Below are 121,896 nucleotides of genomic sequence, written 5' to 3' on the forward strand. Positions count from 1 at the left end.
TTTACACTCAATCTAGAGTACAGCTGTGAAGACACAATAAGGCCAAGCAACTGTTTGAAACTTTACACTAGTTCTAGAGTCCAGCTGTACAGAAGTGAAGACACACTACTGACAAGTAAATATCTGAAACTTAAAATACTCAATCTAGGGAACAGCTGTACAGTAGTGTCCACACAAAAGAACAAGCAAATGTTTGAAACTTTACACTAGCTCTAGAGAACAGCTGTACAGTAGTGTCCACACAAAAGGACAAGCAAATATCTGAAACTTAAAACACTCAATCGAGGGAACAGCTGTAAAGTAGTGTCCACACAAAAGGACAAGCAAATATCTAAAACTTAAAACACTCAATCTAGGGAAAGCTGTACAGTAGTGTCCACACAAAAGGACAAGCAAATATATGAAACTTAAAACACTCAATCTAGGGAACAGCTGTACAGTAGTGTCCACACAAAAGGACAAGCAAATATCTGAAACTTAAAACACTCAATCTAGGGAACAGCTGTACAGTAGTGTCCACACAAAAGGACAAGCAAATATCTGAAACTTAAAACACTCAATCTAGGGAACAGCTGTACAGTAGTGTCCACACAAAAGGACAAGCAAATATCTGAAACTTAAAACACTCAATCGAGGGAACAGCTGTACAGTAGTGTCCACACAAAAGGACAAGTAAATATCTGAAACTTAAAACACTCAATCTAGGGAACAGATGTACAGTAGTGTCCACACAAAAGGACAAGTAAATATCTGAAACTTAAAACATTCAATCTAGGGAACAGCTGTACAGTAGTGTCCACACAAAAGGACAAGCAAATATCTGAAACTTAAAACATTCAATCTAGGGAACAGCTGTACAGTAGTGTCCACACATAAGGACAAGCAAATATCTGAAACTTAAAACACTCAATCTAGGGAACAGCTGTACAGTAGTGTCCACACAAAAGGACAAGCAAATGTTTTAAACTTTACACCAGCTCTAGAGAACAGCTGTACAGTAGTGAACACATACCAAGGACAAGCAAACATTCGAAACCTAAACAATCAACAGTTGAGCTATCTAGGTCATTAATTCATGACACGTCAAACAAATGTACACCCAATATAACATACTTTAGAATTTGTTACCTACTATAAATGGTACACTTCACTTGTGTACAGTTTCTCTCAAATCCATGCTCTAGTTGGATGCTAGACGCACAATGTTATAACCAACAATATGCTGTAAAAGTTATAAGGTGACCTCACATCTTATAAAATTTATACCCATTGGTCTATAGAAAATGTGGACCAATCCAACTTCTCTTTGGTTTGTTAAAACCATCTTTTTATTCTGTGAACAAATGTAACAAATAGTAAGTACCACTTCTGCATTACTTTGTTTCATTTCAATTTATTTACTAGTTAATCTTTAACAAAATAAAATGGTCTATAAATGTTTCATGTAAGCTTTCACCTAGGCTGTAATTTTCAATTTGTAGTTTGTGTGAGCCAAAATTTGTTCCTGCGAAAAAATTCCAGTGGGACTAATATCACAGGAATTATGTTCTAGAACTTTTTTCACTGATGATTTCCATATAATTTGTTCCAACTTTATAAAATAAGTTCCACACTTTACCTGGTGAAATAAGTTCCGGGTTTATGAGATTTGTTCCTTACCTGGTGAAATAAGTTCTGGATTTGTGAGATTTGTTCCTCACCTGGTGAAATAAGTTCCTTGTCTATGAAATATGTTCCACTGGTTAAACAAGTTATCTTATATACTGAGCATTCGTCATCAGTGAGTTTAGAGTTATCTTTCAAGTGCATTATAAAAATAAGTATTATATCAATAATATAATAAGTAAAAAGTGTAAATCAACCAATTAGAATCATGTGGAATTAGGCAATGATTAATTAAATACTCAATACAAATATCAAAATGACACTTTTGAGCCAGAATAGAGTAAAATAAGAAAAATCATACAGAAAAAAAGTATAGTTAAAAATGAACATATGTACTTATTTGAAAAGGACAAATGGACTGATCATTTATAGCAAAAATATATGTAGAAACAAAAAAACCCCACTCTTTTGAAACTGTGCTATGACCTAAGTACATGTATGACTAGAACTAGGGGCCATGACAGTTAACAGAAACCAAGGAAGAATACCACATAAAACCTGAATACAAATTATGACCTTACCATCTCTTTCATTTCTTATCTTCATCCTTTTAGTTAAAAAATGCCTTCAATTGCAAATGTATCCTATGCAAGCACACTCAGTATACAGTGTTTAGCTTGCATTATAATTTAAGTGTAACAAGATGTTTCACAGGGCAATATGTTACAAAGGTACTGAAATTCATCAATTTCTATGAAAATGTACAGGTTCGTTTTAAAAAATTTCACAGGAATTTATTTCACTTTTTTAAAACTCTTAATATTAATTGGAACAAAATTCATAGAGCTATGAATTTAGTTCTGGAACTTATTTCACATTTTGTCATAAAATTAGTTCCGGAACAAATATTTTCTGTGATATAAATTCCGGTGGAACATATTTTTCAGATTTTCATTGTTCCATTAAACAGTTACAAACAGATATAGGAAGATGTGATCTGAGTGCTAATGAGACAACTCTCCAACCAAGTCACAATTTGGAAAAGTAAACCATTATAGGTCAAAGTACAACCTTCAACACCAAACAGTAAGCTATAAATGGCCCAACAAATGACTAGTGCAAAGCCATTCAAACAGGAAAACCAACAATCTAATCTGTATAAAAAACAAGAAAAAATTAGTTCCCACATCAACAAATCAGAACCACTGAACAACAGGTTACTGATTTAAGACAGGTGCAAACAAACGCAGCTGGTTTAAACATATTTTATAAAATCTAAAACATTTCTGCATGGATTAAATTCGATTCCCTTCAGCTTCTTTTTAAACAAACTACAAATCTGAATCCCAAAAGAAAATCATGTCAAGAATTGTTCCAATAGACCACTTTCGAGTTACGCCGTCAATGGAAAAAAATCGTCAATTATGCGCGCCTTTGTGACGTCATTTACCAGATAGAGGGGATCGCCTGTATCCCTGCACTATCAATGTTCATCAAGTGCTTAGTGATCGTCCTTGTGCAGGATAAACTAGAAATAATATTTGTTTTGTAAGTATTTAATTACAATTCCCAAATGACAACAGTGCTCATTGTCAATTATGAGAATTTAATTTGCCGTATACTTCGTGCAATATAGCATTATAGTTTCTCAATCAACTCCCTCAACATTGGAACGGAAGTGACGATGCCCCTAAGCGCACAAATGATGTTCACTAAAACCAGAGTTTTTGACGAAAATGCATCGAACTCGAAAGTTGTTTATTGATTCATTGGTTCTTTAGAAGTTTATGTTGGTACAGCACTTGGAAACTCCAAAAACTTAACATTATCTAAGGAACCATGAAGATATATACAGAAGACATTAATGAGAATGATTGGAAACCATATTGTTGATCAAACAGCTATTCTGGTGACTTCCTGTTTGGTTGGCCATTACTTTAGGAAAGAATTGGTACAATAGATCAAATTGATTTAAATGGCATTGACTGAAGATCATGGAAATAAAACAACTATCAGTAACTAAAATTTATTTGTGGCCGGTTTAAGAATTAAAAAATCACAGATCATTAAAAATAAATCAAATATCTGTATAATATATACAACAATATCACAATAGAAATTTGTATAACTTAACAACAAGGAATGTTTCACACACCAGAAAGATGGCAAATATTTTCATGTGTACCTCTCAGAGATGAAAAAAAAAACACACTTAAAGCTAACTCGTACATTGTACTAAAAATTTAGGTCAAAAAGTGACCTAATTGTTATTTTGTTAATTTAATGAATATATTTGGATCGCCTTGCTTGTTTGGGTTAGTGGATATGGATATTATCTGAAGCTCCCACACTAGTAACAAATAATAATTTGACTCAAAGAGCATATATGTACAGAATAATCATTCCCATTTGCTTCACATGTTTTTGTTTAAAATGCTTCACATTACTACTGATAAAAAGTTATATAAAATTGTCAAATAAGAGAATAGTTCTAGTAATTTTGTCACAATCTTAATGAGATTTTTTCCTTACATTTTTAAAGTGAATAAACTGGAGAGCAAATAATCAATTGAAAATCAGTTTAAATATCTAACATTGTTTTGTATCGGAAGTTTTCTTCTTCCCAGAGATACATCTAAAAGCCAATAAATTGATTCATCCTTCTATAATTTCCCCAATATATGCATGACTAACATTTTCTAATTAACTTACCATACCTATCTTATGATTGAAACATAATCTTCCATTTTCTATCTGCTTAAATTAGGATTATCTACCCTTCCCTTATATCATTATTGTCTCCCTTAAATCAGGTTTAAATTCCAAGTGCAAATTTTGCATAAGAAAAAATCTCATCACATATAAATAATCGAAATTCCAGGAAATGTCCTGTAAACATACAACCATCCTTCATACATTAAGGAAAATTCCTTTGTTAGTTCAAAAAATGAAATTAGAAGAAACTGGTAGTAACAATGTTCCTTTGGAATGGCAAATATGAATAATAATCAGACATATTGTAAACTTCTGAACAATCAGTAGGTGACAACTTGAACCTAACATATTCCCACTGAAAAGATTGTATCTCATTTAAATATATATTTTTTTTAAAGATGAAATTTTATATGGTTGACATGAGTCTTGGAAAGTAGAAATAATGGCCAATGATATAGACCATAAGCAAGCAATTGTTTAACAAAAATTATAAATAAAATATTGTATTTTCTTTGTTATTCAACAATAATATACAATAATCAGATCACATATTTGTTAAAGAAACACACTATAATGAACATAATAATAAAAAGGTACTCTCATTTCTTAAAATGATGTTCCATTTAGCATTCAAAGAAATCTGTGAAACTCATGTTTACTCAAATATAGAAAATAAGGTCCATGATCAATTTCTGTATTATCAGTTAATAACAATGAGAAGATAACTTGTACAAAATACTTAAAAAAGAATCTCAGCTAGACAAAGATAATGCCCTCAAGTATGCATGAAAACAGTCCAACAAACATAGTTTAAGAAACCAGTGATGTTGAAGTACAACTTGAAATGGTTGTTTCTGTATATTGGGGATAAAGTTATGATTTATTTAAGGAATGACTGTAATATTTTTTCTGTCTATGAAGAAATAACATAAAAAATTTGGTGCACACTGAATAACGCGCGTAGCGGGTTATTTAACAGTGTGCACCACATTTTTTATGTTATTTCGAATAGACAGAAAAAATATTAGTCATTTCTTATAATTTAATTCTAAATTCCATTTTAAACCGAAGAAAACCATGAAAAAACGTTGATGACGTCACGGTCACATGACTAAATTATGTCTATGGGCTCATAACAAAATAACGTCAGCCAATCAGAAGACGCGTTACATCCAAAATTAAATTATTCTGTAATGTAACACAATCAATTGTTGTAGTTGTTGTTCATTTTAACTTCATAACAAGTTTGGAAATTTAACAGGAAGTAAAAAATGTAAATGTTAATAAAAACAAAAATGTACATGGTAACTGCCATACCCATTGGTTAATGTGGGACTGAAAAATTCATCAAATGCATTTTTATACCAACTGAGTAATGACAAAAAAGTAAACAACTAGCATAGGTTCAACATCCTGTCTTTTATGAAAAATTTAAAGAAATACAAAATCTTGACAGACTGCACACATCCTTTTGTAATTAAGACCCTGTGACTCTTTTCACAAAAAAAAACTTACGATTAAAATTGATTGTAAGTTATCTGAAATATGTATGACTTACATGTATTTTTACTCTTTTACTTTAACTTTTTGGTGAAAAGAGCTGCTGCATAGTAAAAAAAACTTAGTTTGAAAATTGAAGAAGGAAACCAGACAAAGCATGTAACCTCAGTTACCTGCATGCATAATTTCCTCTAAACATTACAACTTTCTACCTACTGTAAAATTTAAAAAATCATGACAATATGAACATAGATATTTTAAGTAATTTGGCAAACTGGTGAAAGAGAAGAGAGCACTGTACAAATGATCAGTGTTCAACACTAATATCAGTATCATTGGAAAGTACAGTACATTTTATAAAATATCTTACAATATGTAAGAAGGAATAGTTGTAAAAACATTTTCTTTTTAAATTTGAAAAAAAGGGAAATCATACACATACAGAAAATTATGCAATTGAAATTTAAATTTACATATGTACTGTCAGATATAATTTGACATTATGCAAGTGTAGGTATACAGGTACAGACTTTTGATTGATTTTTTTAGATATTCATTTGCATAAGGTTGATTTCTATCTAACACATCTCATATCTTTTAAAGAACATAAATTGGAAAAACTTTAAAATTATTTTCCATTTTTTATGAAGGAAATGCTGAATTTCTAAATTTTAATTAAAGAACAGACTGATTTCTTAAAAATACCATTAATTATTATTTCTATGGAATTTCATTATCATCTAAAATATCTAATTAAATCAGTATCTTCTTTCCCGGTCTCTGAACTGTAAACGTATTGATGTATCACCATAAGAACTTGTATTGTTGATATGGTAATCTAGTCTGTTGTTTCTAGGTCTTTCATCAAAACTGAAAAAATACAATGCAAACTTCAGAAAATGAACAGCTAACAAACTATATATTGTTAAATCTTTTTTTTTTTAAATACATTTGTACATTCTGAATAATTTCCTTTTTTAATCAGAGGTGATCACAAAGCCAAGGTGATGTTGTTGTTTTTTTATTTCATTAGAATCTAAAATTTTCTATGATTTATACTTTATTTATTGTGATAATTCAAAGAAGATTCAGTTATTTCCCTTTGATATAATTTTCAGTTTTGAAATAGTAATATCTCTCTTTTTTTTAACTTAAATAAAGCAACTAAAAAATTGAAAGCATCAATTGATCTATACACATTTACAACATTTAAATTATCTGAAAAATATAAAATAAATAATAAAGACAATTATTTGCAATAAGGATCCGGGATATCTATGTGACTTTCTGTGCAAGTCAGATTTCTGAAAACACGATGAAGACAGATTTGAAACATGCAGTGAACAAATTTAACCACAAAACATTGAGAAGTGCTCTCATGCAATCTCTACAGTTTTCTGTAGACCTTAAAAGACCAATATGGTAAGTATACAATAGTTATAAATTAAATTATTAAAGGGAGATAACTATTTTTATATAAAAAAAAATTAAGCATGAAGAGTTCTATTCAATCTGCCTTAGTTTTATAATCATTTCTTTACAGAGCAAAAATATTCAAAGTTTTGGTTTTTAACCTTTTTAAAACTGAATTATCCAAAGATTGATTGAATGATGAAGCCAGGAAAATTTTTCTAAAATTATGTAAAAAAATATATTTAAAAATCAAACTTAGATTAATCCAGATGAATAGCAAATATAAAATTCTAATTTTAAAATTATAAAATAGTTAGTTTTTTTTTTTACCAAACTGCAAACAATTTTTTTTTTAATTCTTTTATTTTTTCCCCTAAATTTAAAACTAAGGCATTGATTGGTCGATTCCATTTATAGTTCTACAGAGGGAGGGAGAAGTGCTTTGAGTGACAGTCTTACCAATTCTTATTTCATCACCTGTACCTGAAGTAAATATAATTAAAATGAGGAAAACAGAAAAAAGGAATTATGTAGACTATATATATTTAGAGTCTACAGTTTTATCTTGATACAAACTCAGGACTTTGCCACTTACACCAAAAAATAGCAAAATGTGTTGTGTTCCTATTGTGAGAGCAAATATCAAATAAATGTGACAATCATTTCCTTTAATATATGTATCATGTCTTGTTTTGTATGGATTACACATGCTATGATATTTATTCAACATAAAACATGACAAAAATAACCAAAAACACAACTAAAGGGTAACTTGACTTGACTAGAACTTGGACAGTATTTCATTCTTGAAAGAGACATAATTGCCTTTTAAAGCAGTTATTTCTTTATTCAAAAGTATTAATTTGTTAAATGGTGAGAGAAAGTATTCAAGGAAGAAAAACCAAAATGCTTAGATCTGAATAACAGTAAGCGCAGCAAGCTCATACAAAACTGTGTGAAGAAAATCACAGAAAATAACATAGAAAATGTTTAAAGTGAAATTTTTCAAAGATTTTTCAATTTCAGATAAAGGAGATACCAAAAGTGTAAGTAAAAAAAAAAACATAAAACAATATTGCCAAAAGAAAAAAGACATAAACAAGAATGTGTCCCCAGTACACGGATGCCCCACTCGCACTATCATTTTCTATGTTCAGTGGACCGTGAAATTGGGGTCAGAACTCTAATTTGACATTAAAATTAGAAAGATCATATAATAAGGAACATATATACTAAGTGTCAAGTTGATTGGACTTCAACTTCATCAAAAACTACCTCCACCAAAAACTTTAACCTGAAGTGGGACGAACGAACGAACGGACGGACGAACGAACGAACGGAGCCATAGACCAGAAAACATAATGCCCCTCTACTATCGTAGGTGGGGCATAAAAACAGACAGATGTAATGACTTACAAACGATCAGACCGATAAACATAATGCCCATAAGTGGGACGTAAGAAGGTTGTTAAATGTTTAACTGAACTTTGCTTGAAATATATACCAGAAAAGTCACTATACTTTTCAATGGCAACAACATTCCTGAAAGGTGCACCATAGCAAGGACTATTGAAACATGCAAGCTTTTATATCTCATGGAAAATAGAGAAATAAGAAAGGTAAAAAACCTCACTGTTTGATGTCACCATTACCAAAACATACACCATAGGAGGATGTGGTTTTTCTTGGAGATGAGAAAAATTCCCATTATGAAAGATAGAATAAGTCATATGGCTACCAATGCCAAAGACAAGCAAGTAGATATGTAGATGACAACCTTCACCCTGTATTTACCTCTTGATAGCTATATCTTAATGATGAAGACCTGTGACTGTTCACATAATGTTTACTATAGAAAATATAATATATCTATAATGTTGAACCCAAATTGTTGACAAACAGTTATGTTAAACACTACACACCATTCGCTTATACTTTTAATTTAGATAAGTTAATTGAAATAAATGTAATTAATATTGAATATTTGTTTGGTCAGCTTTTTTCCCAGCTAAGAAATTGGTACATTAAATAATTAACATGTATAGATGATATATATATATATATATGTTCTTTTATGACAACGTATATAAAAACAGCTGACTCACATCATCTGTCCTGTCAATAGGGAGGAAAAGAATATTTTTGTCTATCCTTATTCATTACATTTTTATATTAGAAAAAGCCATGCCTTTTAGGTAGAGTTAGAAAATCAAATACTTCTTTGGCTTTTCAAAAACTAGTAAATCAAGCTTTGCTACAAGTATAAGCAAATATTGTCAATCATCAAATTAAGTGCTCAAGTTGTTAATTACTTTTATTCTTTTTTTTACTGCTTTGACAACATCTTCATTTAGATAAAATTGTAAATGTCTTGCATTTTAAATATCAGCCCCTTAACATTATCAGAACAAACAACTTTGTTTGAAAGTTTATAATATGTATTTGTACATACTCTGATGGTGGATCTGTGTTAGCTCGTTCTCGGTCTCTGATGTTATATCTTCCTGGTTTGGGTACTATACTACTACTAGGTTTAGCACTTATCAGTCCTGTCATTTTGTAATAATCTAAAAATGTCCTTGCTAAATTTCTACCTAATTTCATATCTAAGAGAAAAAGTTAAAGAAAATATGACCAAAACTAATAAACGTCTTTTGAATGAGTTAAGCCATTTCAATTGATATTTTATAGTGTGTCTTTCTACATTATGATGTTACACTATTGTTTCATGTGAGTTTTAAAGTTGGTACCTATTAAACGTTTAAACCTGTTGCATTTTTTTGCACTTGTCTTAAGTCAGTTTTTAATATAGATTAGACTGTTGGTTTTACAATAGTATTTTTGGGGCTCTTTATAGCTTGCTGTTGGTGTGAACCAAGGCTCCGTGTTTAAGATGTACTTTGACCTCTATGGTTTACTTTTACAAGTTGTGACTTGGATAGAGAGTTGTCTCATTGGCACTCTTACTACTTCTTCCTAAAACATTTTTGTATCTGTAAACATCAGTTGAAGTTTTTATTGTTTTTTTTTAATGAAAAAAATCTGAAAATGAAATATCTTTCTTCAATTTCTAACTGCGAAATTCAAGGGCCTGTAATTCTGTGGTTGTTTGATGATGTATATCATATACGTTTTTTATTAATTGGTAAAAGTCGTTTGAAATATCTAAATCCAGTATTAAAGTTAGTAGTAGATTGTTTTACATTTGCTGAGAAGACTAATTAAGGGGAATTAACTATCATGAGGATTTGTTATGTGTTAAACATTATAATGATCTTTCACTTGTTGTTATTAGTATGTAACTGTCAAGTTTACTGTATCTTGAAAGGTTTAATAATTGTTTTAACAATATAGATATAATGTTATAATAAAAGGATACACCCTTCTTCTGTATATGGCATTGCAGTACTTGATGAACTAGTCTGGTAACTAAAGAATGATACTTCTAATGTGTAACAATGGGAATTGTCATCTAGACAGCCTCCTAAAGTTCTGAAGAAAAAAACATCAACATCACAACATAACAAATATATTAATTGGATAGAAATATTTTTGTTTACATTAGATAAAAGTTTTTTAATAATCTGAAAACTACCAAACAAATGATTGTCAATTGATAAGCATATCTTTGAAAATGTTTTTTACTTTGGATGCAATTGTGGGATACCAATCTTCATTCATTTATTTGTTTGGGAGAAAGCAAATTTAAATACAGTATGAAATACAAATTATTAGTTACTTTGAGAGAAGTAAATGATGAATTCACCAAATTAAGCACCCTAGAAATGATGAAAAGACAAAAACAGGTAGGAATATAAAATCCAAAAGTAGATGAGGAATGATACAAACCTTCTACCAGTACCAGCCTTTACAGCATCCCTATTAAAGTTTGTATTGTTAAGTGAGAAATCCTCAGCATTAGCACACAATAACTTGGGGAAGACTGATTGTCTCTCATACCGTTCCATATCTTCATACGTGTTACCATACATAAACCCGTTCATCAGCGTAGAATGTGCATGAAGATCAATGTAAAAGTCAAGGACACATTTCTGAAAATATTTGAACCATTTAATTATGCATATTCAGGTCAATTCATCAAATATGACATACAAGAAAATTCTAAAAAAAAGTTCATGCTTATCAAATTGAGTTGATGTTCATCCTTTTAAAAAAAAGAAAAAGATGGAGATAACTTATCAAAATGCTTTTTCTGATATAGAAAAGGCAGTAATAGAACAAGACTACTAAAGAATATCTAAATATCAAGTTTCTTCAGGAAAGGAAACAGGAAAGAATGACAAAGCTTCAAAAATATCAAACATATGTAGATGGCAAGACGTCATAATTTATTTTATAATTTTTATAATTCATTCAAATGCAGGAAATTATTTCAATGTGACTATCTTTAAATAGAAAACTAAATATTTAGTATATAATTACATCACTTCGATCTAATTCCATCAGATTATTTTTTGTAGCATACAAAGTAGGATGTGCCCATGGTGATGGTTCTAACCAATGTCTGTTCAGATCAAAACCCATCAAAGAACATCTGCAATCATAGAAATTAGAGTCAGTCAAATAAAATGTGTCTTCACATTTTTGTGAAACACAAGGCATTTGAATAAAATATATAATTCTAAACACACCATATCTAGGTTAGTTTTTTTCTTTTTTTTTACAAATGTTGGCATATTTTACTTGTAAACTGTAAAACCATGTCAATGATACATTCGTATATGATAAAAAAAAAACAGTACTTGATCTACTTCCCAAGTCCAACTAGAACAAAGGATACCCAGGCCAGTAGTACTTTTAGTACATTGTATACTATTAAAGTTAGCAAATTTGATTATATCTATGGGCTATTCCAGAAAAAAATGTATGGGGCGGGTTGGACGGCACAGTATATTAATAATATATGGGTGATTGGTATCAGAGCATCTTTTCTCACTATAATTCTCAATTACAATTGTCTGGGTAGCGGGTGCTGACAAAAACTGCCTTCCAACCCCCCCCCCCCCCCCCATACATTTTTTTCTGGAACAGCCCTAATTGAACATCAGATGTAGAAAAATCTTGCGTTATACACATCCTTAGGGGGTGTTTTACAAGTCTGTTAAGTTTAATGTATGTCCATCCACCCAGTAATGGGGAGTGTCGTTTACTATCAGACAGATTGATCATAGGAATCACCTTTAAATATATAAACAAACTTCTTTTGAGGGGAAATAAAAGTTAAAATGCCTCTTTATTTCCTATGTACCAATATTATAGGGTTATTGCATGAATATTCCCCAATACTCATGCAATAACCCTTTTATTGTAAAGCAGTATAATATTTGACAGTGTTCTCCCCAGGAATTTTTTAAGGCGCAAAATTCAAGGGCGCGTAACTCCTTTTTTATAGTGAACTTTTGTGATCTGAATCAATCAGTCATAAATCATAACATGCAATATTGCTTTGTGTTATGTGTTTAATAATGCAGAGTATTAATGAATTTATACAAGAAAATATATATATATATAAAATAAATTGATTTTAAACACAAAAACTATTTATATTCAGTCAATTAAAGAAGTCAAAATATAAATATCCATCTCTGTACTCTCTGCTGCTTCTAGGGATATTGTTTCAAGATAGTGTTATTTTGTTGGACAGTCTGTTCCTCAACGTTGTCTTAATCCTCTTCAGGGTTGAAAACCCCCTCTCATAATAACTTTTGCTTATACCCCCCTTAACAAAAGTTACATTTCTAAGCCATGAAAACTCAGTCAGCCACTTGTCACTGAAACCAGAAACATGGTGATTGCTGTTATCACTTGCTAAAACTTTAGCTCAGTTGGGATTAGGAGAAGCAATTATAACATCTGCTTATACTGACAGCTGAGTGTAGAGGGAGGTGTATTAATTCCCCTTTTCATTAGAAGTCATTGATCTGGAAAAAAACCTTCTACTTCCATCACCTGTCTTTTGCTTAGAATTCACCCTTTGTTATTTGCAGAGAACATGTTCATTCAGAATTAATAAAATCGAATATGGTTAAGATAGTTGGTATACAACTTTTTAAAACAAAAATATTTTAATGAACAGCTGACAAGTTTCCGTAGTTTGACATTTATTTACGCTTCCGTGTGCATTATTGTTAAAACCTATCTTTGGCAGGTAGATATAAACCAAACTTCGTTAAAGTTAAGACCATTGGAATTATTTACTAGTGACATTATACAGAAGCCGCGGCGATTCCGTACCCGTGTTGATTGTCACATAAAATGTTCCCGACGCACGGACTCACGATCGATGTTCAATGATCATTTTATTTCTAAAAATATGACAGTTTGAAACGAATTTACCTTGCAAGCAACATTTTTCACTTTCAATTAAAATAAATCACTTCTCGTTATCTTTAATCAAAGTTTATTTTAATTTTTTCAACTACAAATACTCTCATTCATAATTTTCATCGTAAATATCTTTAGCAATGTGTATTCAAATCTATCTCGTGCATTGAACAGGTTCATTGGTCGTGTTTAAATAGATTCTTCTTCTCGACCAATGAAAAAATTCGTTATATAAATGTTCAAGTAATCACACACACGATGCCTAACTTAAATACAATGTATTTGCGATCTATTTCTTCAATTTCTGCACTGAAGTTTTTAATTTTTTTAATTTTCTTCTAAAAATATCTATCTTCTTGATGATCATTTACGCTATTACATGATAACATAGTCCGATAAGGCTGAGATAAGCGTGGCTCAGGTAAAACTATATTATCAGATATTGCGTAACACTGACCGACCTCTCAGCGGTGATCAGCATGTCAGCAACTTGACAATTTTAACCAAATTTGTAATGAAAATGTGAAAATTAACACGCTGCGGGATCAAGTAGTAAGGGACAGCGGCCAATTAAGACGCTGCGGGATTAACGAAAATATTATGAAGGCGCTGATGCACCGCAGCATCATATCGGCCTGGGGAGAACACTGTTTGATAGTAAAAATTGGTTTAAACTAACATTTTGTCGTTGATGACGTCATGAATTTTGAAGATTTATTTCACTAGTGCAATATTAGAATTTACTGCACGCTAACTTTTGGTTTCTTTCTGTGGGAAATATTATATTGCTATGCAATAATATCAGATTATTACATGGCATTTTTCATATCGCATGTATTATCAGCCCAAGAGCCGCATGGCTCAAGGGCTGATATTGACCGAGGGCTGATAATACATGCGATATGAAAATGACATGTTATGATCTTTTTCTCATATGCTTCAACAATGGAGAATAATAATAGATGCATATATTGATCCTTTTACGTGGTTACAAAATAGATTTTCAAAGAGTGAAAGTTCAGGGACGTTGGATCCCAAATTTAGTACATTTGATATGAAATCTTTCTATCATATGCCTCAACAGAGAAGAAAACATTTTAATATGGACAAATCGACAAAAAATTAATTCAACAAAATACATAATGATCACTGTTTGGAAAAGTTAACTTTTTTAAACATGTTAAAAGTAATTTTCTAAATTATGTATGAAACTGTTAAAAAACATGCTTTTATTTAACAATTTATTTGTTTGTTTTTTTTTGTTTTTTTGTTTGTTTTTATTATCATTTTATACAACATACTTCCCAGTATCCAAATAATTGTTTTGTACACTGTTTTGTAATGTTCTTCACTAAAAACGTAGCATTGAGGTGTATTTTTCGGAATTTGCTGAATATCACCAGAATGCCATTTGATAACACTCGAAGCATGTGATAAACTTTTCATATCAGCCCGCTAAGCAACAATTTAAAAAATATGTGGAATTTACGTTTACTAATGCTATTATCATACAGTAAAACTCATGTTATTTAGTCTAAGTATATGATAAAGTAAGTTATCATATGCAATACTGAGTTGAACTTAGATATTGATATTTACAATATAAAGTATTAGAAAATTCAATTATAATTAATTGAACCAATAGATTCTATATGGAACAATTATTCAATTTGTAAATACATTACAATGGTTTAGAGAAGATAATGTCTCTTACCTATAATTTCCTAAGTAAACACCATCTGGATTTAACATTGGGACTATTTTAAATACTATGTGTTCCCTGAGCACTTTTGCTATAGGATGATTGCTGATTAAAAAGTCTATCACTCCTGAAAAAATAAATGAACATCTTCCTTAATATTATTGATATACAGCTAAAATTAGTTTACAAATATGTATACATGTACATAAACACAACTATATAAAAGCATAGGTTAAAACAAAACCTTCTTTGACAACATATAAAATGCAGGACAGAGAAATCCTTGATTCTGCAGTATTTCTATTGCAAAAAAAAACTTAACATATCACATAAACTTTATTATACCATAAGCTATCATCTTGTGTTAAGTAATAAGAAGATTTTATGTTCAATGAATTATCTCTCTTGAGTCTCATCCATAAAAACTATATTTTAAAAACATATAAAATAGTAATGTTTATCCTTGCTTTTGTTTTAACTGAACCAACAATACAGAATATGATAGTGTAAAAGTGGTTATAATTGTTATATGTACATACCCTGACTTACATAAGATGACAGTGTAGAAGTGGTTATAATTGTCAGTGTTCTCCCCAGAAATTTTGGATAGCATCACATTTTGCGTAAAAAAAATTAACTGTATTTTTTTTTAATGTCATTTGTCGCGTCGCGTTTATGCTCTATTTCCTTTTTATGTTTTAGTTTATATTGTTCAATTCATAACTGAGAATACAATTATATTATAACCACAAAAACAGTTGTGTTCAGTTTATGTTTTCTTTATTCATTTATAGTTACAGAATTATTGTTTTCCTCTTGTGCCAAATAAAAATAAATATGTGGTTTCAGTTACCCAACAATAAGTCAAATGAATGAATGGTTCATTATAGTGCAACCTGTATATATACAAAACTAAATATCTAGTACACAAAATTAACTATTTTTATATTATATTAAGTAAAGATAAAGCAGCAAAAGTAGCAAAAAAAAAATCAATTTAAAAACTTTTTTTTAATCATGTTTATGAAATTCATTGTTTCATGGCACTCAATGAATTAGTCCCAGTTGTTTCTTATCTTTACATCAAAATGATATGTATTTTTAACAAAGTTATCTAACAAATAGTCTGTTAATGCGTAGTTTTCTCTATTGATATATTTTTTCTGTCTACTGTCCATCTGTTGTCATTATCGTGAAAATGCGGATTTTTGTCATATCTGGTCCGGTTCCGATCCGTAGTTAACACAAAAATGTGCAATGGCGGCCGTAGAAAAAATTACGAAAATGAGTCCGAGAATAAACATTGTTTGACAAGAGATTGAGAATGAATAAGACGCTTTTAATGCATTAAATGGATTAAAAATAAACTTAAGCCAATTATGATTACTTTTTAAAGAAGTATAAAACTTATTTTAGCTCAAAACCAAAATTCTCCCTCTCGTTTTACCGGAAGAGAAAGAAAATATTTTTTGGAGAGTTGCACAAATAAACGACCTTTTTGAAAAAAAAATCGTTTCAATCTTTGAAATTTCGTAATACAAAACGTAGATTTCGAATTGTTTTGTGATTGCATTTTTCTATGTCGAAATTGGTGATAGCAGACACGTGGTATTAGTCATGTCACAAGTGTCGGCTTGGGATATTCGCATCCAAACAGTTATCACCCTGAGGGCAATTAACACCTGGCTATTTAATCTCTTAATTGCCTTTAGTGTCCGACTTAAAGGGATTACAATTAAAGGTGATATAATTTTTATAATCATAATCGATAATAGATGAAAGTTCAAAATTCAGGACAAGTAAAATAGCATCTTCAAAATACTTATAGCGTCGCGGGAACTATTATAGCATCACGGTGAAAAATTATAGCGTCGCGGTACCGCGACGCTAAAACGGCCTGGGGAGAACACTGAATTGTTATATGTACATACCCTGACATACATAATATGATAGTGTAGGAGTGGTTATAATTGTTATATGTACATACCCTGACATACATAAGATGATAGTGTAGGAGTGGTTATAATTGTTATATGTACATACCCTGACATACATAAGATGATAGTGTAGGAGTGGTTATAATTGTTATATGTACATACCCTGACATACATAAGATGATAGTGTAGGAGTGGTTATAATTGTTATATGTACCGGTACATACCCTGACATACATAAGATGATAGTGTAGAAGTAGTTATAATTGTTATATGTACATACCCTGACATACATAAGATGATAGTGTAGGAGTGGTTATAATTGTTATATGTACATACCCTGACATACATAAGATGATAGTGTAGGAATGGTTATAATTGTTATATGTACATACCCTGACATACATAAGATGATAGTGTAGGAGTGGTTATAATTGTTATATGTACCGGTACATACCCGGACATACATAAGATGATAGTGTAGAAGTGGTTATAATTGTTATATGTACCCTGACATACATAAGATGATAGGATAGAAGTGATTATAATTGTTATATGTACATACCCTGACATACATAAGATGCAGGCGTTTCTCCAGGGTGAACCCTGGCCGTTAAATACACAACTCTCTTTGTTTCTTCAGGATCTAAATTATCTGGATTTGTGATTGTTATCATATCTAATCTTCTCTGTTGCTGTAATACAAAATGATTAAACATCTTGTATTTCAAATCCCAAACCTTTGTGCTTTTTTTCTATAAATTTGACTCTTTGTGAAACCTCAAAATCTCATATATGTGCATCCGACTCTCATGAATATACTGTAATTGACACCTGTTTACATTTACAAATTTGAAATAGTTCTGGCAGTATGATTTATCAAAGTGTAAACCAAGGAAAAAAGGAGAAACCATAGTCAAGTATTTTACATAAGGATGATCATACTATATTTTTCAAATTTTTACTGACATATCCCTTTCATGAATGCTTTTCTAACTTAACTTTTATTTAAGAATTGAATAATTCTTTTTGTAAATTTATTGGTGTGTAAAAGCGTTGACCAAAGTACATTTTGTTTCTGCGCATCATTCTTAAAATGTACATATGTCAAGCTTTCACATCCCTATGAAATTACTAAAAGAAGCTTTCAATACTTATAATTACATTTGTTTTCTATGATCATGAAAACACAATTACTATCAAGTTTTTCTTTTATTTACCTGTGCACTTTATTCTGGAAATGTGTCATCATGTATGTTACAATTCATTTTGAAATGAAGAATGATGCAACATTACTTTTAGTCAATCAAAATAGCATATTATAATGAAACATACATCTAATGTAATTATTCCTTGATGTTAGTGTTATGAGGACTTGAAAAAGTGGTGAATCTTTCGATTTGTTTCATCAGAAAAGAAGATATTTTTTTGCTTGAGGAATTCATTTTACATGCATAAGCAATGTCTATCTGTTCATGTGAATAACCAGGTGCTCAGAAGAGCGCAGCTTTATACAACCGCAATGGTCAAACACTATTCAAGCTTGATACTGTCTGAATTTGGATTGTGATCGAATTTTTGACATAATATTAAATAAAGGTTATTGTAACAAAATAAATGTGGTCAAAGATCTAACAAATCTATTGCACAATACTGTGCAATTGAAGATTTCTTCTTGAAACTTTTCAAAATTCAAAATTTGAAAAATTTTGAAAAAAATGAAATCCCTTAAAAAAATTGATTTTGTGTGCACTCTTAACCTTATCCATACAAACAATGAAAATTATACAAACCACTGTTAGGCATAATAATTCTCTAGAGAAAAAATCCATATTCTTTTTTTCTAAATTGTCCAGATAATTTTGTAGTCGAGTATAAGAGTAGGGATAGCAATAGGCAAACTGGTAAATATCATCTTCTTTGTCAAAACAAAATGAAAATGACATGACATAATTCTTTCTGTGGTCTGGACATCTGTAGTAATAGACATGCTTGGCAGGTATCCTCACCCTGAAAATAGACGACATATACATGTACAGCAAATCATTTGTTGTGTGCAGAAAGAAATCTTTATTTTTTTCTTTTTCATATAATTTCTACCCATGCACATAAAACCAGATGCTCTGCAGGGCGCAGCTTTATAAGGCCGCAGAGGTCGAACCCTGAACAGTTGGGGCTAGTATGGACACAACATTTAAGCTTGATACAGCTCTGAATTTGGATTGTGATTAAATAGTTGACACAACATAAGTTTCTGACACAGAATGAATGTGGTCTAAGAACTTAAACTTAAAAAAATTTAAATTGGACATTTCCCTATTATGGTCCAATATCCAAAATCTAAATACATGGTTAGATTCAGCATATAACCCCAAGAATTCAATTTTTGATGAAATCAAATTATGTTCAATTTTAGACCCTTTAGACCTCAATGTGGACCAATTTGATAACCGGGCCCAAATATTAAAAAATCTAAATACAGGGGTAGATTCAGCATATTGAAGACCTTAATGCAGACCAATTTGAAAACGGGACAATATTGTGCAATTGAATATTTCTTGCTATTGTGCAAAACTGTGCAATTGAAATTTCTTGCTATTGCGCAATACTGTGCATTTGAAGATTTCTTGCTATTTCACAATACTGTGAAATTGAAGATTTCTTGCTATTGTGCAATACTGTGCAATTGAAAATTTCTTCCTATTGCACAATACTGTGCAACTGAAGATTTCTTGCTATTGCAGAATACTGTGCAATTGAAAATTTCTTGCTATTGAACAATACTTAATGTAATAATTTTAGACCCCGATTTGGACCAACTTGAAAACTGGGCCCATAGTCGAAAATCTGAGTACATGTTTAGATTTAGCATATCAAAGAACCCCAAGAATTCAATTTTTGTTAAAATCAAACTAAGTTTAATTTTGACCCTTAAGGCTTTGGACCCTAATGTAGACTAATTTGAAAACAGGACCAACCCTTTTGGCCCCTAATTTGTTGGGACCAGTACTCCTAAAGTCAATCCAAACCTTCCTTTTGTGGTCATAAACCTTGTGTTAAAATTTCATAGATTTCTATTAATTTATACTAAAGTTATTGCGCAAAAACCAACAAAAATGCTTATTTGCGACCTGTTTTTGGCCCGTAATTCCTAAACTGTTGGGACTAAAATTCCCAAAATCAATCTCAACCTTTCTTTTGTGATCATAGACCTTATGTAAAAATTTCATAGATTTCTGTTTTCTTATACTAAAGTTATTGTGCGAAAACCAAGAAAAATGCTTATCTGAACCCTTTTTGGCCCCTAATTCCTAAACTGTTGGGACCAAAACACCCAAAATCAATCCCAACCTTCCTTTCATGGTCATAAACCTTGTGTTTAAATTTCATAGATTTCTATTTACTTTTAATAAAGTTAAGAGTGCGAAAACCAAATGTTTTCAGACAACGACGACAACGACGCCAATGTGATACCAATATACGACCAAAAAATTTTCAATTTTTGAGGTCGTATAAAAATCAAAGAGAAAAGTTTATTAACATTTCTCTCGGCAGTTCTCTACTGAGAGTGGTTCCTTCTCAATTTAAGTTTCAACAGCTGAAGATGAATCAACTCTTTTGAAGTTTGCAATATGGAGGGTTGTTTATATAGTTTAAGTGACACATGATGTATTTTTTCATTTTATATTAAATGTCTCATTTCAAATTAAAAAAAAAATCCAGATAAAATGTCCATGTATTTTGTATAGAGATGCGGCTTTTCTCATTAATTTTTCAGATTGATGGACCAAGCAGAAGCTAATTTTTGACTAAAACATTAGTGTTCTAGCTACAAAGTTTGAACAAGGAGCAGCCCCTGCCTTTTTTTATTGAGGCAAGTGCCCTTTTAAGTAAGGCCTGTGCCATTTTTGAGCTGTTTCTTGGTCACCCTATCATTTTTATTGCGAAATTTGCTTTTTCCCAGCATTTTTCTTCCTTTGAAATAACGGCAAATTCTCCATTAATCCATGAACAGGAAGTTCAGCTAGCTGTGTAAATTGTCAAATTAAGTGACCCATTAAATGCATGGCTTTACTTGCCAGCTTTGGTGTCAAACACACTGTTACCTTATCTTTAGGTCATAATTAATTTGTGTATTCTATAAAATGTTGGACAAAAAAGTTGAGTTACTTCCCCTTTTTTATCACTTTTCCCCAATATACTCCTTTTAATTTATGTTCTTTTTTGTAAAATGATTAAATATACATCAAATTGAATACAAATGCATATTTTTTAAATCCCTTTACAAACTCTTTGTGGTTAATATAGTGTATAAATATTCTCAGTTGATTCGCCTGTTCTTCTAAATTATGATAATTTTAGTGTTGTATTTACATGGTAGTCATTACTTTTTCTATGTATTTATATGAACTCACCATTTTGGTCTACTTGTAGACTTGACTAGAGGTGACATACCTTCTCTGTATAAAGATTTTGTTTTGCTGAAGTTAACAATATTAAATATTGCTCTCTGAAAATAGAAAACTTTTTTTTTATGGAATTGGGTTATCTCCCTTACCACAATTTATAATAAATAAGTTCAAAACAATAGTTTGTATCACATTTTTGTGATGAAATTTTCCCTTGAATTGAATCTTTGATGCCTGATTTCTCTTTCTCTCTAAATGCAAATTTTATATCAATAAAGAATGATGATGTATCAATTCAAATAGATCACTCCATAATGTCCTTTTATTTAAATTCTTTTTCCAATTGAACACTTTCGATCGTAACCCTTTGCAAAGATAAGGGGAAACCCAATACAACAATTTAGAACAGAACTAGTTTAATGCACAAGGAATAAGGGAAACATGAATCAACCCTAAAATACATATGCATATCTGCTAAAATTCATAAATCAGCACTTTTAGAGATAATGATAACATGTTAATATTACAACTGACTATATCCTATATCCATAACATTTAATCTCTGGAAATAATTAAAAAAAAAATATATATCCATATACATGTATAATGAATATATCAAATATACATAAAATCTGATAACCAGACCACTAGTGGAGCAGGATCTGGTTACCCTTACAGAACACATGAGATCACCACAAGTTTTTGGTTGGGTTCATTTTTCTGAGTATTGTTATGTAAACTTGTTTTTATCTTTTTGTGTTTTTTTGCCATGGCATTGTCATTTTCTTGACTTGTGAGTTTGGAATGTCCCTTTTGTATCTTCTTGACTTGTGAGTTTGGAATGTCCTTTTTGTATCTTCTTGACTTGAGAGTTTGGAATGTCCCTTTTGTATCTTCTTGACTTGTGAGTTTGGAATGTCCCTTTTGTATCTTCTTGACTTGTGAGTTTGGATTGTCCCTTTTGTATCTTCTTGACTTGTGAGTTTGGAATGTCCCTTTTGTATCTTCTTGACTTGTGAGTTTGGAATGTCCCTTTTGTATTCTTCTTGACTTGTGAGTTTGGAATGTCCCTTTTGTATCTTCTTGACTTATGAGTTTGGAATGTCCCTTTTGTATCTTCTTGACTTGTGAGTTTGGAATGTCCCTTTTGTATCTTCTTGACTTGTGAGTTTGGAATGTCCCTTTTGTATCTTCTTGACTTGTGAGTTTGGAATGTCCCTTTTGTATCTTCTTGACTTGTGAGTTTGGAATGTCCCTTTTGTATCTTCTTGACTTGTGAGTTTGGAATGTCCCTTTTGTATCTTCTTGACTTGTGAGTTTGGAATGTCCCTTTTGTATCTTCTTGACTTGTGAGTTTGGAATGTCCCTTTTGTATCTTCTTGACTTGTGAGTTTGGAATGTCCCTTTTGTATTCTTCTTGACTTGTGAGTTTGGAATGTCCCTTTTGTATCTTCTTGACTTGTGAGTTTGGAATGTGTTTGGAATGTCCCTTTTGTATCTTCTTGACTTGTGAGTTTGGAATGTCCCTTTTGTATCTTCTTGACTTGTGAGGTTGGAATGTCCCTTTTGTATCTTCTTGACTTGTGAGGTTGGAATGTCCCTTTTGTATCTTCTTGACTTGTGAGTTTGGAATGTCCCTTTTGTATCTTCTTGACTTGTGAGTTTGGAATGTCCCTTTTGTATCTTCTTGACTTGTGAGTTTGGAATGTCCCTTTTGTATCTTCTTGACTTGTGAGGTTGGAATGTCCATTTTGTATCTTCTTGACTTGTGAGTTTGGAATGTCCCTTTTGTATCTTCTTCCTCATTTTTAACTGTTTGTCAAACTGAAAAAAGCATATTCAAAATAAATATATACAAAAATTGTAAACAGTTCAAAATTTACCTGATCTGCTTTGACATTCTCAACTGTGAAATTAAACCAGACTCTAAACCTTGGGTTACAAGTATCTGGTCTAATAAACAAATCATACTCATACTCTGTGATGTAATCCACTCTTCCTAAGTTACCTGCAAATTTAAGAATGAATTGTGTATGAAAATGAGCAAGTTGAACTATGAGCTTATTGGAAATTTAAAAATTTTATGAATGATGCTTCAAGAATTTGGTACACTTAAATTTGATGAGCTATGGATGAGAAAATGCAACACTCAGTATAGCATGCCCACATAAAGCTTGATACCAAATATCCCAAAGGTGCAAAATGTATACCGTAAATAGAAAAACAAAATTCAGAAATGGTAATAAATGTCACCATGGAAAATTGTGCCAGTATTTTTAAAGATTGAACAAATATGCGTGCCACAAGTAAATTAACATATTTAAACTTGAAAAGAACAGCTGTTGAACATTGGTCACCATTTATTCTTTAACATTGTCATTGCCACTTAATATCATTATAGCTAATATATAGTCAATGCATCGGATCAACAGTGATGGTGATACAAGACTGAAAAAACATTCTGTATATACATGTATTTACTTCATCTAAATAACAGCCAAACAATGTTAGATCTGTATATCAAATTTTGTTCTTCCCTAGACGGGATTTGAACATATAAATTGTAAAATGTATGCACTACTTAACCAAATTCAAGTCATTATCTAACATGACAGCAAATCACAAAACACTCTCTTCACATCTGAACTGTAATCTTACCACATTCAAAACAGGCATCAAATATCATATGCCCTTTCTTTGGCCGACCATTATAACCAGGTGGAACAACAGCAAATTTGTTAACATTTCCAACAACTGGTTCTTCTGTACTGTCAGATTCACTTCCTGCAACAAAAAAGTTCTGGTTAAAATAATCATCCCCTTTACTTAAAAATAATTCAAATCTGTGTATTAACTTTAAATAATATATTGTTTTTTTCTGTTTACAATTTTTTTTTTTTTATCTTTAGTTTTTGATAAAAAAAAAGGTTAAAAAAATGTCATTAAGGGCAATCACTTCAATTCACAATTCTTTTTGCCTAGCCCTTGATTGCCCAATAGTTTTATTAAGTATTTATCCATTTTGATACAAAAGGTTAATGTCATTTCCGTTAAATGATGGATAAAACCTAATTGACATTCCAGGGTCAATGGAGAAAGACATCTCAATGTTTACGAGACCCGGGTTTCGCATACTTATTTTTTTCAATTAGGTTATCGATCTATTTCCAGTGTTATTTAATATTTATCATCAAGATCATTAATGTTTTGACTAAAATACACATGGTTTACTTGTCTATCATTTGTTTCTTTTACATAAAATTAAACTTCTTTATAAGTTTTGAAAACAAATATATATTTATTTTATGAATTGAACATTGTCAAGTATAATTTTTTACTTGTCCACAGGCAACCCAGACGTAAAAAGTTACTTGTCCAGGTGATCAAATGTAAAAGTCGGGCGAGACGGGCATAGCATTTCCACACCTCTGGTGCCTTGAGAGAACCACTAACCTTTAGTAGGAAAATTGACAATTCTAAACAATTAAGGTTGGAGTCAAGTGCACCTGCCCTGAATGGGATTCAAACTCACAACCTCAGAGTTGATAGGCTACTGATACAGTAATTTGACTACTTATACCACTTTGTGTACCACTCAGTGACAAAGTCACCCTTGTTTTAGTGTCTGTTGAAATTAGTCCAACTAAGGGTTATGCATTTAGTCTGTGTACAACTTGGCAAGACATAATAATTGTTGGCCATGGCCATTGGATATAAAAAAAAAAGATGTGGTATGATTGCCAGAGAGACAGCTCTCATCAAGAGACCAAAATGACACAGAAATTAACAAATATAGGTTACCGTACGGCCTTCAACAAGGAGCAAAGCCCATACCGCATAGTCAGGCTCAGCTATAAAAGGCAACGAAATGACAATGTAAAACAATTCAAACAAGAAAACTAACAGCCTAATTTTATGTACAAAAAATGATTGAAAACAAATACATGAATGTAAAACATAAACAAACGACAACCATTGAATTACAGGCTCCTGACTTGGGACAGGCACATACATACAGAATGTGGCAAGATTAAATATTTAAACGGGATCCCAACCCTCCCCCTAATCTTGGACAGTGGTATCAACATAGACCTTACTCTACTGGTGTTAGTGTAGTACTTTCAGTACAATTCATGATCTATCATAGGATATTTAATTATTTTGTGAAAAGATTGGACATCTATTTTGGGGGGAAATGGTGTATAGATTCTATTGGCCTGTAGCAGAATGTACTTTAGCAGTTCAGACCACTGACTTGGCCTCACTGCCCTAGATTTAAATTTTACAAACCAAATACTGATTTCCAAATCAAATATTTGTATAAATTAAAATGTGAGAAGGAATTTTGACTGCTACCAGTGCTATGTTCTTCATTGTAAAGTCATTTAGAATTATGCAAAAATAGTTATTTAATTTCTCAAACTCAGTCAAAGTTAATCCCACACTACACTTCACTCTACACTAGTACAGGTAATTTTAAACCCTCCCCCTTTTCAACATTTTAACGCGTTTATCTTATAGCTGCAAGTTTTATTAAACGTTACTATGCAATGTTATGTGCAAACATTTTACTATCGTTTTATTCAGTTGAACATTGAAATATAGTATAAGCATTAATCAAGTTTCGAATGGGTTAAAACTGCTTCTAAGCAACTGTAAACAAACCAGAATCGCACTTCTTGTCGGCCATACTTATTACCCACAGTTCAGAGGTGCGCTACAGCGTGACGAGGTCAAAAGTCATTCGTCGTCATAATTTTTTTTTTGGTAATGCATGTTCCTCGAGAAATTGTGAGTGGATTTTGGTTTGTAGATACGATTCATCGACCAATCTTACAATTCACGAAGCTAAATAAAGGAAAAGCTTTCTTAATAACCCTTTAATTAACATTTTGTAAACATTCCCGCCACACATGTGTCTGCAGTGGAGAATGTTTGCTCATGTCAATAATCTTACGCAAGTCAAAATAATCCATGAATCTCAGTAGTTTCACTTCTTTCCTTAATTATAAAAATCAATAGAATTGTTGAAATAGTTAATGTTAATTAATCCTACGGCTACACTTAAAGACTTATTGAATATGTTGATGGGGTTCTGACGTATTTCATACATTACTGATGCTGAGTGTATCCTTGCATTTGTTTTCATTCCGCTGATGGTTGAAGGTTAGGTTCCGTAGTGGTCTGCATTTTTCTTAGTTCATGGTTTAATTTGTTACATAAGTGGTCTCTTAAAATTGACTAGTAATTTTTATTAAGTGGATGCACTGAATTAGTCCGATTTTTAAATATTCAGTTTACAAGAACCTCATTTGGATTTTATTTTGAACACTGAATTTATCTCTGTTCATTCGAATTCGTCTGCAGTTGAAAGTATTGAGCATTGGAATTAAGAAATAGTTTTATTTGACAGGTAAGCAAAGCAACAACAAAAAAACTGCTTCTTATTAAATTACTTTATACTTGCCGCTATTGATAGTCGTGGTGATGACGACTGAAATATACATCATTGAATCTACATTGCATGTCAAAATTTTTATCAAGACTCAGTTCCATCAAGGAATTCTATACAATTCCTTGGTTCCACTCAGTTCAGCAATTTCGCAGGTGAGTACAGACAATGCGAGTAGGTTCAAATATAGTCTGAGTGTTTGTCACAAATGGTAATTCAAAGTTTTATTCAGAGTCGGTATTGAATTCAATAAACTACATAAACACAAGTTCTAGTGAGCTTTTCAAATCGACTTGAGTAAAGCAATCGCTCGTGTTGGGTTTGATCTGGTTTTATAGCAGTGATATACAACCTTAGATTTTATTTATTTTAGTCCAACTGATAATTAAATTATGACTTCATGAAATGCCATTAATCATGGCAATTTAGTTCTTAGTTGTGAGCAAACATAAGTATAACCTTCCAGATCCTTTCAAGCTAAACAAGCCAGGCATCATCACTATAGTAAGCACACACTCGTCAAAAGGATGCCTCAGTCAATAAATATGTTCCCTCAATTATCACAGTCAGAAATTCAGTTCTATTTATAGTAATTTCATAAGTTTGGATTATATCATATGCGCTTCTGGTCACATTATGTGTTACCCGAATATAACAAAGAAAACAGTCAGTTTGCCACTCTTATGACCGGCCCATCATCAGCGTAAGAATCAATTCTGGAATTGCGCGGATTTCGGGAGAAATATGCATGTGGATTAGTTTCACATTCGTATATTTCCGATTTCAAATGCTTACAGTTAAATTTGGTTGTTCAAAAACGTCATTTGCACCGATTCATTAGAGCTCTTAAATGTTGTGTCCTTATTACCTTAAAAATACCATGCCGACTCGTAAATAAAGCCTATTATCTTTTATATTCATTGTACTAAATTCTGGTCTTGAATTTAAGAGAGAAAGGCTTTTTTTCTATGACCGGCCTGCCTACGACTACATTTGTACGTCACTAGTCAAACAGCGAAGTATATAAAAATGTAAAGTTGCAAGTATTATTTTTCATTTTCCCCAAGGATTTGACCTCTGTAATTCCTGTAATTTTATGTAATATAATAAAAAAAAAAACCCGCACATTAAACGTATGACACATGTGTAGTTACGCATGTTGCGTTAGAGCTTATATTTCCGAGCGCGCGACGCGTGTTTTCACAATCGCCGGACACGATGTATTACAGATATATCCCGTAATAAATTACGCTCACGTTAGCGCTTTTACGAAGAGGAACCGTCGAAATGTATTTATGGCACATTGTTACAGGAGCACTTGTAATGACTTTAACCGCGCGTAACGTAACGCTATACTTTGGTGTTCCATATGTAACGTCACATCCTTGGTAACTTTGTTATGTGTTCTTGTATAGATGTTAATACACGTTCCACATGTTATATTTGTTGTCTTGTAAATGCCTAAGTTATTTCATTGGCGACGAGGATAAAAGAGATGAAAAGTGACTGAGAGAAGATATTTAAAGGCATAACATAAGAAAAGAAAAAGAAAAATGGCTGAAAGAATCACAGTTGTGACAGAAAACAGAAATTTGCGCACTTTACCGTTCTCACCATCGGAGGATCACCTTACTACGGGAAGTCAGTGGGAGGAATGGCTAGAAGGGATTGAAAGAGAATTCCGATATTTTAGAATTACAGAACCTGAAGACAAAAAGGACGCAATGATTATCTATGGAGGTAAGGAAATTTCTAGATTAGAGAAAAGTACACCCGACCCCGTTGATAGACGCATGGATGTTTATGAAAAGCTAAAAAAGAAACTGAATGATTATTTTGCTCCAAAGAAGAATAAACATTATGCAAGATACGTATTTTTGAAAATGAGACCGATTAATGGAGAATCAACAGTGGCATACGCGACACGACTACGAGAGAGAGCTGCTGATTGTGAATTTGAAAATCAAGATGACAGAATTTTAGAACACATTATTCAAACCACAGATAATGAATCGCTAATCAAAAAGACAATTAACAGAAAGTGGACACTTGATCAAATGTTACAGGAAGTACATCAGCTAGAAGATACGACATTGCAGATACATGACATGAGAGATATATACACAGCATCAAGAACCGGAGAAATTGCAAAAGTGACGAATTATGGAGGAAAACAAAGACATTACGGCATGCAAAATAGAGAGGAAACATACACAATGAGAAATGAAAGGAGGAATAAGTGTAACTATTGTGGAAAAATACATTCGTTTGAACAACGTGAAGATTGTGCGGCTTACGGAAAACAGTGTAATAAATGTCATAAATGGAATCATTTTGCTGAAGTTTGCAAATCAAGTATGCAATCTGTATACCAGGACAATGACCAATATAGGAATCAACGATACACTGAACGAAATCAAGGTAAGAACGTTAGAAGAACAATTGAAGAGACAAGCGAAGAAGAATATTCAGATGATGAGTTTTTCGGAAGGACAGTGAATCATTTAGGAGCAGTTAAGAAAATAAATGTAAATAAAATTAAAAACGAAGCAAGAACAGTACTAGTTATGATGAATGATGTAGAAGTGAAAATAGAACCAGACAGTGGAGCCGACGTTAACGTAATGGATGAGTATCAGTACAGAGCGTACACAAACAGAACTAGAGAGGGAGCTGAATTATTAGAAAGCAAAACGAAATTGAGTACTTTGCAAAGCAGTCTAAAAGTAAAAGGAGAATTTATTACAACAGTGAGAAATGCAACTAGAGGAATAAAAACAAAAGTAATTGTGATTCAAGGAAAAACTAATTCACCACCATTGATTGGAAAGAAAACACTTATTGAATTAGGCATGCTACAAATACAAGAAGATGGAACATTAAAAGAGCCAAATGGATTAGGAATTGGAAATGCAAAATTTGAACATAAAATACCAGAGATAAGAAACAAAGCAGCAAGGACTAAATCAAACCACGTAAGGAACAGCAATAAAACAGAAAACATGATCAAGAAGATTACACAAAGAGACAAGAATTCAAGAGCACAAGGAGACAAAGAATACAAACTTCAAAATGTTTCGAATAAACATTCACAGAAAAAGGAGTACCGAGAACATTTATTTAAAATCAGTGACCGTGTTTTATTCAAGAAAGAGAAACGGAATAAATGGTCAACTGCATATGAACTTGAACCGTATATCATATACAAAATATCCGGATCAAGCATAGGAGTTCAGAGAAAGTCAGACGGAAGAAAAGTGTTTCTTGACTCTTCACACTTCAAACTTGCTAATAACATTGACATTCCGCACTCAAATGGTAAGTGGCGAGCCGATAGAATATTGATGCACACTAAACCGAATGGAGACAAACACATGATTGCACCAGGAAGAAGAGAGATGCCGAACCGAACCAAGAGAGCACCAGCTAGATTTAGTGACTTTGTGGTTCGATTTTAAATATGGACTGTAATTATCGAATATGATATCATAAGTGAAATATGGACTGTAATTATCAAAAATAGATATCACAAGTGAAATATGGACTGTTAAATTTAAACTTTTATTTTTGAACATTAATTTATTCAATACCACTTTATTTGAAATGAAGATCAGAACTTTTGAAGAAATGGAGAAATGTAATGACTTTAACCGCGCGTAACGTAACGCTATACTTTGGTGTTCCATATGTAACGTCACATCCTTGGTAACTTTGTTATGTGTTCTTGTATAGATGTTAATACACGTTCCACATGTTATATTTGTTGTCTTGTAAATGCCTAAGTTATTTCAGCACTGGAAGTCGAAAACACCGTAATCATTGACTTTTTAAAGGTAGAATATCATTTCCTAAATGGAAACATCGGCACTTTAGATACGTCTCGCTGTTTTCTCAATCTCATTATTAGACATTAAAATTATGGCCGATGTGGTGATACGCTATACTTCTTTGGGGTGGAGAGTATCCGCCTAGCGAAAACTAGTAACAGCTGACTTTCAGATTCGGGTTGTTCTAAAATATACGCGCATATAAATAAAAAAAATGCTATGAATGATTTCTAATTGTCAATAAGTTGTTGAAATTATTTTTCACTACCATCCCGGGTTGGGATATTCGTGGTAGCATTAAGTTAACTGATATCAGTTACACTAGTTGCTATGCATGGCCGACTTACCGATATATTTTATCATCCTGACATTGTTACCCTTAAAAAAAATGACTCTTGTCTCGAATATTTAAAAAAAAAAGACAATTTAATGTACGTTTCAAAATGGGTCTGAACCTCGGTCGAGACAGATCAAGTTTTTAACATTACAACAAATACTTATAACAGTAAAAGCAAGGTTCATTCATACTTAGAACATATTTTAGTCTGAAATGCAAGAGTTTACAAAAATAAAAAAAAATAAATAAAGGACTGTCCCATCCATTCAAGGTACAGTTTGATAACATTATTTAACAACTTTTGTTATCTGAATATGAAGAAAACGAATATATGTATGATTTATCCTGTTCTGACATATGTATGATAGACTTTTTGTGCCGTGAACACGTGGGAAAATCAACTCTAGTAGTTGGCAGCTTTTTACAACTGGAGTAGTCGGATATTTTCGAAACTGAAAACTTTTGCTCAGTGGTTATCCTTTTGCCATATTTTTTTGGTCTTGTGATTTCTTCCGGCATACATGCAGGTCCCTACTTTACTCGCTCTGTATATTTATTGTCCACAACTATTGTATTCTTTTGTTTATCATGTGAAGAACATATTTACTATATGCTACCTAAAAATGTATAGACATTTCTGACGCATTTTCTAATCTTGTCTGTTGAAATAACTTTTTACATTCTACGGATATGGACAGAGTTAGAAAATGTTTATTGGGAAATCGATAAGTTGAAAAAAATACAGTTAAAATTAGCTAATTCGTAAGTTAGCCCCATGCGTGGAAAAGTCATGAGATGATATGGAAATTATACTTCAAGCGTCAGTAATATCTCGGACGTTTTAGAATATCAACGCCGATTAAATGCTTTTCAGAAGTTATTTATCTTGATGAGTACAAACAAGATCGAACTTTTTTCTTTGTGCATCATCGAAACTACACACTTTTTATAACAAATGATTTTTTAAACTACAACAAAATTGCGTCACTTACCGCATAGAACCGAAAAATGGACCACGATTTTCGGCCAATTTCCTGAATGAAAAACCCGATTTCAAAGAAGTAATTCTTTGACTGATCGCCCTAAATTTGTTTGTACACCTATGAAATGTCTGCTATTGCCGTCTATAATGAAATTGATTCGAAAAATCATTGTTTAAAGCTGCAGTTATTTGGATTGAAGTAGATGTATAAAAACGGCGAATATGTGTCCCCATAGACAAAACATCAGGCAATTTCAAACACCCTTTAATCTAATTTTTCAGATGATTATTTTCAAACAAACAAGTTTTCAAGTTTAAGAATATTTGGCATTTGAAGTTATCTTCGTATAGAAATATCAGTATACTTAAAAAACATATAGACCTGAACATAAACTGTAGAAAACATGAAAAGCTATGGCGAAAATGAGCACCCCACTCTACTCAGCTCTTAATAAAATTGCATATAACTGCTATGTGACGACAAGTCAAATACGTTGACCACGAAAATCAACTGATTGTAAGCCTCCTGCATGTATTTCTTTTTTCGGTGTGTTATCATGATTGCAGCATCTCTGAAAAATTTGAAAATCAGCACGATGCCTTCGCCGGGTCAAAAATTAGCTAACCTCACCCGAAGGTCTATAGTCTGTTAACTATTTTCAAAAACTTTCTCCTCTGAAACTCACGTAACTGGGGCATGTAACTGGGACCAAACATCATCCTTGATATATCTTCAAGTCTTTAGTCTTTAGTAAGTGTCCCAAATGACACTGTAAACACTTGTGTACATTTCCTCTTTTGTAGTTTCTTCACATATGTAATGTTCACTCATGTACTTAATTGAAATTGTGGCTGCTGCTTAAAAAATTTTGACTTAATTTTGATATAGATTTATAGTGTTTTTTGCTGTATAGTGTTTTTGAATCTACCAGACTCCGTTAAATAATTTTCCAGATGGCACAATATCTCATTTCGATTGTCTCTATTAATGTCTTCTTCATCGATTCCTAATAAGGTGTCTAAATCCATGTGTATATTTCCTGTAATAAAGTAAATAGATGTTCTCATCCTCTCTCTAGCCTCCTCATAGTTAGAACAATGTAAAAGGTAGTGTTCTACAGTTTCTGGCTCTCCACAGGAACAGTTTTTGTCTGATGATGGTATAATTTTGGATTTATAATCATTTAGATCACAATAACCTGTTCTCAATGTTTAAAATTCCGACATGGCCATTTTAATCTGATTGCGTCATGGCCGACATGGATAAAATTGAACACAGTGTAAGATGCAAGTGTTGTCTGTTGGTATGTTCGGAATTTTGAGATCTGCATACTGTTACTTAACATCAAAACTGTCAGACGACTTCTGCTCTTAACCTAAATGACAAATTTTACCTTTTCGTTTTTTGCCTATATTATCTTGAAAACTACCCGGCAAAGAAAATGGCATAAAAGATCAACATGACAAGATCTACAAATAGCTTACCATGACCGAAATCGTCAGACGATTCCTTATTGAAGTTATTATCCTAAAAGGGTGAATTTGACCGTTATTATAAGTTATATGGTTCGCTACTGACCCCATACGGATCCATAGAGGGTTAGTAAAAGCCATAGGGGGTGAGGCCGGAGGCCGAGTCCCCTATGAATTTTATTCACCCTCTATGGATCCGTAGGGGGTCAGTAGTTAACCGTATAACGAATTTATCGGACGCTGGACTTTTTCTGCGGTGTTTTGTTGAAAAATAAACAATGAAACACAACAACATTAATAGATGACGTCGCCATTAACGCGCCATGAACCCCATATGAAACTTACTAACCCCATACGGTCTCATAGGGGGTCACCACGTGACGGCGTTTAACCAATCACAACGTGATAATTCATCTGTGGTCCGATAAGGGTTTTTATACGACCGCAAAAAAAAATTTGGGATCGTATAATGGTATGATGTCGTCGTCTACGTCGTCTGCCTCGTCCGCACATTTTGTTTCCGAACAATAACATGGATCTCTATGAAATTAAAAAAGATGGTTCAATACAAAAAGAAAGTTAGGATTGATTTTCGGGATGATTATCCCAACCGTTTAGGAATTAGGGGCCCAAAAGGGGCCAAAAACAAGCATTTTTCTAATTTCATGATTATAACTTGTGTATAAGTATTTCAATTGCTCTGAAATTGTACCACAATGTTTAATACCACAAGAAGCAGGTTTGGATTCATTTTGGAGGTTATGGTGCCCACAGTTTAGGAATTTAAAAGGGCCAAAAACAAGCATTTTTGTAGTTTCTGGACAATAACTTGTGTGTAAGCGTATGGATCTCTCTGAAATTGTATTACAAGTTCCATACTACAAAGGACAGGCTGTGATCGAGTATGGGGATAATTGCTCCAAGGGGGATTCCAAAAGTTTGGGGTCCAATTTTTTTAAGGGATTCAATTTTTTCCCCAAATTTTTGAAAAGTTTCAAGAAGAAATCTTTAATTGCTCAGTATTGCGCAATAGATTTGTGAGATCTTGACATTTGTATCGTGTCAGAAACCTATATATGTAAAAAAAAAAAAAAAAAAAAAAAGAAAATGATCACAATCCAAATTCAGACAGTATCAAGCTTGAATATTGTGTCCAAATTTGCCCCAACTGCTCAGGGTTCAACCTCTGTGGTCGTATCAGACTGCGCTCAGCGAAGCATTTAATTGCCGTTTATAATGGTTCAGTGATTGTTTTATATTTAAAAAAATGTGGGATAGATTATAGAAGTACACATCTGAATATTATTTGGTCACTGCAAAGATGCCAATGCTTACATTAACCATTTATTCATGTTTCAGTATCCACCAAGAGACCTAAGTTCGCGGGAACGTAAACATCTATCGGTCACCGTACGGTCTATACCAATGAAACAACTGTCCACCAAAAGACATAAGTTCGATAAAGTAAACATCTATAGTACTAAGGTCACCGTACGAACTTTACTAATGAAACAACTATCCATCAAAAGGCCTATGATCTAGAACGTAAACGTCTAAATAGGTCACTGTACGGTCTTTTCCAATGAGCAAAACCCATACCTTAAAGCTATAAAACTGACACAAAGAAATTATCAGGGTTAATTATGCTTGTGAGCGCTCGATCCTACCTTAACTCGGGATAGTGGCATAACAGCACAATTTAACAAACAAATTGTCTGAAAAATCAGTTGGAAAAGGCTTGACTCGCACGATACAACAGAAACAACAAAAATGCATGGACCAATCTATGACATCTATAGTACTTCCAGGTACTCAGTGTCAGTTAAAATTTTAAAAAAGTATGTGGTATGATTGGCAATGAGACCACTTTTCACAAGACTTAATATGACACAGAAATTAACAACTATAGGTCACCGTACGGCCTTCAATAATGAGCAAAGTCCATACCGCATAGACAGCTATAAAAGGCCCCGATATGACAAATGTTAATCATTAACAATTCAAACAAGAAACTATCAGCCTAATTGATGTACAAAAAAATTGAACGAAAAACAAATATGTAACACACGCGGCAATAAACAACAACCACTTAATTACAGTCTCCTGACTTGGAACAGGAACGTACATACAGAATATGGCAGGGTCTTACATGTAAGTGGTCCCTTAACCTGGGACAGTGGTGTAACAGAAAAGCATAACAACGGTCTATAAAAATCAGTTGAAAACTGCTCATGATGCTGATGGATAACAATTGAAATACAACTTACGACAACTTACGTGGCCGGGTATTTGTACATCCCAACAACAAAAAGACACTAAGTACAGATCTGAAACTTGCAGTTACTGACAGCAAGTTCGAAGCCAATTTCAACTAATAAATAAACCATTTGTTCCCAGACTATGATATATATAGCAATAGCAGCATCATTTAAATGATTAAGTTTTAATCCGCCGACCGCCCTAAACAGCCCGTCAGTCTGAGAAAAGCCTGGCCTTGTGCAAACCAAAATATAAGCATTAACAGAATGTATAGGCTTTGTCGATCTTGAGACAGTTCAGTGACAATTACTAGTATTTTGCGTGCATGTATATATAACAATCCCAGGGGGGGGGGGGCAGGCCCCCCCCTTTCGTGGGAAAAATTTGGTTGATTATATAGGGAATCATTGAAGCATGACTAGAGCGGCCCCCTTAGGAAAAGTTCTGGATCCGCCACTGAAAGATCGTATAACAATACACTATACATGTTTGAATTATCAAATACAACAATTAATATTCAAAGATTGTAATTTCAATAACTTTTGAAAATCAGTTTGCACCAAAATCTTTTCCAATTACTAGTCCGTAGACTAATTATGATTCCAACGATCTCTTATCATATGTTTCTTAACAAAATTTTGCAACAACTTACTAATCCGAATAAAATATGACCAGACTAGTGGCTTACAATGCAAACTGGAAAATATATGTATTCAAATGATCAATATATGTTGACCTGTAAACTTCTGAAACGATCTGAATTATACGAAATTATTAAAAGTATTTTAACTGCTCAGACCTTTTTACATAAGAGTGGCAAATATATAAGTTTATTTTTAAGAAAATTTACCTGCCGCCGGATATTACCAACTGCGATGTAAAGTTCCCATGTAATGTTTGCTTTCCACGAAAAATGTGAATTTGCATGCATAGTCTTGCACACCTTCCAGCCGTCCTTGGACTAAGAATTCGAAAATAAGGTCTTGTGAACAATTGTTAGGGTAGTTAGAATTTCCTTGGGAATGTAAATGATATTGATGTGGGCATAAATGATACGGTTCTGATCAGATTTCAATAAAACTTATTACGAAGACTCCTTTTTTTTTTTTGAAACACGCTTTTGTCGTGCGCTGACATTTTTAAAATTATAAAGATGTAAATAAAATAAAACCAGATGTGAATCCAGGGTTTTAAAGGATTTTTTTAAAGGGGTGCATGAATCTGACAGCAACAAGACAACGTTGATGTCAGAGTTAAGATTTTAAAAAAGTATTTACCATAAATTAACTCCATAAGGGCAGCTGTTTTGTCTTGTCTTGTTTACGTACATGTATACATAAATCATAATTTTGTCTTGACCATGATGTAATGCACGGTAGTCTGTTCCTTAAGTTTGCGTAACCATTTGAGTACTGCAGAAAATGCGTTACCCAAAATTTTCAGCAAATGTTTTAGGATAGACATGACACTGCCATGATTTCGGGAAAGTAAAGAGGTTTATAACTCAACTACATATGTTTTTCTAACAAAATAACAATATATGGTAGGAGTTAAAACCCGACATCAAACCAAGTCAACTTACTTTCAAAGTGTGAAACAATCAGCTTTTGCAAAAATACTGTTTTTCGTTTCAGTTTAGAAATCATAATATTTACCATTAAAAATACTAATAAAATAAAAAACAATATATGTATCTGATGTAAAAAAAAAAAAATAAAATCTTTAAAATAAATTGGTATTGCAGAAAAAAATCGAATTCGAAAATGACGGGACTCTTAACCGTTTTTGATAAAATTAAAGCGTTAAAACTCCAATACGAACGATATGAGTCGAAAGAAGATAATTAAATACATGTCGAGTTATAAAACATGAAAAAAAGTAAAAAAATATCTCTCAAACTATCTATAATTATTGTTTTACATTGTCATATCGGGGCCTTTTATAGCTGACTATGCAGTATGGGCTTTGCTCATTGTTTAAGGCCGTACGGTGACCTATAGCTGTTAATGTCTGTGTCATTTTGGTATCTTGTGGACAGTTGTCTCATGGGTAATCATACCACATATTCTTTTTTTATATAATGTCCACTTTGTGTGAGGTTTTTGATATCTCATATAATTGCTTAAACAGGGACAGAAGGAGAATAGACAAACATGTCTATGATCAGTCCACTTGTCCATTTGGCCGGATTAAGTTACACTTGAGTTTGTGTTTAAGTAACCATTTTTTTTCGGACAGCTGAAAATGAATAACAACTACATGCCACTGGTGGATGATTGACAACGGAAAATACATTCGAGTCCACCAGAGCGTGCATCGACTATATATATATATATATATATATATATATGTTCAAGAATTGTATTTTATTGAATATTATATATTTTGTACAGAATTATTTATTTTCTTTAACTTGTCAAAATGATAGTTTATTAAGAATAAAGATGTATATCATGAGAATGTTTCTCTTTTACCGACCACGAAAATTGAACTCAAAATATATTAATTATAATGCAATTTTGAAGAAGAAGAAAACATTTTGTTTGTCCATTACTTTTGGAACACGAAATTTATTTTCTCCTTTTGCAATATAAATGTTAAAATAATTCTTTAACGTACACATCAAGTCTGAAAAAGGTACAACCAAAACTCATTTTGTATATATACCTGGATATTGTTATATTTTTTTATACGATCGATTAAGTCTGGTTCAGTGTACCTTAAGAGCCCAGAGCAAACAGCAAAATGATAGTTTAGGAACGTAGACATACATCAATTATGTGTCTCGGTAGGGCGACAATTATATCGTAATCAAGGAACACAGAATACTTGCAACTTTAAGACAACGAAATAAATGGTATTTCTAAAATGTTGAAACTCTAAACAGGTATCGTCATTTCGTCGGTGATTGTATATTTATGGGCATACACCATTTCACTTATGTCTACCAACTTCTCTTGTAGTTTCCAAATTATAATATTTCTTAACATCTGAAACTGAATCTGACAGCGTATAATATTATTTAAGCCAGTATAATATATATGTCGACCAAGAAGCACTTAAATAACCACGGACATAACCAAATTTTGTGAAGAATCTCCTAGGCCAGTGGGGTGAACTCATGAATTTCTTCACATTTAATCAGCTTCAAATGTATTAATGACAATGGTTTCAAAGATAAGTCAGAATGTTGCTCCCATAGACTCAATGTAAAAAAAAAAAAAACATAAAATAAAAAAAATCCCTACCTACCCTAACTTTTTTTCAGATGTAACTGGAACCACACATACTTTTTTATTTGGCCTTATTGTAACTATTAAAGGATGCAGCTCTTAAACAAGGTCTTATAAATTCACAGGCAGCTCAGTGAGCTTGGTTAAAATTGGATGAATTCTAAAAACGAGGACTAATATTTCATTTACACCACTGCTAGACTTGCCAACTACACGTAGTTAAAAATATGTGAACCCATCTGTCGGTTGTGTGGCTTCATTTTGAAGTATACTTCTGTAAGGAAATATCATGGGGACGTATTCTACTTTCCCCTATCCCTAGAATTCTTTGCATATATGTAGTTTTTCTAGCAAATTGAAAAATTGAAGGAAGTTATGCCAAATATGCAGTTTCGTATCGCTAAGCAGGAAAGCAATTTATATAAGTTGCAATCGAATCCTTTCTAAACCATGCATGAAACTTATAAACATGTAATATTGCTATAAAAAAGTTGGACAGTTTATTCGTTGTTAAATATTTTAGTTGATTTGTCCGTTACTTCAATTGCATCATCGAAACAAATTCCTTTTCTGTCTTTTGCAACTGTGTCAGCCCTGGGACTAATACTTTTATCTATAAGTCCTAATTCGGCTCTTTGTCGGGTTTTGGGTTAGTTCTGACTTTTCATTATTTGACTATTACCTGAGGTATTTACTAAGAATTGTGTGTAAATATACCAATAGACAAAAGAATAACATCTGTTCTTTTTTTACAAAATCGAAAATTCTTTTGTGACTCGTGTCGATCTGTTATTAGGTAAACAAATTATACATTTCTCGCTGAATCCAGTAACGAACATATTTAATGTAAGAAATTGAATAAATATCGACAATTTAGCAACGAACATCGATTTTTCTACTCTTATGAGAATAAATAATGCAAGTTCTATTTTCTTTGGCTACTGAATGAACTGTAATGAAGCGGCACGTGCCATTGTAGTTACGATTGCTCTGATTGGTTAGAATATGACAGCTGGAGGTGGCGATAATTTGATGCAAATATTTACTCGGGGGTCACAATCTGTTGTTCTACCGTTACACGGAGCACAAACGTTGGAATATAACAGCTTTGTGTGTAGCGGTTTACGTTTTTCTTTTGTTTGTTTCAGTTTTAAGTTTATTTTTTACTTGTTTGTGACCGTTTTTATCTCAAATGCAGGTAAGCATCAAATGATATTATTTATAGTAGAATATTTCTAGTAATTATTGATCGTATTTTTAGTTTTCTCAATTAAATTATTCGCACTGCATATTGATTTTTTCTTCCATTTTAAGATTCTGAAACTAGAAGAACCATCAACGACAAGAACAAAGACAACCAATATGATTTCCTTCAATATGATGACCCTGCAGCAGCAACAGAAAATTGTAAGTAATCTAACATACCGATATGTGTATTTTTATAAATTTACAATAAATGTACTCAATGAACTGATTTATTACCATAAGTTATTAATTATTATTTAAATAGTTAGGGAGGTTAGAGACGTATGTATATGTCCCTGGTGAGGTTACAAAATTTTAAGTCAATAAGAAGTTCATGAAGGCCATGAAGGCAAGAGTTTCATATTATTTAATGTCAAATTGTTCATCAATGAGATATATCAAATCAAATGATCCATTTAATAGAAGGACATACTTTAAGAATTTTGGTGGTCAGTTATTAATTATTTAAATGAATTTTGATTAGCACCAATCCGTTATTACATCTGGTCATTATTGTAAGCAGTTATAGACTAGGACATATGTCCTACCAGACTTAATTACTATTTTATGTGTGATCTACAAGAGAAATACATATGTTCCTACATTTTATGTCAGTTATAATTGTTATTCTTCATCATCAACACATTGAGTAATTCAGTTTGTGTATTTTGACGGTTTATGACCAAGTTCATTTTAGTGATGAGAATGGGGTAATTGGAATTTCTCAGTAATTAGTTCATGCATTTGGATAATTATGAGTCATGTTTGAAGAATAATTTAGTTTTTGTTATGTACTAGATCATAAGAAATTAGAGACATATTAACTCTTTGGTCATGTTGTTGTTTATGCTGAAAAAAGGACATTTATTTTTACTATTTTAATCCACTCATGGGGGCATCTTTTTTAAGCATGAGAATAGCAAAAGCTCACATTAAATGAATTTGCTATATTTGGATAATATGAAGTTTACTCCTCAAAAGAAACCTGTATATATTGTCAGATATTTTAATAAAAATTTACATTAAAGTTGAGTACACATTTGTTTTTCTGTTGCTCCCTTTTTCACATGGTGATACATATTTTTGTTATTCCTTATGGGATTAGAAATTTAGAGCTGTTTTTCTCATTAGGTTATTTAGCTTTTAAAAAAACCTATAAACTAGTCTAGTAATCAAAATAGGGATTAACATGGGTTAAATGTCCTCTTAATTCAGACATATGTCTGGTGTACTGTTACCTTTCTGTTGTAATATTTTCCTCTGTGTAACTGTCTTTCATATTGCAGTGTCCTCTGGTTAAGTGTCTTCATATTCATATTTCATGAACATGAATGCACATTTTACAGAGGACACAGAATTATATGTACTTTGAAACATAAGCGAAATGATTTAGAGAGGCAAGGAATAGGTAGTTTGAAGGTAGAAATAGATATAACGCCTCCGGGTGCAGGAATTTCTCGCTGCATTGAAGACCTATTAGTGACCTTCTGCTGTTGTCTGTTCAATGGTCGAGTTGTTGTCTCGTCTGTTCAATGGTCGAGTTGTTGTCTCTTTGATACATTCCCCATTTCCATTCTCAATTTTATAAATGTGTAAGCCTACTTGCTGTACCTTCCATGGATGAGCCATTCATTACACATTTTTTTAATTGATAAAATTTAGAAAATGAATGTGATTGATTGTTATGTGCTTTAACAATATTTTACTGGTGATTTCACAATTCATGTTGAATAAAATTACATACTGATATTTGATTGCATTTATAAGTTTGAAACAAGGGGGCATCAGAATATATTAACGCATTGTCAGCATAGTGCACATTTATATGCATTCCTCGATAACAACGGTTATAAGTGTGAGATATTAGAAAATCAAGGGAAAGAATGTTTTCAAACATGAAATAAACATCTGCCAAATCATATCATGCTGATCGGATGCTAGAATTCTCTATCTCTATAGAAACATAATATCATTTCCACATTTCCTTGATTTTTAGGGAAGATATTTTTGAAAATAGATAGATATGAATTAATGTTATCTTGTATAAACCTCGTATAAACGTAAAGGTTTTAGGTGGGGCTTTCCAATTACTGCTTTATTATATTGATCTACCAAGGTGCCAATAGATTTTTTGAAGATTTGAAAGATTAATTTTATACATCAATACAGACACATATCAGTGGCGGATCCAGGGGGGGGGTTCCGGGGGTGCGCACCCCCCCTTTATTTTTGCCGATCAATGCATTTGTATCGGGACATATGTTTTGCACCCCCTGCACCCCCCCTTTGCCCTGGGTTAGCACCCCCCCTTTCGAAAATTCCTGCATCCGCCCCTGCATATTTGGAAATTTCAATGCAGACACATCCTTTCTTAATCTCTAGAGAAAATATTTACAATACCCAATAGTATTTTTAAATAAAAATTCCCATTACCTTGTGATGATGATTGTGATATTAGACATTTTCATTCTTTAAACCTCTCTTTTGTTAAACAAAACATAGCAGGAGAACTTGGTAAAGCTAAGCTACAAGACTCATTCAAATCTCTAGGGATTTTCAAAATCTTAACTGATAATCTGATCATTTTGAAAATATTTTGGAGAATCTATTGGTGGCTGGTCCAGTTCTTTTTTGTTTGTTTGTTCGGAAGGCTTCAGCTGTAAGGCTTTTGTTAAACTGCTAATATGTTGTACCTTAGTAGAGCCAAAGACCAGGGTTTCATATAGTAATTACACTCATTGATCTTAATTAGGGTTTAAGTTCCACTCTTTTTATATATAGTTTGTATAAAATAGGTTCAGAATAAAACTTGTTTTACCTCTTACTTACTATTATTTTAAAGTAAATTAATATTACCTTAATTAGACACATATTTCCCCTGTTTTATAAAACTTGTTATGATGCTACATGCTAGTGCTATATATATTTCTTAATACTCCATGGATAGAAAATCTTAGAGCATTATTATAACATAACCAGAATTTAGAAATATAATCACTAAAACATGCTATATACATTCCTTTTTACTCCATCGATAGTGTAACAGAATTTAGAAATATAATCACTTTTCAGTGGTTCTTTCATGTTTTACATTAACAATCTCCAGGGCAATGACAGGACTATGTTATTGGTAACAAAATGTACATAAGGTGAAATTGTCACAGAATAGAAGTTCCTTCATAATATAAGTTCCAAAAGGAAGAAATATTCTGGAATATTATTTCCACAGGAATAAATATTACAGTATAAGTTCCTAACGGAATAAATGGTATAGAATATTTGTTCCAACAGGAATAGGTATTATGACATTGTTTATAACAAAGTTTCCAGTGGAACTTCTGTTAGGCGGAACAAATATACGTTGAAATAATAATCTCATATTAATCCATAAGAAATGATCTCCATTCAAATTTGGTTTAGATATTGGAATATTTTTTAACTTTAGTTTATAGATCTTTTATAAATTAAAGGCTTATGTATAAGAAACAAGATATTTTTGAAGGTACCTAAATTCATTTAACACTATGTTTGCCATGTGGAATCCTTCTGTCTTGGTTGTTATGACCCTAGTTTGCTCTGATAATTGGCTGTACTAGATGCAGTAGCTTATTATATTTTTGCTCTGTGATTTGAAAAAGATACAGACATAATGAGATACAAAGTTTTTGCCAAAAACTGAAATAAGTTAGACTATCATTACAGACATGCCAAAGATTGTTTGTAAGAACTGTTTTGACCCAATCAAACTCCTTATCTAAATATGATACTTATGTTTTGGTATAATCAGTCATCACTTGTTGACCATCTGTATATATATTTGTTACACAGTTGATAAGTGTTATCATTACTGTAGAATATAGCTGATAATCATCAGATACCACACTGTCTGTGATAATGTGTAATGATGAAGAGGCCTCAAGTGTAGGAATCTATACTATAATTTCATCTTCAAAAAATTTACAAGAAAATCTTGGTTAATTTGTAAAGCATGGTTGTGTAATTACAGAATAGTTGGGCATACTTTACTTTTTTTCCTTAGAAACATGGTATTCTGTACATTATTTAAGATGCAAGGGATAATTACAAATTGCCAGAATAATGCATTTAAATATTTACTCTCAGACACAACTTTAAGTTAATTAGTAATAGTGTAAAGAGGATAACAGGAATCTATAAAACTACAAGACATTTGAAGGTTTAAAAAATAACTGTTGATTAATACTGGAAAATTTTGGTACCATCTTATTTTCCCTAAAGTTGTAATATTAAATCTCAGATCTTGTAGTTTATAATTTGTGTTTTCATATAGCTTTATTCACAATTTAAAAAAGGTGTCTATTTTGAAAAATGAATTTAAAAACAGAAATAAAAACTTCTTGAACAAAATTTAACTAATGGTCCCATTAACAGTATTTTTAGGGGATGTGTTTTTGTGAGATGGAAGTTTTTATTTTTCTTGTTTACTAGTTTTAATTCATCAGTCTGGATATTTCATTTCCAACCTCACTCTACCCAAAACCAATTTTTCACATCTTATAAAGTGCATATATACACTACATATAATTACACAAAGTCTACTGAAGAATTGATTAATTGACCGATGGATGATTCTTATGTCTAACAGTCAGCAATGATGTGAAGTAGCAATGAATGAAAGGCAATGGCTGATGGGCATTACGGTTTTAGCACCTCTTATAATGGTGTGAAAGTGATAATGGTACAAACATGTCGGCTAAGTGCTTTATGGTGTTACAGATAACAGGATTATCTTCCATCTTATTGCTCTCCAACAGACTTTATCTCCCATTATTTGAAGAATGCATGTATTATGTAATGACTTGTCTGTCTGTCAATACACATTCATTTTCATATGATACACAATCTGTAATTGCTACTATATCAGGTAACAAATAAATTTGCTAAAATTCTTCCCAACATCAATTGCTTGTTCACTTTAATATATAAAAAAAGCCAAGGTTTACTTTTGTTTACACTCACTAACGACAGTTTCAGAGTAAAACAGGAATTAACATCTATAACTCCCCTAAAAAGGCAATGCAGCAGCATTTCAATGAAACTGTGTGGGGTTCAGAGAATCTTTTTTACCTTATAGCATTGTACACCTGTCATAAATTTTATTCTAATGACATTTTGGAGTTTACGACAGCAACTTGGATTTTGACATCAACATAAAGGGGGTTGGGTTGTTAGTTACTCATGTGCTCTGTCTTTCTTTGCTCTTTGTATTGTACATATTGTCTGTATGGTTGAATGTTTCCTTCCCTTTTTGTAAGAACCTAGTTCAAATCATCACATATTTAAATCTATAAGAGTAGTGTAATTATGCAATGATATATTTTTTCAGATGGAACATGCTATTCCTCTTGTGCAGCCACCTCAGACACAAAATGGCACCACATCACCAGCCTCTATTGAATCACAGGGGGATGAGAACTGTAGCAAGACCAACCTCATAGTCAATTACTTACCACAAACCATGACTCAAGAGGAGATCAGGGCATTGTTCTCTAGTATAGGAGAGGTGGAGAGTTGTAAACTTATCCGTGACAAACCAACTGGTAAGTTAATTATAATTTATCTCTTTTATTACCTGCCGAATGTAAAGCATTTAACTTCTAACAGTCAATCAACACTATTTTTACTTCTGAGAAGCAGCTAAATTTATATTTGTTATTACACACACTTTAGTGTTTAAACGTTTCTTTCAAGTTTTCGGACTTTTATATTTTATTTTGAAAGCATTCTATTTTTACTTATTATCTGATTCGTTGTTGATAGATAATAAGTATTCATGTAAAACCTTTTTTATTTTTTAAACCTACACTGGACAGCCCTATAGCCCTAGGATTCATTGGAAAAAAAAGAAAGTAACAAATTGTGGCATATTTTTACATATGTAGTTAATATTGTCATACTTACTTCTCAAACCTTTTTAGTAGTATTCAAAAGAACATTTACTGTTTTTAACTGCAACATATGTAATGAACTTTGGCTATTTTCAATTATTGATAAAAAAAAAAAATATATTTGAATTGTTATTTTTTTACAGAAAGAAACCTTTTGGAATCTCCGAGTACATTTGCATGTAAGGATTGTCTTTAAACATCCTTTAAAATATCCATTTTGTTTATATGCACATTTTTGGTATACAGTACCTCCAAATTATATGTATTTTGGGATTAATTCTACTTGAACTTCAAAACTATATGTGACATGCATAATCATTAATTAGGAAAAATGTTATTTAAGTACAAGTTTTATCATTATTTTCAAATTGAAAAAATAAATCAAAAACCGATTATAATCAATTCGTTTTTGTTTAGCTGATTCCCTACATTCCTATCAATTGTAGTCCCCTTACATTTTATGTTTTTACTGACTGGTCAAATGTTAAATCTTACTTTCATTTCTAAAATATTTTTTTTGTCTGTAATTATATGCGGTATGATAGTATGGTGCAGCAGTTAATTTCGGCCCTTTTGACTTCATAATTTAATGTTATTTCTATAACAGTTTTAATGATTATATTAGGTTTAGGAAACTATTTGGGTACAAGGCAATTTTAAAAGTCATGCTTTCATATTAATTGATAGATTGTTCGCAACATCTATAACTGCATATGCTCTCTGTGACAATGTTACAACAATGTTTAGTACTATTTAAATCAAAACAAACCAAAAGAATTATTAAATTGGTAAATTTTAGCTTTTAGCATTAATAGGTAATTTTAAAAACCTGGTTTTACAGATTGGGGATAGCATATTTCTGCACAATTATGCTAAAGGTGGTTTTGTCAACACCATTAAAACTACAAAAAGAGTTTTAGTATTAAGTCTTTAAATGCATCATATGAAATAAGTTTAAAGAGCAGTAAATGTTCGTTATGAGCAACAAAAATAAAGTGACAAAAAACAAGTAATTACAAACTATGCCATAAAACAGATTGTTATTTTCTTTTTTCCTCCTCCTCCTTGATTTGTTTTACTTTTCTTATGTATACTGACTTTATTGTTCTACAATTTCAGGGGACGTTAAATCTTTGATTTCAGGTCAAAGTCTGGGATATGGATTTGTAAATTACAAGTTAGCTAGGGATGCAGAGAAGGCCATTCACACACTCAATGGTCTCAGACTTCAGAATAAAACCATTAAGGTAGGGGGACAATGGTTTCAATGATAACCTGCTAACACCTTAGGCATACTCAGGTTTTTTTCAAAGTTCTCTCAAAGATTTACTTTTATCTTTATTTCTTCATTTTATGCAGAGGTAGACTTAGTAAATGACTGCTTTAGATAACATTTTTGAAAAGTTTTCATAGAACATAAACTATCATTCTGTATTTGCCTGCCTTTAGAATTGGGGTTGTAGCCTGAACTCTTATAGCTTTTTGCATATATAGTAAAACCTTGATTTGGTATTTGGAACTTCATTCAGCAACCTGACAGTAGAAACAAGATTGAGCAAAGCTTTATTTCAATGATAAACCTTTTTTATGCCCCACCTACGATAGTAGAGGGGCATTATGTTTTCTGGTCTGTGCGTCCGTTCGTCCGTTCGTTCGTCCGTTCGTTCGTCCGTCTGTCCCGCTTCAGGTTAAAGTTTTTGGTCGAGGTAGTTTTTGATGAAGTTGAAGTCCAATCGACTTCAAACTTGGTACACATGTTCCCTATGATATGATCTTTCTAATTTTAATGCCAAATTAGAGATTTTACCCCAATTTTACGGTTCACTGATAGAAAATGATAGTGCAAATTTCAGGTTAAAGTTTTTGGCTTCAGGTTAAAGTTTTTGGTCAAGGTAGTTTTTGATGAAGTTGAAGTCCAATCAACTTGAAACTTAGTATACATGTGCCCTATGATATGATCTTTCTAATTTAAATGCCAAATTAGAGTTTTGACCCCAATTTTACGGTTCACTGAACATAGAAAATGATAGTGCAAATTTCAGGTTAAAGTTTTTGGCTTCAGGTTAAAGTTTTTGGTCAAGGTAGTTTTTGATGAAGTTTAAGTCCAATCAACTTGAAACTTAGTATACATGTGCCCTATGATATGATCTTTCTAATTTAAATGCCAAATTAGAGTTTTGACCCCAATTTTACGGTTCACTGAACATAGAAAATGATAGTGCAAATTTCAGGTTAAAGTTTTTGGCTTCAGGTTAAAGTTTTTGGTCAAGGTAGTTTTTGATGAAGTTTAAGTCCAATCAACTTGAAACTTAGTATACATGTGCCCTATGATATGATCTTTCTAATTTAAATGCCAAATTAGAGTTTTGACCCCAATTTTACGGTTCACTGAACATAGAAAATGATAGTGCAAATTTCAGGTTAAAGTTTTTGGTCAAGGTAGTTTTTGATAAAGTAGAAGTCCAATCAACTTGAAACTTAGTATACATGTTCCCTTTGATAAGATCATTCTAATTTTAATGCCAAATTAGAGAATTTATTCCAATTTCACAGTCCTTTAAACATAGAAAATGATAGTGTGAGTGGGGCATCCGTGTACTGTGGACACATTCTTGTTTTTTTTTTTAATTTTCATGAAATTCTGTAAAAATTTGATACAATTATGACTCAGAACACTTAACTCTCCTTGAATCATTGAATTGCATTATTTTGTGTTCAGTCACTAAGTTATATTACATCTCTCAATCGTTACTGAAATATGTTACAAGATATTTCATCACATTAATAAGAAAAATAACAAAGTAATGTATACCATATGTTACACAAGAAAGACAGCAAATCTATAGTCCTGAATTTCCCCATACATTTTTTTTTGTGCTGTTAGGGTGACAGATGTGTCAAAAACAATGGGACATAGAAAAATCAATCACATGTTAGATTCACGATTACTTATTGTTAAATTTAATCAAATTCAGCAAGTATCCATCTTTTGAATTAAACTTAACATTGAAGTTTGTGTATTGATAAATATTTATAGTATGTAAAATTGTAACCCCTACGTAATTGATTAAATTCAGCTTTTAGGGGAAATGGTTCTTTTATTAAAGATGTATGTTTTTCTTATACTAAAGAAAATAATGAGAATAATAAAAGAGAATGGAAAGTAATTTATATGCTATCTTTATGAGACTAAACTTAATCTTGAAGGCTATAAGAAAATGTAATCAAATAATGGAAATCTCCCCCATTACTGTATCAATTGGAAGATATACTTAGCTCAGTCTTGTTTCTTGTTTCCATGGAGATGAATATTAATATTTTTTTGTCTGTCGTTTTGTACAATTCTCGAGAGGTTCTCTAAATTATTATTTGTGTAACATATAGATTGATCTGTAACTAATGACAGATGTGGTTTAATATGTAATTAACTTGCTATTGTCTGACAGTTTTCCTCCACAATCATAATTTGTCTAATATTGTCTTTACTTTTTATTGAATAGAAATTTGGTGTGCTATTTTCTTCTACTTATTACATGTATAGTTTTTATATCCAGAAATAGATTTATATATGTTTTTAAGATGGAAAAACCCACCATATGGTTCCATATAACCAACAAAAATCTTTGAACTGTCAGCAATTTTTATGAAATTTTCTATATCAAAGATCAAATATGTGAGATCAAACAAGAAGCAAACTTATATTATTTAACTGCATGTTAATGATGTGACTGGTGTATGCATTAAATCAGTATTTACTAATGAACTGCAGCCTGAATATGATATAGCTACGTTTCTCTAATTAGTGGTATATAGTCCAATTCCTGCATTAAATTGTGTGCAAATTGGCTTGATGCATAATGACTTAATAGTATGATGTAACATGATGGTAATATCAAGGTGGAATAACAGAGTGCACCCCATCAACAGACAAGACTCACATCTTATTAATTTTGGTTCTGGCTTTATTTTCATTTCTTTAGTTATTTATTTTGGTTTATGATTTTGATTTATAGGTTATTTTATTATTGTGATATATTATAAATGGTTTGGGCAGTATTAAAACAGACATTCTAACATGTCTTAGAACAGCAATTATACAACCCAATTAATTTCTAGAAACCTGATTTTCTCACTGATTTTTACCTTTTTTCTTTTTGTGGTACAATCTGTTGATCAAGCAAGCCAAGACATTAATTGAAGTTATTATTTATACAAAATTTAATAATATATAATTTGTTGTCTAACATGGTGCTAATTAATGCAAAAGTGAATCTTTTCCAATAGTAAATTCTTTTATTCAAAATGGAAGAAATACACTAGTGATTAAATTCTATGACACATTTTTACCTATAGTATCATTTCCGACTAGTGTGCGGAAGAAAAACAAGTGCACCTTATGTACAGGATTTTCTAAAATCTGAAACTATGCTTACATAAAATTACTTCTCCCTGTCAATCAAGGCATATGTAGCAGTACAGACAAAAAATTTGAATATATAAGAAGACAGCTGATTAATACGGGGAAAATATTCATTCTAGATAACTATATTTTCCTTTGGGAATATGTTCTCATCAAAATCCTTTGTATTCACAGAATTTTTATTGGAGTATCTGATGATATCTAGAAATACTAGTTTGAAAATGCAAATCATGTAAAATAACAAAATCTTAAGAATTTACTTGAAAAACATGACAGAAAATGTTATAAGTGATTTTTCATATCTAAAAAAGGCATTAAGATAAAAATTATCAGTCATTTGATTATTTCATTGCGCTGTTAAAGCTATAACTTTAGATCAACATTTTTGTTGAACAGCTGTGAGAAATATTGCTTTGTTTGTATAGAATTTAAATGTCTCAAAAGAGACTGATGGGTTCAGTTTTAAATCCTTGATAAAAATTACATCTAACCAGCTGTCATATGGTCAATTGAAGTCAGACTGTAAGCTGTTATTTTGGCTTGAATATGTAACCTTTTGAGTTCAAAGCTACAAAGCTGAGGTCATTTGGAACTAAATACAACAACAAAAAATATATATTCATTGCTTCCATTTGAAAGCGTTATAAATTATAAAAAAAATGTAGGGGTGCACAGGAAAAAGGGTCCAAAGAGTTTTAGAGGGAGGGATGTCATTAATAAATTTTTTAGGGGGCTGTCAGAGGGCAAAAGCGGTAAATAAATCTCTGTTATGTTTTACAATATGTCTCATAATTGACCGAGCTACTTGAATGATGCAGAAAGGTATAAAAGGCTGAAATCTTCTTCATAAATAGCACTTTCATGTAATGGCTTTAAATTATGAACTGTGTTCATACTACAATAAAGAGGGACTTTTTATCTGTTTTTTTAAGTTCAGTTTCGAAATACAATAGCACTGTTTTTTGTAATTTAAGAATTGTATATAACCTTATACTTTGTATGAGTTTGTAAGTCTATGAAGATACTAGTAAAATAAAACCAAGGAGACAAGGTGATGGCTTTTCCTTTAAATACATATAGCAAACTGTAATGATTTAGCAGTAAAACTGTAACGGATAATTGATTTTGACTACAAGTGGAAGTCAGAATGACGTCTTTGAATCATGACTTGCATTGAATAGCAATGTCTTTATTTCAATTAAAGCCTGCTAGATGAATTGCACCAATTAAGTGCAATGGTTATCAGATTCAGACTGAAACATGTCTTGTAATGTTATCAGTGGATGAAATGAAAACACTAAATGCAAAAGATTTATTTTCACAGAAGTTGTACAAATGACCTTTCCTCCTTCTTAAATCCATTAAACAACCTTTTTCATTTGACCATATAGTAAGATTAAAATTCATTTTTTCCAGTGTTCCTACTTTTGTATTATGTTTGTTTTTATTTGTTTGCTTATTTTTCTTTTTGTTTAGGGGGGTCTGGATGCTGCAGATGTTAAGCTGTACATATTACTCATCCAGTTGTGCTGTCCTTTTTTGTGGACTTAGAAATTAAGGTTGTCGTTATGTGTCATATTAACAGATAACATCAAGTTTTACAAAGTGGGGATGCAAAGTTTTACTCTGGCCGTGGGCATATATTTTTTTACAGGTATGGGCAGTCATGACAAATTGATGCATTTGACTATTACATGTATTATAAACCTTTGGAGTCATAGGCAGTACACTTTGATAGTATGTTTTCAGTGAATTCTTGTAGTTTTGTAATACATTCTCTGGGTGTTAGGTTTGAATGGATAGGTTTTGTAAATCATTCATGAGTAGGTTTTATAATACAATCTAAAGTGTGTTGATTTTGTAATAGCATTCCGGGGTAAAGAATATGCTGGTATCGATTATACAGAAAAGGAAGAAAAAAGCAGATCTGATGATCTTAATTAACTGTGCTGCTGTCTCGGGAGACAGGATCTCATCTATTGATCCATCCTTGTCCAACAACTTAATGGTGGGCACCAGCTTCAATATTTATTGGATTTTGCCTTGTTTATCCTCTAATTGTATTTAGTTCTATGTTTGCCTTGTTTTACATCAGTATTTTCAATTCTTTTTTCTTTTTCAGTTGCTGTTTTTTCCACGTTCATGTTTTGTTTATTATTTTCAGGTTTCTGTAGCCCGACCCAGCTGTGAAAGTATTAAAGGGGCTAACCTGTATATATCAGGCCTACCCAAGTCCTTGACACAGTTGGACTTGGAGCAAATGTTCTCCGATTGTGGTGAAATCATTACGTCAAGAATACTATATGACCAAAATACAGGTACAGAAAAAATGAGGGTTGCACAGAAAAAAGGGTCCCCAAAGAGTTTCATAGGGAGGGAATTAGTCTACTAGGTTTAACTTGTATGATTTTAATTTAATTTTGATTTTTATTCATTCTTCGTCCTGTTTTTACTTAGGTTTCCCTCGCACGACCAAGTAGCGAGAGTATTAAGGGTGCTAACCTTTATATTTGCAACCTGCCAAAGAATATGACCCAGAATGAATTGGAACTGTATTTTTCCCAGTGTGGGAGAATCATAACTTCTCGAATTCTTTACGATAATACAACAGGTCAGACTCGTGTCACGTTTTGGCAATGTTGTTATTTGATGCTTGCATGTAAACGTTTATTGTGACAAATTGCGAGGGCTGTTTATTTTTCTTATTACTGTTTATTCAATTATTATGATTCTCTTTTAACGTTACTTTTAATTGTTGAATTTAAAGTGTTATTTTATCTATATTTATGTTTTTTATTTCCCTTTCTTGAGAGTTTTAGTTGATTAACAATATTGTTTGGCTTACAAGTTTGCCTCATATCATCTCAACTTTTTTATACTATATCCATTAGCATGCTACCGTTCCATCATATTTACATGTGATTCACTAATCAAAAAATCTTTTCAGACATTTTCCACTTATAAGTTTTATTATTATCAGGCTTTATAGGTGTATTTGAATGTAAAATAATTCTGTTAAATGTTCAATCTGTTTCTTTAAACTTTACGTCATAAACAGAAGCCAAGATTGAACATTTAACAGAATTATTTTACACTTCTGTTTATGATGTAAAATTAAAAAAGAAAGAAAGAAAAATAGATTAGGAACCAAGTATTAAATCAAACTTTGAAACAGTTCTTTGCAAAAAGTATAAAACATTCACAAACAGAAAAATCATAAAATACAGATTAATGAAAACAGTCCATACATGACTGAAATGAAATATTTCTATTTGCTTCCATACTAGTATGTGAATTGCTAGAAAATTCCAATTTCCAATATTTGCTTTCTCCATCCCATTTTATCTGTCTTGTCTTGAAATATGTTTTTATTCAAACACTTTGTCTTTTAGAGCATGCAATAAAATCAATGCTTTTATATTTACAACAAAGAAAGAGATTAACAGGCATACGTTCAGTGCAGTTTTAATGATTTAATCATTGAAATACAGACAAGCTAAAACCACAAAAGTTTGTTTTTTTATAATTTTGTTCATATCTGAAGCAAGCTGAAAGGCCATAAAATTTATCAATATCATCATGAACCATGCACAAATTTCTTAGCTGTAACCCAGGTTTTTAATCAATACTCCCAACCCACTATAGCTGCCACACAAATCAATTTTTCATTGATTTTTGTCTTTGAGTAACTAATGATATTATTTGCTTTAAATGTAATGCACGGCAGCCTGATCAAGTTATTCAAATTCTCTTCTCTTTATTAGTAACTATTGATAAGACCAAACAAGCTTTTATCTTTGTATTTCATTAAATAGATTTTCATTTAAAATTGATATTCCCTAGTAATGACGTTTGTTTTGTAATTTGCAAATAAGCTATCAATATTTGTTTTGGATGGTTGGATACAATTGAATACGTCTATGTAATAGGATATCATTATCAAATTGAGATTAAATTTTTTTCACTAGTGTCATCCCATTGCTACCATCTTACTTAAAATAATAGCGTAATGTAGCAGTAATTGAAAATTAATGAAAAATATGATATATTCAGTTCACAGAAATTGTATTGTGTTTTGTATCAAGGTTCTTAAATGTTTGTACATGTATATAACTAAATAAACGTCAGGAGTCAATCAATTAATTTTAATTTACAAGAAAAAAGATTTTCATTATAACTCAGCCAAGGTCTTTAAAGCATCTAATGATTTCGATATTGAAGGTAAAAATGTGATTACTTTTTATATAGATAGAACGATGGCGTAGAAATACAGTTTCACATCAATCTGCTTGAAATCCAGGTTTTGTGTTCACCCTTCGCTTACAAGGATCTGACTATGCTCTGTTCTACTTCAAGTTTGAAAAACCAATCAGGATCTTCTGTTTTTAATACACCATTTTACGGGATACATTATGGCATTACTTCCATTGATTATCAACAACACTAAACTATTTTCATTAAACTTTGGTGACTTGTTTATATCAATTGAAGAAAGCTTCTTTTCAATTCTATAAATTTTAAATTTTAGGTTTCCAAGTTGTTGGAGTTTGCATATATAAAAAGGGTGAATTTCCAGTTTTTCGACAATAATTCAATTTTCATTAAAATTCAGGAAGTTGTATATAGCTAGTGGTTTTCCAGTTTTTCGACAATGAATGAAAAATGCTTTAAGCAGTTTTCATGACACTTAAGTGACTGGTTTATGTCCATTTATTAAGCTCCCATTAGTTTTTTTTTTATAAATTTCTGATGTAACATAAAAAGTCTTATTGCAGGGTTTCAGAACTTTATTCGTTGAAAAAGTGGCGTGTGTCATGTGCTCTTTGGGCAGCTCTTTATTTCATAATGATACACACCTTCAAAAATTAAATTTGAAGGCTAAAATTTCATAGGTTGATGTAATATTTTTCATAATAAACAAGTAAGCAGGAGTGAAGTCAGATCCACATGAACGCACAGTCTGTATTTTAATCAAATTGTGTTATTCTTTTACACATTTACACACATCTTGTGTTAAATACGAAAATCTTTTGTTTCCATACTTACAAAAACATTACATAATTTTTCTGGTTGAAGTGTAAACTTTTTTGATATATATGGTAAAAAGATATCTGTTTTGAAACACATATTTGCACAAGCATGGTTGTTGAATCTAATAAAAGCAATTAAATTTTTCATGGCTTAATAAATAATTTGAATCGTGCATTAATGAATCATTAACATTCCAGAGTAAGTCAAAATCTCTTTAACTTCATCTAACAAATGTACTTTGTTAATAGGTTTGTCAAAAGGAGTAGGATTTATACGATTTGACCAGAGGATAGAGGCAGAGAGAGCTATCCAGAAATTAAATGGAACCATTCCTGAAGCAGCAACAGAACCCATTACTGTGAAGTTTGCCAATTCCCCAAGCTCCAATAAGAATGCTGTTTTAGCTCCACTGACATTAGCTCCTTACCTCCCTCAGACTAGAAGACTTCTTGGTCCCATTCACCATCCATCAAGCAGATTTAGGTAAGGATTCTATTATATACCGTAAAAGACATTAAAGTTCTGATTCAGACAATACTTGAAGAGACTGGGATTAGGAAGGTTACTGTAGCCAATGGTTCCAACATTTAGGCTTCAGGACTATATTGACACCTGTTTAAAACTGATGACACTATGGAGGTCAATCTGAACATTGACTGTTTTCACATTCTCAGTTCAGTTGTTATGGTCCTTTATTGATCGATTGCATTTTAAGTTTGATATTGACAATTTTAATTTCTGCAATTCATTAGTTATAGCCCTTCTTTGCTTAAACAATGACACTTATAAATGTATGCTGTCATATTGATAGCTTCCAGTGGCATAACTAGGTCATTTTTACGTGTACGCCTGAACCTTGACGAGGAGTCTTAGGACCTGCCTGTAGTGGGTCCAAGTGAGGGGGCAAGGCCCTGAAAGCTATGTAGTATCGAGAAAGGGATACTATTCCTGTCATTAAAAAATCATCGATATTATTATACTGTGCACTGAATTTAATTGATTTGTTTTATGTTTGATCTATTCATTGTGTTAATTTGAGTAAAAGGAGCTGTGGGGCAAAGCATTTTATCAACAAAAAAATCATTAATGAACTTGAAATAATTAATTTTCAGAAATATTCAGGTGCAATATTAAATTTCGCTTTTTTAGGGTTATGAAGAACCCTGGTTGTCGCCTGTGATTTCTTTCAGCAAAAAATGAATCCATTTATCAGTCCTTTATAGCTGTTAAAAAGATCAATCATTATTTAAAGATATTTTTTTCTAAATCTGGAATATTGATGTCTGCACAAGTTTTATTACCATCTATGCAGGTTTCAAAGTTTAGGAAGCTACCATTTGAATTATAGGCAGGACAGGAGTATTGAGTAAACAGTAGACAGGATGTTAATTTATGTTAAATAAAAAGGCCGGATATACTAATAAAAAAGGCAGGACCGAATAAAGTGAAAAATACAAAGGCAGGACAGAGATTACAACTAAAAAAAAAAACAGGACATTTCTCATCCTAGCCCCTCTTTTCCCCCTAACAATCAAAGAGTATCTCCCTTATCATGTGAAACAAAATACGAGACTGTTTGTTAATTACATGTCAATTCAGTACTGAAATATGTACAAATTTTTTAAACAGTTTCTGTGCAACTTCTGTAAAAATTCATAAAGATTTGACAAAGTTATTGATACTTTCAAAAATTTAATCACATACTGAACCTAAAGTGCCACCACCGACGAAATTTAGGGTCGCTAATGTCCTTTTTTGCAACATAAATCATAGGCTGGACAAAAATGCAAACCACATAAATTATCGAATCTAAAAAGGGTTAGATTCAATGTTGTAGCAGCTACACAGGGCAATGTAGATTTTTGACTTCTGAACGTGTAGTTAGTATAGTTGCTATCTAGATTTAAAAATCTATGAAGCCCTATGCAGATTTATGAAGCTGCAACGATATTGAATGGAATTCAGATCATGCATTTGTTCAAAGAAAAGTACACAGAACTCTTATTAGATTCAGACTTTTAGTATTACAGAAAATGAACAAATATATATATATATATATATATATATATATATATGATACGATTTCATTTGGATAAAAAACGTGTATTTCGTCCTTTTATTCGCATACAATATTACAAGCCATTGAAGAAAGAAGTACACGGCTGATGTACATTTAACCAGTTCTTTGTATTCTATTTGATTTAAACATTTTTTTTATCAAATTCAAGTGTACGTACCGGGCGTTTTGATGTAAACGTAGCTACGCGCCTGGCTTCCTGTTTTTTTTTTAGAACAGCTATCCTTTTCTGTTTGCTTTAATTCAGCATTTTGTACTGCTTGACAGATGCAGCAAAATTCTCAATCAAAAATTTATGATTTATCAATTGGTTGAAAAATATTCATATCATATACCCATTAGGAACTTTTACTCCATAAAATAATGATATGAGAACTAACAGAAAATGTGAATTGTTCATTAAAGAAATCTGATTTACAATACTTGTTTATTTCAGATTTTCCCCTATGGACACAGGATCTATTTTAGGAGCCAATACAATCATTCCCACAGCAGCCACAGCCACGACTGGTAACACTATAAATGGAGCAGGATGGTGTTTGTTTGTATACAACTTGGCACCAGAAACTGAAGACAGCACATTATGGCAGTTGTTTGGTCCTTTTGGAGCAGTACAGAATGTTAAAGTGATTCGCGACTTCCAAACACAGAAATGTAAAGGATTTGGATTTGTTACCATGACAAACTATGATGAAGCATTAGTAGCTATCCAGAGTTTAAATGGCTTTGCTTTGGGAAATCGTGTTCTTCAGGTGTCGTTCAAAACCAACAAATGTAAAATGTAAAGATGATGGAACAAAATAGTGCTATACTCAGTCATTCCGGACAGGATTAGATTGAGGAGTTTGATCTAGTCATATTTATATTCTCCACAAAATAGTGCATAAATATTATTAACAATCATGAGAAATTTTCCAGTTCACTTCTGAAGTTGCCAAACAATTTTTTTTTTTGCTCCTGGTATTAAGACTAGGACTAAGTGTTGCCATTACTTTGAATCCATTGTTCCATGATATCCTTTTTAATAATTTAATTATTATTTGAATGAATTAAATTCACAGTTGGAATGAAATCTTAAGAATTTTCTTTATTAGGAAATTATTTTACGATGTTATCCAGTAATTGGTGAGTGATAGTGTAACAACTAGATCACATAGCCCTTGTATCAAAAATACTTTTTTCTTTTATTTTTGAAATTTATTGATTTGAATCTTGTGAGAAGTATACTCATTTAACATTTTAATTTTACATGGATCAGTGAAATCCAGCATTGAACATTTTTATCCTATTTTTATGTTTTACCTTCAGTGAGAAGGTTTTAATTTTGAGTAGCATAGATATTTTTACGGGGAAAAAAATAATTAAATGTGTAAATTTTTAATTCTTGAAATAAATTTGAAATTATGATTTTATCGTAGTGAATAGTATTTTCTTTTTTTTTAATCCAATATTATTAAGTACAGTTCAATTGTTAGTTATGTGTGATTCATTCTTAGATTTTGAAATTTCTGAATTTAGCCAGATTTATATTATTGAAAATTGTGAGAATAATGATACTAAAGGCAACTGTGTAATTTTATATCTTTTAAGATAATGCTACTTTTAAAACCAATTTTCAACCATTTTAGATGATTTGTTTATACATTATTCATAAGGATTTTTATCCAGTTATATTTAACTCAATGAATCTTAGAATGTTATTATTTTTCAAATGCACATGGAGAGCTCAGAGAACAAATGAATGCCTCGAGACATGATATAATCCAAGTATATTATTATTTATTTATTGACAAAACCATGGATGTTGATATTATTTAATACTTATTAAGTTATATAATTGATTATTAAGATTTCATTTTTGTTGTTATCCCATAAATTGGTGTTCTGTGGTGAAGTAATTTTTTCAGATATTATTTATTGTTTGTCGGTTGTTTTCATTAGGTATAGAATTGGGCCCTAGGTCCATTGTTTATTACAGTAATTTAGAATTATACGAATAGAAATATAAGATGAAAACTTTTATATTACATTCATAGAAACTGTTTTCAGCCATTGGCCAAATGAGAGAAATCAATTAAGTCAGTTATGAGAGATATAAAACAATATGTGTGTTCATTATTTTTATTTATTTATGGTACAAAAGATTAAACTAATTTTTAAAATCAAGTTTATAACAGGAGAAAACAGTTTCTATATGTAAAATGAATATATCTGTGTCAAGCCTGAAATAATTGGTGAATTTGTCTGTTGCATGAATATTTGCTTTAGTTTTCTCAATTATTGTTTTGCTCTTTGTTATAAACACTGCTGCACATGAATGCTGTCTTAAATTTTCCACAAAAAACGTTTGGTTTAGTATATATGTATTTTGGTTTATTTTTATTTTTCACCAAACACACATTGGTTAGAATCAGAATTAAATAAAAATCATAGTATTTAATTGAAAATTAGTTTTGATTGATAGATAAAATGTTAACTTTCAATGATGTGTATTTGGTGAATGGTTTTTGTTATTTAATTCAAGCAGTCATGACTTTTGATTTTGCATTTGTTTATTTTCGGAGTGATGTTTTATCATTTCAATGAATATGTTTGCCAGAATTTTCAGTTCACTAGCACCTTAAACTGGGACTCATCTCAGAATATGTTGGCACAAATTTTTCTTTTTCTTCGTCTTAGTTCTTTTTTTCTTGATTTCTGTGAACCCTTTATTTCCAATTTACCAAAGTTTCAGGATGAGACATTGTTAAAAATCATTCAAAATCTGCTGACTTTTTTTCCATGGTTGAAATAGAGATTTGATAAAACCATGTATTGCATCAGATGCCAAATTGATCTTCCAGTGTTGAAAAGGTATAAATTTTTTGAACATTTTTAAATGTTGTGTTTAGGGTTCCATGTTTTACAATATCTGTATATGTTTGAAAGTTTTTAAAACAAGTAATACCTTACATTTTTACATGTTTGATTTCTTTAATAAAAAGATTAACTTTTTATACAATCCATCTTATTTGATGTCTTTAGGGGCACTCATTTTAAATGCTCATATTTTTGCAAATCATTAAAACATTCCTCAGGAAATCTTTCACAAAAAGTGTGTTTTTATTGTTATAACTCTTTGTGAAAGGTTCCTTTATATTGCCCCTTTTGATGTAAATATTCCTGTCACAGTCGGGGCACTTTTCACAAAGAATTTTTAAATATTTATGGTTTAAATTTTGAATGGATTTATGGGAACAATTTACATCTCATCAATGTTTTAATCAAACATTACAGACATTGCCTAATTTAAGCATGACAGGGACCCTGTGAGGGTTTTCCATGTTCTTTGAAATATTTCAGTTTTGATTGAAGTATATTTTTGCCATTCTGGCAATTTTACAAACTTCCACTCCTTAATTTATTCTTCATCAAGCAAAGATGAAATAAATATTTTATACTTAAGATATATATGCAATTTTTACCCATACAGTTCTGTATTTGTGAAAACTTATATGGCAATTTTACATTTTTATGTGATGTCGAATTCATATGAACTTGTTTAGAATCGCTTATTGTTAATGATAATTGTTAATGATACAAGCAATATTTACATTTTTTACATATTCATTGACCAATGATTTTTTTAGAACGATAACTATGGGATGTTAGGTCAGGAATTGTGTGCCAAGCACTAGTGTTAATGAGTTATATGTGGTCAGTAAGATCATTGTGGTTGGGTAAACATTTTAAATTTGTGCCTACTGCCAAATAAATGTCTACACAGAATGGGAGAAATCAATTGACAAAAGTTATGATTGTTTGAAAGCAATTAACAAAACCCACCTATTATGTATTACACATGATGTGTGCACACAACAGTAGAAAATATTCAGTTTCATTACATATTTCTTTTCAGATTGTTATTAGCAGTCTAATGTTAGAGTTTTTCAAACTTTTGTGAAAATTTGAACTTTTTTTGACTTTTTTCATTACTTGTTCCATTGTTTGTTGTTTTGTTTCATGTTGTAGCTGCTCTTTTGAAGGGCTTAACTTTATTTTTTGAAGTACAAATTTGCAAGGTAAGATGTTTTTCCCTTTTGATACAGGTATTTTTTCATTCCATTTTATGCCATAAAAAAGATATAATTTGTTAAATTAAACACATACTTTTATCTAACATACAAACAGTTACACATAGTCAGTTCTAGTATAAAACAAAATTTAATTCCAAATTTAGATTTATTAGTCCTAAAAGCAAATATCAGAAAACAATATCCTGAATTCAAGCATTAGCTGATGAAAGAATCTTGCAATGGTTAGTTTTTAGTATAATTTGAAAGTGATTCACATATGCCTTCAAAAGAGCACCTTCATTTTTCTTCATTTTTTTCATATATCTTTAATTAGTGTTGTACATTGTGTGTGTTGTCAGGTTGTTTCTAGTCCAGACATTATTATTTTTATCCTACCTCATACACCGTTACATACACAACTGTCCTCAATTGGGATTCTGGAAAAATAGTTGACCAGCTAAAACCAGTGAATTATTACAATCATTTCCATTTGAATACTGGTTAATTAAGCTGTCTATCAGTAAATCAGTTGAAGAATATTTAGCTTGATTGTCTTTTCATTTGTCAGGCTGACAGCTTATACCAGTCTATTGTCTAACAATTGTTAGAAAGAAAGAGGTCTATTATTAGGGATCACTTTGGAGATTGTTCTCAGTAAAAGTATCAAAGCCTGAGAGGTCTTTCACATGTTTTCTTTTACTGGTCACATGTATCTAAGCTGAACATATAACAACCATAATAAAAACTTGCTGTATGTTGGAGGACAACTTCTGTTCTGTGGTCAATTGTATCATCTCAATTTGAAGGAAAAGGGTTTCTTATACATTATATATTCTCAGAAAATACATATCTGTGAATTATCTTCATAAATACTTATACACAATATACTGTAGATAACCATTTTATGAAACCTATATTATGTCAAAACCTGAGTGTCTTTTATCTGTGATATCATGTTCCCTACCAAACCATATTTATATTTACCAAAACCAGCAAGTCCCATGACAGTTTTATTGATCTCATTTATGTCCATGCTCAAAACCATGTCTCTGATTGCAGTAGTGAGATTTGGCTTTTAGAGAGCTTTCAAAAGGAAGTAGTAATGTGCATTAACACTTACAATTTTAATTTGCAGTACGAAAGATGCCTTGGGAATAACACAATTTGGAAAGAGAGAATACATGGAAAATTTAATGAATTGTTATCCTTGTAGAAAAGCCAAAACTCACTACTCCCTTTGTAAAGAATTTATGTATATGTTCAAATATGTTATTTACATAACTTGCTCCAAACATGTTAACCATGAAAATATAGAATTCCTCGTTACAAGGATCTTTTGTCTCAATGAATACTACTCAATATGTTTCTCTAGTCAGGATAATTTAAAGTGCAATAATATATACATTTTTATCATAATACAGACTTTGATGTTATAACAATCATTATTGTTATTTGGTTTTCTATGGTTTAAAATCCAAGGGATAGTGTGATGACTGCCTACCTAAACCCATGACATGTGACTGACAACACATACATATATGTACAGTTTAATTTCTGTTGATTGGCTTTTTGTGTGCTTTTGACATTGCTTTGCATTTGTTTAGTCCCTGTGTTCAATTTGGAATAAACATAGTCAAAGATGAGGTGTTTATCTATAACATTTTATATATAGATAGCCTGATCAATAATGTTGGTTGCCCAGCGTCATGGCTATATTGCAGGCGCTGGCTTGTTGGTTGTAAACGTTATTATGTAGTTGGTTGTAATGCAATATTTGTACTTTTATTACATGTGATGATTATAAATAAAATTTTAAATAAATTTGTTTGATGTAACTATTGGACTTTTTTATGTGTATTCAACGAATTATCCTGAGTTTGAACCGCTGCAGATGCTGCTTGGGGGAAAAAATACTCCAGTTTACTGTAGGTTGGAAACCACCATCAGTTTCACCTGTAGTATTCAATTGGTAAATTATCTGTTTGTCAGAAATAAATGATATCAGGATGGTAATTTGAGTTAATCTTGATCGATTGGAAATGAACTTTACTGTGGATTCATTAATATTCGTTAGATATCAATTTTTGTGGGTACTAGGGAACCATAAATTTAAATGTTCAGCAAACTACAAATTTTCTAAAGGATTGTATGCAGACTTGGTTAAAACCACAAAATTAGATACCCAAGAATACGCAAGTTTTCCTCAAACAATGAAAATTGGTACCCACAAAAATAAATCAATCCATAGCAACATATAAAAGATATAGAGCATTGGGACCAAACCTATTGATTTTGGGGTTTAATAGGTCAAAGTTGAAGATCACTTACTGAAAATGAATTGAAAAATACTATAAATGCTTCTCAGATCACTTGATTTTCCTTGCTTAAGGAGGTCCCTTACCCATGAAGTCAACAGATTTTAGGTTTGCATTCTGTCCGTCAGTCCAGCAAATCAGTTTTCCACACTTTTCTTAAAGCTTGAAGTTATTGATTTGGTTTATAGTTTTATCATGACAAGTTTGAATTTTTTTCCAGCATAATGAGCTTTTCCAGAGTTATATAGTTTTATCTTGACAAAAGTTACAGATCTAGTTGGAATTTTGTGCAGAGTAATGGACCTTGGATAAAGAAATTATTAACTCACATAATCATTTTTCCCCCTTGGTTTTTGTTCATGCATAAAGATATCAATTTAATCATTGTTTTATAGTTTTATTTTGACCAGTTACACATTTTGTTTGAATGTTGTTCTTGTCAGATGATTTTGTGCAGAGTTATGGACCATGGATTATGAAATTCACTCAAATAATCATTTTTCCCTCCTGTTTATATTTTGTCATGCATGAAGATATAGATTTAATCATTGTTATACAGTTTTATCTTGACCAGTTACAGATCTAGTTTGAATTTTGTTCTGGTACGATGATTTTTTGCAGAGTTATGGACCTTGGATTAAGAAATTCATTCAAATAATAATTTTTCACCCTTATTTTTTTGTCATGAATATAAAGATAGATTGTATCTTTGTTATATAGTTTAATTGTTAAGCCTGTGACTTTTGTCACAGAAAGCTAGACATAGGGATATTGTTCGCGGGGCGTTGTTAGCTAATCTCTTTAAAGCTTAATATTTCAGAAGGTAGAAGATCTGGATCCACCTTATTTTGTATATAGGTGCCTTATGCTATTAAGTTTCCGTCTGTCGTGTGTCCATTGTCCTTGACCTCATTTTTACGGTTCAGTGACTACTTAAAAAATTTTTTTTAAGTATTCCTAATTTCTCTCTTATAATGAGTAATAGGATAACTATTTTTGGTATGTGCATACCTTGCAAGGTCCTCATGTCTGTCAGACAGTTTTCCTTTGACTCTTACCTCATTTCATGGATCAGTGAACAAGGTTAAGTTTTTGTGGTTAAATCCAGATCTCTGATACTATAAGCAATAGGTCTCCTATATTTGGTGTATGGAATGATTGTAAGATGTAAATGTCCAACTGGCAGGTGTCATCTGACCTTCACCTCATTTTCATGGTTCAGTGGTTAATTTCAGTTTTTTGTTTTTGGTCTGTTTTTCTTATACTGTTTGCAATAGGTCTTCTATATGTGGTTTATGGAATGATTAATTGTAAGGTGTACATTACCATCTGGCAGGTGTCATCTGACCTTGGCTCATTTTCATGGTTCATAGGTTATAGTTAAGATTCTTGTTTTGGTCTGTTGTTTTAATACTGTATGCAATAGGTCAACTATATTTGGTGTATGCAAGTATTTTAAAATTTACATATCAGTCTGGTGTTTTATTCAGTGGTGGATTCAGAACTTTTCCTAAGGGGGGGCCGCTCCAGTCATGCTTCTATGATTCCCTATATAATCAACGAAAGGGGGGCCCTGGATCCGCCTATGTTATTTGACCTTCATCTCATTTTAATGGTTCATTGCTAAATGCTTTTTTTTTTTTTTTTTTTTTTCTCAAATAATTTTAGCAAAAGGTGAACTGTATTTGGTGTATGTAATAATTGTGAGGTGTATATGTTTGTCTGTCAATTATCATCTGACCATGACCTCATTTTCATAGTTCATTGGTCAATCTTCAGTTTTCCTGAAGTTTGTTTCTTAGATACTATATGCAAAAGGTCAACTATATTAAAAATGTAATGATTGTATGGTGTACATGTTTGTCTGACAGCGTTCATCTGACCATGGCCTCATTTTGGTGATTCATTGATCAATGTTAAGTTTTCCTGGTTTAGTTTGGTCCGTGTAACACTTATCAATTCAAAGTTTTAAAAAGTTTTGAAATTTTAGATTTTTGGAATTTTGATCAAAGTTTTGAAATTTTAGATTTTTGGAATTTTGATCAAAGTTTTAAAATATCAAAGTTTCAAATTGTGTAAAAGTTTTGAAATTTTGAAATTTTACCCAAGTTATTCAAATATTAAAATTCTAAATATCGTTTATAAATTTGATAGTTTAGGAATTTGATCAAACTTTTAAAATACTAAACCTAATGTGCAATTTTGATTATTTCACTTTTTGAAAGTTTGATTTTTTAAATTTTTGATTAAAATATCAAAAATAGAAAAGAGGGGAACCTGTAAACACTGATGTAAACACGGCTCTGATAACAATCATTCTTAGTTATAAATAAATAGCACGAAATATATCAAATCATTTTTAATTACAAAATAAATAATGAAAAGGAGATGTCGATATTAGACATCACATGGGATAACAGTATCCTGAAATTTTAAGGTTGTGCATCTATCAAAAAAAAAATTAGTTAACCTATTTAAACCGGAATCAAATAAGTTGATTTAAATCTCTTATATAAGGTTAGCGTTTGAGATAAATAATTCAGAGCTATTTGGTGTTCCCAGTGCCCAACATTTAGAAGTAACAGTAAAAACTGACCAACGCAGGGTAAACCAAACAGTATAATTATTCGCCTTTTTGACGTTCCTGATGAAGGTAGATCCAGAAAAAGCGCTTCGGTCGCATGCAAGTTTAAACGTTTTGTTTTCTTTTTTATCGACTGCATGACGATAATATATTGCCTTTTATGATTTATTTCAGTTCCAAGAAATGATACGGAAGGAATACTTAAAATGTATAGCGTCGTAATGAACGTTGTGCCAGGCGTGCTTCAGCTGGCCCCAAGACAAAAAAGTGTACTGGTTCAGTGATTATAGACGTCATACTTAACTCCGAAATATAACAATGAACTAAAATTAAAATCATACAAGACTTAAAAGGACAGAGGCTCCTGGATTGGGACAGGCGTACAAAGGCAGCGGGGTTAAACATGTTTCGTGAGATCACAGCCCTCCCCTATACCTCTAGCCAATAAAGAATGAAAAACACACAGTAATACGAATAGTAAAACGCACTTGAAAAGGAAATACAAGTCCTATGTCAGAATAGGAAACAAAAGAAACTAATCAAAATGACAATGATAAATAATTAACAAAGGACTACTATACATAAGGCTAGCAGTTACTGCCATAAGCCAGCTCCAGACCTCAATTAAACTAATTGAAAGGTTATGTCTTCATTATGCACACTCTCTCCCTGTTGTATTTATTGCTAATTTGTTCCGGAACATTCATGAAATATTTGTCACTGGCAACAAAAATCGATAATTCAAAATAGGTTGTTTACGTACAAATTACGAAGAAACGTAGGATTCAACTCCCTGGAACAAAGTTTCCGTAGGTGAATTCTTTACTTAAAATTCAGTGTTTTACATTGTACTGGTTTTTCGAGAGCAACATTGGTGTACGGCCAAAAATGGAAAAATCTATCATACAGCTGACAGTGTGGCTTCTCTTCACACGCCCCATTCTGACTGGATGTACACAGTGTGTTCTTTTAGTTTGCTCAAAGTCGATTGTCGTACGATAACTTAAAAATGCTCAAATAACAAAATGCAAATACGGAACAATAATATCCCTTAATACAAAAAAAAATCCCTTTCCTTTTATCTACTATTTAAATCAGTGGTTGATTTAGGACCCATAATGGAGCTACGTATATGATAACCAGTCCAAACGTTGTCTATAAGGGAGCAACCATTTAACTTTAAAAGTGGGGTGTGGTTGTTTAGTCGAAGCACTAACAATTTTATTAAGTTTTTCATCGCTATTAATCAACTTGTCTGGTTCAAAATTTAACACTATAAGGCATGGAGAAAATTTGGATTCAGAATTTTTCTTTTGTCCTCTGCTGGCACAGAATATTATTTTTTCATTAAATTGGGGATCAGAATATTTTTAATTTACCATTTATAAAAAAAAAAAGTGACTATCTATATATTAGATTCCCCAAAAGATTACCAATTATCGCTGATATAAACTTTTGAAAAGAATTTTCAATTTTCAAAATACCGACACCTACAAATGGATAGATGGGCGCTTAATGTAGTTCAGCGGCACCTATTACATAAATATGAATGCTAGATGGGCGCTTAATATAGTACAGCGGCAACTATTACATACATATGAATGCTCGTGAAAATAATGTTTATGGTATATATATACGTTTATATATGATATGAAAGGTTTCAACTTTTACAAAACCAGAGCTATAAAGTTTGATTTAAACGTTTACTTTATTTGGCCTTTTTAATTTTATTTGACTTTACTTGCCTTTTAACTTATTTTGATTCGAGCGTCACTGATAAGGCTTTTGTAGACGAAACACGCGTCTGTCTCAAAATACGGCAAAATTTATATCCTGGTATCCATCCATGATGAGTTTTTGTAGATACCTTGTAACACTATCTTGGCTCCAATCTACTAATATTTGCTCTTAGTACTCTTAATTTCAGCGTAAATAAGATATATATGAGTCTAAATTGAACACTATATATATATATATTAAAAACCTCCCACATTGTAGACTTGCACAACCTTAATTGGGACACCATGCATTCAGTATTCCTACAGTACCAAAAAAATATTAACCAAAATCATTGATACAAGTCAATATAATTATGATCGTCATACAACCGATAAAAATGAAAACATAACGTTAAAAATTACGACCGAAGCGCTTTGCTTGATCGACCTACTTAGGGAACGCTCAAAGCTGAATATTTAGGGCCAACAACTTACAAAAAATAGATTAAAACGTTAAAGATGATCGTTCATAATGTACATGAAATGATATATTCTTTAGCTAACATGATTGCAGAAAGTAATAAGTCGTAGAGAAAAACAGAAAAATTTAAAATCAATAGAGATAATACACCGTGTATTGAGTCTTTTTATTGCTTAGAGTTCAGTAGAAATATATATATATATATATATATATATATATGACCGGACTATTTGGACTGTGCAGTGTAAACTTAGTTTTTAAACAACATTTTATTAATTCGATTGTTTTAATGTAAATTCATGTTTTGCATTTATTTTTATTATTCTAGACTTTTTCGTAAATTTAGGCATAAGTGTTTTGCACGGATTATGTGTCATAATCTTGGACAAAGGTCTTAAATACATTTACTCTATTTATCTCAATATTTATTTTCTGTGACAGTATAGACTTTTATTCACTAATACGTGTCGGACGCTAATTACTCTTTTAATCTATCGGTCCTACTAAAAAGCGCCCGGGAGCGCCCGGGAAAAGAAAAAGCGCCCGAGGAAAAGAAAAAGCGCCCGGAGAAGGAAAATTAGCGCCCGGAGAAGAAAATTAGCGCCCGGAAGAAGAAAATAATAATATTTTATAACAATTTTTTTTTTCCTTAAAAAATAACTAATCATTGCTTGTTTTGTCCTCAATATAAATGGGGATATGTACGATGCTACATCTAAAGTGTTGTTGCACTTTTACATTTTAGATTTCAAAATTGTATATAAGTAAGTAAATAAATATAAATAAGAGTATAAAAAGGAATCATGAAAGACATTGTCCTCGATCAAAATGTATATTTTGTTATTTAAAAATAATCGGTGCCTGAGGTCTAATATTTTCGCAACTGCATGGTGAACACTTTTTTATACAGATGCTGAGATAGATTTATTATATCATTTTACATAAAACTAAAACTGCTTCAACATGTTCAATGGCTATGCTTATCAGGGTTTTAATGCTTAGACTTAAATTTAAACCAAACACCTGTTTTTTACCCCCTTGTTTTAACTACGGTACATGTATAGTACTGCTTTTTTTCATGTGCTGATTTATTATGTGTGCCTCTTTTAATTTTTGATTAAATTAATATTTATCTGTGAAATTTGGGTTGTCTTATACATTTTTCATTTTGATATCGTTTTTGAAAAACATGTCTTTTGATGTCTTACATTTTATAAATCTTCCGCATAAACTGTGATCCATTGTTATCAATCTTTCGAAAAGTATTCATATATTATTGTTAAAATTGAAATATTCATACTTATTTTTGTGCTTTATTACAAATGTCTTTTATCTGAATTTGCAAATTAATTGTCTAAAATAAAAAAAAAAAAAATCAATTTTCATATCTTAACAAATTTGTCTCATGCCAATAAAATATCTATATATTTTCCCCGGGCGCTTTTTCTGTTCCCCGGGCGCTATATTTTCTTCTCCGGGCGCTTTTTCTTTTCCCCGGGCGCTTTTTCTTCACCCGGGCGCTCCCGGGCGCATTTTAGTAGGACCCTAATCTATTGTTATTTCTAATTTGTCATCTGTTAATCTGCTTTATCCTTTAATTGCTTGTTCTTATATATATTGTTATTGTTTGTATGTTACTTTACATTTAGTTTGGAGTTTGTTGTTCGGTGTTGCCGGACTGCTAAAATAAAAGTTTAAGGAGCGAATCTTCCTTCTTGATTTACATATAGTCGAATAGCCATTTCACCCGGCTATATCTACATGCTCAACCTAACCATACTATTTGACCTACTGCGAGTTGTTCAGTTTTTACTGTTACTCCTGTTTCTCCTAAAATATGGGTGCTAGAAAAACCAGCAAGTAAAAAGGCCAATATCAGATCCGTTCGTATGGTTTTGAAATGAATTCTCTTCTTTTGAGAAATATTTATTTTGTCATCCATTTTTTCACCGCTTACAACTGTCTGTCTGTGGTTTTATTTCATACATTAACTTTTAAGTATCAGTATGTTTTCAATTCATATTGTTTCGTTTCGTTCCGCTTTTATTTCGTTTCGCTTTTTACAGGTACCCCTCTTTTTGCTCCTTTTCTATTTTTGATATTTTAATCAAAAATTTAAAAAATCAAACTTTCAAAAAGTGAAATAATCAAAATTGCGCGTAAGGTTTAGTATTTTAAAAGTTTGATCAAATTCCTGAACTATCAAATTTAAAAACGATATTTAGAATTTTAATTTTTTAATAATTTGGTTAAAATTTCAAAATTTCAAAACTTTTACACAATTTGAAATTTTGATATTTTAAAACTTTGATCAAAATTCAAAAAAATCTAAAATTTCAAAACTTTTTAAAACTTTGAATTGGTAAGTGTTACACGGACCTAGTTTGTTTCTTTGATGTGCAATAGGTCATCTATATTATACTAGCAGTGTAATCGTCCCAGGATTCAGGCGGTACCAACTTGTACTTACCTTTTAATTGTTTAGCTGGAACATTATAAAGATAGTCTGTTGACAATTAATGTCACATAGAAATAGAAGTGAGAATTTAGAAATACATACATGTACGCACGATACTGGTGATACCTGACGTTACATTGAAATAACGTCGAAATACACTTTTTTTCATCGGTGAATTAGTTTTAATATTTTTGCAAATTTTGTCTAATGACGTTTTCCAACAGTTATATTACATTATCTGCAGATGACTATTCAATTGAGTGATTTTTGTGATACCAACACACATTTTGAATTTCAAGAATACGTCCAAAACAAGCAATATGGGTTTAAACTGTTCAATTAACAGATTAAGACAAACTCTAATCATCTCCTCCTTAGTTTCGTACAAAATTAACCATTTTATCCTAGAAAAATCTTATGCCAGTGTTAGGAGAAATTGTTGCCTTTGCATGAACGGGGAACGTTTACTGAGATCAAAATTTTATCGTCTGTTTAAAAGAGAAATTTATATAAAATCGCAAAAAAAAAACCAAAAAAAAAACCAAAACAAACCAAACAGACACGAGCAAGCTGCATCACAAATAATAAAATTATATCATATGTATCTGGCTGCATTAATTAATAACTATATGTTACTAAAATAAAAATGTGAAATAACTTATATTAATTATCAGAGTTGGGAGTTGTCTTTGTACACAAGTACATACATCTGTATTCTCAACTGTTAATGTCCTTTAATGACGCTGAACGCTCGCCAAATTACAAACTTCTGTGATGTAACCATGTCGAATCTTTCTTCATATTTTCCCCCTTAAATTGACAAAACATACAAACAAAACACCTTCAGAGATGTATTTTGTATCAATAAACAAACGTCATGAATTCTAGAAGAATTAGTATGGTTGGTTCTTACAACTATAATGGCTTTCCCATTTGAAACAATTTTCATTTCCAGTATTCGTGCCAAATACTCATAAAGCTGAGAACGTTTTCTTTGGATGAGATAAAAGCAAACGAGATGCATCCACTTTAAAGCCGTGATCTTGTCGTGTCAAGTTTCCACAACCTTATATAACTATCTGCAATTAAATATAGTAGGTTTTTAACAGCTGCATATATAATTAAACTCTTGTGTGGTTTATACTCTGCTTGATGTTGTGTTATTAAAAAAATGATTTGTCTAATAAATCATAAGTATCTTATAGGGGTCGGTCTTTAGCCTCAATCTTCAAAAACCAAGCAAAGTTTAAATCATTCTCTAGATTAAACTTAAATAGTGGACTGGACAGACTGGCATGCATTAACTAAGTATATAAAAAAAGATTTGTCTTTCAATCGAAAAGAACACGCCAAAAGCAATGTTAAGAAAACTTCAATTTTGATAAATTAACATATTTTTCTACTAAAATCGCTTTGAGGCATTATAAGATGTCAATTCATTTGAATACGTTACGGACAGCATCATATATCTATCCGAGGTGATTTAGGCTTATGAAGGATATCATTATATCTGTTCAATTTGAAGTCATGCGAATGAAGATATTTATAGTCTCCAGCCAGCTCTTTCGTTGATGTAATAGAACACTTCTTTAATGCTTTTATTTCACTTCATATAGTATCATTTATTATTTAATCTGTTGGTGAACGGTGACAAAATTAGAACCGATAGATTCTTAGACTATATCTCCAAACCTCCTTTCTTGATCAAAGTAGACATGGAGAATTATTTCAAAGTTTTGTAACATTTATGGCCGACTATTTTACAATTCAATATCAAAATTGATATTAAATTGTTTAATTTCGATTTGAGTGGTAGGATATTGCAGTTGTAATTATTTTAAGCTTCCGTTGAGTCTAATGAAACCCAACACAAATATGACCAGAAAAAAAAAGATTTACTCCCATGATACTTTATTAATTCCTATGTTGTACCATGCACTAATGGTTTTCGTAAAAAGCTTGCATTCTAAAGTCGATAAGATGGCGACAAAGTTAAGAAAATTGCACTGATTGAACGGACAGTGACGTTTTTAACTTCACGGTGCGAAATTTACATAATAGGAATTAAGGTCTTGGGAAATGATGAATTTTATTTGCCGATCCCTATGTATGATTGATGAATATAGATTTCTACACTGGAAAATCATATGTCAAACGTGTAGGTCCTGAATGTCCTTAATCATGACTGGTAGTGTACATAAAATACATTTTATTCAATAACTGTCAGATGCTGCATTTTGATCCCCTTTTTTCTTTCTTTTTTTATCTATGTTCCTGATAGGTTTTATTTGCTGAATGTAAAAGCGTTTTCCGAAAGTACATGTTGTATGACTCATGTATTCTTATTCCAAACCAAATATTTGTATCTATGAAGGACATTTAAAGAGACTTTTAGTGTTTTCGTAGTTTGTAGCAGCGAAATCGCTGCTGTAAAATTATTATGTCCTAATAGATATCGGCTGCTCACGGTAATTTACTTCCAAATTTGTCTGATAGATAGAACAGGGGCGGATGCAGGAATTTTCGAAAGGGGGGGTGCTAACCCAGGGCAAAAGGGGGTGCAGGGGGTGCAAAACATATGTCCCGATACAAATGCATTGATCGGCAAAAATAAAGGGGGGGGTGCGCACCCCCGGAACACCCCCCCCCCCTTGGATCCGCCACTGTAGAACCTTTCTTATTGTTAACTTTACTTTCCTTGACTGTAACATTACATTATATATAATTTCTCGCATTCATTGTAGAATGTCTGTTAAGTGCTGGTATGACTGTCGATAGTTGTTTTATCAGCGACCTTTCCACAACTCCTGTTTTTGAATACCTTTACAGCAAGGATTAGATATTTTTTACTAAATCTTATCCCAAATGTAACGTTACAGTATTATCAATTGGAATCATATGTATTAAAATGTTTTTTGCTTCCATTTTAATGTATTTTAAATCTTAATCTAACAATCCTAGGAATCGTCCTTCTTATCTTTTTATTTGGCTTTATAGGTAGGCTGCGTCAGTTTTTTTTTTTTTTTGGAATGAACATCAATTCATTGATTCATTTTTTAAACAACACTTAAATGACTGTTGTTTCTATTGTGTTTTTTTTTTCTGCATTTAACGTTTGTTGCACAAGATCTATCCTGTCTTTTTACCGTTGCGATGTTTTCAATAATGGCATTGTTTTTAGTTTTGTTTTCGATCACGACTTTGCGGACGTTTTTTGTCATAAAAAAAACCCCGCAAATACAATTTGTTAAAACAATCATCAGATATTTCATGATATTGATACTCTGAAAATATATTAGCTGCTCGATGATAAACGTAGCCTTAAAAGGGCATACGATACAGTTTTGATCCCGTATTTACAGTTTGATGAAAATTTTCATATAGGCTATTTTTTGCCTGATTAAATCAAATATGTAATAAAAAATATCCCTTCATGTGCTACTTTTTGATTTAAATGAGGTCAAAATTTTGTATATTTGCTCCAAATTCGGATTTGTGGCCGTATTTTCCCTTTTGAAAGAAAGCCATAACTTTTTGTTTTAAAAGATAAACACAAACTGTTTTTTGTAAATAATTTGTAATTTCTGTATTTTATAAGTACTATGTACTAAAATTTTATGCATTTTTTATTCAGAAATAAATCATATTTATCAAATGGTAATGAATTGAGAAAAAAACGTAATTTTTTGCTGTATATTTATCAAAATTAAAAAAATTGCACTATTTACAGTTTTATAAAATTTGGTCCACATAATCTCCCTGCAAAATGAAACAAAATGTAGTTTTTAAAAATAGGGGTCCGTGCACTCGTTTTCAAATCAAATCAGTTTAAATTATTTGCTACACTCACTCGACAAAAAGCTTCATATTGTCGGATATGCAACTGCATATTTGACAGCATCGGTATGCGATAAACCTGATAAACAGTATACATATCAGCAATTTAGGTATACTTTAATCTTTCTGTAACTGTGATACCGTAGCATAATTGTTTATTATTTTTTGTTCTTCTTGTGCTTTTATTATCTATTATAATCATATTTCGAGTGCTTTTCCTGTACCGACTTTTTACATGTTCGTAAATGATATAAAAAATATGGTGACGTTAAAAAAGACTCAATTATATATTATCCATGTAGTAAACCCATATTTCAAACGGGATTAAAAAAAAACCTTTTTCAAACGGTATATCACATCCGAGTGTTTGTGCATGTAGAAAACTTATTCCAGGTGGCACGGTAGTATTTCCTGGCCCATAATGATAATGATAAGTTTCTTTTAGAAATTTTACTAATTTCTATAACTGCCTTAAATTCTGCATACTCAGTTAGCATATAAACTGAAGTAAATTCATAACAATATTCAGAAATTATTTTGAATATGTATGATGATTGTTTTTTTTTTTTTTTTTTTGCTATCTTTATAAACCCAAGGCTTCTAGTGCTGTTATGTCTTTTCTCATACAAAATGATAAAAAAAAAATCTGAAGAAAAAAAAAATCATCACAGTCGAACAATTTTGTGAGGCTACCTAGCCATTTGTTGTTCATTATTAATTGATACAGGAAGATGTGGTGTGAGGGTTCATTCAACCTATGCCAACATTTTGAAATTTAGGTATAAAATTGTATGAAAATATGTTGGCATAGGTTGAATAATTTGTAATAGATTAAGTGTTATAAAAACATAAATTAATTAGGGGCTAATCAATTTACAACCAGTTTAAACCTACCGTTAAAGTGTACTCAATATACAAAATCTTTTACAAGTACAAGTGAAAATGTAGGTATAATTGTGTGTGTTGAGGATCTCTATTTCATATAGGAATTAGTTTGAAATTAATATAATGAAATAATGAGGGGAAAAAAAAGAATTTTATGGATTTTTATCCAAAGTTGGTCACAAAGTAAGGACTTTTTTTAGTAAATCTTATTAATATCTAAATTATCAATTCGGATAATGAAGTTCCAAATAAGAGACACAAAATGTAACTATAAATCACACAACACAATATAATAAACAAAAACAAACACAGAGTACTTTAATGTTTAAACTAAAAAATAAGCAAATTAAGGGTGTACTGTCCAACAGTGGACTGGAAATTCGCTGCCTTTAAATGAATCAAAAAATCATTCTATTTAATGTTTATTTTAAATTTTATATTGCAAAATTAATTTGATTATAAAAAAAATCTGTTAAGTATCATGGTATATTTGTATATTTTGTTGCTTGTTGAAGTATTTTAAATATTAAATACAAAAAAATAATGAACAAAAATTATCATAAAAAGAAGTAGGTCCGGTAAGGGCCGATTTGGCCTCACATTTCAGGTTCATCTATGTAATGAGTTTGAACACTTTTTAAACAGTTAAGTGTCTATTTCAGTTGATTCAATTAGTTTGTGTGAAAGTTTTTAACTGATTTAGTCATTAAATAAGCTCTGATTCAAGCTTAAATATGAAAAATCAATCAAATATGGCTAAAACTGATGTCACTTTTAATATAGGTTTTGTCAAAAATGAATGTGGACACATCCGTGTTCATCCTCAATCTTTATATATGTTATGTATTATCATCAAATACAACTTATGTCATGTGATTATAGACTTTCCGAATTGATTTTCCTGTGAGTTCAGTATTTTTGTGATTTTATTTTATACAACTTACATTTCAATATTAAGAATGAACACGAATGCGGTCACTTTCTTTTAAGACGGAAACCGTCTAGAATTTAATTAAAATGCTAAAATTGTGAAGATTTCAGTAATTTACCATGACTTAATAATGCTAGCTAGTACCCGATATGTGTGTATTGTATTGGCAAAAAACAGCCCATATTCATGGAGCAGAAGCATTCTACTTTCCAATAAATAACTAAAAGTTTACATTTTAACAATTTTGTAAAACTGCTATATTTTGGGACCAAAAAAGGGCCTTAGCTGGACCTACTCCTTTGCACCAATGAAATAGCTTTTTAACTCTTGTTTTCTTAAGTATTGTTATATTTTAAAAGTGTTTAATTTAAAAAAATTAATCTATTTTTTTATTATGAATTTTATATTTTTTCAACAAAATTTTGCTAGTATCAAGGGTTCTATTTAACCGTTTTTGTCTTTTTAGATATTTTTTAATTATTCATTTTTTACTACAACACAATTTTGCAATTCCTTTATTTTAGTTTCTTAATTTTCAAAGAGTAAAATTTTAATGCTTAAATATACTGACTGTATTTTACCTTTTATTAATTAATTATTGCTATAACAACACCTATTGTGTTTGTTTGTGGGCATAGGTTGAATATATTTTTATCAAATGTTGGCATAGGTTGAAGACACCGGTGTGAGTACCAATGAGACAACTCTCCATCCATTGCATAGATGTAATACCACTACTTTTCTCTGGGCGAGTGATTCCCGGATGTCGGTTGTTTATGTAGATGTTGTATTGTACAATAATGTTAGTGTTTCCTGTTATCTTTCTATGTCTTTTATATCTTGCTCTCACACTATCGCATTTTAGTTAAGTTAAACACCAAAACATGAGTCAAATAAAATTGAAAATTGAAATGGTAAATGTGTCAAATAGAAGAAAAAAAACTACCATAGAACAGACAAAAGCAGAAGGTCACCAACAGGTCTTCAATCAAAATCCTTATTTCGTTAAAATTATTATAACAATTTTACTTCTAAACAGACATGATTAATAAGTTTCAGGTTGATGTGACTACAACTTCATTTAACCTCAAATCATTGATATTTTCCTAGGATATGCACCAAATGTCGTCACCATAATCCGTTCTCTTTCTCTCGAATGCATCTGACTATATATCGAAGGAGACTATAATAAATATATAACGTCCCTTTGCATTCTTTATTGTTCCTTTAGAACTTTTTACAATTCGGAAAAGCGTTTTAGTATGTTATAAATCAAATATGAGAATTAAGGCCAATAGGTAATCAAGATTTTAACAGCTAATGCCACTTGAAGTACACTGACCTGGTATGCATACAACAGAAGCTGAACTACTATACAATTAAGATTTGTTCTACGTACCCTAAGAAAAATTAGTAGATTGGATATCTTAATTTGATATAGGAGGACGTGGTATGAGTGCCAATGAGACAACACTCCATACAAGTAACAATTTATAAAAGTAAACCATTATAGGTTAAGGTACGGCCTTCAACACGGAGCTTTGGCTCACAACGGACAGCAAGCTATTTATAAGGGCCCCAAAAATTACTAGTGTAAAACCATTTAAACGGGAAAACCATCGATATAATCTATATAAAAATGAAAAACGAGAAACACTTATGAACCACATAAACAGAATACAACCACTGAACTGAATATTTATGTAAATTATCATACCAAAATATTAAAAACTAGAGGCTCTCAAGAGCCTGTAATACAGTATCGCTCACCTGATTCTACTTGGGTTTTTGAAATCATATAAAAAACAGATAAAATTTGATTACAAAGTAACAACACTTGGCCAGCACCTCACAAGGAAAGCACTATTCATGCTATGTTTGATTTCATTCAATTCCTTGGTTCTCTAGAAGAAGTCATTTGTATGCATTTTCCAAAGGATCCTATGTTAAACTAAGTCCCCTGCTGGCGGCCATCTTGGATGATGGATCGGCTACAAAGTAACAACACTTGGTCAGCACTCCATAAGGAACATTCATGCCATGTTTGGTTTCATTCCATTCGATGGTTCTCTAAAAGAAGTCATTTGTATGAATTTCCCATACGGGGTCCTATGTTAAACTAAGTCCCCCGCTGGCAGCCATCTTGGATGATGGATCGGCTACAAAGTAACAACACTTGGTCAGCACCTCGTAAGGAACATTCATACTATGTTTGGTTTCATTCCATTCAGTGGTTCTCTAAAAGAAGTCATTTGTATGAATTTCCCGTGGGGTCCTATGTTAAACTAAGTCCCCCGCTGGCGGCCATCTTGGATGATGGATCGGCTACAAAGTAACAACACTTGGTCAGCACCTCATAAGGAACACCATGCCATGTTTGGTTTCATTCCATTCAGTGGTTCCCTAGAAGAAGTCATTTGTATGCATTTTCTATAGGGTCCTTTGTTAAACTAAGTCCCCCGCTGGCGGCCATCTTGGATGATGGATCGGCTACAAAGTAACAACACTTGGTCAGCACCTCATAAGGAACATTCATGCCATGTTTAGTTTCATTCCATTCAGTGGTTCTCTAGAAGAAGTCATTTGTATGCATTTTCCATAGGGTCCCATGTTAAACTAAGTCCCCCGCTGGCGGCCATCTTGGATGATGGATCGGCTACAAAGTAACAACACTTGGTCAGCACCTCATAAGGAACATTCATGCCATGTTTGGTTTGGTTTCATTCCATTCAGTGGTTCTCTAGAAGAAGTTCAAAATGTAAAAAGTTAACGACGACGACGGACGACAGACGACGGACGCCAAGTGACGAGAAAAATGAGTTGACAAAAGAATAATCACAAGTCTTACTCAGGTAATAAAACAACACTACACCTGGCTAAAAAATGTGCTTACCAGTCGCTGCAAATTTGAGCAAATTAATACGAAATTGTATGAAAGAGTTGAAATTAATACTTTTGTGCAATTTTTCGAAATGGGTCTGAAAGATTTATATCATTAAATCTATTTTGAGAGTATATGGAAAGTGTTGCTTAAAAGCTTTTATAAAAACAAGACATTTTCTCTACATTTACTGCAGACAAATGCCTTGTTTATTCATTGCATCGTAATGGTAAAAGTTCGGAATAACACAAGACTGTTGTGGAAATCTATTAAATATTTGCATAACATAATTTATTTGATGGTTTACTGTCGGTTATGACATGCTAACACAGGACTATGAAGACAGATTGGTGCCATTTGCAGCCGTTTTCCGAACAATTCAATCCATATAATTGAAAGCAATTTAATTTCTGCCGAGTTTGATGTATCGTGCTATCAAGACTTCTATGGCATTTCTGTAAAGAACTACGAATTATCTTGAAAAGCTTTGATCAACCAATATCAGTCATTAGAACAGTTTAAGGAAATATTCTCAAAAGATCTCTAAGTCAATAACGAATGATTCTTTCTGGCTTAAAATTGAAAAAAGTAGTCCCTTTTTGTCTGTAATAAACGTAACGTAATTGTTACATTAACATACCAATATTTTCAACAAAATTCCACACTTGACTCTTTCTTAAGGTTTATGTACCCTTCTGTAGCCATTTTTGTACGAACTTTTCAAACTTCAATTGTATCAAAACTACAGATATAATGAATAATAGAGATAGACCATTTTGTACATATTCCAAGGGGAAACTTGATGCAAAACATTATTTTTTACTGTTCCATTGCATTTAATAGAAAAAGAGGACTTTGTGGCAAATAAATCAAGATTTTTATAGAAAATCCACAGCCTTTATCCTTGTACTCTCATATTTGGCAATTTGATGACTGATAGATATAGGATTATTGCATGCAGTGTTAGCATTGATTTCCTTAAAATAAGTTTATAAATGTAGTTATTGGTTAAGACAAGTATAAATATGGCCAAAATCAAGTACACCTTTTAGGGTGCGCTCGACTTTAGTGACTCAGCACGAGGTGTTTTGGAATTTACAGGTTACTTAGAACTTTTTGTAAAAAATAAACACTAGCACATCATAGAAAATCAAGTGAGTAATTTATGTTTCAAATTTCATAACAAAATTCTCTGTATTAAAGGCTGTGGATTTTCTATAAAAATCTTGATTTATTTGTCACAAAGTCCTCTTTTTCTATCAAATGCAATGAAACAGTAAAAAATAATGCTTTGCATCAAGTTTCCCCTTGGAACATGTACTAAATGGCCTATCTCTATTACTTATTATATCTTTAGTTTTGATAAAATTAGAGTTTGAAAAATTCGTACAAAAATGGCTACAGAAGGGTACATAAACCTTAAAATTAATTAAAATTGATTTAGATCGCAACCCTTTTACGAAATGCGGCAAAATATAAAACGAACCTCCCACTCTTGCTAGAAAAAAGCAAAACAGCAAAAAAAAAAAAAGAAAAAAAACTTGCAAGCTGATAAAATCGTTTTCAAGTTGAAATTAGAACACAATTTAAAGCTCAGTATCTTCACATTTAAAATTTCGACTCCATTCATCAATGTGCAAAAAAGTAATAAATATACATAAACAAAATGGTTGTTTGATCTTTTCCAGCTTAAGTTAGAACGAGGTTAGAACGGATATCGTAAAACAATATATATATCAAATAATGCTGTTGAAACTTTAAGCAACCTTAAGATTGTATTGAATTTACTTTTTGAACACGAAAAATGTTTTAACGTCGTCAAGATAAACATTTCTGGGATCAATTCTAAACAGGTCTTTTTAAAAAAAAAAAATACAATGCTCCTTTTGGGAAAGCTGATGGTAGTGGTTTAAATGCGATGAACAATCAAATATCATTTTTTGACATTTTTTTAAATGTTAAAACTTCTGTAAATATTGGTTTATCTTTTTAGGAATAAATATTGGAGTCTTCATGGAATAAATGTCCACACGTGTATCCTCTACTGAACCCTTTACCAATATTATTGGTTAATGATTTTCTTAATTAAGCATTTTAAATAAGGCTATTCTTCTCAGAGGAATGGAGTCCTTTTATATTTAACTACTTTGAAAATTAGCCTTCTTTTATGTTCATGCATAATCAATATGATTAATCAATGTAGCAAAAATTTATTAAATCTCAGAGTAGCTTGATCGATTATAAAAAAAACAAAGATTGGGTTTGAGTTTCATCATTTCACTTCCGGACGGATATGACATGCAGAAAATATCAATAAAATTAAAAATATTGCCGCCTTAAGTTCAGTTAAAATCCTAGAAATGAGCAATCGTCAAGGATACAGCTATAGTATAAGATTAAAAGTTATACCTCTTCCCTTAAAATGTTAAAATAGTCGAGGTCATTTAGGATTCTTTCTAAACACGATCTGATTTTTCACCTGTATATATTTTTTGGCGGGAAGATGTATTTATAGTATTGTTTTGTTACTTTTAGTTCACATTTGGTCAATTTCGATTTCTTTTATACAGGATATTCATCTTCTCTCATTTATTTGTCCACATTTTGCCTGGTCCTTTCTTTTATAGACGTGCTAACACATTTAGTAGCAAATATTAATACAGACATTTGTTGGAGTATAGGAATGTATTACTAATTGATGGATTCTTAATGTAAAACAATACCATGGTCAGTATTCATTTTCCTTTGTACAACAATCACAATGTTATCGATTAAAGCCATCGATGTTCGTCTCCGGACAATGATAAATCATCGATATCAGACATAGACTTTCATCTCTCCAATAATAGATGCGAATAAGAATGTTTTCTGTAATGTCAAAATTGACATAGCCACCATTTCTAATCTGAACGTTTTAATAAGTTTTGGATTTTTGCAAGTACATTGGATAGACTCTGACATAAAATATCTACAGAATAGTTATATACGTCACATGAAATCAAATTTATACCGATTATATATGTCTCGGCATCGATGAAAATGATTGTTTTCATTACGCCTGGGTAACTACAATTTAGTAAATTCGTCGAGATTTTTTAATCGATAGGGAAGTGTCAGAATATGAGAAATGTTCTATCTTATTAATTCAGTACCATTCTTTGTTATATTTTAGGTTGAAATTTGTAATATTGATTTGCGGCAGTCTGCCAGAAATATTGCTGATGTAGCGTCAAAATGATGAAAAGCCAAAACGTTTGATGAGAAATTGGCATGTTGATCCGTCTTCGGAGTAGTAAAAACTTCTACCACTTTCTGAAAAAAAAATATGACGGTTAATTTGCTAGAAGGCTTTGTTTTCCCTACAAATTTTTACAGTTTTATATATGTTACATATATAACTGTAAAGAACTTAATACGTAGACACTTCTTTGAGCATTAAAACCATTAATTATGAATGCATAATTTATTATATTATTTTTTTTTTATAGAAAAAAACTATAATTAAGGCGAGAAAAAAAATCGAAAAAAAAAAACGTAATCAACAGAGTTTTAACACATATAGCATGCAAGAAAATAACGGTTTCTTTACTTTGCATAATTTATACGTTTAATTTTAAGATGAATCATCTGAATTCAAAATAAAACAATAATGTGAGTCACATTCCTTTAGATGAAAGAGAATTAATGCAATCGATTGCATGTCAAGCACACGTCAATGAAATCTCATAATGACAAGATGAGTCACGGCTCGGCTTCACACGAAATCTTGATTCAAATGATTAGAGAACTGGATCGGAAATCATAGAAAACCAGAATGATATCACAAAAATAAAATGTCGACCAAATATAGGTTTTTCTTTTGTAAAAATCTGGTGAAAAAAAATTGTTTTAAAAATTAGTGGATTGTTTATTTTTATGGAAATTAGGAAATTTGTTATGCTTGCTCAAATCCACAAACTTCTGATAGTTTTGTCAAAAAGTTCAGCACTTTCATTAAAAAGTACAAACACATGATATACGGGAAGACAAACATATGAAGTTAAGCCAAACTTACTGCAATATGCAATTTGGCAACACTTACAATGTTTTTATGTCAATATCTTCGTATGTAAATGCTATATTTCATTTCTGCATTATATCTCTAAAACATCAACAGTATTTGTCTATAATGTGAAGCTTGCGTAGATTTAAAATGATTCCAACACAAATTAATTTCGACGGAATATTGTTATCTTTTCTCCTGTTTGAAAACAAGTAAGATGAAAAAACTCCAGATGTTTTACAACTTTGTAAACGCTTTTGTGCCTAATAGTCTTTAATGAGAAGCGCGTGCAATGATCTCGTCTGCCGAAGATGAATATCGTCTGCCTCTATCAATTCTGTACTTTGAGAGGGCATATAGCTTATAAAGTATAACATAACTGTTTCGAATCGTGCTATTACAAGTTTCATGTAAATTTTGTGTTTTGAAATAAAGCATAGAATAATGTCAAACGGCTACCACCCTCGACAACAAATAATACTCACACACACACACTTTGAAAAAATATCCTTGTGAATTTGTTTGGCCACTGTGGAACTTTTCTTACATTACCTCCTTGACATATTACTTCATATATGAAGCACGTCACATAGGTACAGAGAACATTAAACACAATGGTATATATATGAGAAAGAGGACATCATTTACAGGGTACAAGAACAGATTTAATGTAGTGCTACTATTCAATTACAGTACGATTGGGGGAACATTATTTCATATTGAATTAGGTTTTTCTTCTTCTACATATGTTCTTCAATAATTGAAAAACGAAATTGTGTGCTACAAAAAAGTAACTTATCATCAAAATAAAATATGATTTTCACACCCAGGGTAGTAGAAACAATAAAAAAAAAAAATAAAGTACTTAATTTGGAAATATGTATAAAATAAAAATGTCTTAAATTCTTCAGTGCATACTGCACATATCAGATCTTTATACTACTGGATGGATATCATAGCGTTTTGACTTATATTAAATGCATCTGTAAATTCAGTGGTGGGAAAAATTCTCCCTCGTTTCAATAAATCAAGTACGGATGACAATGTTGATTATAAAAAATTACAACATGACTTTAATTTCCTCGCAATTTTGTTACTTTTCATAATGTATTCATTTATTTCAACTGAAAACCATCATTAATACTCGAAGCTTCAACCATATCGACCAAATCTACAACTTGATCTTTGATTAACCTTACTAGAGCCTCGCAGAATTTTTGACATTTACCCAATAAAGTCGTATCGATTCATGTTTCCATATTACGGTATTTTGTCGAATTCTTGTAGTGTTTTATTGAACCCACCCTGGACGACTGTATAGCAAATGGGACAGAATATAAATGTTAATTGGATTATTGATTACATTGTAAAATAAGGCTCATCTTCCGATGATAAAACCGATTTCCTTTGAGACTCACTTGTCTGGGCATCAATTTAACATTGTTCCTATGCACACAGAATCAACATTACGTGATATATATTGTCCCAATAAAACAAATTAATGGACATTTTCCTAAACGTATTTTGAAAATAGATATTTCTTTTTTCATGTGAAAGTTGAATCATACATATATTTTTCTTGTCATTATGCATATACAATAATTCAGAATCTAAGATCTTTGGGATCACAACAGTTCCACTTAAGATTTATGTAAGATGCATGGTATACGCAAATGAGGCGATAGCCCTAAAACGATAAAACTAAAAAACACATCTGGAGGACAACAAAAGTATAATCATCTTATAAAAGGGAAAGTCACAATGGACTTCGAGATTATTGACATCTGTCCTAAAAAATACGAAGCATCCGACCACGTATTCTTCATATTTTTTGGGCAAATTAACACACAAGGTTTATTAAATGCAATATTTTCCCTTTTTATCTATTTTTTTGGAAATTTTTTTTTCTGACGGAACACATTTTGATGTCGGACATTGTGAAACTCGCCTATTAATTATTATGTTTAAGATGATTGTAAAATTTAAACATAAAGAAAGATAACTCAATTCGCTATCTAGCTGTTAGTCAATGGATATTCAAACAATTTTCCAAAACGAAACTAGCTGTTATGCAAAGGAGATAAAAAAAAACCTTCTTGGTACATATTCAAAAAGAAATGAGGACAGAAAGGTGTCTAGCTATTAGTCAACAGAGATTCAAACACACCAATTGGTTGTGTAGCTGTTTGTCAAATGGGATTCAAACACACCAATTGGTTGTGTAGCTGTTTGTCAAATGGGATTCAAACACACCAGTTGGTTGTGTAGCTGTTTGTCAAATGGCATTCAACACACCAGTTGGTTGTGTAGCTGTTTGTCAAATGGCATTCAAACACACCAGTTGATAGTGTAACTGTTTGTCAAATAGGATTCAAACACAAAAGTTGGTTGTGTAGCTGTTTGTCAAATGGTGTTTAAACACACCAGTTGGTTGTGTAGCTGTTTGTCAAATGGAATTCAAACACACAAGTTGGTTGTGTAGCTGTTTGTCAAATGGGATTCAAACACACCAGTTGGTTGTGTAACTGTTTGTTAAATGGGATTCAAACACAACAGTTGGTTGTGTAACTGTTTGTCAAATAGGATTCAAACACACCAGTTGGTTGTGTAGCTGTTTGTCAAATGAAATTCAAACACACCAGTTGGTTGTGTAGCTGTTTGCCAAATGGGATTCACACATCAGTTGGTTGTGTAACTGTTTGTCAAATGAGATTCAAACACATCTGTTGGTTGTGTAACTGTTTGTCAAATGGGATTCAAACAATCCTGTTTGCTTCATACTTTAACTATACGAGGACAAATGGTTATCTAACAGTAAGTCAAATGAAATTCAAATATACCAGATGGTTGTCTAGTTTTTATTATATACCATTCTTAACATTATGGTTGATGAACATGTTGAGTGCATCTATCCGATCGAACTTCAAATAAAGGATTCCACATAGACAGTTATATCTTTCTCATGCCATGACTTGACCTACAATGAGGGTAGGTTGCAAACAAAATTTGTGGACAAAAAGATGCTTTAAACTTCTGAATTGTTAACTTTCATGCCATGCTCCTCTTTAATATCGATAACATTTTGCTATGGAATATTTCAAGGACTTGCTAGTCTTTTAGTTTTTCGTCGTTTTTCGGTGTTTTTTTGCTATAATGTTGTCAGTATGTTCTTGACTTATGGGATTATGAATGTCTCCTTGGTACGCTTGCTACACAAACCTTACCAAAATGAAGACAGATAGTTGTTTAGCTGTTAGTCTAATGATTTCAACACACCAGATGTTTGTCGAGTTGTTGGTCAAATGTAAACCAGTTGTTTGTCTAAAGCTGTTAGTCAAAGAAGGTTCAAATACTCAAATGTTTTGTAGCTGTTACTCAAGAGAGGTTCAAACAAACCAAATGTTTGCCCTTTTGGACAAATGGGATTCAAACAAACAAGATGGTTGTCTATAGCTGTTATAGTATAAAAATATTCAAATTACCAGATGTTTGACTAGCTTATGGACAAGGGATATTCGAACAAACTACTAGTAGGTAGATGGTTGTCTATAGCTGTTATAGTCCAAATATATTCAAATAATCAGATGTTCGACTAGTTATAGACAATGGAGATTCGAACAAAGTAGATGGTTGTCTATAGCTGTTATAGTCAAAGAATATTTAAATAATTAGATGTTCGACTAGCTTATAGACAAGGGAGATTCGAACAAACTAGATGGTTGTCTATAGCTGTTATAGTCAAAGAATATTTAAATAATTAGATGTTCGACTAGCTTATAGACAAGGGAGATTCGAACAAACTAGATGGTTGTCTATAGCTGTTATAGTCAAAGAATATTCAAATAATCAAATGTTTGATATAGCTTATAGACAAGCGAGATTTGAACAAATAAATACCTTATCAATACGAGTGTAGATAGTTGTCCAGCTGATACTCAGTGGATATTAAATTACCAGTTGGCTGAGCTATTGACCAAAGCAGTTCTATCGAACAAGATGATTGCCTAGCTGTTAGGTATGAGAGATTCCAACAAACGTGCTTGCTACAAACTTAAGTAATGAAAGATTAAAAAAATATGCTTTTTTTAAACTTTACATAGACGAGGACAGTTCTAAAATTTAGACAAATTGAAAAAATACAAGGGAATCGACATGAAATATAAAATAAATGTTTGGCTGAGAGTATTCTTGGTAGGTATGAAAAGAGGAACGAAAGATACCATAGGGACAGTCAAACTCATAAATCTAAAACAAACTGACAACGCCATGGCTAAAAATGAAAAAGACAAACAAACAACAGCACACACGACACAACATAGACAATTAAAGAATAAACAACACGAACCCCACCAAAAAACTAGGGGTGATCTCAGGTGCTCCGGAAGGGTAAGCAGATCCTGCTCCACATGCGGCACTCGTCGTGTTGCTTATGTAATAACAAATCCGGTAAATAGTCTAATTCGGTAGGTCACATTCATGAAAGGTAAGGGGATTGTAGTTACGACGTAAGGAACATATCCGATATCATTTGTGAAACGGTTATTCCATAACGGTCAACCAACTCGTGATGGCGTCCGTAAAATTTACGAAGGGATGATTTCAACTTCACCATTTGGAAATCTTGGTTTAATAGCTTCCTTGTGAGCAGCAACCCTCTATCAAGAGAATCATGATAGGAAATGCAAGCACGGGAATATCGTATCAATTGGGAGATATATACCCCGTATGCAGGTGCTGCTGGAATGTTGCTACTTAGAAATGTAAAGTTCACAATTGGAAAGCAGAATCATCTCTTTTGTCGTAAAGTTTTGTTTTCAACCGACCCTCATTGTCAATTTCTAGATGTAAGTCAAGATATGAGGCCGACTTAACTGTATCTGTAGTATCCTTTATCTCTAGCTCGATTGGATAGATGCGTTCCACATAGTCACCAAATTTTGAATTATTTAGTGAAAGAACATCATCTATATAGCGAAAAGTAGAGTTAAAGGATATTGCTAACTTCTTATCTTTCTTCCTAAGAAGTTCCTGCATGAAGTCAGCCTCATAATAATAAAGAAACAAGTCGGCAAGTAGAGGGGCACAGTTTGTTCCAATTGGAATGCCGACAGTCTGTTGAAAACAGTCCTCCGAACGTAACAAATATGTTGTCAATTAAGAAATCAAGCATCTTGATAGTATCAGTTTCAGAGAATTTTTTGTTCGAATCAGAGTGATCCTTTACAAAGTAGGATTTATCCCTCCCTAAGACAAGATACTTGTATCTACGTTGGCCATTCTTTTTTACGAAGCAAAGCAATACCAACTCTTTCAATTTGTCTTTTAGTTTGGAATGTGGAATACTAGTGTACAGAGTAGATAAGTCAAATGTTTTAATACTGTTACAAGATGAAAGAGAGTTAGATTGTATGTACTCTAAAAGATCTTTGGAATTTTTAAGTATCTACATCTGATTCACGCCCCCTCTAGAATAGGCAGTTTCACAATAACTTTGAAGCCCGTCTTTGATTGCTGATAAAATTTGATGTTAATAATTTAGAAAGAGGTTTCGTGGAGCACTTGGAAGACCCAGCAATATACCGTTGTTTGTAAGGACACTTATGTAGTTTAGGTATCCAATAAAGTGATGGCAGATCCAGTTCTTCATCTTTGGTTGAAATTCCAAAGGAACACAGAACAGACCTATGATTATCCAGGATTTCCTCTTTGGTAAGTGTCGTGAGGGTATAATATGGGTAATAATGAATCTAGACAAGCACTTCGTTTGTAGCCTTTGTAACTGACATACAAGGGAGAAGTTTAGCTAGATATGAAACCAAGTTTAATCTACCATTTTATAAATAAGAAAATGACTGTATCAAGTCAACAATATGACAGTTGTTATTTATTCGTTTGATGCGAGTGAGGTTTGGATTTTGCCATTTGATAAGGGACTTTCCGTTTTGAAATTTCCTCAGAGTTCGGTATTTTTGTGATTTGAATTTTTGCAGGATTTTTGATAACATTTAACTTTTAAATATGTTTTTTTCTGTAAAGTTAAGAAGGGAAACAGTGAAAGTGTCAAAGGGACAAAATCCCTTTCAAAGAGCACAAAATACAACCCAATGGATCTTCAACACAGCTACAAAAGATTCAATTGGCCCTTGAACAATATTGATACTAGTTCAGCAAAATGTTTATTATCATTATCCGATTTATCGTGTTTAATAATTTTAACCAGCCGAGTAGTCAACATTTTGGTGTTGACATGAATATCAATCATGTGGTCATTTTTATAAATTTCCTGTTTACAAAACTTTGAATTTTTCCCAAAAACTAAGGATTTTCTTATTCCAGGCATAGATTATTTCAGCCGTATTTGGCACAACTTTTTGCAATTTTGGATCCTCAATGCTCTTCCACTTTGTACTTGTTTGGCTTTATAAATATTTCGATTTGAGCGTCACTGATGAGTCTTATGTAGACGAAACGCGCGTCTGGCGTACTCAATTATAATCCTGGTACTTTTGATAACTATTATCTTATTGAAAATATCATTGTTATTATTTATATATAGTATACTTTTCATCTGCTGGAGAGATAAAGAAAACAAATATTTTATTAATACCTTGAGAAATGAGTTTCAGTTTGCATGTTTATGATAAGATTGTGGTTGAAACAATTAAAAATTATAGCATGACATTTATTTCGAGGCAATGTGGAAACAACCAGTTGTTTATTTAATATTTATACCAATCACCGATCTTTACATTTCTAAGTAATAATTTATTCCCAAACAACATCTCAATAACGTATGTGTTGCCTTCTAACCCCTTTAAATGCTTTTCTATTCTAGTCTTAGTTTTCTATGTTTCTCTTTGACATTCTTTATTCCATTTTAATATGACCTTTTTGATTTAACGAATCTCTATTCATGTCAATGTTTTCTGTTCTTTAGTGGGGATTTTGTCTCTTTGACATATTACTCATTTCCAGTCCCATTTTTACTGTTAGTTTCGACCTATGAGCTTGAATGTCCTTTTGGTATCTTTCGCTTCCCTTCTATTGACTCAACATATAAGCAAAACTTAATGTTTTTGAAAAAAATAATGTTAATGTACGTCATTGTGAGAGAGGGATTCATTTAGGAAGATATGTAAATATTTTGTTTGTTTGAATGTGTTAGTTTTGTCTTGTTTTTATGTTGCAGTATTTAACAGTATGGGTAATAAATTTCCTTTTTTCTACATAGCAAATAATCAGAAAAATAAGTAAGTTATTGGACCAATCTTCCTGAGATTGTCATCTGTATTTCCTGGAGTAGCTATAACCAAAACTTTATTGGCCTCATCGACTGGACACAGATCATTTCTTTACCCCATATTTATGGTCAACTACGGTTGTAGTGATGAAATCAAAGGGCATTAACACCCTTCAAGTCCTACGAAAAAAGATGGGAATGTCAGTTTGTGAACACAAGTCTAATACAAACGAAATGTGTGTCATCTAAATAATAAAAATCGACAAAATCATTTGTATTCAAAACAATTTAAAGCGTCTTAATGCAAACTATGTTATCAATAGCATTTTATGTACTTTAAGTATAATTTGTTGAAAGAGCTTTTAATGTTATTATTTCAATGAATTTCTAAGTTTAACAAGTGGTATTTTTAGAATTTAGGATTGTTGATTCGAAATAACTTTCAATATTGTAAAAAGGTACCTTTATCTTTAGAAGGGTTACTTTTTCTATTGTTCTCGTGTCATCAGTTTACACACTGCGTCGACTAAATTTCAGGTCATAAATAAGGCAACAGTAGTATACCGGTGTTCAAAAGTCATAAATCGATTGAGAGAAAACAAATCCATCCGAGGGAAACACATCAATTATGAGAGAATAACAAAGGAACAACAGGATATATGATCTATAGTATTTATATGATGATGTACTTGCGTTTATAGTTGCTATCATTTAAAGTTTAATTCTACAATATACATTTGTTTCATTCTTATAGAAAATAACAAAAACCAAACATCAAGTAAGCTAAGACTAAAATGTATAACTATTTATTAACAAATATTCAAATTGCCAACAAGTAGGACGAAACATTATAAAAATAAAAAAATAATAATAATAATATAAATGATAATAAACGCTATAAACATAACAATAAACGACAAATACATATGCAAACCTTCTACATAAAATAAAATGCAATTCATATAGCCTAAGTAAGTCTCAGCCGTTGAATATAAAGTGGTGCACCACATTTTTTGCCATCAGGTGTTGGTGATGTCGAAGACATGTTTGCTGAAGTTGCAACAAGGAGGTTTTTAATCGTTTCTTGTATTAACACTGTCTGTTCAGTCAAACTTAAGATATTCTCATCTTGTTTTCTCAATATGTCTTCAAGTAGTCCTCTAACTTGGTGTATTCCCATCTCGATATCAACTAACTTTGTTTCCTTTGTGATACTCATTGTATACCTTTTATGTATACACAATAACTGAAATAAAACCAAACAAATTTATTTAAGTATTTAGGAATCACGAACGTATATTTGAATTAAAATTTGTATTGTATTTATGTCATTCATATTATATTTTCCTATTAAAAACACACATTCTTTACAATATGACTGCTTCAGATAATACTAAAATACATATATTATTCGGGTAAAATATTGATACATACCTTTGAATAGTATTTTATCTTGATCAAATTCAACCCATTCGCAATATCATTAATTTTGTTAATTTAAAATAGAATTTAAAACTATTAAAGGATATTGTCTTTTCTTGAGCAGCGTTCTGCAACATTATTTTCAATCTCAATGTATAATCTACAGTTCAAAATGATTTACTTATATTCAATTAGTTTTCAAAATTACTCTTCCGGCTAGCTGGAAAATATTTTTTTGTTATTGTTCTTCAAAATGAACCTTTTGTAAATAAACAATTATTTCTTTGGACATTGTTTAGAATATTCGCCTTATTTGCAAATCCAATACAAAAATATATTCATGTATTTCCAGTGATCATTATTATTTTTCAACATGTTTTGAATACATTGTAAATGAAACATTTTTATGTTTTGGTTGTATCAAAAGTTAATATAAAAAATTACAGAATTTATTCTAAGACCATAAAAAAAAAATATGTAAAATTCTGAAAAATATTTAATTTTGTCCTTTTCTTTTGTTAACCTTTTGAAGATTTGTGCTTATTGACTGTTCACTATATCAAAAAAATAATTTAAGTCAAGAAAAGAAAAATAGTTCTTAATCGTTAAATGTATTAAGCTTATATTTAATATATATTTTACTAAGGACACCAGGTTTCCTTTTATCTTATCTATTCTATTCACGAATTGTAAAGTGAAAAGTGAAATCACAAAAATACTGAACTCCGAGGAAAATTCAAAACGGACAGTCCCTAATCAAATGGCAAAATCAAATGATAAAACACATCAAAAGAATAGACAACAACTGTCATATTCCAAGTGATAGATTGTTTTGAACATATTTTCTTTATTGCATTTTAGTGCAGTTTTGTGACATTTTAAGTCTTGTTTAAAGAATGACTATTTGTTGTCATTATCAAGTATATGCGAAATTAATTGTGCAAGAAAATAAAATGTGTCTTAACTCACTAGCGACATGTTTTTGCGGTCTAAGACGGTCTAGTTTGCAAGTTAACCGATTGTTCTATTCCCGATTGTGACATTTTGAGTATAAATTTGCATGCATACATAGCAGCAGATGCTTACCCCGTTAACGCAGCCGTTTTCGTTTTTTATGTTCTTGCGATTCCCTCAGTTTCACTTTGTAACCTTGGTTATAAGGAAAGTTATATTGCAGGTTCTTCCAAGTGTTCCACTAAACCCCTTTCTAAAGTTCTTACTGCCATACTAACTGCAGTCAAAGAAGGACTTCAGAAATATTCCGAAACGGCATATTCAAGAAGTGTTGTTAATCAGATGTGGATACTGAAAAATTCAAAAGAGTTATTGGTGAATTTACGATCTCAATCATTAAAACATTGTACCAACATTAAAACTTTTGATTTTTCAACTCTCTATACCACTATTCTACATACCAAACTTAAAGTTCGACTGAAAGAACTCGTCAGCTTATGTTTTTTTAGCAGAAAGGGCACTAGACGTTTTAAATATCTAGTTTTGGGCTGGAATTCAGCTTACTTTGTGAAAAATCATACAGAGTCAAGGAAAATATATACCGACGAGGATATCAATGCCAAGCTGGACTTTTTAATTGACAACATATTTGTTGAATTTGGAGGTTTGGTCTTCCAACAGACTTTTGGAATCCCAATGGGTACCAATTGCGCTCTTCTACTTGCAGATTTGTTTTTATCCAGGGCTTGTACAGAAAGGAGAAAAGAAATTAGCCCAGACTTTTAATTTCACCTTTCGCTATATTGGTGATGTACTGTCTCTAAATAATAATAGATTCAGTGTTCACTAAAACTTTTGATTTTTCAACTCTTTATACCACTATTCTACATACCAAACTTAAAGCTCAACTGAAAGAACTCGTCAGCTTATGTTTCTTTAGCAGAAAGGGCACTAGACGTTTTAAATATCTAGTTTTGGGCTGGAATTCAGCTTACTTTGTGAAAAATCATACAGAGTCAAGGACAAAATATACCGACGAGGATATCAATGCCAAGCTGGACTTTTTAATTGACAACATATTTGTTGAATTTGGAGGTTTGGTCTTCCAACGGACTTTTGGAATTCCAATGGGTACCAATTGCGCTTTTCTACGTGCAGATTTGTTTTTATATTCCTATGAAGCAGAATTTATCCAGGGCTTGTACAGAAAGGAGAAAAGAAATTAGCCCAGACTTTTAATTTCACCTTTCGCTATATTGGTGATGTACTGTCTCTAAATAATAATAGATTCAGTGTTCACTAAAACTTTTGATTTTTCAACTCTTTATACCACTATTCTACATACCAAACTTAAAGCTCGACTGAAAGAACTCGTCAGCTTATGTTTCTTTAGCAGAAAGGGCACTAGACGTTTTAAATATCTAGTTTTGGGCTGGAATTCAGCTTACTTTGTGAAAAATCATACAGAGTCAAGGACAAAATATACCGACGAGGATATCAATGCCAAGCTGGACTTTTTAATTGACAACATATTTGTTGAATTTGGAGGTTTGGTCTTCCAACGGACTTTTGGAATTCCAATGGGTACCAATTGCGCTTTTCTACTTGCAGATTTGTTTTTATATTCCTATGAAGCAGAATTTATCCAGGGCTTGTACAGAAAGGAGAAAAGAAATTAGCCCAGACTTTTAATTTCACCTTTCGCTATATTGGTGATGTACTGTCTCTAAATAATGATAGATTCAGTGTTCACTTACATTTAATATATCCAAGTGAACTTGAAATTAAAGATAATACCGACACAAATAAATCTGCTTCATATTTAGACCTTTTTCTCGCAATGACTACTGATGATAGGTTGAATACTAAAATTTATGACAAACGCGCTAATTTTAATTTTCCTATAGTCAACTTTCCGTTTCTGTGTAGCAACATCCCAGCGGCACCCGCATATGGAGTATATGTGTCTCAATTGATACGTTACTCTAAAGCTAGTTCAAAGTACGTTGATTTTGTGAATGAGGAATACTGCTTTCTCAAAAGTTGCTAATACAGGGCTATGAACCAATCAAATTAAGGTCATCACTCAAGAAATTTTACGGTCGCCATCATGAGCTGATTGGCCATTATGACAAAGTGTGCCAGAAATCATATCTGATATTCTTCCTCAGTCATAATAACCTTCTATCATTACCGAACTGAACAAAGAAATATCATGACGGGTGCCGTATACGGTGCAAAAGATGCCTACCCTTCCGGAGAACCTGATTTCACTCCCGGTTTAAGTGGAGTCCGTGTTGTTTCTTAATTATTATTTATAACTGTTGATGTAAATGTCCTTTGGTTTTGTGAGTCTTTGTTTACTCCTTGGTTTTGATTGTTATTGTCTTGGTCTCTTCTAGATCAATTTAAAATTTTTAAAAACATCGGTAAACTACTAATGCCTTAATTTGGCAAAAATACAAACATGTTTCAGTGAAATATTTTTGCTAATTTATTTTTGCATGATCAGAGCTTAAATCTGATGGGAAATGTATGGCCTTGGAATAATTCAATCAGAGACATTGGAATATTCTCTTAAAAAAAGACAATGAACGTAACCGTTTGTTTGAACAGTTTATTCATCCATTCGAAGGAAACATTTAATTATAATATAAGACTTGTCAGCGGATCTTCAAAACAGCAAATAAAAATTGCTAAATGTTCATCAGTCAGGTCTTGTTGTTTTAACTTCACTTACATATCTCAAATAGTTATCGGCTTTTGATCATGTATAAGGGTTACGAAACATATGCGAAACATACATGATATCGATGTTAGAATTTTTTACTCAATTATTTAAGGGAAAATATATTGTGTTTTCGCTTAGAGATCAAATAGTGATTTTTTTGTACGTATCCGTAGTTAACACGAAACTTATGAAAAGCGAAGCGTAAATGTCTAAAATAAACAAGAGGCGCTGATATCATACATTCTTGTAAGATACAAAAAAAAGTTTGTGTCAAACATGCAAATACATGTATATGAGTTGAAGAGGATTTTAACCTGCCAATTTCCAGACATGAGATCGAGTTTCCGGATAAATGTTAACCCATTATCGATGGAATGAATCATCTTCTAGTCTCATTAGATGAAAAGAGTTCGGTTAAGACATATATATTCGTGTATTTACTGGTTATTATATGCATCAATATCAGCAATAAAGAAACAATCACGGTAAATCTGAGATACCAATTAAAAATTCATTAAGTTGGTACGTTTTTTTCGAATCATTTTACTTGTTCATAATAAAACTAAACCGAAGTGGTCTTGATTTGGGTGTGTATGGTCAAACACCTTGTTTCTACTCTAAAAAATCACACTAAAAAGATTTATGTAATATATAACTATTGAAGCAACTTTTCATTTGCAATACTTAATTATCGCCGATAATTTTGGCTTACTTCTTCAGTGACAAGATGTTTTTGTGTATCATCGAATTTGGAATTTTTTCACTAACTTCTAACCGTTCATAAGTACCTGAGTTCACTCCGATTTTTTGCAGTTTGTGTAGCTAAATCTTTTGTTTTTTCGCGTAAGATTTCTTTGACTTACGAGTTATGTAGGCCCTCTAGGTATCTTTCGCGTCTTTTGTGGGAAATAAAAAAAATACAGATTTGTGTCCGTCATAATCATGACAGTAACTGGCTAGAGTTGTTTCGTAGTGCATTTATTTCAGACGAACTATAAATTCAGATTAAAAAAATTCGCGCCTGCTCTATCTCAAAAAGATTTCTAGTGTACTACTTTTGAAACATATAAGAGAGAAAAAAAGAAAACATTCAACCAGCTATAACTTTAAATATTGGCAGTTCTATATAAAGGGTGTGTATAATTCAGTTTTAATCTTTTTCAACTGGACCAAATCACAAGTGTACATAAGAAATCATCAAATGCATGTTATTTCATCCGCCTACTTAATATTTCATGAATACAAAATATAGTAATAAATAAATTTGGAAAGTGTTTGTTTTACACTGTCAATACTAGAGACTAAATTAAATGCGATAACTGTGTCCTTGGACCAACTAAATGTAACTCTCTGTCGGAAACTCAACAGTACTCTCACTTGTAATTTTTAAGTATTCAACCAGACGAGGTGTATATGGGTTTCTTGGTCTCATCTTTATGCGTTTTATTCATTGCAGACATCAGTCTCTATGAATAAAGCAGTTGATTCTTTAACAATATTTGAGTATAGAACTTAACTACGAACTAGCAGACTGGCTTCCTATTATAAACCGAATTGCAATTGACTGGTAGCATTGTATAGCATTTCTTTAATACTTATTTCGTTGTTGCAAAATCCCAATTATTTTTTAAAAAACAGTATTATATTTTTTACATCAGTAATTTAGATTATTCAGCGAAGGTCATGTTTTAGATTTATGAGTTTGACTATCCCTTTGGTATCTTTCGTCCATCTTTCATAAATGATGTTGCTAATGTACACATCGCTGTATCACTCACGAATAACTATATGCAAGATATAACAGATACAGTTAAGTATACCCGATATCTTGACTTACATCTAAAAATTAACAATAGGGGTTGGTTGAGAACAAAACTGTTCTCAAGATGATTTCAGTTTCCCAATCATTAACTCTCCATTTCTATGTAATATTATTACATCAGCATCTGCATATGAAGTATATATCTCCCAGTTGCGCATCTGGTGCATTAAATTTGGTACCTTTTATGTTATTTATCCGATATTCCAGGGCTTGCATTTCCTTTCAAGATTACCTTGATAGAGGGTTGCTTCATAAAAGGAAGCTATTAAACTAAGAGTACCACGGTTTATGTGGGGCTGTTTGTCATTTGGTATTTTTCGTTTTTTTTTTTCTATGGCGTTGTTAGTTGATTTTAGCCTTATGAGTTGAATGTCCCTTGTATCTTTCGATTCTTTTTTAATTTTTATTATTCAACCTACCCAATAATCGATTGAGGTGATTTGGTTGTATAAGAGTTCATCAGATACCAGGCATATCATTTAATACGCAATATGAGCGTGAGTCTATGTTAGTTGCGCTAAACTCAAAATAACTGGAAATCCAAATCAATTATGTAGATGAAAAGGTTTTTAAGATAAAAAAAAAAATATATACAGTATGTTTTAAGAACAGTAAATTTATAGAAAATTACCGTACCAATAATATTCATGCAATTACAGAAGTACTGATCAGTACCCCAATATATCAGGCTAATAATTTAACATGATTAATTCGCACACATGTTCTGTTCACATAAAACTCATAAATGGGACTAGAATCAGAATGGTGGAAGGTCATTCAATAACTAAGTCGGATCTGCTTACTCTCCAGGGTCACCATATGAATACCTTATTAAACCAATCATCGACCAATAATGATAATTATAATATGAAACTGTTTTATTATCGCAAAATATTAATATATCATTATACCAAATCAAAGCCTTGATAAAGCATTCTATGAAAGATAATCTTTCAAAAATTGCATCTACCTTTTTCACTAAAAAATCTTACATCTCATTAATATAATATTTGTAATACCTGCATTCAACTGTTTTGCACTTTAACATAAACAAAAATGTTTATTTGGCATTTAAATTTTCTAATTCGAGCGTATCTGATGGGTCTCTTTCAGAAGATACGTAGGGCGTACAAACTTATTTGCCTGGTATCAATTTAAAACTACTGGGTTGATGCCACTGCTAGTGAATGTTTCTGCCAGTCTAGTAATCAGCACTTCTGTGTTCACATGAATTATCATTGATATTTTGTCATATTCATAAATTAACTGTTTACAAAACTTTAAATTGTTCGAGCTACTAGGGACTTCCTTCCCCAGAATATATTGCCTCAGTTGTCTATGTTAAAACCTTCCGGGGATTTCCTCAATTCTTTTCATATTTTTCTTTGTATTTGGCATTTCTGTTTTTTTTTCTATTCCATCGTCACTTGCTAGTACGACCGCTAACACGGCAAACAAATATTATCAGTCATTCAGAATTATGTTGGAAATTCATCCGAAAAACAGCAAAATGTTTTCGCCATATTTGAACAAATCATTCATATAGAATCCATTTTTTCAATATCTAGTGTATGACCATTCATGAATCTTACATATTCTGTTTATTAAAGATTTTTCGAAATACTAAAGATTTTCTTATTTTAGGGAAGATTACCTTAGCCGTTTTTTGGCATAACGGTCCTAATTGCTCTTCAACTTTGTGCTTGTTTGCCTTTATAACTATTTTGATCTGAGCGTCACTGATGAGTACTATGTAGACAAAACACACATCTGGCGTATTACATTATAAGCCTGGTAAATGTTATAACTATTAAACATAAACGTCTTAAAGTTTGTCCATTTAGAAGTGATATATGCGTTTATAATGACACAGAGACTGGAAACGTAGGGGAAACCTGTATCAGTCAGGAATATGGCAGTTGTTATTAAATAGTCCGTTTCTATGTATGTTGGCGTTTATTTTTGCAGCAGTTCGGTGTTTTTGTTCTTCCGTGTTTTTCCTCTTACAATTTATGTTTCCATAAGTTTTGGTTTGTGACCCGGATTTGTTTCTGTTAATCGATTTATGATTATCAAACAGCGGAATACTACTGTTGCTTTATTTATTAGCCCGAGGTCTCTGTGTTGAGTTATGTTTTTTTTAATATGTTGGTCATTTTGAATTAAATCCATCAGGGTTCATCGTCTGCCATCTCCATAAATCTTCACCTAAAATATTGAACATATACTGATTAAAAATTAGATATTTTAAATGTTCAACTATGAATAGTTTATGCAATCGTATCAAAATTGCTATTGTCAAATGGCTTAGAATTGTATATTTGAAAAAAAATATGTTTAAAAAGTTATAACAATCTTTCAAATCTACTACATTCAAATTGAACTTAGCATGTGATTATACTCAACCGTTTGACTTTCAACATTTCTAAATGCCTACTTACACATTTTACTTAAACCTCTGGTGGCTTTCCATCCCAACTCTTTAGCAGCCAAATCTGGTCTACTGTAAGTTGATGCTACATCACCAGAACGTCTTCCTGTTATTTTATATTGCACCTGGAAGGTATTTGTTTAAATCTTTTGGTTCGTTGTCTAGTTTCTATTTCACACTTTGATGAATTGTATTCAATTTTTACTTGTCAGATTAAGAACATTTCTTATCGAGTCTAAGATAAAGGATATTTTTTTCTGAGTTCCTTCAATATTGCAAAACTCCAAAGACTAGTTTTATCAATGATGCTATCAAAAAACATAAAAATAATGTATGCGAGTTCTTGGCCCTCTACCTTACAGGAGACAAAGGTGCAATAAATCACCATTATAACAAAATTGAAAGGTAATCCAAGCTTAATGATCAATTGAATAATCTTTTCGAAGAATAAATAGCAACCAGTTCATCTCTAATGGATTTAAATTAAAGACGCCGCAAGCAGTATGGTAAAGCATTACCTCGTGCAATACCATAATATAAATATTTCGACAGGTTGTAGGACTATAAGTGTTTTTAACTGGATTGAAATATATGCCTAAATAAGTATTAAACTTGGTCTATAACAACGTTGGTGCAGCTGATTCAATATTCTGAGACATACAGCCCGTAACAGAGAAGTGATCGAATTGATGTTTCTTTAACGTCAAAATTAGCTACGTTATCGACAAACTTAATTGAGTAGTGACCGAACTATTGGTACTTTAACGTTAAAAAGATTGACAATGCTGACAAACTTTCATGTGTCGATAATCAAGTTTAATACCGATAATATTGAAAATAATTCTAATAATATGAAACAAAATATGTCCATACACCATTTAGATTAGGCGAAAAGAACTCATTTCTTCAAAGTCAGAACAGAAAAAAAAAAGATTTATGTACGTCTTGATAGTATTATTTCCTTTACAATTTTACCCAAAACTAAAAAAAATATACTGGTAAACAATTAAAAAGGTGTTTGATAGGAATGAAGTCCTTTATTTTTTCGGACTACAATGTGTACCGTATGTGTGATGGATTTGAATTCAATCAATAACTTTGAAATGTTTTCTCATATGTATGCACAAAAGGGAGGACTGGTATTTGTACTTCTGTTAGAATATGTCTAGTAACTTTTTTCTAGTACAGCTTAAACGGGAAAATTTTGTTGAGAATCTTTTTTAATATGACAAAATAACGAGCAAAACTATTTCTTGCAATGGCACACACAGAGAATATTTTTTTAGTAAAAATCAGTAAAAAAAAATTTCTCCAAAATATATCATGGCCAGGACCTGACAGTTTTTAGCAGTGTACAAATGAACATCATCCGGAAAACTGCGCTTGCTGTCATTTTGAGGGATCATGCAACATTTCACCTATTACCCATAAACAACAAAAAAAGTTCTAAAAGATAATTTCAAATCAGAGTAAACATATTAACTTCCTTACATCCAGTCGAATTTGTCTATAGGTTACACAAAGCTGGTTCTTAAAACGTTTGTATCAGGGAAAACATTTTTCTTTGACGTTTAAAACATGTAGGGGAAACGGATTTCCTAACCATTCACATATAATATTTCGTATTTCTGATTTTTTGTTCGATAACGTAAATTATACGCCTTTTTTATAACTACGTGAAATTGTGCCATTTATTTTTGCTGGTCTTTTGCGTGCAGTAAAAAGTGTACTCTTACGTCGGATACCGGGCAGTTTCTTTGTTATATCTGTACTTTATCAAATACATGTACATGTTAATATTTACTTAATATTAAATAGGTAGAAATTATTGCTGAAAGCCTGTTCAGGGTTTCTTTCTTGTGTATGATTATATAATTTTTCACATGCCTGAACTCATTGACGATAATGTAAGGTGCTCTATTAGAAAAAAATGGATTTCTAGTTCGGGTTTGAAAAAGAAATTTCGCCTTTTCTTGAGCCTGTTTTGTACATTTAGTTTAACAGATAAGTTCCAATGGAAATTTTCACATGGACCCTTCGGTAAATAGGAAAATGAAAAAGATATGGGGTAATTTACAGAGAGACCACACTCCATCCATGAGAAAAACGGAGGGAATTTAAAAATCAAGATGTCTCCACAAGGCTTTAAACAAGGGTGGAATCTCACTCCTTCTGAAAAGCTCTAAATCGCCCCAACGTGTACATACGTTTGGTCATCAAGAGATTCTGGTTTCTCTTTTTGTGTGTCATAAACATTCAATTCGGATTTGAATTTAATTTACCGAAACATTTCCGTACATTAAATCTTAGGACGATCAGAACATTTTAAGGACGCAACAGATCGAAGTACAATTTTAAGTAGTACATAGATGTGCAATAATTCAGCTTCCTGTACATGTTCATGAAGTTCTAAATTTTGAATGTTGATTTCTTTAAAAAACACCATTTTTTTACAATAAAAAATCTCAAAATGTCCGTTAACAATGAAAAAGTTTGACCATGAAAAATCACATATCTAAGAAAAGCAGTCGTTTAATTGATTATAAGAAAGTTTCAGTATATCATGTCAAATTTCTTTAATTTGAGAGTTTTCCTTTAGTTACAAATGTAGCTCCATGTCTGATGGTGAAATAAAAATGAATGTCTCAGAAATTGTGAATTAGTTTCCATAAATGACAGATGAATCGGGCAAAGCTTAGTAACTTACAGTAAACAGACTACTGTAACATTGACGCACTCGTCGAACTGTTTAAAAGATTTGTGTTTATGACCAAAAATTTATATACAACTTCATTTATAAATTATTCTGAATTTCATAGCGCGTCGTCACAATAATGAAAGTTATAAAAAAAAATCTATAACCAGCAGATCTATACTTCTATAAAGAAAGTATTCTTGTACAAAAGGGTATTTATTATAAAATGGTCCTAAATATAGAATAGATAGTTTACCACAGAAATCTTAAACGGAAGTTTCGACAATTTTAAACAGAATAGATTTGAAAATAAATTTAACTTTAAATAAACACTGAAATAATTTTAATACCTCGAAGGTGTAAAGAATAAACCAACAATCTCAATCTTTAAAAGTGTCTTCATTGCACTAACCGACGAGTTCATGTTTACAGTAGAAACAGTGGATGTGACTCCAATAAATTCATTATAATTGTAGTCATCAATATTTATCTCTTATATTAAATTGATAAAGATTTTATCGAGGTCGCACCAACTGTTTCTACAGCTAAGATCAGTTACATGTATGTAACATGATCTCGTCGATTCGCACGACGAAGCCATTGTTTATGACAGAACACACATTCTAGATTATGTATTTTTGTTTCCGTCAGTTCGAAAGTATTCGATCATTTCAACTCCTTTGTATTTCATAATATGTGTCATGAACAAAGACATATGTTCGATTGAATAATGATTTCCTCGTAACAAATGATAGAAATTTCGGAGATCCCGTATTTGATCCTTTACCGTTAAAATGAAAATGCCAATGACAGAGGTTGATTATAAAAAAATGTTTTACTGTGTTAAAAAAACTTCGACTTAAACAATGAAAACTTACACTTTGGACATGAAATATTTTGTCGATGGAGAAAATTAAATTATGTCACTTCTGAAATAAGTTTGTCGATAACGTAACTTATTCTGACGGTAAAGAAACGCGAATTCGATCACTACTCTGTTACGGGCTGTATATTGACAAACTATTTTAATAGTTGAGTTGATAATTTTTCAGTATTTTCAACAGTCGGGTATTTTTTTCTCATATTTAACCCAAGAGTTTTCATCCCACACTTCTAAAGTGTGTCTTTTTTTCTTTTTGACCATGGCGTTGTCATTTGTTTTCGATTAATGAGTTCGACTGTTCCTCTGGTATCTTTCGCCCGTCTTCTTAAAATATACTTCATTTCTGCATTTCTGTTTATATAAATTGACATTATTTTTGTCTTGTAACTTACGTTGCATAAATTGTTTCGTTCAGTTTTCGTAACTAATTCATAAATTTCTGTGCTCGATGTTATGAATTAAGATTTTCTTAAAGTGTATATTATCGAGTAAATTTAAGTGATCTTTGAGCTGCAGAATAGGTTACTGAACTTGTAGACGAAACGCGCGTCTGGCGTAAATACAAAATGTAATCCTGGTATCTATGATGAGTTCATTTTCAATCAATGAATCTACGAAAACTCAGGTACGTTATAATTTCCCCTAACTTTATATATTTATACTTACTGGTTTTCCTGCAGCTTCACTGAAGGCTTTAATCATTTCCATCACAGAATATCCTTGTCCTGTTCCTAAGTTGTATATCTACAGTGCATATCAAGAATAATAGTATATTTTACAAATACCACTACAGAATCGAGGCATGAGGGTAAAACATTAGGTGGAAGAATACATTTTTTTTTATTTCTAATTATCTGTTTTATCAAAAAATGTACGGATGATCTAATCAAATCGTAGTCATATATAATAGCCACAAAACGAAAAAAAAAAATCCCATGATGGTCTGAAAAAGATATAGTGAAGAAAATGTGTATGTTTTGATAAGTATATGTCCATCTTCATGAAAACAGTATCCGAGGGTGTTATATGAAAGTAATGGATCTTCACATTACAATTGTTGATTCTAATCGTCTCGAAAATATTTTAGGTAGTTTGGTAGTATGGAAATGTGGTCCTTAATTTCAATCTCAGACGGTAGATTATCATAGTTACTGAAATTATCAATTTTTCATATAGATATGCAACTATTTACTTAAAGTTGATATTCCTTAATGAAGACATTTAGCTTTATTATTTCGTATTGTCCTTTTCACAAAAACAGGAAAACATTTGAGACAAATATTAAAATTATTTAAGTAGAATCTAGCTTGGAAACGTTTTATCATGAATTTATTTATGGCATTCGTTTTCATGGATTTTTTTTAGTACTGCAATGTAATACAGTTGTTATCCATTCAGTTGATGTGTTTGAGCTTTTGATTTTGCCATTTGATTAGGGACTTTCCGTTTAGAATTTTACTCGGAGTTCAGTATTTTTGTGATTTTATTTTTTTCATGGATGTTATGAGGCCCATCTAAAATTATGTCTTTTTACCTTCAAGCGACATTTTTCTTCTACTTTTTTCTGTGCTGCTACATGTCCTGTCGCCACATCAGATACGTGAATGTAGTCTCTAACTCCTACTTATTTGGAGTAAACAAAAATGTATGTCAAACTATTATCGAATATATTTCATTCTATTGTTTTCTAAAAACTCATATTGAATAGAAACTCATTTTGAAAATGACTGTTATATTATATAAACAATTAACATCAATGAGATAGTAACTCGAACAATACAAAACAAATAAAACACACCTGGCATGTCATTTAACTGCTAGTAGTCTGTTGTTATTTATGTCTTATTGTCATTTTATTTATCTTATTTTGTTACATCTTCTGACATTGGACTCGGACTTCTATTGAGTGCGTATTGTTATGCGTTTACTTTTCTACATTGGCTAGAGGTATAGGGGAGGGTTGAGATCTCATAAACATGTTTAACCCGCCGCAATTTTGCGCCTGTCCCAAGTCAGGAACCTCTGGCCCTTGTTAGTCTTGTATGATTTTTAATTTTAGTTTCTTGTGTTTAATTCGGAGTTTAGTATGCCGTCCATTATCACTGTACTAGTATACATTTTTTAAGGGGCCAGCTGAAGGACACCTCCGGGTGCGGGAGTTTCTCGCTACATTGAAGACCCATTGGTGGCCTTCGGCTGTTGTCTGCTCTATGGTCGGGTTGTTGTCGCTTTGACACATTCCCCATTTCCTTTTTCAATTTTTATTTTACCTATAGACAGATAGAGGTCAACATGAAAACACGTCTATACAAAATGTATGCATGTGTCATATAAAACGTATATGTTCGTATGAAAAAGATTTTAGTACGAGAGACACCGGGTTTTTTACCATACATTTAAATGTTCCTTGAAAAAAATGTCAAATTATTGCATAGTCGTTCTGAATAAGTATACAATACTTTCTACTGGGCATTAAACCATCACAATTAAAATTGAAGAAAAATAAATAACAAGTTTGACAGCATCATGAGCAAACAGTGTTCGAAATGCACAACAAAATAGTAAAATAACATAAACAATGCATGTGCCAAGAATTTGAAACTGACCGCGAGGAGGACATTCCTCAACGCAGTGTTACCTTCCAAATGTTAAAAGTATTATTGTGTGATATAAACATTTTGTTTGCACACACACAGTTTGTTCCTGGAATATTCCTCATCATGTAAGCTTTAGACCAAAAGTTTGAACATCAAAACGCAGGAGTATCGATAAGGCGTTAGGGTATATAAAAGGTCACTGATGAGTCTTTTGTAGACTTATGCGCGGCTGTTTACCAATTTTATTCTTGTATCTATGATTAGTTTCTACAGACACTAAACCAAAGCGGATGAAACGCACATCCAAAATTGTCAACAGTCCACCGAAGTTTCACTACAACTACATAATTTAAAATAAATAATGAAAATGTATCATACAAAGGAAACCAATATCCCAAATGTAACATATGTGCTTTTGTTACTTACCTTTAAAGACGGTTCACTTGCAGATGAGGTAGTACTATAAAGTGATGCTGTATAGAAAAAGATATCAACAAACCATATAAACAAAACAGCAATGACAACCCATAAAATTAGAAACGGCAATGACAAACCATATAAACAAAACGGCAATGACAGACAACATAAACAAAACAGCAATGACAAACCATAAAATAAAAAACGGCAATGACAAACCAGATAAATAAAACAGCAATGACAAACAACATAAACAAAACAGCAATGACAAACCATATATACAAAATGACAATGACAAATCATATAAACAAAACGGCATTGGCAAACCATATAAACAAAACGGCAATGACAAACAATATAAACAAAACGCCAATGAGAAACCATATACACAAAATAACAATACTAGTAACAAACCATGTAATCTTAACGGCAATGAATAACCATATACTAGTTATCAAAACTTAGAAACCCGGAGATGAGAGGCTAAGTTGTATACTCTTTCCAATAGTTCTGACCTGTTCCATCCGGTGTATCATAATCATTTCCATAAACGTTCAGTTCCTTCCTCTTTCCAACTAGTATCTGGGCACAATACGGCATTAAATTCGGAATGCATTTAGGGTCTTCTCCAATTTTTCCTGATTTGTGAGCACCTACCGGATTGAAGTAACGTAAAACGACAATGTTCCAATCCTGAAAAGATACGAAGCACAGATCAAAATATGACGTGCCCAATGACAATATCCATTGAATTGAATTAGCAATCGGAAACACGGACCCTATGATATCGTCAGTAGCGAAAGCCGGTAATAAGGTATACATAATAAAGATGCTATTGAAAACCCATGATTCTCAAAGGAACGAATGCCGTAGGCGAATTTGGAGCTATATGTTCCTCTGGAATAACTAATATTACCGTCTCTATAGTTCTTCAATTTTCGTCCGAAAAAAATCCCATTACTATTAATTAGGTTTTTTCTAAATTGTAAAATAGATTAGGCCGAATATGTGGGAGTAACCATGTCTTTATAAATGAATTTGACTCTTTATTAATGTTATGTTTTTAAGAGTACACAGTCGCTTTATTGTAGCCTGTTTACATTTTATACTCCATATTACTTACTGGGTCTATTTTACAAAGATCTTTTAAAATTTCCTCTATGAAAAACTTGGTCCTTCCATATGGATTAGTACATCCACCAGTAGGATGGTTCTCGTCTACAGGTAAATATTTAGGGTCACCATAAACCGTGCAGGAACTTGAGAAAATTAAATTTTTGACGCTATGCTCTTTCATTACCTGAAAGTATCCGGTATTTTTTTAAATATGAAAAAAGGAAAGAAAACATCGGTAATTCATGAAGTAATTATCAATATTGAAGGAATCAAAATTAATCATATGTGTATTGTAATTTTTCATTAAACTTCAAATTAGCTCTGGAATTTTATTGTATATTGTATGATGGAAAAATGTTTTCATGCGAGAAGTATTCCTTGTCCTTGGTGTGTGTGTGGGTTTTTTTTGTATGTGTGAAGGTATCCACATCCTTTAAAAATAAAAGCATCTTGTATGTTCACTTGTGTAGCTGCAAATGTCCTTAAATATTTCCCTCATGTATTTGATATATTATCGCAAAATTCGGCAGTTAGAATTCAAACCATACCAACTTATTATTTTTAACAAGTCATTATCGGTTATGTCGACTGTTGTTTTTTATGTTCATAAAAAATATTATCGGAAATATAAAAAAGCAAACTATGATCAGTATACGGTTTTTGGTTTCTGATATGTGTGATCCTATTGCACTTTTGCTTAAAAGCTTTTAATGGGCAAATAAAAAAAAAAACAACAACAAAACAAACAATTTATAACTATATGAAATTGATAGTTCCATGTACCCGTCCGCGTGTGCTTTGGTTATCTTCAAATACAGTATCAGAAAAGTTATATGCATAACGGTCTTGATAATAGTACCTTTGGAACCAAAGTTGTCTTTTGCGTTTTGTCAGCTCCTCGCCGTTTGTAATTTTTTTTTTTAATATATTGACCTCGAGCTTTACTGGATAGACGTAAATTGTTGAAATGGGAAAATATGGCGAGTGCAGTAAAGTTAGTAACGTTTATGTTATTGTCAATGGTAAGTTATTTGTTGTCTTACCTCTAATAGGTTTATAGCTCCTCCTACATTGACATTATAATATAGTAATGGCTGTTCACAGGACTCTCCTACATTTTTTAGTCCAGCAAAATGTATCACACTGCTAAATTCATGCTGAATATAAAAAAAAAACATATATTTAACATGGTATTTTCCTTTCTTATAACACAATTTAATTGCTTTGTCTTATACTGTTAAGCCATTCGTTACTCAAGTTGAATATTATCTACATCAGATCAATTCAGTTTCCTGCCTGTGCAAATAACTCACTCAATGATGTATAATTCTGTGACTTCATACAACCCAAATGGGTGTAAATATGAGTATCATTTACCTTTTGAAACACACCTTCTATAGCAGATTTATCCGTTAAATCTACATTGTATATAGGTATACTTGTTCCACATATCTCTTCAACTCGTTTAACACTTTCTACAATAAAGGAGATATAGCATTTTAAAATTCATATAGTAGAAAAGTGCTGAAGAAATCAGTTTTTTCTATCTTCATATTGCCATGTTTATAGTGTGTGTTCAGATTACATCTGGTGGCATATTGTACTTAGCAAAATACTTTTTTAATTACTTTTCAAAATAAGTGCATATATTTAATATACATCTTCATCAGTAATATTTATAGATATCATTTGAATACGACCAGTAAGATGTTCCAAGTTGAAAACTAACACTCATTTTTACCATTATTAGCATTAACAAAGTTGTCTACAACAACAACAGAATATCCTGCATTGATTAGTTCTATAACAGAATGGCTGCCAACAAAGCCGGCTCCTCCTGTCACCAAAATACATCCACTTGACATTTCTGTAAAACATAATAAGAGTATGGTTTTAAATGGACCAAGCCAAGGACTGATCCATCATTCATCAAACTAAATAAACTAAACAGTTCTGATAGATAAAACAAAATGTTCGAACAACTGATATAGATAAAAGCTGTTCATCTCGACATCAAAGTGTGTAAAACAATTAGACATTAAATTTTAAGTCAGAAATAAAATAAAATAAGTCAGATAAATAAAGGCAACAAAAGTATACCGCTATTAAAAAAAACTTATAAATCGATTGAGAGAAAAGTTTGAAAAGGGAACATTAGAAATACAACAAATTCTGTTTTATACCCGTAAGTGTACACTTTACAATTAAAAGACGTATATTACGTTAGTAACATTGCATAGACATAAAAAAAATCATTGACCAGGAAGAAATACTTTTATAACTTGATGTCGTCGGCAGTTTTACTTAATTGAATTGGTAAAGCTGTTTGGATGTAAAAAAAATATGATTTTGGTCATCCATATCACTTTTAATAAGCATTTATAGTGTTGTTGATTGCAAGTCCATTAAATATTTTTATCATTATCAATATACAAAAACTTGGCATGGTTGCTAATGAGACAACCCTCCACCAGAGACCAAATCACGTAAAAGTTATCAAACATAAACAAAATCAAAGCCTGATAATCCTGGTACCTTTGATAACTATTTACACCACTGGGTCGATGCCACTGCTGGTGGACGTTTCGTCCCCGAAGGTATCACCAGCCCAGTAGTCAACACTTCGGTGTTGACATGAATATCAATAATGTGGTCATTTTTACAAATTTCCTGTTAACAAAACTTTGAATTTTTCGAAAACTAAGGATTTTCTTATCCCAGGCATAGATTACCTTAGCCGTATTTGGCACAACTTTTTGGAATTTTGGATCCTCAATGCTCTTCAACTTTTTACTTGTTTGGCTTAATGAATATTTTGATATGAGCGTCACTGATGAGTCTTATGTAGACGAAACGCGCGTCTGGCGTACTAAATTATAATCCTGGTACCTTTGATAACTATTTACGTACAAAACCAAAATGATGATATACAGCAACAAATGACAGCCACATTACTTAATACATAGTTTTTCTTAATTATCAACATTATTGTTTTGGGGCCGGGCTATCTTGAGATATTAATTCTAAAGTTAAGTCATAAATCATCAGTTTATAAATAAGCCAAAAGTTCGAATAACCACTTCAAGAACACTTGTGAAGCTATATAACTTTGAATTTTAATAAAGATTTAATAGTGTTTCAAGTGGCCCTGGAGTGAAATAAGTCCAAGGGTATTTGTTCTTTGTTTCATTTGTGGGTTCCATCGTATTGATATTTATGTCATGATTATGCTGTTTAAATGTTATTGTGTAAGTGAATACTGATTTAGAATATAAAGTGAAGTCTCTTATAAACTTTTGGTTTTCTCAAAGACAAATAAAGGCCTGTTGTCTTACAATCATTACTTTCCATTGCTGTATATAAAAACACAAAAAACAATATAACAACAACAACAAAACACAAATTTGCAACATCAAGAAATAGCTATAATTAACTTTTGATAAAACACTGACCAAGAATTTGTCTAAATCTTTTCTGTTTTATTACGCTTGTCAGCAAATGATGGTGTGTGCATATAAGTGTCTAGAATCCAGGATCTAGAATTCAGATACATGAAGCAATGAAGTCAACGTGTGTAAAAGTCGATATTTGCTTTTTTGTGCTTCTTTGTTAAATATTTGTTTGTTTTTGTTCTGAATGAGATTGAGAGACAGTGACTGCTGTACCCATGTTTTGGCAGGTTGGCCCATTGTGTCTGTTTTGTTCACGCATCGTTGTCAATATAATGGAATTTGATGCGACTGTCATACAAGTGAGAGGTTTAGCGCTATAAAACCAGGTTCAATTCACCATTTTCTACATAAAAAATGCCTGCACCAAGTCAGGAATATGACAGTTGTCCATTCGTTTGATGTGTTTTATCTTTTGATTTTGCCATTTGATAAGGGACTTTCCGTTTTGAATTTTCCTCGGAGTTCAGTTTTTTTGTGATTTTGCTTTTTATGCATATGTTTATTTCTAATGCTCTTTAATGCACAAATATTTCAAAATCTATAATATAAATGTTACTAATATAACTTGTATATTGGCCATTAGTTATATATATGTATGTTTACCTTCTATTACTAAATAAGTTAAAAACAAAGTTTAAATCAAACTGTAAATAGTTCTTTGAAGAAATAAAATCAAAGGACGTAGAATCGAAAAATCAACGCAGAATTTAGATCAAAACTTTTGTTTTTAAAGTATGTTAGTTCTTTCGTCTAAGGCCATCTGCTAGTATAAAAATTAAAGTAAAAATTAAAAAAACGCTCGTCTGGCGTACTAAAGTATAATCCTAGTACCTTTGATATTATAATGTTTTTCAGTAAATGCATTTCAACAAGTAATTGCTAAGTAATTGCTAAGTTATAGCTTTTTGATCTATTACAATGAGCTCCATCTACTTTTCACATTGTCATGGTTTTGGTATGTTTTCATTATTTTCGAAGATCATATATTTCTTCTTGCCTAAAACTTGATTTTTCGTCATCTGTGGTTGCTTTACACCTTTTATCATATACATATTCTCTTTGGAGAAGGATTTATTTAAATTTTTAAGTTTTTCCAAACTTGTTTCCGAATCCCAAATTTAAACTTCAAGTAACATTGTTATATTTTATCTTGTAATTTTGCATTAATGAATACTGTTTAAACTGAATATCCCTGCAAATCGGGTCTATTCTTGATACCCAACTCTACACAATAAATAATATTCCACTATGTATATGTTTATAAAATTGATCGTTTTTGTAAAATCTGCTCGCAATAAAATGACTGATTTATAACATATAATAATATAGATTACTTCAATAAAACGTGTGCGGAGCATGAATTGACACAAAACGTCAATAGTCTTTGAAACAGACAGACATCATTGAATTAACCTGAGCTATTTGACATTTACCGCCAGCATTGAACCCGGTTGTTTTTTCTTACTGACATCTTTATTCTTATCGGTAGTCTGATTATTATTGACAGCTTTAAAATAATCGACCGTCTTTGATAATACTTTTTTGGATTCGAGCGTCAATGATAAAAGAGGGACGAAAGATACCAAAGGGACAGTCAAGTCTTTTGTAGACGAAACGTGCGATTGGCATAAATACAAAATGTAATCCTGGTATCTATGATGAGTTTATTTACAACCACTGGGTCGATGCCAATGCTGGTGAAGCTTTAATTCCCCGAGGATATCACAAGCCCAGTGGTCAGCAGTTCTGTGCTGACATGAATTATCATTGATATGGTCATATTTATAAATTAACTGTTTACAAAACTTTTGAATTTTTGTAATACTAAGGCTTTTCTACCTCAGGAATAAATTACCTTATAAGTATTTGGCAAAACTTTAAGGAATTTTGGTCCTTAAAATGCTCTTCGACTTTGTTCTTTATTTGGCCTTCTTAACATTTTTGGATTCTAGCGTCACTGATGAGTCTTTTGTTGACGAAACGCAAGTCTGGCGTTAATACAAAATGGATTCCTAGTATCTATAATGAGTTTATTTATAAGCACTGGGTCGATGCCACTGCTGGTGGAGTTTTAATTCCCCGAGGGTATCACCAGCCTAGTAGTCAGCACTCATGTTCTGACAAGAATTATCATTGATATGGTCATATTTATAAATTAACTGTTTACAAAACTTTTGAATTTTTGAAATACTAAGGCTTTTCTACCTCAGGAATAGATTACCTTAGCTGTATTTGGCAAAACCTTTAGGAATTTTGGTCCTCAATGCTCTTCAACTTCGTACTTTATTTGGCGTTTTTAACTTTTTGGGATTCGAGCGTCACTGATGAGTCTCTTGTAGACAAAGCGCGAGTCTGGCGTATACACAAAATGTTATCAACAATCATAAGTAGACTAAAACTTGTATGCGGTCAAAAGTTCACACAATATAAAAATTATCGATAATTGCTATGAACGCTCATGGTATTTTCTATAGTGCTACCTATTAGTGACTTTCTATACTTAGAGTAGACAGCATAGAAAGTCCCTGTACCAATAAATAAATATACACAACTGGTGAGGCCGTTTACATAAAAGTAATTGTTTTATTTGTAGTTTTTTTGTGTGAACTTCTGACCGCAAGATTTTAGTCTACTTATGATTGTTGATACCAAATGCAACCAATAAGAACACCCTTTGACTGAAAATTGTTTACATTTCGACGTTTAATCGAAAATGAAGGTTGTTGAAAAAATCGAAAAACCCGAAACTGAAAATCAGTATTTAGTATAAGAAAAATGACAATTATAGAATACTTTCATGAAATGGGTCTATTTCTTTTTATTTTTTAATAGACGTTAAACAAACAGATGTCTATCAACCACTAATATGTTCACACGAATATACAAACAGTTGTATAAACTATATAGAGATTTACCCTTTACTCTCCTTAAAACAAATTCGACTTGTAGTTTCTTTAATTTATGATATACAGTCTTGTCAATGAACAGATTGCATCTGACAAGTTTTCAAACCTGTTAACAATTGATTTCTTTTTAAACCTTCTGTTTCCACATTTATGTCAAGTCAGAAAGTCAGACATTCCTGTAATGTACATGTATGGTGGACCCAATAAATATTTTAATAAGGGTAGGGACCCCCTTAAAAAGACAGTAACCCTTATATCATACATAATGATGATTTAGTGTTACCCTTGGTACAGCTGTTGGGATAAAACTGTTTAACCAACATTCGTGGCAGGTAGTTTTGTTTCTATATGGCTTTTACTTCAACATTCATTCTAGAAAGATTAAACAAGTTTTTTTAGGAGATGGACGTCAATATTTATAAGATAACTTTATAAGGCAACAACGTATTTTGACCGACTGTGCAAGGGCTGTATAGCCAGTCATGATCGTTCAAAACTTCCATTTGTTGTAACGTATATTAAATTAGCTTTTTTCAATCATAACTCGATTTTATGATACAGCTAACATACTAATATTCTGGAAATTCAAGTACACATCATTTAGGAGCCTATTATAGTTGACTATGCAGTATGAGCTTTTCTCATTGTTGAAGGCCGTACGGTGACCTATAGTTGTTAATTTCTGTGTCATGTTGGTCTCTTGTGGAGAGTTGTCTCATTGACAATCATACCACATCTTCTTTTTTATATCTAGACATGAATAATATAGTTCCCTAAATATCTACTACTATTATTACTCTCTAACATATCCACATTTGTTTACACTAAGTAGCTATCATAATCGTAGAACGTTAACGAACTAATTAGTAAATAATTCAAACCATCAAACACTGTCGGCTAGGTTACTCAAGAATGTCTAGCCCGCTATGCCTATAATGATCGAATTTCGTACCATCTAGTCTATTGCTAATAGAATCTGAGAAATAGTGCTAACTACGATAATTGAACATTGATCATTGAACCATAAAAATGAGGGCAATGTCAGACGAACCCTGCTTAACGACATGCACACTATGCAAATATTCCATAACATAGACATATATACATGTTTTAGGATCTGATAAAAAGACCAAACCAGAAAAAAATTAAAATTGTTCAATGAACCATGAAAATGAGGTCAAGGTCAGATGAAACCTACAAGACACACAGACATTTATACTTTAAAATTATTCACACACCAAATACAGCTCATCTATTGCCTATAGTATCTGAGAAAAAGACAAAAGCGCCTCTGTCACTCACCTGCATATTCAAAAATGACTGTTTGTATGGGAAATTCTTCATTACAGGGCAATAACTTCAATAAGGATTCAACTGAAGATTTCAGTCATATTGACTTATTTGTTCTTTACTTGCGTGTCATTTTTTTTTTATTAATTATAGCTTTTGAGATGTAAGGCGAAAATTCAAAATAATGTAAAAGACGTCATTAAAGACCAATAAATCCAATGAAGAGATGTCTGTAGAATTTGTCTTGATAATCATTTTATTCGACTTTAACATGTTAAAGGAGTTGGTTCCCAAACAATCTGAAAATTTGTAACTGCAATAATGTGAAAATTTGCGTTTGGCGTAAATATAAAATTTTGATGCTGGTATCTATGATAACCACTGGGTCGATGCCACTGCTGGAGGAGATTTATTTCCTCGAGGGTATCACCAGCCAAGTAGTCAGCACTTGGGTGTTGACTTGAGTTATCATTGATATGTTCATAATTATAAATTAACAGTTAACAAAACTTTGAATTTTTGAAAAACTAAGGCTTTTCTACCTCTGGAATAGATGACCTTAGCTGTATTTGGCAAAACTTTTCGGAATTTTTTGTCCTAAATGCTCTTTAACTTTGTACTCTATTTGGCCTTTTACAACATTTTTTTATTCGAGCGTCACTGATGAGTCTTTTTTAGACGCGCGTTTGGCGTAAATATAAAATTTTGATGCTGGTATCTATGATGAGTATATTTGTAACTACAATAATGTGAAAACTTGATGAAAAAGTACGTTAAAACAGGAACATATAAAATTAGGAATGTCGAAAAGACAACATTTCAACCAAAGAGCAGAAAACAGCCAAAGGCCACCAATAGGTCTTCAACACAGCGAGAAAAGCTTGCATCGAGCTAGCCCTTAAACAAAAAATGTGTAATAGTTTAGTGGAAATGGAATTCACACTAAACTCCAAAAATATAAATGAACTAAAAAACATACAAGACTAACAAAGATCAGAGGCTTCTGACTTGCAACAGACACAAAAAATGTGGCGGGATTAAACATGATTTGTAAGATCTCAACCCTCTCCTATATTTCTATGTGTATGACAGTCACTGTATGTATTGCTAAATGTAATGGTTTTGAACATATAAGAACAGTTAAATCTATTTTTCATATTTATAAAAATATTAAATATAAAAATAAGAAGATGTAGTATGATATTAGCTTGAAACAGAAATAGATTTGGAATGAGTTTTTTCTGCAAATTTGTAATTTTTTCAACCTTTTTTCATGATTTCGTATGTGCCAGGCCCAACCACTCACCCATTGAATTTTTGATTGAACAGTAAAGAATTGTAATCCCTATGGTGGTGCGCATTCTGCTAAGAAAGTTGTAAACCAAAAAAAAAAAGCATACCCCTATTCAACAATTTGTTTAAGTATTGTCTCTTTCTAGGAAACCCCACATTTATTCAAGGGGAAAAGTTCAAGGTTCACAAAAACATTTAATACCAGAGATTTTCTGAAAGAGAGAAGTTGCAGACATTAAAAAGGGTGGACAAGCATGCAAATGAACAAATGACTTAGATATCACCATAACTAAACAAACTCTCACATCCAGGTAGGCTTATACTTATATTGTGATAGTTTAAAAATCAAGGTTCAATACAATGAAGGAAAACTCAGTGCAAAGGTCAAACTTATGATTTGTTGCAGTCCTTGCTATCTATACTACCAAAGGAAGGAGGTTCAATTTGTTAGCTAGCATGACGTAAAACTGACAATTCAAAGAATCAAACTTTATATATAACTAATACAGGACAACGGTGGTGAATAAATATTACTCCATATCAGGCCCTTTTGTTTTCCACATAACTAATATTACCAATAATAAATAAGTTCCGGATTGATTTTCTCATACCGATACCAATAGTATATGCCACATATAGTTTCCAGCTTTACTTTTTCTTCATAATTCTTCCCTCAACTATCTGGAGTACCACGTATTTGAGGGAAGGAATGCCCTTTACCGTCAGGCGTTAAACGTTAATTTTTGGCTTCCGTTAGCATCAAATTGATTAAAATTTTACTGTCGTTCATCAAAATATTCTTATGATGATTTTTCAGAGGTGTAAATAATTATCCTTATCATTATATGTTGAAAATATTAAATCAGTTGATAATTATTTGTTGGTGTAGGCATATAATTGTCTAGAATTCGGGATCTAAAATTCAGATACATGAAGCAATGAACGTGTGTTAAATTTGATATATGCTTTGTTGTGCTTCTTTGTTATATATTTGTTTGTTTTTGTACTGAATGACATTGTGACACAGTGATGACTGCTGTACCCATGTTTTGGCAGGTTTGCCTATTGTGTCTGTTTTTTTATCACGCATCGCTGTCAATATAATGGAAGTTGATGCGACTGTTATACAAGTAAGTAGAGCTATAAAATTCACCTTTTTCTACATAAAAAAATGCCTGATCCAAGTCAGGAACATAACAGTTGTTCATTCAATTGATGTGTTTTATCTTTTGATGTTGCCATTTGATAAGGGACTTTCCGTTTTGAATTTTCCTCGGAGTTCAGTATTTTTGTGATTTTACTTTTTATGCATATGTTTATTTCTAATGCTCTTTAATGCACAATTTTTTCAAAATCTATAACATAAATGTTACCAACATAACTTTTATATTGGCCATTAGTTATATACTATACTAGTCAACAAAAGAAACGATACAAGACTTTTTTTCAAATTTAAGATAAAGTTTTACGTTTATAGAACCAATATAGAAGGTAGTAATACTTAATCATTATGGAAATATAAATCCGTTTAAAAAAAATATTTTTTTGCTTTCGATATGTTTTTTGACGATTTTTTTTGTTTTTTACAAAATTTACATAAAACGACAATTTGAAAAACAGAAGTTTCAACTAATGATGCCAACCTCTCATTTAAAGGTAAAGACAATGTTTGCCATCAATTGGTTTTTAAAAATCATACAATTTCTTCGTTTATTTGTTTACCAAAGTTCGGCTCCACGAGAAATCGTTAAAATGTACTGATTTACCATAGACATTATGTGTAAAGTGATATTCAAAAAGCGGTCACAATCTTAAAACTAATCCGAAATGTTCCAAATTTACTGTGTGTTGTTTTCATATCCAAAGCATTGATTTGAGACAAAAATTTTAAAAAAAAAATTTTGCATTTTTTGAGATTTCAAAAAAACACTTTTTTTCCCAAAAATTTGAAAAAACAATATTTCAACCCATTAGTTACAACATGAAACACAACTTGATTAGCATATTGAATATTTTTAAACAAAGTTGAAATTTTATTTAGTACTTAAAAAATTACGTGTCGATTTTTTATTCAACTTTCCGCAAAACTTATTTGCACCCTATAGTCGTTTACAGGGAATTTAGATACTTTCCGACAAGTTTTGATTTTCATTATCACATGTGCATACATTGCAAATGAAAGCTTTTTAAAATAGTGTATTTCATTTTGTTTTATATTTAATACTTTTTGATAAATTTTATTTCAAAGTCGTGTATCGTTTCTTTTGTTGACTTGTATAGTATATGTATGTATACCTTCTATTACTAAATAAGTTAAAACAAAGTTTAAATCAAACGGTAAATAGTTCTTTGAAGAAATAAAATCAAAGGACGTAGAATCGAAAAATAAACGCGGAATTTAAATCAAAACATTTATTTTAAAGTATGTTAGTTCTTTTGGGCCATCTGCTACTATAAAAATGATAATGTTTTTCAGTAAATGCATTTCAACAATTAATTGCTTTGATTCAGTTGTTATAAATACTGAAATGACATTGTTATTTTTTTCCTTGGCATTTCAACCAATATATTTTGGTAGGTATGTCCTACCGTCTGCCGCACTCGGATTTTACTCAGCAACAACAACTTATACCTTTTTGATCTATTACAAACAGCTTCATTCACTTTTCACATTGTCATGGTTTTGGTATGCATGTTTTCATTATTTTCGAAGATCATATTTCTTCTTGCCAAAAACTTTTTTTCTGCATATTCAGTTGCTTTACACCTTTTATCATATAAATATTCTCTTGGGAAAAAGGATTATTAAGTTTTTAGATTTTTCCAAAATTGTTTCCGAATCCCAAACTTGAACTTCATGTAACATTGGAACATTTTAACTTGTAATTTTGCATAAATAAATACTGTTTAAACTGAATATCCCTGCAAATCGGGCCTATCCTTGATATCCAACTCTACACAATAAATACTATTCCACTATGTATATGTTGTTGTAAAATCTGTAAAATTTTGTAAAATCTGCTTGCAATAAAATGACTGATTTATAACTCAACCCATTTAGATTATTTCAGTAAAACGTGCACGGAGCATGAATTGAGACAAAATGCCAATAGTCTTTAAAACAGACAGACATCATTGAATTAACCTGAGCTATTTTACATTTACCGCCAGCATTGAACCCGGCTGTTCTCTTTTTTCTAACTGACATCTTTATTCTTATCGGTAGTCTGATTATTATTGCCAGCTTTAAAATAATCGACCGTCTTTGATATTACTTTTTTGGATTCGAGCGTCACTGATAAGTCTTTTGTAGACGAAGCGCGCGTTTGGCATAAATACAAATGTAATCCTGGTATCTATGATGAGTTTATTTACAACCACTGGGTCGGTGCCACTGCTGGTGGAGCTCAAATTCTCCGAGGATATCACCAGCCCAGTAGTCAGCACTTCTGTGCTGACATGAATTATAATTGGTATGGTCATATTTATAAATTAACTGTTTACAAAACTTTTAAATTTTGAAATACTAATGCTTTTCTACCTCAAAAATAAATTACCTTAGCTGTATTTGGCAAAACTTTTAGGAATTTTGGTCCTAAATGCTCTTAAACTTCGTACTTTATTTGGCCTTCTTAACATTTTTGGATTCAAGCGTCACTGATGAGTCTTTTGTAGACCAAACGCGAGTCTGGCGTTAATACAAAATGTAATCCTGATATCTATAATGGGTTTATTTACAAGCACTGGATCGATGCAACTGCTGGTGGAGTTTTAATTCCCCGAGGGTATCACCAGCCCAGTACGGGGTGCCGAATGGAACTTGAACTTTTTGTAATCAAAATCAATTTTGTGTACACAAAATTCAATTCTGTCGTAACAAACTAATTTTTGTCATACAAAACTATGTGATACAGACTAGTTTTATGAGAACTTCAATTTTGTATTGACAAAATTCTTTTTTGTAGACAAAATTCATTTTTGTCATGATAAAATTGATGATAAAATTCAATTTTGTCAAATAGGTATGCAAATATAAACTTATTTGCATACAAAATTGATTTTTGTTACCTGATATGGTAATTAGTTTGGAGTCTGTGAACTAATTTGCATACAAAACTGAGATTTTGTCACGAAATTCAATTTGTGTTTATTTTTGTGTAGACAAAATCGAGTTTTGTTAAACAGAAGTGAAAATTTAACACAAAGGTCAATTTTGTCTACACAAAAATAAACAAAAATCTCAGTTTTGTATGCAAATTAGTTCACAGAATCCAAACTAAACTAATTTGCATACACAATTGACTTTTGTCGCCCAATTTTCAAATTAGGTAACAAAAGTAAAGTCTGTGTTACAAAAATGAATTTTGTTATGACAAAAGTAACTTTTGTCCACTGAAAGATAATTTTGTATGACAAAATTAAAATTTGTAATATGCTACACATTTTGTTAATCTGAACTCATTTTTGTTGATTAAAACTCACTTTTGTCCGTACAAAATTGAATTTCGAGTACAAAACTACAAGAGTCCCATTCGGCGCCCCGTACCAAGTAGTCATTACTTCTGTTCTGACAT

The 121,896-nt window shown here is 31.7% G+C and overlaps 3 protein-coding genes across 11 annotated transcripts; 1 reads left to right on the forward strand and 2 right to left on the reverse strand.

The window, feature by feature from the left end:
* Window positions 1-3,615: 3,615 nt before the first annotated feature.
* Window positions 3,616-26,500, reverse strand: LOC143053608 (cytosolic carboxypeptidase 6-like). 5 transcript variants are annotated; one of them, XM_076226410.1, is made up of 14 exons: window positions 26,168-26,253; window positions 24,282-24,407; window positions 23,507-23,631; window positions 21,630-21,724; window positions 19,008-19,224; window positions 17,780-17,909; window positions 15,293-15,407; window positions 11,677-11,788; window positions 11,083-11,285; window positions 10,613-10,725; window positions 9,686-9,839; window positions 9,028-9,082; window positions 7,693-7,716; window positions 3,616-6,690 (listed from the first exon to the last, which is right to left on the reverse strand). In XM_076226410.1, the coding sequence occupies exons 1-13, from the start codon at window positions 26,235-26,237 to the stop codon at window positions 7,699-7,701; spliced, it is 1,533 nt and encodes a 510-aa protein (XP_076082525.1). In that variant the 5' UTR covers window positions 26,238-26,253; the 3' UTR covers window positions 3,616-6,690; window positions 7,693-7,698. The 5 variants fall into 5 exon arrangements, with proteins under 5 accessions (XP_076082525.1, XP_076082538.1, XP_076082530.1 ...); XM_076226423.1 differs by lacking the exon at window positions 7,693-7,716; XM_076226429.1 differs by lacking the exon at window positions 9,028-9,082 and having other exon boundaries at window positions 6,574-6,690.
* Window positions 26,501-26,791: 291 nt separating this feature from the next.
* LOC143053649 (ELAV-like protein 1) lies at window positions 26,792-63,776 on the forward strand. 5 transcript variants are annotated; one of them, XM_076226467.1, is made up of 7 exons: window positions 26,792-27,036; window positions 40,501-40,593; window positions 45,797-46,010; window positions 47,478-47,605; window positions 52,943-53,096; window positions 56,058-56,292; window positions 58,323-63,776. In XM_076226467.1, the coding sequence occupies exons 2-7, from the start codon at window positions 40,549-40,551 to the stop codon at window positions 58,669-58,671; spliced, it is 1,125 nt and encodes a 374-aa protein (XP_076082582.1). In that variant the 5' UTR covers window positions 26,792-27,036; window positions 40,501-40,548; the 3' UTR covers window positions 58,672-63,776. The 5 variants fall into 5 exon arrangements, with proteins under 5 accessions (XP_076082582.1, XP_076082555.1, XP_076082563.1 ...); XM_076226440.1 differs by lacking the exon at window positions 26,792-27,036 and adding an exon at window positions 40,226-40,384; XM_076226448.1 differs by lacking the exons at window positions 26,792-27,036; window positions 52,943-53,096 and adding exons at window positions 40,226-40,384; window positions 53,236-53,389.
* Window positions 63,777-100,324: 36,548 nt separating this feature from the next.
* Window positions 100,325-110,246, reverse strand: LOC143053685 (UDP-glucose 4-epimerase-like). Its single transcript, XM_076226476.1, has 9 exons — window positions 110,123-110,246; window positions 109,759-109,856; window positions 109,425-109,538; window positions 108,389-108,565; window positions 107,781-107,958; window positions 105,786-105,871; window positions 104,918-104,995; window positions 100,684-100,798; window positions 100,325-100,450 (listed from the first exon to the last, which is right to left on the reverse strand). The coding sequence occupies exons 1-9, from the start codon at window positions 110,244-110,246 to the stop codon at window positions 100,395-100,397; spliced, it is 1,026 nt and encodes a 341-aa protein (XP_076082591.1). The 3' UTR covers window positions 100,325-100,394.
* Window positions 110,247-121,896: the final 11,650 nt, after the last annotated feature.

This window comes from Mytilus galloprovincialis, chromosome 1, assembly GCF_965363235.1.
Source record: "Mytilus galloprovincialis chromosome 1, xbMytGall1.hap1.1, whole genome shotgun sequence".
Lineage (NCBI taxonomy): Eukaryota > Metazoa > Mollusca > Bivalvia > Mytilida > Mytilidae > Mytilus > Mytilus galloprovincialis.

Excerpts from the sequence above, each read along its gene's own strand:
- LOC143053608 (XM_076226406.1), bottom strand. The coding sequence starts at position 26,237 with ATGCTTATACTATATTTCAATGTTCAACTGAATAAAACGATAGTAAAA. Across the intron at positions 24,408-26,167 it reads TTTGCACATAACATTGCATA|GAAGTGAATCTGACAGTACA; the intron begins GTAACGTTTAAT and ends TTTTTGTTGCAG. Across the intron at positions 15,408-17,779 it reads TGCATCTTATGTATGTCAGG|GAGTGATAGACTTTTTAATC; the intron begins GTATGTACATAT and ends TTATTTTTTCAG.
- LOC143053649 (XM_076226440.1), top strand. Across the intron at positions 40,594-45,796 it reads TGCAGCAGCAACAGAAAATT|ATGGAACATGCTATTCCTCT; the intron begins GTAAGTAATCTA and ends ATATTTTTTCAG. Across the intron at positions 46,011-47,477 it reads TATCCGTGACAAACCAACTG|GGGACGTTAAATCTTTGATT; the intron begins GTAAGTTAATTA and ends CTACAATTTCAG.
- LOC143053685 (XM_076226476.1), bottom strand. The coding sequence starts at position 110,246 with ATGTCAAGTGGATGTATTTTGGTGACAGGAGGAGCCGGCTTTGTTGGC. Across the intron at positions 107,959-108,388 it reads ATCTTTGTAAAATAGACCCA|GATTGGAACATTGTCGTTTT; the intron begins GTAAGTAATATG and ends GTATCTTTTCAG. Across the intron at positions 100,451-100,683 it reads CAGAGGTTTAAGTAAAATGT|GTGAAGATTTATGGAGATGG; the intron begins GTAAGTAGGCAT and ends TCAATATTTTAG.